A 144179-nucleotide genomic window follows, 5' to 3' on the forward strand; every position below is an offset into this window, starting at 1 on the left:
AGGATCATGCTAAAGCTTCAACTGTGGTTCGTAAAAGAAATATTAAAACTTATACACCTCATGAGCAAATTAAAGTTGAACCTGATATTGATATTGTTAAAGATCTCTTGTCTGATAATATTGATGGGCATGTTATTTATTTCTGTGATGAAACTGCTAGAATTGCTAAACCTTGTGCTAAAGATAAACCTAGACCTGTGGTAGGCATGCCTGTTATTTCTGTTAAAATAGGAGATCATTGTTATCATGGTTTATGTGATATGGGTGCCAGTGCTAGTGCAATAACTATTAGCCTATATAGAGAAATTATGCATGATATTGCACCTGTTGAGTTAGAAGATATTGATGTCACAATTAAACTGGCCAATAGAGATACTATTTCACCAATGGGAATTGTTAGAGATGTTGAAGTCTTGTGTGGGAAAACTAAATATCCTGCTGATTTTCTTGTTCTTGGTTCCCCACAAGATAGCTTTTGTCCCATTATATTTGGTAGACCCTTCTTAAACACTGTTAATGCTACCATAGATTGCAAAAGGGATGTTGTTACTATCGGTTTAGATGATATGACTCATGAATTTAATTTCTCCAAATTTAGTAGACAACACCGTGAAGAAGAATTACCTAGTAAGGATGAAATTATTGGTCTTGCTTCTATTGCCGTACCTCCTAGTGATCCTTTAGAACAATATTTGCTAGACCATGAAAATGACATGTTTATGAATGAAAGAAGGGAAATAGATGAAGTATTCTTTAAATAGGAACCTATTCTGAAACACAATTTGCCTGTTGAAATCCTAGGGGATCCTCCTCCACCCAAGGGTGATCCCGTGTTTGAGCTTAAACAGTTACCTGATACTCTTAAATATGCTTATCTTGATGAGAAAAAGATATATCTTGTTATTATTAGTGCTAACCTTTCAGAGCATGAGGAGGAGAGATTATTGAAAACTCTAAGGAAGCACCATGCTGCTATTGGGTATACTCTTGATGATCTTAAAGGCATTAGTCCCACTCTATGTCAACATAAAATTAATTTGGAAGAAGATGCTAAACCAGTTCGTGATCATCAACGATGGCTGAATCCTAAAATGAAAGAAGTGGTAAGAAAGGAAATACTAAAGCTCCTTGAGGCAGGTATAATTTATCCCGTTGCTGATAGTCAGTGGGTAAGTCCTGTACATTGTGTCCCTAAGAAGGGAGGTATTACTGTCGTTCCTAATGATAAAGATGAATTGATTTCTCAAAGAATTATTACAGGTTATAGGATGGTAATTGATTTCCGCAAATTAAATAAGGCAACTAGAAAGGATCATTACCCCTTACCTTTTATCGATCAAATGCTAGAAAGACTATCCAAACATACACATTTTTGCTTTCTAGATGGTTATTCTGATTTCTCTCAAATACCTGTGTCAGCCAAAGATCAATCAAAGACTACTTTTACTTGCCCTTTTGGTACTTTTGCTTATAGACGTATGCCTTTTGGTCTATGTAATGCACCTGCTACCTTTCAAAGATGCATGACGGCTATATTCTCCGACTTTTGTGAAAAGATTTGTGAGGTTTTCATGGACGATTTCTCCGTCTATGGATCTTCTTTTGATGATTGCTTGAGAAACCTAGATCGAGTTTTGCAGAGATGTGAAGAAACTAATCTTGTCTTGAATTGGGAAAAGTGCCACTTTATGGTTAATGAAGGTATTGTCTTGGGGCACAAAGTTTCTGAAAGGGGTATTGAGGTTGATAAAGCCAAAGTTGATGTTATTGAGAAGATGCCATGTCCCAAGGACATCAAAGGTATAAGAAGTTTCCTTGGCCATGCCGGATTTTATAGGAGGTTCATTAAGGACTTCTCAAAAATTTCTCGGCCTCTGACTAATTTATTACAAAAAGATATACCATTTGTTTTTGATGATGATTGTGTAGAAGCATTTGAAATACTTAAGAAAGCATTGATCTCTGCACCTATCATTCAGCCACCTGATTGGAATTTACCCTTTGAAATTATGTGTGATGCTAGTGATTATGCTGTAGGTGCTGTTCTAGGGCAAAGAGTTGATAAGAAATTTAATGTTATTCAATATCCTAGTAAAACCCTAGACAATGCTCAAAGAAATTATGCTACCACTGAAAAAGAATTTTTAGCAGATGTATTTGCTTGTGATAAGTTCAGACCTTATATTGTTGATTCTAAAGTAACTATTCACACTGATCATGCTACTATTAAATATCTTATGGAAAAGAAAGATGCTAAACCTAGACTTATTAGATGGGTTCTCTTGCTACAAGAATTTGACTTACATATTATTGATAGAAAGGGAGCTGAGAACCCATTGCAGACAACTTGTCTAGGTTAGAAAATGTGCTTGATGACCCACTTCCTATTGATGATAGCTTTCCTAATGAGCAATTAAATGTCATAAATGCTTCTAATACTGCTCCATGGTATGCTGATTATGCTAATTACATTGTTGCTAAGTTTATACCATCTAGTTTCACATACCAGCAAAAGAAAAAGTTCTTCTATGATTTGAGGCATTACTTTTGGGATGACCCACATCTTTAAAAAGAAGGAGTAGATGGTGTTATTAGACATTGTGTACTTGAGCATGAACAGGAACAGATCCTACGCAAGTGTCACTCCGAAGCTTATGGAGGACACCATGCTGGAGATAGAACTGCACATAAGGTATTGCAATCTAGTTTTTATTGGCCTACTCTCTTCAAGGATGCCCGTAAGTTTGTCTTATATTGTGATGAATGTCAAAGAATTGGTAATATTAGTAGACATCAAGAAATGCCTATGAATTATTCACTTGTTATTGAACCATTTGATGTTTGGGGCTTTGACTATATGGGACCTTTTACTTCGTCTAATGGATATACTGTTGGGGAACGTTGCAGAAAACAAAAAAATTTCCTCCGGTTTCACCAAGATCCATCTATGAGTTCATCTAGCAACGAGTGATCGGATTGCATCTACATACCTTTGTAGATCACGCGCGAAAGCGTTCAAAGAACGGTGATGAGGAAGTCGTACTCGACGTGATCCAAATCATCGGAGATCCTAGCGCCGAACCGACGGCACCTCCGTGTTCAACACACGTATGGTCAGTGTGACGTCTCCTCCTTCTTGATCCAGCAAGGGGGGAGGAGAGGTTGATGAAGATCCAGCAGCACGACGGCGTGGTGGTGGATGCAGGGCGTCACCGCAGCAGGGCTTCGCCGTTAGACTGGGAGAGGGAGAGGTGTAGCAGGGGAGAGGGAGGCGCCAAGACACAAGGGTGCCACTGCCCCTCCCTCCCCCCATTTATATAGGCCCCCTAGGGGGGTGCCAGCCCTAGGAGATGGGAACTCCTAGGGGGGCGGCGACCAAGGGGTGGAGTGCCCCCCAAGCCAGGTGGGGCGCCCCCACCCTAGGGTTCCCAACCCTAGGCGCATGGGGTGGGCCTAGGGGGGCGCACCAGCCTACTATGGGCTGGTTCCCCTCCCCACTTTGGCCCATGGGGCCCTCCGGGATGGGTGGCCCCACCCGGTGGACCCCCGGGATCCTTCCGGTGGTCCCGGTACAATACCGGTGACCCCGAAACTCTCCCGATGGCCGAAACTGCACTTCCTATATATAATTCTTCACCTCCGGACCATTCTGGAACTCCTCGTGACGTCCAGGATCTCATCCGGGAGTCCGAACAACTTTCGGGTTACTGCATATTCATATCTCTACAACCCTAGCGTCACCGAACCTTAAGTGTGTAGACCCTACGGGTTCGGGAGACATGTAGACATGACCGAGACGGCTCTCCGGTCAATAACCAACAGCGAGATCTGGATACCCATGTTGGCTCCCACATGCTCCTCGATGATCTCATCGGATGAACCATGATGTCGAGGATTCAAGCAACCCCGTATACAATTCCCTTTGTCAATCGGTATGTTACTTGCCCGAGATTCGATCGTCGGTATCTCAATACCTCATTCAATCTCGTTACCGGCAAGTCACTTTACTCGTACCGTAATGCATGATCCCGTGACCAGACACTTGGTCACTTTGAGGTCATTATGATGATGCATTACCGAGTGGGCCCAGAGATACCTCTCCGTCATACGGAGTGACAAATCCCAGTCTTGATCCGTGTCAACCCAACAGACACTTTCGGAGATACCCGTAGTACACCTTTATAGTCACCCAGTTACGTTGTGACGTTTGGTATACCCAGAGCACTCCTACGGTATCCGGGAGTTACACGATCTCATGGTCTAAGGAAAAGATACTTGACATTGGAAAAACTCTAGCAAACGAACTATACGATCTTGTGCTAAGTTTAGGATTGGGTCTTGTCCATCACATCATTCTCCTAACGATGTGATCCCATTATCAATGACATCCCCATGTCCATAGCCAGGAAACCATGACTATCTGTTGATCAACGAGCTAGTCAACTAGAGGCTCACTAGGGACACATTGTGGTCTATGTATTCACACATGTATTATGATTTCCGGATAATACAATTAAAGCATGAATAATAGACAATTATCATGAACAAGGAAATATAATAATCATTTTATTATTGCCTCTAGGGCATATTTCCAACAGTCTCCCACTTGCACTAGAGTCAATCATCTAGTTACATTGTGATGAATCGAACACCCATGGAATTCTGGTGTTGATCATGTTTTGCTCTAGGGAGAGGTTTAGTCAACGGATCTGCTACATTCAGGTCCGTATGTACTTTACAAATCTCTATGTCTCCATTTTGAACACTTTCCACGAATGGAGTTGAAGCGACGCTTGATATGCCTGGTCTTCCTGTGAAACCTGGGCTCCTTGGCAAGGGCAATAGCTCCAGTGTTGTCACAGAAGAGAGTCATCGGGCCCGACGCATTGGGTATGACTCCTAGGTCGGTAATGAACTCCTTCACCCAGACTGCTTCGTGTGCTGCCTCCGAGGCTGCCATGTACTCCGCTTCACATGTAGATCCCGCCACAACGCTTTGCTTGCAACTGCACCAGCTTACTGCCCCACCATTCAAAATATACACGTATCCGGTTTGTGACTTAGAGTCATCCAGATCTGTGTCGAAGCTAGCGTCGACGTAACCCTTTACGACGAGCTCTTCGTCACCTCCATAAACGAGAAACATTTCCTTAGTCCTTTTCAGGTACTTCAGGATATTCTTGACCGCTGTCCAGTGTTCCATGCCGGGATTACTTTGGTACCTACCTACCAAACTTACGGCAAGGTTTACATCAGGTCTGGTACACAGCATGGCATACATAATAGAACCTATGGCTGAGGCATAGGGGATGACACTCATCTCTTCTATATCTTCTGCCGTGGTCGGACATTGAGCTGAGCTCAATTTCACACCTTGCAACACAGGCAAGAACCCCTTCTTAGACTGATCCATATTGAACTTCTTCAATATCTTATCAAGGTATGTGCTTTGTGAAAGACCTATGAGGCGTCTTGATCTATCTCTATAGATCTTGATGCCTAATATATAAGCAGCTTCTCCAAGGTCCTTCATTGAAAAACTCTTATTCAAGTAGGCCTTAATGCTGTCCAAAAGCTCTATATCATTTCCCATCAAAAGTATGTCATCTACATATAATATGAGAAATGCTACAGAGCTCCCACTCACTTTCTTGTAAACGCAGGCTTCTCCATAAGTCTGCATAAACCCAAACGCTTTGATCATCTCATCAAAGCGAATGTTCCAACTCCGAGATGCTTGCACCAGCCCATAAATCGAGCGTTGGAGCTTGCACACCTTGTCAGCATTCTTAGGATCGACAAAACCTTCCGGCTGCATCATATACAGTTCTTCCTTAAGATGACCGTTAAGGAATGCCGTTTTGACGTCCATTTGCCATATCTCATAATCATAGTATGCGGCAATAGCTAACATGATTCGGACGGACTTCAACTTTGCTACGGGAGAGAATGTCTCATCGTAGTCAACCCCTTGAACTTGTCGATAACCCTTAGCGACAAGCCTAGCTTTATAGATGGTCACATTACCATCCGTGTCTGTCTTCTTCTTAAAGATCCATTTATTTTCTATGGCTCGCCGATCATCGGGCAAGTCAGTCAAAGTCCATACTTGTTTTCATACATGGATCCTATCTCGGATTTCATGGCTTCCAGCCATTTGTCGGAATCCGGGCCCGCCATCGCTTCTTCATAGTTCGAAGGTTCACCGTTGTCTAACAACATGATTTCCAAGATAGGGTTGCCGTACCACTCTGGTGCGGAACGTGTCCTTGTGGACCTTCGAAGTTCAGTAGGAGCTTGATCAGAAGTATCTTGATCATCATCATTAACTTCCTCTCTAATTGGTGCAGGCACCACAGGAACATTTTCCTAAGTTGCGCCACTTTCTGGTTCAAGAGGTAATACTTCATCAAGTTCTACTTTCCTCCCACTTACTTCTTTCGAGAGAAACTCCTTCTCTAGAAAGGATCCATTCTTGGCAACAAAGATCTTGCCTTCGGATCTGAGGTAGAAGGTATACCCAATAGTTTCTTTAGGGTATCCTATGAAGACGCATTTTTCCGACTTGGGTTCGAGCTTTTCAGGTTGAAGTTTCTTGACATAAGCATCGCATCCCCAAAATTTTAGAAACGACAGCTTAGGCTTCTTCCCAAACCATAATTCAAACGATGTCGTCTCAACGGATTTCGACGGAGCCCTATTTAAAGTGAATGCGGCAGTCTCTAAAGCATAGCCCCAAAATGACAGCGGTAAATCGGTAAGAGACATCATAGATCGTACCATATCCAATAGAGTGCGATTACGACGTTCGGACACACCATTACGCTGAGGTGTTCCAGGCGGCGTGAGTTGTGAAACTGTTCCACATTTTCTTAAGTGTGTACCAAATTCGTGACTCAAGTATTCTCCTCCACGATCTGATCGCAAAAACTTGATTTTTCTGTCACGTTGATTCTCAACCTCACTCTGAAATTCCTTGAACTTTTCAAAGGTTTCAGACTTGTGTTTCATTAAGTAGATATACCCATATCTACTCAAGTCATCAGTGAGGGTGAGAACATAACGATAGCCACCACGAGCCTCAACACTCATTGGACCGCACACATCAGTATGTATGATTTCCAATAGGTTGGTTGCTCGCTCCATTGTTCCTGAGAACGGAGTCTTGGTCATCTTACCCATGAGGCATGGTTCGCACGTGTCAAATGATTCGTAATCAAGAGACTCTAAAAGTCCATCTGCATGGAGCTTCTTCATGCGTTTGACACCTATGTGACCAAGGCGGCAGTGCCACAAGTATGTGGGACTATCATTATCAACCTTACATCTTTTGGTATTCACACTATGAATATGTGTAGCATTACGCTCGAGATTCATTAAGAATAAACCATTCACCATAGGAGCATGACCATAAAACATATCTCTCATATAAATAGAACAACCATTATTCTCGGATTTAAATGAGTAGCCATCTCGAATTAAACGAGATCCTGATACAATGTTCATGCTCAAAGCTGGTACTAAATAACAATTATTGAGGTTTAAAACTAATCCCGTGGTAAATGTAGAGGTAGCGTGCCGACGGCGATCACATCGACCTTGGAACCATTCCCGACGCGCATCGTCACCTCGTCCTTCGCCAGTCTCCGTTTATTCCGCAGCTCCTGCTTTGAGTTACAAATGTGAGCAACTGCACCGGTATCAAATACCCAGGAGCTACTACGAGTACTGGTAAGGTACACATCAATTACATGTATATCACATATACCTTTCGTTTTGCCGGCCTTCTTGTCCGCTAAGTATTTGGGGCAGTTCCGCTTCCAGTGACCACTTCCCTTGCAATAAAAACACTCAGTCTCGGGCTTGGGTCCATTCTTTGGCTTCTTCCCGGCAGCTTGCTTACCGGGCGCGGCAACTCCCTTGCCGTCCTTCTTGAAGTTCTTCTTACCCTTGCCTTTCTTGAACTTAGTGGTTTTATTCACCATCAACACTTGATGGTCCTTTTTGACTTCTACCTCTGCTGATTTCAGCATTGCAAATACTTCAGGAATGGTCTTTTCCATCCCCTGCATATTGAAGTTCATCACAAAGCTCTTGTAGCTTGGTGGAAGCGACTGGAGGATTCTGTCAATGACCGCGTCATCCGGGAGATTAACTCCCAGCTGAGTCAAGCGGTTATGTAACCCAGACATAGTGAGTATGTGCTCACTGACAGAACTATTTTCCTCCATCTTACAGCTGAAGAACTTGTCGGAGACTTCATATCTCTCGACCCGGGCATGAGCTTGGAAAACCATTTTCAGCTCTTCGAACATCTCATATGCTCCGTGTCGCTCAAAACGCTTTTGGAGCCCCGGTTCTAAGCTGTAAAGCATGCCGCACTGAACGAGGGAGTAATCATCAGCACGTGTCTGCCAAGCGTTCATAACGTCTTGGTTCTGTGGGACGGGTGCGTCACCTAGCGGTGCTAGTAGGACATAATCTTTCTTGGCAGCTATGAGGATGATCCTCAGGTTCCGGACCCAGTCCGTATAGTTGCTGCCATCGTCTTTCAGCTTGGTTTTCTCTAGGAACGCGTTGAAGTTGAGGACAACGTTGGCCATTTGATCTACAAGACATATTGTAAAGATTTTAGACTAAGTTCATGATAATTAAGTTCATCTAATCAAATTATATAATGAACTCCCACTTAGATAGACATCCCTCCAGTCATCTAAGTATAACATGATCCGAGTTAACTAGGCCGTGTCCGATCATCACGTGAGATGGACTAGTCAACATCGGTGAACATCTTCATGTTGATCGTATCTTCTATACGACTCATGCTCGACCTTTCGGTCTTCTGTGTTCCGAGGCCATGTCTGTACATGCTAGGCTCGTCAAGTCAACCTAAGTGTTTGCATGTGTAAATCTGTCTTACACCCGTTGTATGTGAACGTTGGAATCTATCACACCCGATCATCACGTGGTGCTTCGAAACAACGAACTGTCGCAACGGTGCACAGTTAGGGGGAACACTTTCTTGAAATTATTATGAGGGATCATCTTATTTACTACCGCCGTTCTAAGTAAACAAGATGCAAAAACATGATAAACATCACATGCAAACAAATAATAATAGTGACATGATATGGCCAATATCACATAGCTCCTTTGATCTCCATCTTGGGGCTCCATGATCATCTTGTCACCGGCATGACACCATGATTCCATCATCATGATCTCCATCATCGTGTCTCCATGAAGTTGCTCGCCAACTATTACTTCTACTACTATGGCTAACGCGTTTAGCAATAAAGTAAAGTAATTTACATGGCGTTTCTCAATGACACGCAGGTCATACAAAAAATAAAGACAACTCCTATGGCTCCTGCCGGTTGTCATACTCATCGACATGCAAGTCGTGATTCCTATTACAAGAACATGATCTCATACATCACATATATATCATTCATCATTCATCACAACTTTGGCCATATCACGTCACAAATCACTTGCTGCAAAAACAAGTTAGACGTCCTCTAATTGTTGTTGCAAGCTTTACGTGGCTGCAAAAGGGTTCTAGCAAGAACGTTTTCTTACCTACGTAATAGCCACAACGTGATTTGTCAACTTCTATTTACCCTTCATAAGGACCCTTTTCATCGAATCCGCTCCAACTAAAGTGGGAGAGACAGACACCCGCTAGCCACCTTATGCAACTAGTGCATGTCAGTCGGTGGAACCAGTCTCACGTAAGCGTACGTGTAAGGTCGGTCCGGGCGGCTTCATCCCACAATACCGCTGAAGCAAGATAAGACTAGTAGCGGCAAGAAAGTTGACAACATCTACGCCCACAACAAGTTTTGTTCTACTCGTGCAAGGAGAACTACGCATAGACCTAGCTCATGATGCCACTGTTGGGGAACGTTGCAGAAAACAAAAAAATTTCCTACGGTTTCACCAAGATCCATCTATGAGTTCATCTAGCAAGGAGTGATTGGATTGCATCTACATACCTTTGTAGATCACGCGCGGAAGCGTTCAAAGAACGGTGATGAGGAAGTCGTACTCGACGTGATCCAAATCACCGGAGATCCTAGCGCCGAACGAACGGCACCTCCATGTTCAACACACGTACGTTCAGCATGACGTCTCCTCCTTCTTCATCCAGCAAGGGGGGGGGGAGAGGTTGATGAAGATCCAGCAGCACGACAGCGTGGTGGTGGATGCAGGGCGTCACCGTAGCAGGGCTTCGCCGTTAGACTGCGAGAGGGAGAGGTGTAGCAAGGGAGAGGGAGGCGCCAAGACACAAGGGTGCCACTGCCCCTCCCTCCCCCCTTTATATAGGCCCCCTAGGGGGCGCCGGCCCTAGGAGATGGGAACTCCTAGGGGGGCGGCGGCCAAGGGGTGGAGTGCCCCCCAAGCCAGGTGGGGTGCCCCCCACCCTAGGGTTCCCAACCCTAGGCGCATGGGGTGGGCCTAGGGGGGCGCACCAGCCCACTATGGGCTGGTTCCCCTCCCCACTTTGGCCCATGGGGCCCTCCAGGATGGGTGGCCCCACCTGGTGGACCCCCGGTACCATTCCGGTGGTCCCGGTACAATACCGGTGACCCCGAAACTCTCCCGATGGCCGAAACTGCACTTCCTATATATAATTCTTCACCTCTGGACCATTCCGGAACTCCTCGTGACATCTAGGATCTCATTCGGGACTCCAACAACTTTCGGGTGACTGCATATTCATATCTCTACAACCCTAGCGTCACCGAACCTTAAGTGTGTAGACCCTACGGGTTCGGGAGACATGTAGACATAACCGAGATGGCTCTCCGGTCAATAACCAACAACGGGATCTGGATACCCATGTTGGCTCCCACATGCTCCTCGATGATCTCATCGGATGAACCACGATGTCGAGGATTCAAGCAACCCCGCATACAATTCCCTTTGTCAATGGGTACGTTACTTGCCCGAGATTCGATCGTCGGTATCCCAATACCTCGTTCAATCTCGTTACCGGCAAGTCACTTTACTCGTACCGTAATGCATGATCCCGTGACCAGACACTTGGTCACTTTGTGCTCATTATGATGATGCATTACCGAGTGGGCCCAGAGATACCTCTCCGTCATACGAAGTGACAAATCCCAGTCTTGATCCGTGTCAACCCAACAGACACTTTCGGAGATACCCGTAGTACACCTTTATAGTCACCCAGTTATGTTGTGACGTTTGGTATACCCAGAGCACTCCTACGGTATCTAGGAGTTACACGATCTCATGGTCTAAGGAAAAGATACTTGACATTGGAAAAACTCTAGCAAACGAACTATACGATCTTGTGCTAAGTTTAGGATTGGGTCTTGTCCATCACATCATTCTCCTAATGATGTGATCCCGTTATCAATGACATCCCCATGTCCATAGCCAGGAAACCATGACTATCCGTTGATCAACGAGCTAGTCAACTAGAGGCTCACTAGGGACACATTGTGGTCTATGTATTCACACATGTATTATGATTTCCGAATAATACAATTAAAGCATGAATAATAGACAATTATCATGAACAAGGAAATATAATAATCATTTTATTATTGCCTCTAGGGCATATTTCCAACATATACACATATTTTAGTTGCTGTTGATTACGTTACTAAGTGGGTAGAAGCTATTCCAACTAGTAGTGCTGACCATAACACTTCTATTAGAATGCTTAAAGAAGTTATTTTTCCAAGATTTGGAGTCCCTAGATATTTAATGACGGATGGTGGTTCACATTTTATTCATGGTGCTTTCCGTAAAATGCTTGCTAAATATGATGTTTGATCATAGAATTGCATCTCCTTATCACCCATAGTCTAGTGGTCAAGTAGAATTGAGTAATAGAGAGCTCGAATTAATTTTGCAAAAGACTGTTAATAGATCTAGAAAGAATTGGTCCAAGAAACTTGATGATGCATTATGGGCCTATAGAACTGCATATAAAAATCCTATGGGTATGTCTCCGTATAAAATGGTTTATGGAAAAGCATGTCACTTACCTCTCGAACTAGAACACAAGGCATATTGGGCTATTAAAGAACTCAATTATGATTTTAAACTTGCCGGTGAGAAGAGGTTATTTGATATTAGCTCACTCGATGAATGGAGAACCCAGGCCTACGAAAATGCCAAGTTGTTTAAAGAAAAGTTAAAAGATGGCATGATAAAAGGATACAAAAGCGTGAGTTTAATGTAAGCGACTATGTATTGCTATACAACTCTCGTTTAAGATTTTTTGCAGGAAAACTTCTCTCTAAATGGGAAGGTCCTTACGTTATTGAGGAGGTCTATCGTTCCGGTGCCATAAAAATCAACAACTTCGAAGGCACAAATCCGAAGGTGGTGAACGGTCAAAGAATCAAACATTATATCTCAGGTAATCCCATAAATGTTGAAACCAATGTTATTGAAACCGTAACCCCGGAGGAATACATAAGGGACACTTTCCGGAACGTTCCAGACTCCGAAAAGGAATAGGTATGTGGTATGGTAAGTAAACCGACTCCAAAATAGTTTTTAAGGCAATATTTCTCTGTTTTGGAATATTTAGAAAAATAGAAAAATAAGAAGCAGTCCGGGAAGGACACGAGGGCTCCACGAGGGTGGAGGGCGCGCCCCCTACCTCGTGGGCACCTCGTGCGCTCTCCGGACTCCATTTTCTTACACGACACGTATTTTGGTCGGTAAAAATTCATTATATAATCTCCTGGAGGTTTTGACATCACGTATCACACAAATATCTCTTGTCTTTGTTTTGAGCTGTCCTGCTGCAGACAGAGCAACATGTCGTCCCAGGATTCGGAAGGAGAAAGCTATGTGGCTGATTACCTTGCATATCCTAAGGTCTATGGGGATGTGGAGCATTGTTGTTGGACTACGGAAGAAGAAGAGGACCATGAACCCAAGGGAAAGGAGGAGACGAGCTCAGATGAAGATGAAGTTCCCCTACCTCAACCTGGGGACATGCATGTGGAGTTCAAAAAGTCAAGTCTCCCGGATAGAGTAAAGAAACCTAAGATCGAGTTTATCCCTTTTCGCCTCTTGCAGGAAAACAAGCAGGAACTATGCAAAAAGATACTGAGCCTAGAACAGGAGATTGAGGACCTAAGGGACCAAAATTTTGTCCTCGAACACAAATTAAGGAAGAAGCCTACGCCATCAACAAAACCATCACCTTCTCCACCAACAAAGAAGAATTGAGTATCTAGTATGGGAACTCCCCTTGGCAACTGCCAAGCTTGGGGGAGTGCCCCGGTATCGTATCCCCATCACTTTTATCTTTACCGTTTTTCTTAGTTCAATCATTTTGGTAATATCTTGATCTAGTAGAATAAAAGTTCTTAGTATGATCTAGTTGTGAGTTTTGCTTTATAATTCTTCTATGTAATCGAGTCCATGAGCTATATAATAAAGATTAGTGTTGAGTCAAGGGCTTGATTATTTTACCGTGATCCTAAGGGAACAAAAGAAAAGAGAAAGAAATAAAAAGAAACAAAGAGATCATGTGAGTCTTATGGAGAGTAATGAGCTCACATAGAAAAAAAGTATGATGAATAAAAGTTGTTGAGCGTTGACAAACATAGTTTTGGCCATCGTTGCAATTAATAGGAAGTAATAAAGAAAGAGAGATCTTCACATATAGATATACTATCTTGGACATCTTTTATGATTGTGAGCGCTCATTAAAATATGCCATGCTAAAGAGTTGATGTTGGACAAGGAAGACAACGTAATGGGCTATGTTTTCTTACATCTGATAAATTATATTGTCATGGATCATCCAACCTGGTTGAACTTGCCTTTCCCTCTCATGCTAGCCAAATTCATCGCACTAAGTAGAGATACTACTTGTGCTTCCAAATACCCTTAAACTAGTTTTGCCATGAGAGTCCACCATACCTACCTATGGATTGAGTAAGATCCTCCAAGTAAGTTGTCATCGGTGCAAACCAATAAAAATTGCTCTCTAAATATGTATGACTTATTAGTGTGGGAGAAAATAAACTTTATACGATCGTGTGATATGGAAGAAATAAAAGCGACAGACTGCATAATAAAGGTCCATATCACAAGTGGCAATATAAAGTGACGTTCTTTCGCACTAAGATTTTGTGCATCAAACCATAAAAGCGCATGACAACCTCTGCTTCCCTCTGCGAAGGGCCTATCTTTTACTTTTATCTCCTACATTGCATAAGAGTCATGGTGATCTTAACCCTTCCTTTTTACATTTTATCCTTTGGCAAGCACAGTATGTTGGAAAGATCCTGGTATATATGGCTAATTGGATGTGAGTTTTCATGAACTATTATTGTTGACATTACCCTTGAGGTAAAACGTTGGGAGGCAAAACTGTAAGCCCCTATCTTTCTCTGTGTCCGATTAAAATTCCATACCCATAAGTATTGCGTGAGTATCAGCAATTGTGAAAGACTATATGATAGTTGAGTATGTGGACTTTCTGAAAAGCTCTTATACATTGACTCTTTCCTATGTTATGATAAATTGCAATTGCTCCAGTGACTGAGATTATAGTTTGTTAGTTTTCAATAAAGTTTACAATTCATACTTGAAATTGTGATTGAATTATTACTCTAGCATAAGAAATCATATGACAAGAATTATGTAAGTTATTGTTCTCTAAGAATGATCATGATGCCCTCATGTCTGTATTTTATTTTTTTGTCGACACCTCTATCTCTAAACATGTGGACATATTTTTCGATTTTTCGGCTTTTCGCTTGAGGACAAGCAAGGTCTAAGCTTGGGGGAGTTGATATGTCCATTTTGCATCATTCTTTTATATTGATATTTATTGCATTATGGGCTGTTATTACACATTATGTCACAATACTTATGCCTATTTTCTCTTATTTTACAAGGTTTACATGAAGAGGGAGAATGCCGACAGCTGGGATTCTCGGCTAGAAAAGGAGCAAATATTAGAGACCTATTCTACACAGCTCCAAAAGTCCTAAAACTTCACGGAAGACGTTTTCAGAATATATAAAAAATACTCAGCGGAAGAGATTCACCAGGGGGCCACACCCTGCCCCTGGTGTCCCTCTGGTGGCCATCTTCTGCTATATGAAGTCTTTCAATGGAAAAAAATAATAAGCCATCTTCTCGGACAAAACTTCACAGCCACGAGGCGGAACCTTGGCGGAACCAATCTAGGGCTTCGACAGAGCTGTTCTGCCGGGGAAACTTCCCTCCCGGAGGGGGAAATCATCGCCATCGTCATCACCAACGGTCCTCTCATCGGGAGAGGGCAATCTCCATCAACATCTTCATCAACACCATCTCCTCTCAAAACCCTAGTTCATCTCTTGTATCCAATTCTTGTCTCCAAGTCCGGGATTGGTGCTAGTAGATTGCTAGTAGTGTTAATTACTCCTTGTAGTTGATGCTAGTTGGTTCATTTGGTGGAAGATCGTATGTTCAGATCCTATATGCATATTAATACCCCTCTAATTATGAACATGTTTATGCTTTGTGAGTAGTTATATTTGTTCCCGAGGACATGGGAGAAGTCTTGCTATTAGTAGTCATGTGAATTTGGTACTCGTTCGATATTTTGATGAGATGTATGTTGTCTCTCCTCTAGTGGTGTCATGTGAACGTTGACTACATGACACTTCACCATTATTTGGGCCTAGAGGAAGGCATTGGGAAGTAATAAGTAGATGATGGGTTGCTAGAGTGACAGAAGCTTAAACCCTAGTTTATACGTTGCTTCGTAAGAGGCTGATTTGGATCTATATGTTTCATGCTATGGTTAGGTTTACCTTAATACTTTTGTTGTAGTTGCGGATGCTTGCAATAGAGGTTAATCATAAGTGAGATGCTTGTCCAAGTAAGGACAATACCCAAGCACCGGTCCACACACATACCAAATTATCAAAGTACCGAACATGAATCTTATGAGCGTGATGAAAACTAGCTTGATGATATTCCCATGTGTCCTCGGGAGCGCTTTTCTCTATATAAGAGTTTGTCCAGGCTTGCCCTTTGCTACAAAAAGGATCGGGCCACCTTGCTGCACCTTATTTACTTTTGTTACTTGTTGCTCGTTACAAATTATCCTATCACAAAACTATCTGTTACCACTTGTTTCAGTACTTGCAGAGAATACCTTGCTGGAAACCGCTTATCCTTTCCTTCTACTCCTCGTTGGGTTCGACACTCTTACTTATCGAAAGGACTATGATAGATCCCCTATACTTGTGGGTCATCACGCGGCGACGGTGGCGGGCATGCTCGGGCAGTGGGGAGAAGGAAGCGAGCGAGCGAGAGGAGAGGGGAGAGGTGGAGAGGACGAGGGGGGAAGTCGAGAGACAGGAGAGGAGGGGAGCGAGGCGTCGTGGCCTTATCCCCTCGCCTGTGTCGTGGAGTACGGCGCGGCGCGCCCGGTCCGGCGGGGACGAGCGGGACGCGCCCGGTCGGACGAACAAGGGGGAGGGGGAACAGAAACTAGGGAGAGGTAGGTGGGCCGGCCTGGGTGAGGGGGAGTTGGGCCAGCCCAGGTGGGCTTGGCCCCAGGGGGCAGGGGCACTTCTCTCTCTCTCCTCTGCTTTTCCTTTTTCTTTTTCTTTTGTTTTTAAGCTTTTTCTGTTTTAGCTATTTTAGGTCACTTAGGCATTTTGCTAAAATGTTGGTCCACCACCAAGATTACCAGGAGAATATTTTACACATGATGAACGTTTTAGTTTTCATGTTTGAGCATTTTTGAAATTCACACAATTTGAAATTGAATTCAACTGGGATTTGAAATGGAATATTGATCAAAGTGACCATATAACAAAATGATTAACTTAACCCCAGGGGTTATTGTAGCATCATTACACCGGGGTGTTACAGAAGGCAAGCTTGGCAATTCGGATATGTAGATCTCCTCCCTTGTAACCGACTCTGTGTAACCCTAGACCCCTTCAGTGTCTATATAAACCGGAGGGTTTAGTCCGTAGGACAAGAACAATCATAATCATAGGCTAGCTTCTAGGGTTTAGCCTCTACGATCTCGTGGTAGATCAACTCTTGTAATACTCATATCATCAAAATCAATCAAGCAGGAAGTAGGGTATTACCTCCATCGAGAGGGCCCGAACCTGGGTAAACATTGTGTCCCCCGCCTCCTGTTACCATCAGCCTTAGACGCACAGTTCGGGACCCCCTACCCGAGATCCGCCGGTTTTGATACCAACAGGGGTGGTGCTAGGTTTGGATCCCGGAGTCTCCCGCGGGAGAGACTCGGGGAGCCCTCCACCTCTATAGACCCAAACCTAGAAAGCACAAAAATAGGCCTCGTGGCATATGATGATGTGGTCCGTTCCTTTGCACACCGAGTTGTCTCCTATAGGAGCTGAAATGCATTGACAAAATTCTATGCGGATCTTCCCACCCCGGAAATGAAGATCCAACTGCAAAAGTAGGCCCATGAAGCTCAATGAAGAATGCTGATTGGAAAGAGCAGGTAGTTAACCATAGTGATGGATAGCTCCCGCGCCCCGAAGGGTGACTCACCGCCCGCGCCCCCGGTGCCCCTATCGCCGGCCTCGCAGCCGCCGGAGCTCCTTCCCGCTGCTGGCTCCTCGGATGCGCCCCCGCCGCCTCCTCCTCGCCCTCCCCATCCCCCCGCAGTGACCCTGGTGTCGGTGTCAAAACCGGCGGATCTCGGGTAGGGGGTCCCGAACTGTGCGTCAAGGCCGGATGGTAACAGGAGACAAGGGACACGATGTTTTTACCCAGGTTCGATCCCTCTTGATGGAGGTAATACCCTACTCCTGCTTGATTAATATTGATGATATGGTAGTACAAGAGTAGATCTACCACGAGATCAAGGAGGCTAAACCCTAGAAGCTAGCCTATGGTATGATAGTTGTATATGGAGTTGATGTCTTATGGACTACAACCCTCCGGTTTATATAGACACCGGATAGGGTTAGGGTTACACAGAGTCGGTTACAATGGTAGGAGATCTTGAATATCCGCATCGCCAAGCTTGCCTTCCATGCCAAGGAAAGTCCCATCCGGACGCGGGACGAAGTCTTCAATCTTATATCTTCATAGTCCTGGAGTCCGGCTGAAGGTATAGTTCGGCTACCCGAACACCCCCTAATCCAGGACTCCCTCAGTAGCCCTTGAACCAGGCTTCAATGACGATGAGTCCGGCACGCAGATTGTATTCGGCATTGCAAGGCGGGTTCCTCCTCCAAGTTCTTCATAGAAGATTGTAAACACCAAGAGTAGTGTCTGGCTCTGCAAAATAAGTTTCCACATATTGCCATAGAGAGAATAATATTAACACAAATCAAATCTGCTGACGTATTCCGCAGTGCGCCATCGCACTATGGCCAAGTCCTTTACTCGAATCATTTTTACATTTCCACCTCAGCACGTTTTGCGAGGCGGTTTCCTTGGCACGTCTTGTCAAAGCAGAGATCGTGTACCCCTTTTACGGGATTCTCATCAATACGGACGTGGGTAACCCAACCGTGCCATTTATCACGGTGCTTGGGAGGCAAGCGAGTTTTACTAGGCTGGTGGGGACGCACAACCGCATCCGCCCATATAAGGGGATAAGGATCCACCTTTTTACCTACGCCTTCTTCCTCCTTTGCCTATCCATCTCCTGCGCGCTCGAGCTCCAGCGCCCAAGCCCGCACTTCCCACCTCAACCTTCTCCAGCAATGTCCGGAGCGGGAGGCAAGTGGATGGTCTCCTCCGCTATGGAGGGCCAAGTCAAGAAGCTAAGGAAGGCCGGATACCTGTCTAAGGACATCGCGCACCGGCTTCCTGAAAAGGGGCAGCTTCTCCCCACCCCGAGGCCCCATGAGAGGGTAGTATTTCTTCCCCACTTCCTCCGCGGACTGGGTTTTCCACTTCACCCATTTGTCCGGGGGCTCATGTTCTACTACGGCCTGGATTTCCACGATCTGGCCCCGAACTTCATCCTCAACATCTCGGCGTTTATCGTCGTGTGTGAGGCTTTCCTCCGCGTCCGCCCTCATTTCGGCCTCTGGCTCAAGACCTTCAACGTCAAGCCCAAGGTGGTGCGCGGAAGCCAGGCGGAGTGCGGAGGCGCCATGGCGGGCAAGATGGCCAACGTCCTATGGTTCGAGGGCTCTTTTGTGGAGACCCTAAAGGGGTGGCAATCCGGGTGGTTTTACATTACCGAGCCACGCGATCCGAACTGGATCGCAGCCCCCGAGTACCGATCCGGACCCCCCACGCGGCTTATGTCCTGGAAAGAGATGGGCCTGTCGTGGGGTGACGAAAAAGAGGTGACCGGATTGCAAACATGCAGCCAGTCCCTGGTGAACAAGCCAATCCGGCTTGTTAATGTAATCCAGGTTATGCTCGTCCGCCGGATCCTCCCGTGCCAACAACAGGATTTTAATCTGTGGGAGTTTGACCCGGCGCAGCACCAAACCCTTAGCAGGCTCTTCGACACGATGTACGAAGATGCCTGGAAGGTGCTATTCAAGGGCGCCGAGGCTCCCGCATCCGCTTCTGAGGACCGCGGATACAGCTCGCAGCGTCACGCTAGCGAGGTAAGCTATCTTCACCTTTTACAGGATGTTAAGCTTTTTTCATAGTTTGACTCTATGCGGGATCTAAACTCCCTTACCTTTAACAGGCTTGGCAGGCGATGTCCGGACCGATTAACTATCCGACTCCGCTGCCCGAAGACCCAGCCCCAGCTCTACTAGTGAAGCTGCTGGTTCCGGCGCCTTATGTGGTGCCGGAGAAGAAGGCCAAGAAGAAGAAGACCACAGGGACTCGAAAGAGTGCCCGTAACGTGGTGGTGTCGGACTCGTCATCCGATGAGTCCGAGACGCCCTCTTCCCGTGAAAACGAGGAGGAGGAAGAAGAAAACTCTCCCCCCCAGCGGAGGGAGGAGAGAAGAGGAAGGCCTCCCCAACATGGGAGGCCGAGGGGTCTAGGAAAAGGAAGACCCCTCCGCCGGACTACTCCCCCGACGCCGAAGAGGGCGAAGAGGAGTGGCCAAACAGGGCCAAGCGTCTGACGAAATCGTAAGTTCGGATATCAGAGTAACTCATGATGTTCCTTTGTTGCACAGCTTTCCCTAATGTCGAACGTAATTATGCAGCCCGCCCCGGGCCGAATTCAACGAATCGTCGTGCGGCTCCCTGGACTCATCGGACGTGAACTCAGTTCCGCCTGCTGTCTCCCCCCGTACTGCAGACGACGCTGAAGTGGCGTCGCGACAAGCTCCGGAGCAGGAGGAGGTGGTCCCGGAGGAGCCGCAAGGCAACCTCCCGGACTCCAGGAGTGAAGGGGATAAGCCCCCCCAGGGCTCCAAGTCCGGCTTTGTGCCGGACACCGCGCCGGAATCTTCCACAGTTCCGGACCGCGGTAGGCGAACTCCTTCCAAGAGGAGCAAGCCTTCTGAGCCGGCGGCCTCCGTCCAACCGGAGGTGCCGGACAATCTGCTGGAGGTGCTTGACGGCGCCTCCATCGACGAGGGGCACCGTACTATTATGAGTACGGTGATCCAGAAGGTTCAATCCGCCAAGAGCGGACTGACTGAAGCTTGCGCTAGCCTTCTAACAGGCTTCGAGGTAAGTAAAAATATGTAACAATATTACCGCATAGACAGTAGCCCCTGATGCTCTGTTTGGCATTCGGAAAGAAAAGCCGAATAGAGGATCTATTAAATATCGCAGGAGTCTAACAAAAAAGAGTCAATATGCGCATGCAGGCTTCGCTGCTATCCACCGCCGCACTGACTGCGGAGGTGGGTGTCCTGAAGCAGGACCTCGAGCAGACTGAGCAAGAGCTCGGCCTTGCCAAGTGGCGGCTTGAGGAGAAAGAAGGTAAGAAATACCTTATAGAAAAGGTGCCTATAAAAAGGCGTGATTGCAAAAAAAACAGGATTGTACTACTTATTGTAGGGGCCACGACTGAGGTGGCGACCCTTAAGCAGGCGCTGTCTGGGGCCGAAAAGAAAACGGCCGCGGAGCGCACCGAGCGAGACAGACTTGGGGCTCAGGTCGGTGAGGTGCAGCAAGAGCTTCAGGATCTCATGAAAAAACATGAGAGTTTGGAGCTTGAGTCAAAGGCGCAAGCATCCGAGCTCGCGACGGCCCTTGAGACTGCCAAGTCTGCCAAGGCCGAAGCCCAAAAGGCCCTCCAAGAGTTGGAGGAGATGAGGAAGATAGCAGCGGGTAAGGCATTCTTTATGCAAAGCAGAAATATAAAAGTAAACTACTTGTTACTTACCCGAATCCAGAGCTCTCCAGGGGCATTCGCAGATCTTCCCCGCAGCGTATCCGACACAACCACATTCTACCGAGCTGAAGAGGGCAGCTCGACGGAGAAGGTGTTCTGGTCTCAGTATTCTGAGGCCGGACACCCTGTGCCTTTGAGCGACCAGCTGAAATAGCTGGTCGAGCTCCACAAGGCGGCCGAACAGGCCATGAAGGGCTTCATAGTTCGGCTATGGCCCGGAGAGGCCCTGCCTGGGAGCTATCTCGGGCTGGTGCGGCGGCTGGCGGAGGCCTGTCCGAGGCTCGAGGTCATCAAGCTCTCCGTCTGCATCGAAGGTGCCCGTCGGGCCCTTGCCCGTGCAAAGGTGCACTGGGGTAAGCTGGACGGTGAGAAGCTTGTGAAGGATGGGCCGCCGCCGGGGAAGGAGCATCGCAAGCCCGAGAACTACTACAAGGATGTTCTTGCAGGTGCCCGCCTTGTGGCGGATGAATGTACCAAGGATGTGATTTTTGAATGAACTCGCTCGTGTTTATCCTGTGCGCTGAAAACTTGTTCATATGCGCTAAGCAATGCTTATTGAATTTAAAATATTACTTTCTGTGCGGCCGTTTATCAAAAAATTGAGAGATGGCCAGTCGTCGGCTTCTGCCCCCATGCCACTAGTGCTGGGGTGTTCGGGATAAACCTGAGCGCTCTTTTTCCCATAGTTGGGTCCTTCGAGGGAGGCGCTCAGCACAACGAACCAGGCAATCGGACTATAATGCTTGAACACTCTCACTTAGCCATAGAACTCTATAATTTTAAATTTCGGCGAAGCCCCTAGTTCGGAAGACCGAGTTCGGGGCGCTATCCACGCCTTGGCCGGACAAAGCCAGCTCCTCGCTCGAAGCGGCATAAGTCTTTAGGGACTCGAAAAACCTCTCGAACAGCGACCGGTCTCTCGCCTCATCATGACAGTCAGTTTTAGCTTTCTCCACTGAGGTGCTTAACCCAGCTGAACCGGGGCACAATCGCAGTGGTTCTCCTAGTGCTACCTTAGCCGATATAGCGGAACGTAAGGCACCAAAACATAGGAGCCGGGCAAACCCAACTATTGACCCAAATCATGATTCGGAGCCGATGCATATAGTGCTATAAGTTCGGGGTGCCGCACTTGTGAAAGTGTACGGACTTCTCACACCATAATGAGGGGTACTGAAGCCCCTGGCGTGTTTGCCGTACCATGGTGTACGGGTGCAATCATGTCATTTAATAAACATATATGTGAAAAGAGGATAATGCAAAAAATAGACAAAAAGCTATGCATTGTTTATAGAGAGGCTATTTATCAAAGCCGAACGATACAAATAGTGCGATAAGCAAAAGATATTGGACTATTTAACATGTCCTGACCAGGGGCAGGCCGCGGAATTGTATTCAAAACAGGTATACTGCTCGTAACAGAGACCACCTGGGAGTTCCATAATGCGGCATGGCTTGTCTGCCTCCCTGGATCTTGCATCGTTTGTGCGGCAGTCGAATTGCCGAACAGGTCGTCCGAAGTATGGAGTCCTGAAAGTAAGAAAAAAATTAAAAAAAGAATCCGGCAGCCCCTAGTACGTTTTAAGCCGTATTTTGGGCGTGCCGTTATTGTGCCCCTTCCCCTGTGCCCATGGTATTTCAAGGGCGTAGTTATGTACGCGAGGCACTGGTCTCGCTATGTCGTGAGAGCTGGGGTTGGGGCCGCATTCCTACGCTTGCTCAGAGTGTGCCAGGCGGTCCTGCTGTGGGTTACTCCGGGCGCGCTTGGCAATGTCTGGCTTTTTAACGGCCGGACTGGAGAATTGCCTAAGAAGGCTACTTTGTACTTCCGCTGCGAGAGCCGCCGTGTGCTCCTCCGTACGGAGGGAGCGTTCGGTGTTTCCGTTGACCGTGATTACTCCTCGAGGGCCTGGCATCTTGAGCTTGAGATATGCGTAGTGCGGCACCGCATTGAACTTTGCGAATGCGGTTCGTCCGAGCAGGGCGTGATAGCCACTGCGAAACGGGACTATATCGAAGATTAACTCTTCGCTTCGGAAATTGTCCGGGGATCCGAAGACCACGTCAAGTGTTACTGAGCCTGTACAGTTGGCTTCTACACCTGGTATAACGCCTTTAAAGGTCGTTTTTGTGGGCTTAATCCTTGAGGGATCTATGCCCATTTTCCGCACTGTATCCTGATAAAGCAGGTTCAGGCTACTGCCACCGTCCATGAGGACTCTTGTGAGATGAAATCCGTCGATGATTGGGTCGAGAACCAATGCGGCGAAGCCGCCATGACGGATGCTAGTGGGATGGTCCCTTCGATCAAAAGTGATCGGGCAGGAGGACCATGGGTTGAACTTTGGGGCGACTGGCTCCATCGCGTATACGTCCCGTAGCGCACGCTTCCGCTCCCTCTTGGGAATGTGGGTTGCGTATATCATGTTCACCGTCCGCACTTGTGGGGGAAAGCCCTTCTGTCCATTGTTGTTCGGCGGCTTGGGCTCCTCCTCGTCGTCGCTGTGCAGCCCCTTGTCTTTGTTTTCGGCTCTTAACTTGCCTGCCTGCTTGAACACCCAACAATCCCTGTTAGTGTGATTGGCTGGCCTTTCGGGGGTGCCATGTATCTGGCACAAGCGATCGAGTATTCGGTCCAAACTGGACGGGCCCTGAGTATTCTTTTTGATGGCTTTTTCCGCTGACCGGATTTATAGCCTTTGAATCCGGCATTGACTGCCGTGTCTTCATTGCTGTCGCTGCTAACGCGGCGTTTTTGCTTATTCCGACGTGTCCTGCCACTTTTGTCCTTGGTATCCGAATTACCAGGGTTCTTTGATAAGTTGTTACTGCGAGCTAGCCAGCTGTCTTCTCCCGCGCAAAAGCGGGTCATGAGTGTCGTGAGGGCTGCCATAGATTTCGGCTTTTCCTGTCCCAGGTGCCGGGCAAGCCACTCGTCGCGGATGTTATGCTTGAAGGCTGCTAGGGCCTCTGCGTCCGGACAGTCGACTATCTGGTTTTTCTTTGTTAGGAACCGTGTCCAGAATTGTCTGGCCGATTCCTCTGGCTGCTGAATTATGTGGCTTAAGTCGTCGGCATCCGGTGGTCGCACGTAAGTGCCCTGGAAGTTGTCGAGGAATGCGGCTTCCAGGTCCTCCCAAGAACCGATTGAGTCTGCTGGCAAGCTGTTAAGCCAATGCCGGGCCGGTCCTTTAAGTTTGAGCGGGAGGTATTTGATGGCGTGTAGATCATCGCCGCGTGCCATGTGGATGTGAAGGAGATAATCCTCGATCCATACCGCCGGATCTGTTGTGCCATCGTATGATTCGATGTTTACGGGTTTGAAACCCTCTGGGATTTTATGATCCATTACTTCATTCGTGAAGCATAGCGGGTGTGCGGCGCCTCTGTACTGGGCTATATCACGACGCAGCTCGGAAGAGCTATGTCTGTTGTGTTCGGCCCGGCCGGATTTGTTGTATCCGGAGTGAAGATCATCGTCACGTGCCGTAGGGCGCCTGCGCGATCCGTAGATCGATCTTGTTTGTCTTGCCTTATCCTCCAGTACGTCTCGCAGGTCTGGCGCATTTTCCCGTGCCTTAGTTGAGCGGCGTCGGGGCATGGCTTGGGTGGAGGGCCGAGAGGCCTCTCTGTCGCGGCCGCGAGGTGGCCGGTCTGCCATGTCATGCGCTAGTGATGTAGGTGCTTCCTCCTCTGATCGGGGTAGCAGCCTGCACTTTGGGTAACTCTTGGAGGGGCATTCGAGTTCATACTCTTCGGTCGCAAGGACTTCAGTCCATCTGTCAGCTAGCAAATTTTGGTCAGCTCTAAGCTGTTGCTGCTTTTTCTTGAGGCTGCTTGCCGTGGCTAAAAGCCTGCGTTTGAAACGCTCTTGTTTGGCGGGGTCTGATGGTATGACAAATTCGTCGTCATCGAGGCTTGCCTCGTCTTCGGAGGGAGGCATATAGTTATCATCCTCGACCTCTCGGTCTGCCGCTCTCTCATGAGGGCTGGCTTCTCCATCTTCCTGTGCCGAATCTTGCTGGGGTGGGTGTTCTTCGGCGCTATCCGGGGTAGTATTATCTCCCGTGCCGGAATCACCGTTTTTGCTTTGGCAGGATTTAGAGCGGCGCCGCTGACGCCGGCGCTTTGGCTGTTTCTTGGAGGTGTCATCCCCCGCTGTTCCATCGCCATCTCCATCTTTTGGAGTATCCACCATATATATGTCATATGACGAGGTGGCCTTCCAGCGCCCTACAGGTGCTGGTTCCTGTTCGTCTCCTACATCGTCGTCCATACCGTCGATGTCTTCGGAGCCGAAGTCAAGCATGTCGGTTAAATCGTCGACAGTGGCTACAAAGTGGGTGGTGGGTGGGCTTTGAATTTCTTCATCGTCCGTATCCCATCCTCGCTGACCGTAGTCCGGCCAGGGCTCTCCTGATAAAGAGAGAGACTTGAGAGAATTCAGGATGTCGCCAAAAGGCGAGTGCTGAAAGATGTCCGCGGCGGTGAACTCCATTATCGGCGCCCAATCGGATTCGATTGGCAGGGGCGCGGGGGGTTCGGAGTCCGGGGAGGAGTCCGGATCCTTGGAGTCACGGGTCATGCAGAGTGCGGGGCTAGCGTTCGGCTCGATCGCCTTTGAGGATCGCAGCCCCCGAGGTGACGTCCAACCGCTCATCCTCGATTGGCGCAATAGGCTCTGAGTTAGGGGTCGGAACCGATGCGTGTGCGGCATCCAGGACACTGTCCGGAGGCAGAGCTAGATCATGCCCCTCGAGATAGTGCGGCGCGCTTGGCCGTGGCTCGAACCCGTCAAAGATCAAGTCTCCGCGGATGTCAGCCGTGTAGTTTAAGCTTCCAAACCTGACTTGATGGCCAGGGGCGTAGCTTTCGATCTGCTCCAGGTGGCCAAGCGAATTGGCCCGCAGAGCGAAGCCGCCGAAGACGAAGATCTGTCCGGGGAGAAAAGTCTCACCCTGGACCTCATCGTTGTTGATGATCAAGGGAGCCATCGGGCCTAAAGGCGATGACACAGAGGAACTCTCAATGAAAGCACCAATGTCAGTGTCAAAACCGGCGGATCTCGGGTAGGGGGTCCCGAACTGTGCGTCTAGGCCGGATGGTAACAGGAGGCAGGGACACGATGTTTTACCCAGGTTCGGGCCCTCTCGATGGAGGTAAACCCTACTCCTGCTTGATTAATATTGATGATATGGGTAGTACAAGAGTAGATCTACCACGAGATCAAGGAGGCTAAACCCTAGAAGCTAGCCTATGGTATGATTGTTGTATATGGAGTTGATGTCCTACGGACTACAACCCTCCGGTTTATAGACACCGGATAGGGTTAGGGTTACACAGAGTCGGTTACAATGGTAGGAGATCTTGAGTATCCGCATCGCCAAGCTTGCCTTCCACGCCAAGGAAAGTCCCATCCGGACGCGGGACGAAGTCTTCAATCTTATATCTTCATAGTCCTGGAGTCCGACCGAAGGTATAGTCCGGCTACCCGAACACCCCCTAATCCAGGACTCCCTCACCCGACGCTGAGCTGGGCCAACGTTGCGGAGGCTGCCGGCGAGGCCGCCGACCGGCCAATCGTGTGCTGGGAGCCCCTAGCCCGTCTGGCTGTGACTAGCGCGGAGAGCGAGCTGCCCCTCAGTGTGGTAGCTCGGTCACTCTCTCACAATCATGTCGGCGTGCTGCGGCGCCCCCCCCCCCCCCCCCGCTGACGCCTGGCAAAAGTGGGAGACTAAAGGAAATATGCCCTAGAGGCAATAATAAAGTTGTTATTTGTATTTCCTTATATAATGATAAATGTTTATTATTCATGCTCGAATTGTATTAACCGGAAACTTAGTTAATGTGTGAATACATAGACAAACAAAGTGACCCTAGTATGCCTCTACTAGACTAGCTCATTAATCAAAGATGGTTAAGTTTCCTAACCATAAACATGTGTTGTCATTTGATGAACGGGATCACATCATTAGAGAATGATGTGATGGGCAAGACCCATCCGTTAGCTTAGCATAATGATCGTTTAGTTTTATTGCTATTGCTTTCTTCATGACTTATACATGTTCCTCTGACTATGAGATTATGCACTCCCGAATACCGGAGGAACACCTTGTGTGCTATCAAACATCACAACAAAGCTGGGTGATTATAAAGATGCTTTATAGGTATCTCCGATGGTGTTTGTTGAGTTGGCATAGATCGAGATTAGGATTTCTCACTCCGTGTATCGGAGAGGTATCTCTGGGCCCTCTCGGTAATACACATCACTATGAGCCTTGCAAGCAATGTGACTAATGAGTTAGTCACGGGATGATGTATTACGAAACGAGTAAAGAGACCTGCCGGTAATGAGATTGAGCTAGGTATGATGATACCGATGATCAAATCTCGGGCAAGTAACATACCGATGACAAAGGGAACAACGTATGTTCTTATGCAGTCTGACCGATTAAAGATCTTCGAAGAATATTTAGGAGCCAATATGAGCATCTAGGTTCCGCTATTGGTTATTGACTGGAGATGTGTCTCGGTCATGTCTACATAGTTCTCGAACCTGTAGGGTCCGCACGCTTAACGTTCGATGACGATTTGTATTATGAGTTATGTGATTTGATGACCGAAGATTGTTCGGAGTCCCGAATGTGATCATGGACATGATGAGGAGTCTCGAAATGGTTGAGAGGTAAAGATTCATACATTGTAAGGTTACATTCATACACCGGAATGGTTCGGGTTGATTCAGATGAGTTTCGGAGTACCGGAGGTTACCGGACCCCCCGGGAGGTTAATGGGGCACCGTGGGCCTTAGTGGAGAATAGAGAGGGCCGGCCAGGAGGTGGCGCATGCCTCCCTTGCCAATCCGAATTGGACAAGGGGTGGGGGCGGTGCCCCCCTCCATCCTTCTCTCTTCCTCCTTCCCGCCTCCTAGTTGGAATAGAAAAGGGGGAGGGGGCGAATCCTATTTGGACCGGGAGTCCAAGTAGGACTCCCGCCTATGGCGTGCCACCCCTTGGGCCGGCCTCCTCTTCCCCCATCCTTTATATACGTGGGAGGGGGGGGGCGCCCCAAAGGCACACCAAGTCTTCTCTTAGCCATGTGCGGTGCCCCCTCCACAGTTACACACCTCGGTCATATCATCATAGTGCTTAGGCGAAGCCCTGCACCGGTAACTTCATCATCACCGTCGCCACGCCATCGTGCTGACGGAGCTCTCCCTCATCCTCAACTGGATCAAGAGCTCGAGGGACGTCATCCTGTTGAACGTGTGCTGAACATGGAGGTGCCGTACGTTCTGTACTTTGATCGGTTGGATCGCGAAGACGGACTACATCAACCGTGTTACTAAACGCTTCCGCTTTCGGTCTATGAGGGTAAGTGGACACACTCTCCCCTCTCGTTGCTATGCATCTCCTAGATAGATCTTGCATGATCGTAATGGTGTGTACGAACATCGTAACCGCACTTTGTTAGATATGGTGTGATCTATGATGTCTCTTACTGATTTACCACTATCGTTTTGGGGTTATGCTTTAGAGACGGTTGCATTCACGTTAAATAGGGCACCATCTAAATCCGTTGGGACGACACCATATGAATTGTGGTTTGGCAAGAAACCTATGCTGTCATTTCTTAAAGTTTGGGGCTGCGATGCTTATGTGAAAAAGCTTCAACCTCATAAGCTCGAACCCAAATAAGAGAAATGTGTCTTCATAGGATACCCAAAAGAAACTGTTGGTACACCTTTTATCACAAATCTGAAGGCAAGATATTCATTGCTAAGAATGGATCCTTTCTAGAGAAGGAGTTTCTCTTGAAAGAAGTGAGTGGGAGGAAAGTAGAACTTGATGAGGTAATTGTACCTTCTCCCTTATTGGTAAGTAGTTCATCACAGAAATCAGTTCCAGTGATTCCTACACCAATTAGTGAGGAAGCTAATGATGATGACCATGGAACTTATGATCAAGTTAATAGCGAGTATGATCCACACCAGAGTGGTACGGAAATCCTGTTCTGGAAGTCATGTTACTTGACCATGACGAACCTACAAACTATGAGGAAGCGATGATCAGCCCAGATTCCGCAAAATGGCTTGAGGCCATGAAATCTGAGATGGGATCCATGTATGAGAACAAAGTGTGGACTTTGGTTGACTTGCCCAATGATTGGCAAGCCATAGAGAATAAATGAATCTTCAAGAAGAAGACTGACGCTGACGGTAATGTTATTGTCTATAAAGCTCAACTTGTTGAGAAAGGTTTTCGACAAGTTCAAGGAGTTGACTACGATGAGACCTTCTCGCCCGTAGCGATGCTTAAGTCTGTCCGAATCATGTTAGCAATTGCCGCATTTTATGATTATGAAATTTGGCAAATGGATGTCAAAATTGCATTCTTTAATGGATATCTTAAAGAAGAGTTGTATATGATGCAACTAGAAGGTTTTGTCGATCCTAAAGGTGCTAACAAAGTGTGCAAGCTCCAGCGATCCATTTATGGACTGGTGCAAGCCTCTCGGAGTTGGAATATATGTTTTGATAGTGTGATCAAAGCATATGGTTTTATATAGACTTTTGGAGAAGCCCGTATTTACAAGAAAGTGAGTGAGAGCTCTGTAGCATTTCTAATATTATATGTGGATGACATATCGTTGATTGGAAATAATACAGAATTTCTGGATAGCATAAAAGGATACTTGAATAAGAATTTTTCAATGAAAGACCTCGTGAAGCTGCTTATATATTGGGCATCAAGATCTATAGAGATAGATCAAGAAACTTAATTGGACTTTCACAAAGCACATACCTTGATAAAGTTTTGAAAAAGTTCAAGATAGATCAGTCAAAGAAAGGGTTCTTGCATGTGTTACAAGGTGTGAAGTTGAGTCAGACTCATTGCCCGACCACTGCAAAAGGTAGAGAGAAAATGAAAGCCATTCCCTATGCCTCAGCCATAGGTTCTATGATGTATGCAATGCTGTGTACTAGACCTGATGTGTGCCTTGCTATAAGTTTAGCAGGGAGGTACCAAAGTAATCCAGGAGTGGATCACTGGACAGCAGTCAAGAACATCCTGAAATACCTGAAAAGGACTAAGGATATGTTTCTCGTTTATGGAGGTGACAAAGAGCTCGTCGTAAATGGTTACGTCGATGCAAGCTTTGACACTGATCCGGATGACTCTAAGTCACAAACCAGATACATATTTATATTGAATGGCGGAGCTGTCAGTTGGTGCAGTTCCAAGCAAAGTGCCGTGGTGGGATCTACGTGTGAAGCGGAGTACATAGCTGCTTCGAAAGCAGCAAATGAAGGATTCTGGATGAAGGAGTTCATATCCGATCTAGGTGTAATACCTAGTGCATCGGGTCTAATGAAAATCTTTTGTGACAATACTGGTGCAATTGCCTTGGCAAAGGAATCCAGATTTCACAAGAGATCCAAGCACATCAAGAGACGCTTCAATTCCATCCTCGATCAAGTCAAGGAGGGAGACATAGAGATTTGCAAGATACATACAGATCTGAATGTTGCAGACCCGTTGACTAAGCCACTCTCACGAGCAAAACATGATCAACACCAAGACTCCATGGGTGTTAGAATCATTACTATGTAATCTAGATACTCTAGTGCAAGTGGGAGACTGAAGGAAATATGCCCTAGAGGCAATAATAAAGGTGTTAGTTATATTTCCTTATATCATGATAAATGTTTATTATTCATGCTAGAATTGTATTAACCGGAAACTTAGTACATGTGTGAATACATAGACAAACAGATTATCCCTAGTATGCCTCTACTAGACTAGCTCGTTAATCAAAGATGGTTAAGTTTCCTAACCATAGACATGTGTTGTCATTTAATGAACGGGATCACATCATTAGAGAATGATGTGATGGACAAGACCCATCCGTTAGCTTAGCATAATGATTGTTTAGTTTTATTGCTATTGCTTCCTTCATGACTTATACATGTTCCTCTTACTATGAGATTATGCAACTCCCGAATACCGGAGGAACACCTTGTGTGCTATCAAACATCACAATGTAACTGGGTGATTATAAATATGCTCTACAGGTTTCTTCGATGGTGTTTGTTGAGTTGGTATAGATCGAGATTAGGATTTGTCACTCCATGTATCAGAGAGGTATCTCTGGGCCCTCTCGATAATACACATCACTATGAGCCTTGCAAGCAATGTGACTAATGAGTTAGTCACCGGATGATGTATTACAGAACGAGTAAAGAGACTTGCCGGTAACGAGATTGAGCTAGGTATGATGATACCGGCGATCGAACTCGGGCAAGTAACATACCGATGACAAAGGGAACAACGTATGTTGTTATGCGATTTGACCGATAAAATATCCTCGAAGAATATGCATGAGACAATATGAGCATCTAGATTCCACTATTGGTTATTGACCGGAGATGTGTCTCGATCATGTCTACATAGTTCTGAAACCCGTAGGGTCCCCACGCTTAACGTTCGATGATGATTTGTATTATGAGTTCTGTGATTTGATGACCGAATATTGTTCGGAATCCCGGATGAGATCACGGACATGATGAAGAGTCTCGAAATGGTCGACAGGTAAAGATTCATATGTTGGAAGGTTACATTCGGACACCGGAATGGTTCGGGTTGATTCGGATGAGTTTCGGAGTACCGGAGGTTACCGGACCCCCCAGGAGATTAATGGGCCACCATGGGCCTTAGTGAAGAGAGAGAGGACCGGCCAGGAGGTGGCGCGGCCCCCCTTGCCAATCCTAATTGGACAAGGGGTGGGGGCGGCGCCCCCTCCTTCCTTCTCTCCTCTTCCTCCTTCCCTCCTCCTAGTTGGAATAGGAAAGAGGGGGGGGGGGCGAATCCTACTTGGACCGGGAGTCCAAGTAGGACCCCCTATGGCTTGGACCGCAAAGACGTTTGACTACATCAACCACATTACTAAACGCTTCCGCTTTCGGTCTACGAGGGTACGTGGACACACTCTCCCCTCTCGTTGCTATGCATCTCCTAGATAGATCTTGTGTGATCGTAGGAATTTTTTTGAAATACTGCGTTCCCCAACACCACCTTGGTCTCCCGGACCGCTCGCCGCCGCCGCGCTCCAGCGTGGGGTGTCGCTGGGCGATCTGACTAAGCTCTTGCCCATATTTCATGGCGCCCCCTCCGTCCCTGCGTCCATCGCCTACACCGCCGGTGCTCCGCTTCGCCGCCCTGCCACCGTCACGTCTAGCTCGCTGGTCCTCCTGCGCCGATCCCCTTTCAGGCCGTTCATCACCGCCTTTGGCTTGTCTGACCTTCGACTCTCGCCTCACCTTTCTCCACGTCGCGCATGGCACGGTCCCTCCTGCTCTCAGGCACCAACGCCGGCCGCGGCGGCGGTGGCGGCGGAAGGGGAAACTGCTACCTCTTGAGCATTGCGTTGGTTTTCCCTTGAAGAGGAAAGGGTGATGCAGTAAAGTAGCGTAAGTATCTCCCTTAGTTTTTGAGAACTAAGGTATCAATCCAGTAGGAGATCGCGCTCAAGTCCCACACACCTACACAAACAAATAAGAACCTCGCAACCAACACGATAAAGGGGTTGTCAATCCCTTCATAGTCACTTATGAGAGTGAGATCTGGTAGATATGATAAGATAATATTTTTGGTATTTTTATGATAAAGAGAAATAAAGATGCAAAGTAAAATAAACGGCAAATAGAAATAACTATGTGTTGAAAGATCAATATGATGGAAGATAGACCCAGGGGCCATAGGTTTCACTAGTGGCTTCTCTCAAGAGCATAAGTATTATGCTGGGTAAACGAATTACTGTCGAGCAATTGATAGAATTGAGCATAGTTATGAGAATATCTAGGTATGATCATGTATATAGGCATCACGTCCGTGACAAGTAGACCGACTCCTGCCTGCATCTACTACTATTACTCCACACATCGACCGCTATCCAGCATGCATCTAGAGTATTAAGTTCATAAGAACAGAGTAATGCTTTAAGCAAGATGACATGATGTAGAGGGATAAACTCATGCAATATGATATAAACCCCATCTTTTTATCCTCGATGGCAACAATACAATACATGTCATTTCCCCTACTATCACTGAGATCGAGCACCGCAAGATTGAACCCAAAGCTAAGCACTTCTCCCATTGCAAGAAAGATCAATCTAGTAGGCCAAACCAAACTGATAATTCGAAGAGACATGCAAAGATAAACCAATCATACATAAAAGAATTCAGAGAAGAATCAAATATTGTTCATAGATAATCTGGATCATAAACCCACAATTCATCGGATCTCGACAAACACACCTCAAAAGAAGATTACATCGAATAGATCTCCAAGAGAATCAAGGAGAACTTTGTGTTGAGAACCAAAGAGAGAGAAGAAGCCATCTAGCTAATAACTATGGACCTGTAGGTCTGAAGTAAACTAATCACACATCACCGGAGAGGCCATGGAGTTGATGTAGAGGCCCTTCGTGATCAATGCCCCCTCCGGCGGAGCTCCGGAAAAGGCCCCAAGATGGGAGCTCTCAGGTACAGAAGGTTGCGGCGATGGAATTAGGTTTTCATGGTGCACCTGGATGTTTGCATGGTACATGGACTTATATAGGAGGAAGAAGTAGGTCGGTGGAGCAACGAGGGTCCCACGAGGGTGGAGGGCACGCCCAGGGGGGTAGGCGCGCCCCCTGCCTCGTGGCCTCCTCGATTGTTTCTTGACTCCCACTCCAAGTCTCATGGATCACGTTTGTTGATAAAATCACGTTCCTGAAGGTTTCATTCCATTTGGACTCCGTTTGATATTCCTTTTTGACGAAACTCTAAAATAGGCAAAAAAACATCAATTTGGGCTGGGCCTCCGGTTAGTAGGTTAGTCCCAAAAATGATATATAAGTGTAAAATAAAGCCCATTAACATCCAAAATAGATAATATAATAGCATGGAGCAATAAAAAATTATAGATACGTTGGAGACGTATCAAGTATCCCCAAGCTTAATTCCTGCTCGTCCTCGAGTAGGTAAATGATAAAAAAGAAATTTTGATGTGGAATGCTTTCTGACATATTTCTCAATGTAATTATCTTATTTGTGGCATGAATATTCATATCCGGAAGATTCAAGATAAAAGTTTAATATTGAGATAAAAATGATAATACTTCAAGTATACTAACTAAGCAATCATGTCTTCTCAAAATAACATGGGCAAAGAAAGTTATCCTTAAAAAATCATATAGTCTGGCTATGCTCTATCTTCACCACACAAAATATTGAAATCATGCACAACCCCGATGACAAGCCAAGCAATTGTTTCATACTTTTGATGTTCTCAAACTTTTTCAATCTTCACGCAATACATGAGCATGAGCCATGGATATAGCACTATGGTGGAATAGAGTGGTGGTTGTGGAGAAGACAAAAAGGAGAAGATAGTCTCACATCAACTAGGCGTATCAACTGGCTATGGAGATGCCCATCAATAGATATCAATGTGAGTGAGTAGGGATTGCCATGCAACAGATGCATTAGAGCTATAAGTATATGAAAGCTCAACAAAAGAAACTAAGTGGGTGTACATCCAACTCGCTTGCTCATGAAGACCTAGGGCATTTTGAGGAAGCCCATCATTGGAATATACAAGCCAAGTTCTATAATGAAAAATTCCCACTAGTATATGAACGTGATATCATAGGAGACTCTCTATCATGAAGATCATGGTGCTACTTTCAAGCTCAAGTGTGTAAAAGGATAGTAGCATTGTCCCTTCTCTCTTTTTCTCTCATTTTTTATTTGGGCCTTTTCTCTTTTTTATGGCCTCTTTTTTTTTGTCCGGAGTCTCATCCCGACTTGTGGGGGAATCATAGTATCCATCATCCTTTCCTCACTTGGGACAATGTCTAATAATGATGATCATCACACTTTTATTTACTTACAACTCAAGAATTACAACTCGATACTTAGAACAAAATATGACTCTATGTGAATGCCTCCGGCGGTGTACCGGGATGTGCAATGATTCATGGTGACATGTATGAAAGAATTATGAATGGTGACTTTGCCACAAATACGATGTCAACTACATGATCATGCAAGCAATATGAAAATGATGAAGAGTGTCATAACAAATGGAACGATGGAAAGTTGCATGGCAATATATCTCAGAATGGCTATGGAAATGACATAATAGGTAGGTATGGTGGCTGTTTTGAGGAAGGTATATGGTGGGTGTATGATACCGGTGAAAGGTGCGCGGTATTAGAGAGGCTAGCAATGGTGGTGAGAGTGCGTATAATCCATGGACTCAACATTAGTCATAAAGAACTCACATACTTATTGCAAAAATCTATTAGTTATCAAAGCAAAGTACTACGCACATGCTCCTAGTGGGATAGATTGGTAGGAAAAGACCATCACTCGTCCCCGACCGCCACTCATAAGGAAGGCAATCAATAAATAAATCATGCTTTGACTTCATCACATAATGGTTCACCATACGTGCATGCTACGGGAATTAGAAGCTTCAACACAAGTATTTCTCAAATTCACAACTACTCAACTATCATGACTCTAATATCACCATCTTCATATCTCAAAACAATTATCAAGTATCAAACTTCTCATAGTATTCAATGCACTTATATGATAATTTTTATTATTCCTAAAAGCAATTGCCATGTTGTTCTAAAGAACTCTCAAAATAATATAAGTGAAGAATGAGAGAACAATAGTTTCTATAAAACGAATCCACCACCGTGCTCTAAAAGATATAAGTGAAGCACTAGAGCAAACACTATATAGCTCAAAAGATATAAGTGAAACACATAGAGTATTCTAATAATTTCCGAATCATGTGTGTCTCTCTCAAAAGGTGTGTACAACAAGGATTATTGTGGTAAACTAAAAAGCAAAGACTAAAATCATACAAGACGCTCCAAGCAAAACACATATCATGTGGTGAATAAAAATATAGCTCCAACCTCCAAGTAAAGTTACCGATAGACGAAGACGAAAGAGGGGATGCCTTCTGGGGCATCCCCAAGCTTAGGCTTTTTGGTGTCCTTGAATTTTACCTTGGGGTTCCATGGGCATCCCCAAGCTTAGGCTCTTGCCACTCCTTGTTCCATAATCCATCAAATATTTACCCAAAACTTGAAAACTTCACAACACAAAACTCAAAATAGAAAATCTCGTGAGCTCCGTTAGCAGAAGAAAACAAAACACCACTTCAAGGTAATGTAATGAACTCATTCTTGATTTATATTGGTGTTAAACCTACTGTATTCCAACTTCTCTATGGTTTATAAACTCTTTTACTAGCCATAGATTCATTAAAATAAGCAAACAACACACGAAAAACAGAATCTGTCAAAAACAGAACATTCTGTAGTAATCTGTAGCTAACGCAAACTTCTGGAACCCCAAAAATTCTAAAATAAATTTATGGACGTTAGTAATTTATCTATTAATCATCTGCAAAAAGAATTAACTAAATAGCACTCTCCAAATAAAAATGGCAGCAATTCTCGTGAGCGCTAAAGTTTCTATTTTTTACAGCAAGATTAAAAAGACTTTCCCCAAGTCTTCCCAACGGTTCTACTTGGCACAAACACTAACTAAACACAAAAATCACAACCAAAACAGAGGATAGATAAATTATTTATTACTAAACAGGAGAAAAAGCAAGGAATAAAAAAATTAGGGTTGCCTCCCAACAAGCGCTACCGTTTAACGCCCCTTGCTAGGCATAAAAGCAAGGATAGATCTGGGTATTGCCATAATAATAGGATAGATCACGAAAACTCATTTCACATTCTCTACGTTCAGCAGCAAGTTTTCTTTGAGGCAAGCAAAAATAAAGCCCATTAACATCCAAAATAGATAATATAATAGCATGGAGCTTTCAAAAAGTATAGATAAGTTGGAGACGTATCATAAACCCTTGCTACCGCCCCCTCGCCCTGCTGGCTGGGTCACGCCCAGTTGGGTCGGTCGTTGCCTGGGCTGGCCCATCCCGCTGGTAGCTCCTTGTGGGTCGGCCCATTTGATGGGTCGCTCCATTTGGCCTCCATCCGGGTTCCCTCGGTCCCTAACTCCGGATCGGGCACCCGAGTCAGCGAGTGAGACCCTAGTCTGCGCTTCTGCCACCCTCCCTGCCGCCACGCCGCCCCATCCCCTCCCTTCGCCACCTCCTCCTGATCCCATGGCGCACGAGTAGGACGATGAGTGCCCCCACCCCAAGCGTCGCGTTGATGATCGTCGGGACGCCGCACGCCCTTCCCCTGACGCTGTGCGTCGCGAAGACGACCTTCGCCGGCAGCTGTCGACTTAGGATGGCCGCCGCTCCCCGCAGCACGTCGACCACTGTTCCCCTCTGCGCTCCGACCATCGCTCCCGCAGCGCCGCTCCCCAGCCCGGTCTGACCACTGGGGCCGCTCCCGGTCCCGCTCCCCTGCTCCTTGATTGCTCTCTGACTATAGCGCCAAAAATGCTCATGTTTGCTAGGACTACGTCGATATTTCCCCAAAGAGGAAGGGATGATGCAGCACAACGACGGTAGGTATTTCCCTCAATGAAGAAACCAAGGTTATCGAACCAGTAGGAGAACCAAGCAACACAACGTAAACAACACCTGCACACAAATAACTACACCTCGCAACCCGACGTGTAAAAGGGGTTGTCAATCCCTTTTGGGCAATGATGCCAGAAAATTGTAGTAGATTGAAATAATAGATCGCAAATAAAATTAAGTGCAACAAATTATTTTTGTATTTTTGGTTTAATAGACCTGAATAAAAATGCAAAGGAAAAGTAGATCGCAAGCAAATATATGAGGAAGAAGACCCGAGGGCCGTAGGTTTCACTAGTGGCTTCTCTCGAGAAAGATAGCAAATGGTGGGTAAAATTATTGTTGGGCAATTGATAGAACCTTAAATAATTATGACGATATCCAGGCAATGATCATTACATAGGCATCACGTCCAAGATTAGTAGACTGACTCCTGCCTGCATCTACTACTATTACTCCACACATCGACCGCTATCCAGCATGCATCTAGTGTATTAAGTTCATGGAAAAACGAAGTAATGCAATAAGAACGATGAAATGATGTAGACAAGATCCGTTTATCTATTGCGTAGATGTAGATCCCATCTTTATATCCTTAGTAGGAATGATACATACGTGTTGGTTCCCTTTCTGTCACTAGGATCAAGCACCGTAAGATCGAACCCACTACTGGGCACCTCTTCCCATTGCAAGATAAATAGATCAAGTTGGCCAAACAAAAACCAAATATCGGAGAAGAAATACGAGGATATAAGAGATCAAAGAAACTCAAATAACTTTCATGGATATAAAAAGATATGACTATTCATAAACTCAAAGTTCATTAGATCCCAACAAACACACCGCAAAAAGAGTTACATCATATGGATCTCCATGAGACCATTGTATTGAGAATCAAGAGAGAGAGATGAAGCCATCTACCTACTAACTATGGACCAGAAGGTCTACAAAGAACTACTCACGCATCATCGGAGAGGCACCAATGGAGGTGGTGAACCCCATCCGAGATGGTGTCTAGATTGGATCTGGTGGTTCTGGACTCTGCGGCGGCTGGATGAATATTTCGTCGACTCCCCTAGGGTTTTGGGAATATTTGGGTATTTATAGAGCAAAGAGGCGGTCCGGGGGCACCCTAGGTGGGCACAACCCACCAGGGTGCGCCTGGGCCTCCTGGCGCGCCCTGGTGGGTTGTCCCCTTCTCGGGAGTCCCCCGAGGTGCTACCAAGGCCCAACATGTTCCTTATGGTCCATAAAAAATCTCCGTAAAGTTTCGTGGCATTTGGAGTCCGTCTGATATTGATTTTCTGCGATGTAAAAAACACGGAAAAAAACAGGAACTGCCACTTGGCACTATGTCAGTAGGTTAGTACCAAAAAATTGATATAAAATGATTATAAAACATCCAAGATTGACAATATAATAGCATGGAACAATCAAAAATTATAGATACGTTGGAGACGTGCATCCCCAAGCTTAACTCCTACTCGTCCTCGAGTAGGTAAGTGATAAAAACAGAAATTTTGATGTGGAGTGTTGTTTAACATGTCATATCATATTCTTTTCTTTATAGCATGGACAATTGGACTTTTTATGTGATTCAAAGCAATAGTCTAGTTTTGACATGATGATTTAGATACTCAAGCATATCAACAAGCAACCATGTCTTTCAATATATCAATGCTAAAATAAGTTATCCCTACAAAATCATATAGTCTTGTCATGCTCTGTCTTCTTAACACAAAGTATTTATCATGCACAACCCCGATGACAAGCCGAGCAATTGGTTCATACTTTTTAATGCGCTTCAACTTTTTCAACTCTTACGCAATACATGAGCGCAAGCAATGGATAGAGCACTACGTGTGGAATAGAGTATGATGATAGGGGTAAATATAGAGGAGATAAAAAAAGTAAGAAGGTCTCACATCAATGCGGCTAACCAACGGGCTATGGAGATGCCCATCAATCTATATCAACGTGAGGAGTAGGGATTGCCATGCAACGAATGCACTAAGAGCTATAAGTGTATGAAAGCTCAATATGAAAACTAAGTGGGTGTGCATCTAATCCTATAATGAAAATCTCCATATGAAAAACATGGTGCTACTTTGAAGCACAAGTGTGATAAAGGATACTAGCAATGCCCCTTCTCTCTTTGTTTATTATTTTTTTCTTTTTTTCTTTTTTATTATTTCCTTTCTCTTTCTTTCTTTTTTTCTTTCTTTCTATTTTTTATTTTTTCTTTTTCCCTTTTTTTCTTCTCTCATTGTCCGGAGTCTCATCCCGACTTGTGGGGGAATCATAGTCTCCATCACCCTTTCCTCACTAGGGCACTGCTCTAAAAATGAATAATGATGATCATCACACTTCTATTTACTTATAACTCAAAAGAAATAAAAATTACAACTCAATACCTATGACAAAATATGACTCTATATAAATGCCTCTGGCATGTACCAGGATGTGCAATGATCTAGCGTAACATGTATGAAAAATGATGAACTGTGGCTGAGCCACAAACACTATGTCAGCTATATGATCATGCAAAGCAATATGACAATGAATGCTAAAGTCATCAAACGGAAGCGGTGGAAGTTGCATGGCAATATATCTCGGAATGGCCATGGAAAAGCCATAATAGGTAGGTATGGTGGCTGTTTTCAGGAAGATATAATGAGGCTTATGTGTGATAGAGCGTATCATATCACGGGGTTTGGATGCACCTGCGCAGTTTGCACCACGTCTCAATGTGAGAAAGGGCAATGCATGGTACCATAGAGGCTAGCAAATTGCGAAAAGGTAAGAGTGCGTATAATCCATGGACTCACATTAGTCATAAAGAACTCATATACTTATTGCAAAAGTTTATTAGCCCTCGAAGCAAAGTAGGACTATGCATGCCCCTAGGGGGATAGATTGGTAGGAAAAGACCATCGCTTGTCCCCGACCGCCACTCACAAGGAAGACAATCAAAAATAAATCATGCTCCAACATCATAGCATAATGAGAGACTATACGTGCATCCTTCGGCAATCACAAACCTTAACACCAATATTCCTACTAGACCATAATTACTCATTGCTACCTCTTGAGCACTGCGTTGGTTTTCCCTTGAAGAGGAAAGGATGATGCAGCAATGTAGCGTAAGTATTTCCCTCAGTTTTTGAGAACCAAGGTATCAATCCAGTAGGAGACTACGCGCAAGTCCCTCATACCTACACAAACAAATAAGAACCTCGCAACCAACACAATAAAGGGATTGTCAATCCCTTCACGGTCACTTACGAGAGTGAGATCTGATAGAGATAATAATAGTAAGATAAATATTTTTGGTATTTTTATGATGTAGATTGAAAGTAATGATTGCAAAATAAAATAGATTGGAAACCTATATGATAAAATATAGACCCCGGGGCCATAGGTTTCACTAGTGGCTTCTCTCAAGATAGCATAAGTATTACGGTGGGTGAACAAATTACTATCAAGCAATTGATAGAAAAGTGAATAATTATGAGAATATCTAGGCATGATCATGTATATAGGCATCACGTCCGCGACAAGTAGATCGAAATGATTCTGCATCTACTACTATTACTCCACACATCGACCGCAATCCAGCATGCATCTAGAGTATTAAGTTCATAAGAATAGAGTAATGCATTAGGCAAGATGACATGATGTAGAGGGATAAACTCAAACAATATGATATAAACCCCATCTTTTTATCCTCAATGGCAACAATACAATACACAAGATTGAATCCAAAACTAAGCACCGGGAAAGGACACCGCAAGATTGAACCCAAAGCTAAGCACTTCTCCCATTGCAAGAAAGATCAATCTAGTAGGCCAAACCAAACTGATAATTCGAAGAGACTTGCAAATATAACCAATCATACATAAAAGATTTCAAAGAAGAATCAAATATTGTTCATAGATAAACTTCATCATAAACCCACAATTCATTGGATCTCGAAAAACACATCGCAAAAAGAGTTGCATCAAATAGATCTCCAAGAAGGTCGAGGAGAACATTGTATTGAGATCCAAAGGGAGAGAAGAAGCCATCTAGCTAATAACTATGGACCCGAAGGTCTGAGGTAAACTACTCACACACCATCGGAGAGGCTATGGTGTTGATGTTGGGGAACGTTGCAGAAAATTAAAAGTTTTCCTACGGTTTCACCAAGATCCATCTATGAGTTCATCTAAGCAACGAGTCAAGGGAGAGAGTTTCCATCTACATACCACTTTTAGATCGCGTGCGGAAGCTTGCAAGGTGATGATGTAGTCGTACTCGACGTGATTCGAATCACCGATGACCAAGTGCTGAACGGACAGCACCTCCGCGTTCAACACACGTACGGGACGGGAGACGTCTCCTCCTTCTTGATCCAGCAAGGGGAAAGGAGAGGTTGAGGAAGACAGCTCCACCGGCAGCACGATGGCGTGGTGATGGTGGAGAGGCAGTACTCTGACAGGGCTTCGCCAAGCGCACAACGGAGGAGGAGAGGTGTTGGGGAGGGGAGGGCTGCACCTTGGAGGGTGGTACGGCTGCCCTCCCCTCACCCCTCTATTTATAGGGGGAAGGGAGAAGGGGGCCGGCCCCCTAGAACCCATCTAGGGGGGGTGCGGCGGCCTAGGGGGGAGGGGAGAGGGTGGCTTGCCCCCCAAGTCAAGGGGGGCGCCCCCTCTAGGGTTCCCCCTCAACCCTAGGCGCATGGGCCCAAGGGAGGGGGTGCGGCCAGCCCACCAGGGGCTGGCTCCCTGCCCCACGCAGCCCATGTGGCCCCCCGGGAGGGGTGGCCCCTCCCGGTGGACCCCCGGAACCCTTCCGGTGGCCCCGGTACAATACCGGTATGACCCCGAAACTTCCCGGTGTCCGTTTGACAACTTCCCATATATAAATCTTTACCTCCGGACCATTCCGGATCTCCTCGTGACGTCCAGGATCCCATCCGGGACTTCGAACAACATTCGGTAGTCACATACTAGTCTTCCTAATAACCCTAGCGTCATCGAACCTTAAGTGTGTAGACCCTACGGGTTCGGGAGACATGCAGACATGATCGAGACGCTCTCAGTCAATAACCAACAGCGGGATCTGGATACCCATGATGGCTCCCACATGCTCCTCGATGTTGTCATCGGATGAACCACTATGTCGAGGATTCGATCAAACCCTGTATGCAATTCCCTTTGTCAATCGGTACGTTACTTGCCCGAGACTCGATCGTCGGTATCCCAATACCTTGTTCAGTCTCGTTACCGGCAAGTCACTTTACTCGTACCGTAATGCATGATCCCGTGTCCAACACCTTGGTCACATTGAGCTCATTATGATGATGCATTACCGAGTGGGCCCAGAGATACCTCTCCGTCATACGGAGTGACAAATCCCAGTCTCGATCCGTGTCAACCCAACAGCTACTTTCGGAGATACCTGTAATGCACCTTTATAGTCACCCAGTTACGTTGTGACGTTTGATACACCCAAGGCACTCTTACGGTATCCGGGAGTTACACGATCTCATGGTCGAAGGAAGAGATACTTGACACTGGCAAAGCTCTAGCAAAACGAACTACACGATCTTTTATGCAATGCTTAGGATTGGGTCTTGTCCATCACATCATTCTCCTAATGATGTGATCCCGTTATCAACGACATCCAATGTCCATAGTCAGGAAACCATGACTATCTGTTGATCACAACGAGCTGGTCAACTAGAGGCTCACCAGGGACATATTGTGGTCTAAGTATTCACACGTGTATTACGATTTCCGGATAATACAGTTATAGCATGAATAAAAGACATTTATCATGAACATTGAAATATAATAATACTTTTATTATTGCCTCTAGGGCATATTTCCAACAGTCTCCCACTTGCACTAGAGTCACCAATCTAGTTACATTGTGATGAATCGAACACCCATAGAGTTCTGGTGTTGATCATGTTTTGCACGCGAGAGAGGTTTAGTCAGCGGATCTGCGACATTCAGATCCGTGTGCACTTTGCAAATCTCTATGTCTCCATCTTGAACATTTTCACGGATGGAGTTGAAACGACGCTTGATGTGCCTGGTCTTCTTGTGAAACCTGGGCTCCTTGGCGAGGGCAATAGCTCCAGTGTTGTCACAGAAGAGTTTGATCGGCCCCGACGCATTGGGTATGACTCCTAGGTCGGTGATGAACTCCTTCACCCAAATCGCTTCATGCGCTGCCTCCGAGGCTGCCATGTACTCCGCTTCACACGTAGATCCCGCCACGACGCTCTGCTTGCAGCTGCACCAGCTTACTGCTCCACCATTCAACATATACACGTATCCGGTTTGTGACTTAGAGTCATCCAGATCTGAGTCGAAGCTAGCGTCGACATAACCCTTTACGACGAGCTCTTCGTCTCCTCCATAAACGAGAAACATGTCCTTCGTCCTTTTCAGGTACTTCAGGATATTCTTGACCGCTGTCCAGTGTTCCTTGCCGGGATTACTCTGGTATCTTGCTACCAAACTTACGGCAAGGTTTACATCGGGTCTGGTACACAGCATGGCATACATAATAGATCCTATGGCTGAAGCATAGGGGATGACACTCATCTCTTCTTTATCTTTTGCCGTGGTCGATGACTGAGCCGAGCTCAATCTCACACCTTGTAACATAGGCAAGAACCCCTTCTTGGACTGATCCATTTTGAACCTCTTCAAAATCTTATCAAGGTATGTGCTTTGTGAAAGACCTATGAGGCGTCTCGATCTATCTCTATAGATCTTGATGCCTAATATATAAGCAGCTTCTCCAAGGTCCTTCATTGAAAAACACTTATTCAAGTAGGCCTTAATGCTGTCCAGAAATTCTATATTATTTCCCATCAAGAGTATGTCATCTACATATAATATGAGAAATGCTACAGAGCTCCCACATACTTTCTTGTAAACGCAGGCTTCTCCATAAGTCTGCATAAACCCAAACGCTTTGATCATCTCATCAAAGCGAATGTTCCAACTCCGAGATGCTTGCACCAGTCCATAAATGGATCGCTGGAGCTTGCATACTTTGTTAGCGTTCCGAGGATCGACAAAACCTTCCGGTTGCATCATATACAGTTCTTCCTTAAGATGCCCGTTAAGGAATGCCGTTTTGACGTCCATTTGCCATATCTCATAATCATAGTATGCGGCAATTGCTAACATGATTCGGACGGACTTCAGCTTCGCTACGGGAGAGAAAGTCTCGTCGTAGTCAATCCGTTGAACTTGTCGATAACCCTTAGCGACAAGTCGAGCCTTATAGATGGTAACATTACCATCCGCGTCCGTCTTCTTCTTAAAGATCCATTTGTTTTCTATCGCTCGCCGATCATCGGGCAAGTCTGTCAAAGTCCATACTTTGTTTTCATACATGGATTCTATCTCGGATTTCATGGCTTCAAGCCATTTGTTGGAATCCGGGCCCGCCATCGCTTCTTCATAGTTCGAAGGTTCATTGTTGTCTAACAACATGATTTCCAGGACAGGGTTGCCGTACCACTCTGGTGCGGAACGTGTCCTAGTGGACCTACGAAGTTCAGCAGTAACTTGATCCGAAGTACCTTGATCATCATCATTGTTTTCCTCTTCAGTTGGTGTGGGCATCACAAGAACGGTTTCCTGTGCTGCGCCACTTTCCTGCTCAAGAGGTAGTACTTCATCGAGTTCTACTTTCCTCCCACTTACTTCTTTCGAGCGAAACTCTTTTTCCAGAAAGCATCCGTTCTTGGCAACAAAGATCTTGCCTTCGGATCTTAAGTAGAAGGTATACCCGACAGTTTCCTTAGGGTATCCTATGAATACGCATTTTTCCGACTTGGGTTCGAGCTTTTCAGGTTGAAGTTTCTTGACATAAGCATCGCATCCCCAAACTTTTAGAAACGACAGCTTAGGTTTCTTTCCAAACCATAATTCATACGGTGTCGTCTCAACGGATTTAGACGGTGCCCTATTTAAAGTGAATGTAGCTGTCTCTAGAGCGTATCCCCAAAATGATAGCGGTAAATCGGTAAGAGACATCATAGACCGCACCATATCCAATAGAGTGCGATTACGACGTTCGGACACACCGTTTCGCTGAGGTGTTCCAGGCGGCGTGAGCTGTGAAACGATTCCACATTTCCTTAAGTGTGTACCAAATTCGTGACTTAAGTATTCTCCTCCACGATCTGATCGTAAGAATTTTATCTTTCGGTCACGTTGATTCTCTACCTCATTCTGAAATTCCTTGAACTTTTCAAAGTTCTCAGACTTGTGTTTCATTAAGCAGACATACCCATATCTACTCAAGTCATCTGTGAGAGTGAGAACATAACGATATCCTCCGCGAGCCTCAACGCTCATTGGACCGCACACATCGGTATGTATGATTTCCAACAAGTTGGTTGCTCGCTCCATTGTTCCGGAGAACGGAGTCTTGGTCATTTTGCCCAAGAGGCATGGTTCGCATGTGTCAAACGATTCATAATCAAGAGACTCTAAAAGTCCATCGGCATGGAGCTTCTTCATGCGCTTGACACCAATGTGACCAAGGCAGCAGTGCCACAAGTATGTGGGACTATCGTTATCAACTTTAAATCTTTTGGCATCTACACTATGAACATGTGTAATATTACGCTCGAGATTCATTAAGAATAAACCATTGACCATCGGAGCATGACCATAAAACATATCTCTCATATAAATCGAACAACCATTATTCTCAGACTTAAATGAGTAGCCATCTCGTATTAAACGAGATCCAGATACAATGTTCATGCTCAAACTTGGCACTAAATAACAATTATTAAGGTTCAAAACTAATCCCGTAGGTAAATGTAGAGGCAGCGTGCCGACAGCGATCACATCGACTCTGGAACCATTCCCGACGCGCATCGTCACCTCGTCCTTTGCCAGTCTCTGTTTATTCCGCAGCTCCTGCTGTGAGTTACAAATATGAGCAACGACACCGGTATCAAATACCCAGGAGTTACTACGAGTACTGGTAAGGTACACATCAATCACATGTATATCAAATATACCTTTGGTGTTGCCGGCCTTCTTATCCGCTAAGTATTTGGGGCAGTTCCGCTTCCAGTGACCCTTCCCCTTGCAATAAAAGCACTCAGTCTCAGGCTTGGGTCCATTCTTTGACTTCTTCCCGGTAACTAGCTTACCAGGCGCGGCAACATCTTTGCCGTCCTTCTTGAAGTTCTTCTTGTTGGAAATATGCCCTAGAGGCAATAATAAAAGTATTATTATATTTCATTGTTCATGTTAATTGTCTTTTATTCATGCTATAACTGTATTATTCGGAAATCGTAATACACGTGTGAATACTTAGACCACACAATGTCCCTGGTAAGCCTCTAGTTGACCAGCTCGTTGTGATCAACAGATAGTCATGGTTTCCTGACTATGGACATTGGATGTCGTTGATAACGGGATCACATCATTAGGAGAATGATGTGATGGACAAGACCCAATCCTAAGCATAGCATAAAAGATCGTGTAGTTCGTTTTGCTAGAGCTTTGCAAGTGTCAAGTATCTCTTCCTTCGACCATGAGATCGTGTAACTCCCGGATACCGTAAGAGTGCCTTGGGTGTACCAAACGTCACAACGTAACTGGGTGACTATAAAGGTGCATTACAGGTATCTCCGAAAGTAGCTGTTGGGTTGACACGGATCGAGACTGGGATTTGTCACTCCGTATGACGGAGAGGTATCTCTGGGCCCACTCGGTAATGCATCATCATATTGAGCTCAATGTGACCAAGGTGTTGGACACGGGATCATGCATTACGGTACGAGTAAAGTGACTTGCCGGTAACGAGACTGAACAAGGTATTGGGATACCGACGATCGAGTCTCGGGCAAGTAACGTACCGATTGACAAAGGGAATTGCATACAGGGTTTGATCGAATCCTCGACATAGTGGTTCATCCGATGACAACATCGAGGAGCATGTGGGAGCCATCATGGGTATCCAGATCCCGCTGATGGTTATTGACTGAGAGAGTCTCGGTCATGTCTGCATGTCTCCCGAACCCGTAGGGTCTACACACTTAAGGTTCAGTTACGCTAGGGTTATAGGGATATGTATATGCAGTAACCCGAATGTTGTTCGGAGTCCCGGATGAGATCCCGGACGTCACGAGGAGTTCCGGAATGGTCCGGAGGTAAAGATTTATATATGGGAAGTCCTGTTTCGGGCATCGGGACAAGTTTCGGGGTTATCGGTATTGTACCGGGACCACCGGAAGGGTCCCGGGGGTCCACCGGGTGGGTCCACCTGTCCCGGGGGGCCACATGGGCTGTAGGGGGGTGCGCCTTGGCCTAATGGGCCAAGGGCACCAGCCCCACATAGGCCCATGCGCCTAGGGTTTAAGGGGGCAAGAGTCCTAGGAGGGTAAGGCACCTCCTAGGTGCCTTGGGGGGAGGGAAAACCCCCCTTGGCCGCCGCACCCCCTAGGAGATTGGATCTCCTAGGGCCGGCCACCCCCCCTTGGCACCCCTATATATAGTGGGGGAGAGGAGGGACTTCATACCTGAACGCCCTGGCCTTTGGTTGCCTCCTTCTCCCTCCCCAACACCTCCTCCACCTCCATAGTGCTTAGCGAAGCTCTGCCGGAGTACTGCAGCTCCATCAACACCACGCCGTCGTGCTGCTGCTGGTGCCATCTCCCTCAACCTCTCCTCCCTTCCTTGCTGGATCAAGAAGGAGGAGACGTGGCTGTTCCGTACGTGTGTTGAACGCGGAGGTGCCGTCCGTTTGGCGCTGGTCATCGGTGATTTGGATCACGTCGAGTACGACTACATCATCACCTTGCAAGCTTCCGCACGCGATCTACAAGTGGTATGTAGATGCAAACTCTCTCCCTAGACTCGTTGCTTAGATGAACTCATAGATGGATCTTGGTGAAACCGTAGGAAAAATTTTAATTTTCTGCAACGTTCCCCAACAGTGGCATCATGAGCTAGGTCTATGCGTAGTTCTCTTTGCACGAGTAGAACACAACTTTGTTGTGGGCGTGGATTTTGTCATCTTACTTGCCTCTACTAGTCTTTTCTTGCTCAACGGTATTGTGGGATGAAGCGGCCCGGACCAACCTTACACGTACTCTTACGTGAGACCGGTTCCACCGACTGACATGCACAAGTTGCATAAGGTGGCTGGCGGGTGTCTGTCTCTCCCACCTTAGTTGGAGCGGAATCGATGAACAGGGCCCTTATGAAGGGTAAATAGAAGTTGACAAAATCACGTTGTGGTGATTCGTAGGTAAGAAAACGTTCTTGCTAGAACCCAATTGCAGCCACGTAAAAGATGCAACAACAATTAGAGGACGTCTAACTTGTTTTTGCAGCGATTGATCATGTGATGTGATATGGCCAGAAGTTGTGATGAATGATGAATTGTGATGTATGAGATCATGTTCTTTGTAATAGGATTCACGACTTGCATGTCGATGAGTATGACAACCGGCAGGAGCCATAGGAGTTGTCATTATTTTTTGTATGACCTGCGTGTCATTGAATAACGCCATGTAAACTACTTTACTTTATTGCTAAACGTTAGTCATAGAAGTAGAAGTAGTCGTTGGCGTGACAACTTCATGAAGACACGATGATGGAGATCATGATGATGGAGATCATGGTGTCAAGCCGGTGACAAGATGATCATGGAGCCCCGAAGATGAAGATCAATGGAGCTATATGATATTGGCCATATCATGTCACAACTATATAATTGCATGTGATGTTTATTATGTATTATGCATCTTGTTTACTTAGGACGACGGTAGTAAATAAGATGATCCCTTATAAAATTTCAAGAAGTGTTCTCCCCTAACTGTGCACCGTTGCTACAGTTCGTCGTTTCTAAGCACCACGTGATGATCGGGTGTGATGGATTCTTACGTTCACATACAACGGGTGTAAGACAGTTTTACACAGCGAAAACACTTAGGGTTAACTTGACGAGCCTAGCATGTGCAGACATGGCCTCGGAACACGGAGACCGAAAGGTCGAACACGAGTCGTATGGAAGATACGATCAACATGAAAATGTTCACCGACGATGACTAGTCCGTCTCACGTGATGATCGGACACGGGCTAGTCGACTCGGATCGTGTAACACTTAGATGACTAAAGGGATGTCTAATCTAAGTGGGAGTTCATAATTTGATTAGAACTTTATTATCATGAACTTAGTCTAAAACCTTTGCAAATATGTCTTGTAGATCAATGGCCAACGCTAATGTCAACATGAACTTCAACGCGTTCCTAGAGAAAACCAAGCTGAAAGATGATGGCAGCAACTATACGGACTGGGTCCGGAACCTGAGGATCATCCTCATAGCTGCCAGGAAACAATATGTCCTAGAAGGACCGCTAGGTGACGCTCCCGTCCCAGAGAACCAAGACATTATGAATGCTTGGCAGTCTCGCGCTGATGATTACTCCCTCGTTCAGTGCGGCATGCTTTACAGCTTAGAACCGGGGCTCCAAAAGCGTTTTGAGCATCACGGAGCATATGAGATGTTCGAAGAGCTGAAACTAGTTTTTCAAGCTCATGCCCGGGTCGAGAGATATGATGTCTCCGACAAGTTCTACAGTTGTAAGATGGAGGAGAACAGTTCTGTCAGTGAGCACATCCTGAAGATGTCTGGGTTGCACAACCGTATGACCCAGCTGAACATTAACCTCCCAGATGAGGCGGTCATTGACAGAATCCTCCAGTCGCTCCCACCAAGCTACAAGAGCTTTGTGATGAACTACAACATGCAGGGAATGGAAAAGACCATTCCTGAAGTGTTCTCGATGCTGAAGTCAGCAGAGGCTGAAATCAAGAAAGAACATCAAGTGTTGATGGTCAATAAGACCACTAAGTTCAAGAAGGGCAAGGGTAAGAAGAACTTCAAGAAGGACGGCAAAGATGTTGCCGCGCCTGGTAAGCCAGTTACCGGGAAGAAGTCAAAGAATGGACCCAAGCCTGAGACTGAGTGCTTTTATTGCAAGGGGAAGGGTCACTGGAAGCGGAACTGCCCCAAATACTTAGCGGATAAGAAGGCCGGCAACACCAAAGGTATATTTGATATACATGTGATTGATGTGTACCTTACCAGTACTCGTAGTAACTCCTGGGTATTTGATACCGGTGCCGTTGCTCATATTTGTAACTCACAGCAGGAGCTGCGGAATAAACGGAGACTGGCGAAGGACGAGGTGACGATGCGCGTCGGGAATGGTTCCAGAGTCGATGTGATCGCCGTCGGCACGCTGCCTCTACATTTACCTACGGGATTAGTTTTGAACCTTAATAATTGTTATTTAGTGCCAAGTTTGAGCATGAACATTGTATCTGGATCTCGTTTAATACGAGATGGCTACTCATTTAAGTCTGAGAATAATGGTTGTTCGATTTATATGAGAGATATGTTTTATGGTCATGCTCCGATGGTCAATGGTTTATTCTTAATGAATCTCGAGCGTAATATTACACATGTTCATAGTGTAGATGCCAAAAGATTTAAAGTTGATAACGATAGTCCCACATACTTGTGGCACTGCCGCCTTGGTCACATTGGTGTCAAGCGCATGAAGAAGCTCCATGCCGATGGACTTTTAGAGTCTCTTGATTATGAATCGTTTGACACGTGCGAACCATGCCTCTTAGGTAAAATGACCAAGACTCCGTTCTCCGGAACAATGGAGCGAGCAACCAACTTGTTGGAAATCATACATACCGATGTGTGCGGTCCAATGAGCGTTGAGGCTCGCGGAGGATATCGTTATGTTCTCACTCTCACAGATGACTTGAGTAGATATGGGTATGTCTACTTAATGAAACACAAGTCTGAGACCTTTGAAAAGTTCAAGGAATTTCAGAATGAGGTGGAGAATCAACGTGACCGAAAGATAAAATTCTTACGATCAGATCGTGGAGGAGAATACTTAAGTCACGAATTTGGTACACACTTAAAGAAATGTGGAATCGTTTCACAGCTCACGCCGCCTGGAACACCTCAGCGAAACGGTGTGTCCGAACGTCGTAATCGCACTCTATTGGATATGGTGCGGTCTATGATGTCTCTTACCGATTTACCGCTATCATTTTGGGGATACGCTCTAGAGACAGCTACATTCACTTTAAATAGGGCACCGTCTAAATCCGTTGAGACGACACCGTATGAATTATGGTTTGGAAAGAAACCTAAGCTGTCGTTTCTAAAAGTTTGGGGATGCGAAGCTTATGTCAAGAAACTTCAACCTGAAAAGCTCGAACCCAAGTCGGAAAAATGCGTATTCATAGGATACCCTAAGGAAACTATAGGGTATACCTTCTACTTAAGATCCGAAGGCAAGATCTTTGTTGCCAAGAACGGATGCTTTCTGGAAAAAGAGTTTCTCTCGAAAGAAGTAAGTGGGAGGAAAGTAGAACTCGATGAAGTACTACCTCTTGAGCGGGATAGTGACGCAGCACAGGAAACCGTTCCTGTGATGCCCACACCAACTGAAGAGGAAAACCATGATAATGATCAAGGTACTTCGGATCAAGTTACTGCTGAACTTCGTAGGTCCACAAGGACACGTTCCGCACCAGAGTGGTACGGCAACCCTGTCCTGGAAATCATGTTGTTAGACAACAATGAACCTTCGAACTATGAAGAAGCAATGGCGGGCCCGGATTCCAACAAATGGCTTGAAGCCATGAAATCCGAGATAGAATCCATGTATGAAAACAAAGTATGGACTTTGACAGACTTGCCCGATGATCGGCGAGCGATAGAAAACAAATGGATCTTTAAGAAGAAGACGGACGCGGATGGTAATGTTACCATCTATAAAGCTCGACTTGTCGCTAAGGGTTATCGACAGGTTCAAGGGATTGACTACGACGAGACATTCTCTCCCGTAGCGAAGCTAAAGTCCGTCCGAATCATGTTAGCAATTGCCGCATACTATGATTATGAGATATGGCAGATGGACGTCAAAACAGCATTCCTTAACGGGCATCTTAAGGAAGAACTGTATATGATGCAGCCGGAAGGTTTTGTCGATCCTCGGAACGCTAACAAAGTATGCAAGCTCCAGCGATCCATTTATGGACTGGTGCAAGCATCTCGGAGTTGGAACATTCGCTTTGATGAGATGATCAAAGCGTTTGGGTTTATGCAGACTTATGGAGAAGCCTGCGTTTACAAGAAAGTGAGTGGGAGCTCTGTAGCATTTCTCATATTATATGTAGATGACATACTCCTGATGGGAAATAATATAGAATTTCTGGACAGCATTAAGGCCTACTTGAATAAGTGTTTTTCAATGAAGGACCTTGGAGAAGCTGCTTATATATTAGGCATCAAGATCTATAGAGATAGATCGAGACGCCTCATAGGTCTTTCACAAAGCACATACCTTGATAAGATTTTGAAGAGATTCAGAATGGATCAGTCCAAGAAGGGGTTCTTGCCTATGTTACAAGGTATGAGACTGAGCTCAGCTCAGTCACCGACCACGGCAAAAGATAAAGAAGAGATGAGTGTCATCCCCTATGCTTCAGCCATAGGATCTATTATGTATGCCATGCTGTGTACCAGACCCGATGTAAACCTTGCCGTAAGTTTGGTAGCAAGATACCAAAGTAATCCCGGCAAGGAACACTGGACAGCGGTCAAGAATATCCTGAAGTACCTGAAAAGGACAAAGGACATGTTTCTCGTTTATGGAGGAGACGAAGAGCTCGTCGTAAAGGGTTACGTCGACGCTAGCTTCGACTCAGATCTGGATGACTCTAAGTCACAAACCGGATACGTGTATATGTTGAATGGTGGAGCAGTAAGCTGGTGCAGCTGCAAGCAGAGCGTCGTGGCGGGATCTACGTGTGAAGCGGAGTACATGGCAGCCTCGGAGGCAGCACATGAAGCGATTTGGGTGAAGGAGTTCATCACCGACCTAGGAGTCATACCCAATGCGTCGGGGCCGATCAAACTCTTCTGTGACAACACTGGAGCTATTGCCCTCGCAAAGGAGCCCAGGTTTCACAAGAAGACCAGGCACATCAAGCGTCGTTTCAACTCCATCCGTGAAAATGTTCAAGATGGAGACATAGAGATTTGCAAAGTGCACACGGATCTGAATGTCGCAGATCCGCTGACTAAACCTCTCTCGCGTGCAAAACATGATCAACACCAGAACTCTATGGGTGTTCGATTCATCACAATGTAACTAGATTAGTGACTCTAGTGCAAGTGGGAGACTGTTGGAAATATGCCCTAGAGGCAATAATAAAAGTATTATTATATTTCATTGTTCATGATAATTGTCTTTTATTCATGCTATAACTGTATTATCCGGAAATCGTAATACACGTGTGAATACTTAGACCACACAATGTCCCTGGTAAGCCTCTAGTTGACCAGCTCGTTGTGATCAACAGATAGTCATGGTTTCCTGACTATGGACATTGGATGTCGTTGATAACGGGATCACATCATTAGGAGAATGATGTGATGGACAAGACCCAATCCTAAGCATAGCATAAAAGATCGTGTAGTTCGTTTTGCTAGAGCTTTGCAAGTGTCAAGTATCTCTTCCTTCGACCATGAGATCGTGTAACTCCCGGATACCGTAAGAGTGCCTTGGGTGTACCAAACGTCACAACGTAACTGGGTGACTATAAAGGTGCATTACAGGTATCTCCGAAAGTAGCTGTTGGGTTGACACGGATCGAGACTGGGATTTGTCACTCCGTATGACGGAGAGGTATCTCTGGGCCCACTCGGTAATGCATCATCATATTGAGCTCAATGTGACCAAGGTGTTGGACACGGGATCATGCATTACGGTACGAGTAAAGTGACTTGCCGGTAACGAGACTGAACAAGGTATTGGGATACCGACGATCGAGTCTCGGGCAAGTAACGTACCGATTGACAAAGGGAATTGCATACAGGGTTTGATCGAATCCTCGACATAGTGGTTCATCCGATGACAACATCGAGGAGCATGTGGGAGCCATCATGGGTATCCAGATCCCGCTGATGGTTATTGACTGAGAGAGTCTCGGTCATGTCTGCATGTCTCCCGAACCCGTAGGGTCTACACACTTAAGGTTCAGTTACGCTAGGGTTATAGGGATATGTATATGCAGTAACCCGAATGTTGTTCGGAGTCCCGGATGAGATCCCGGACGTCACGAGGAGTTCCGGAATGGTCCGGAGGTAAAGATTTATATATGGGAAGTCCTGTTTCGGGCATCGGGACAAGTTTCGGGGTTATCGGTATTGTACCGGGACCACCGGAAGGGTCCCGGGGGTCCACCGGGTGGGTCCACCTGTCCCGGGGGGCCACATGGGCTGTAGGGGGGTGCGCCTTGGCCTAATGGGCCAAGGGCACCAGCCCCACATAGGCCCATGCGCCTAGGGTTTAAGGGGGCAAGAGTCCTAGGAGGGTAAGGCACCTCCTAGGTGCCTTGGGGGGAGGGAAAACCCCCCTTGGCCGCCGCACCCCCTAGGAGATTGGATCTCCTAGGGCCGGCCACCCCCCCTTGGCACCCCTATATATAGTGGGGGAGAGGAGGGACTTCATACCTGAACGCCCTGGCCTTTGGTTGCCTCCTTCTCCCTCCCCAACACCTCCTCCACCTCCATAGTGCTTAGCGAAGCTCTGCCGGAGTACTGCAGCTCCATCAACACCACGCCGTCGTGCTGCTGCTGGTGCCATCTCCCTCAACCTCTCCTCCCTTCCTTGCTGGATCAAGAAGGAGGAGACGTGGCTATTCCGTACGTGTGTTGAACGCGGAGGTGCCGTCCGTTTGGCGCTGGTCATCGGTGATTTGGATCACGTCGAGTACGACTACATCATCACCTTGCAAGCTTCCGCACGCGATCTACAAGTGGTATGTAGATGCAAACTCTCTCCCTAGACTCGTTGCTTAGATGAACTCATAGATGGATCTTGGTGAAACCGTAGGAAAAATTTTAATTTTTTGCAATGTTCCCCAACACTTCTTACCCTTGCCCTTCTTGAACTTAGTGGTCTTATTGACCATCAACACTTGATGTTCTTTCTTGATTTCAGCCTCTGCTGACTTCAGCATCGAGAACACTTCAGGAATGGTCTTTTCCATCCCCTGCATGTTGTAGTTCATCACAAAGCTCTTGTAGCTTGGTGGGAGCGACTGGAGGATTCTGTCAATGACCGCCTCATCTGGGAGGTTAATGTTCAGCTGGGTCATGCGGTTGTGCAACCCAGACATCTTCAGGATGTGCTCACTGACAAAACTATTTTCCTCCATCTTACAACTGTAGAACTTGTCGGAGACATCATATCTCTCGACCCGGGCATGAGCTTGAAAAACTAGTTTCAGCTCTTCGAACATCTCATATGCTCCGTGGTGCTCAAAACGCTTTTGGAGCCCCGGTTCTAAGCTGTAAAGCATGCCGCACTGAACGAGGGAGTAATCATCAGCACGAGACTGCCAAGCATTCATAATGTCTTGGTTCTCTGGGACGGGAGCGTCACCTAGCGGTCCTTCTAGGACATATTGTTTCCTGGCAGCTATGAGGATGATCCTCAGGTTCCGGACCCAGTCCGTATAGTTGCTGCCATCATCTTTCAGCTTGGTTTTCTCTAGGAACGCGTTGAAGTTCATGTTGACATTAGTGTTGGCCATTGATCTACAAGACATATTTGCAAAGGTTTTTAGACTAAGTTCATGATAATAAAGTTCTAATCAAATTATGAACTCCCACTTAGATTAGACATCCCTCTAGTCATCTAAGTGTTACACGATCCGAGTCGACTAGGCCGTGTCCGATCATCACGTGAGACGGACTAGTCATCGTCGGTGAACATTCTCATGTTGATCGTATCTTCCATACGACTCGTGTTCGACCTTTCGGTCTCCGTGTTCCGAGGCCATGTCTGCACATGCTAGGCTCGTCAAGTTAACCCTAAGTGTTTTCGCTGTGTAAAACTGTCTTACACCCGTTGTATGTGAACGTAAGAATCCATCACACCCGATCATCACGTGGTGCTTAGAAGCGACGAACTGTAGCAACGGTGCACAGTTAGGGGAGAACACTTCTTGAAATTTTATAAGGGATCATCTTATTTACTACCGTCGTCCTAAGTAAACAAGATGCATAATACATAATAAACATCACATGCAATTATATAGTTGTGACATGATATGGCCAATATCATATAGCTCCATTGATCTTCATCTTCGGGGCTCCATGATCATCTTGTCACCGGCTTGACACCATGATCTCCATCATCATGATCTCCATCATCGTGTCTTCATGAAGTTGTCACGCCAACGACTACTTCTACTTCTATGACTAACGTTTAGCAATAAAGTAAAGTAGTTTACATGGCGTTATTCAATGACACGCAGGTCATACAAAAAATAATGACAACTCCTATGGCTCCTGCCGGTTGTCATACTCATCGACATGCAAGTCGTGAATCCTATTACAAAGAACATGATCTCATACATCACAATTCATCATTCATCACAACTTCTGGCCATATCACATCACATGATCAATCGCTGCAAAAACAAGTTAGACGTCCTCTAATTGTTGTTGCATCTTTTACGTGGCTGCAATTGGGTTCTAGCAAGAACGTTTTCTTACCTACGAATTACCACAACGTGATTTTGTCAACTTCTATTTACCCTTCATAAGGGCCCTGTTCATCGATTCCGCTCCAACTAAGGTGGGAGAGACAGACACCCGCCAGCCACCTTATGCAACTAGTGCATGTTAGTCGGTGGAACCGGTCTCACGTAAGCGTACGTGTAAGGTTGGTCCAGGCCGCTTCATCCCACAATACCGTTGAGCAAGAAAAGACTAGTAGAGGCAAGTAAGATGACAAAATCCACGCCCACAACAAAATTGTGTTCTACTCGTGCAAAGAGAACTACGCATAGACCTAGCTCATGATGCCACTGTTGGGGAACGTTGCAGAAAATTAAAAATTTTCCTACGGTTTCACCAAGATCCATCTATGAGTTCGTCAAAGCAACGAGTCAAGGGAGAGAGTTTGCATCTACATACCACTTGTAGATCGCGTGCGGAAGCTTGCAAGGTGATGATGTAGTCGTACTCGACGTGATTCGAATCACCGATGACCAAGTGCTGAACGGACAGCACCTCCGCGTTCAACACACGTACGGGACGGGAGACGTCTCCTCCTTCTTGATCCAGCAAGGGGAAGTAGAGGTTGAGGAAGACAGCTCCACCGGCAGCACGACGGCGTCGTGATGGTGGAGAGGCAGTACTCCGACAGGGCTTCGCCAAGCGCACAACGGAGGAGGAGAGGTGTTGGGGAGGGGAGGGCTGCGCCTTGGAGGGTGGTACGGCTGCCCTCCCCTCACCCCTCTATTTATAGGGGGAAGGGAGAAGGGGGCCGGCCCCCTAGAACCCATCTAGGGGGGGGGGTGCGGCGGCCTAGGGGGGAGGGGAGAGGGTGGCTTGCCCCCCAAGTCAAGGGGGGCGCCCCCTCTAGGGTTCCCCCTCAACCCTAGGCGCATGGGCCCAAGGGAGGGGGGTGCGGCCAGCCCACCAAGGGCTCGCTCCCTGCCCCACGCAGCCCATGTGGCCCCCCGGGAGGGGTGGCCCCTCCCGGTGGACCCCCGGAACCCTTCCGGTGGCCCCGGTACAATACCGGTATGACCCCGAAACTTCCCGGTGTCCGTTTGACAACTTCCCATATATAAATCTTTACCTCCGGACCATTCCGGATCTCCTCGTGACGTCCAGGATCCCATCCGGGACTCCGAACAACATTCGGTAGTCACATACTAGTCTTCCTAATAACCCTAGCGTCACCGAACCTTAAGTGTGTAGACCCTACGGGTTCGGGAGACATGCAGACATGACCGAGACGCTCTCAGTCAATAACCAACAGCGGGATCTGGATACCCATGATGGCTCCCACATGCTCCTCGATGTTGTCATCGGATGAACCACTATGTCAAGGATTCGATCAAACCCTGTATGCAATTCCCTTTGTCAATCGGTACGTTACTTGCCCGAGACTCGATCGTCGGTATCCCAATACCTTGTTCAGTCTCGTTACCGGCAAGTCACTTTACTCGTACCGTAATGCATGATCCCGTGTCCAACACCTTGGTCACATTGAGCTCATTATGATGATGCATTACCGAGTGGGCCCAGAGATACCTCTCCGTCATACGGAGTGACAAATCCCAGTCTCGATCCGTGTCAACCCAACAGCTACTTTCGGAGATACCTGTAATGCACCTTTATAGTCACCCAGTTACGTTGTGACGTTTGATACACCCAAGGCACTCTTACGGTATCCGGGAGTTACACGATCTCATGGTCGAAGGAAGAGATACTTGACACTGGCAAAGCTCTAGCAAAATGAACTACACGATCTTTTATGCTATGCTTAAGAATGGGTCTTGTCCATCACATCATTCTCCTAATGATGTGATCCCGTTATCAACGACATCCAATGTCCATAGTCAGGAAACAATGACTATCTGTTGATCACAACGAGCTAGTCAACTAGAGGCTCACCAGTGACATATTGTGGTCTAAGTATTCACACGTGTATTACGATTTCCGGATAATACAGTTATAGCATGAATAAAAGACATTTATCATGAACATTGAAATATAATAATACTTTTATTATTGCCTCTAGGGCATATTTCCAACAGTTGATGTAGAAGCCCTCCGTGATCGATGCCCCCTCCGGCGGAGCTCTGGAAAAGGCCCCAAGATGGTATCTCTTGGGTACAGAAGGTTGCGGCGGTGGAAATAGTGTTTCGTGGTGCTCCTGGATGTTTTTGGGGTATGTGGACATATGTAGGAGGAAGAAGTAGGTCGGTGGAGCCACGAGGGGCCCATGAGGGTGGAGGGGGTGCCCCCTGCCTCGTGGCCTCCTCGTTGGTTGCTTGACGTCCACTCCAAGTCCCCTGGATCACGTTTGTTCCAAAAATAACTCTCCCGATGGTTTTATTCTGTTTGGATTCCGTTTGATATTCCTTTTCCGCGAAACACTGAAATAGGCAGAAAAACAGCAATTTGCACTGGGCCTTGGGTTAATAGGTTAGTCCAAAAATAATATAAAAGTGTATAAATAAGCCCATTAACATCCAAAACAGATAATATAATAGCATGGAACAATCAAAAATTATAGATACGTTGGAGACGTATCACTCATCAACATAACTCACATATCACATCATCATATCTCAGAACTATTACTAAGAATCAAGTTTATTTTGTCCAATGATCTTCATGACATTTTTCTTTTCTTTATCCTTCTTGTATATCTATCACTTTGGGACTAATTTTCATGTGTCGCTTTTCATAAGCTAAAACAAATATAAGTGAAGATCACGAACATAATATTTCTTTCTCTCAAAATAATTTAAGTGAAGCAAGAGAGAATTTCTTCAAAATTTTACTAACTCTCAAATAAATCCAAGTGAAGCAAGATGAAGTTTCTTCAAAAATACTAAGAACACCATGCTCAACAAGATATAAGTGAAGCACTAGAGCAAGTCCTAGCTCATAAAAGATTTAAGTGAAGCATAGAGAGCAATTCTAACAAGTCATGAGATAATTTTGGCTCTCTCGAATATGTGTGTCCAGCAAGGATTGATGACTTAAAACACAAAATAAAACAAGCAAAGACACATATCATACAAAATGCTCCAAGCAGAACACATATCATGTGACGAATAAAAATATAGTCTCGAGTAAAATACCAATAGTTGTTGGAAGAAAGCGGGGATGCCACTCGGGGGCATCCCCAAGCTTAGTTGGTTTCTCATTTTTGGATAATAGCTTGGGATGACGGGGCATCCCCAAGCTTAGGCTCTTCCATCGTTCCTTCATCCATCGTAAGATAACCCAAAACTTGAAAACTTCAATCACACAAAACTCAACAAAATCTTCGTGAGATCCGTTAGTATAAGAATAATAAACCACTACTCTAAGTGTTGTATCAAACCAATTCATATTTTGTTTTTGTATTATATCTACTGTATTCCAACTTTTCTATGGCAAAAACTCATCAAAGAAAACCATAGAGCCATCAAAATAAGCACACAACACAAAGAAAACAGAATCTATCAAAACAGGACAATCTATAGCAATCTGACTATTTTGAATACTTCTGTAGCTCCAAAAATTCTGAAAAGGACGACCTGAGAAATTTATATATTGATCTACTTCAAGTGGAATGGGTATTTTATCGCTCTCTGGTAAAAATGAAAATTAATTTCATGAGCGTAAAAGTTTCTATTTTTTTTTGGCAAGATCAAACAACTATCACCCAAGAAGATCCTAAAGGCTTTACTTGGCAAAAACACTAATTAAAACACAAAAAACACAATCATAACAGTAGCATAATTTTGATAACACAGAAGAACATAAAGCAAAAAGCAAAAATAAATTTTGTTCATTGGATTGCCTCGCAACAAGCGCTATAGTTTTATGCCCTTAGCTAGGCATAAAGTAAGGATCAAAGTTTTGTCATCTTTGGTTCGAGATCCATAAGATGACCTCATGATTGATTCATAAGGTGGCTTAATCATAGTTCTAGGAAAGTGTTCTATACTCTTGCTCAAAGGAAATTAGAACTTAATATTGCCTTCTTTCATATCAATCACGACATCGATAGTGCGTAAAAACGGTGTACCAAGAATAATTGGACAAGACAGATTGCAATAAATATCAAGAACAATAAAATCTATGGGCACATAATTCCTATTTGCAAGAATAAGAACATCATTAATTCTTCCCATAGGCTTTTTAATAGTACAATCTGCCAAGTGCAAATTTAAAGAGCATGATTCAAGATTGGTAAGACCAAGCACATCACATAAAGATTTCGGAATTGTAGAAATACTAGCACCCAAGTCACACAAAGAAAAACACTCATAATTTTTAATCTTGACTTTGATAGTAGGTTCCCATTCATCATGCAATTTTCTAGGAATTGAAACTTCTAATTCCAATTTTTCTTCAAGAGCTTTCATCATAGGATCGACAATATGTTTAGTAAAAGCTTTATTTTGTTCATAAGCATGGGGTGAATTTATCATGGATTGCAACAAAGAAATACAATCAATCAAAGAGCAACTATCATAATTAAAGTCTCTGTAATCCAAAAGAGTGTGCACATCACTAGCTAAAGTTTTGACCTCTTCAAACCCACTTTCATCAATTTTTTCAACAAGATTTTCACCCTCCGAACTATTGGGACGCCTTCTACCTAAAGTTGACTCTTCTCCAGTCCCTTTTTCATAAAATATTAACTTTACTAAATAAGGAATCAATAGAAGAAACACCAATAATTTTAAGATCTTCATCACTTTTGTGAAAGAAATCACTAGTAAACGCTTTTTCTAAGAATTCTCTTTTAGCTCTAAGCATAGCGGCTCTTTTCTTACTTTCATCAACAGAAACATAAAGAGCTTTAATTGATTCATAAACCTTAGGCACAAAAAATTTTATCTTGAGATTTTCCACATCATGAGCAATTCTATCAACATTTCTAGACAAATCATCAATCTTACTCAACTTTTTTTCTATCGAAGTGTTGAAAACTTTTTACATGTTGATAAATTCTTTAATATTATTCTCAAGATCAAAGGTGTTCCTATTATTATTATAATATTGATTTCCATAGGAATTACCGTAATTATTAGAGGAATTACTAGGAAAAGGCTTAGGATTAAAATTACCTCTATAAGCATTGTTGTTGAAATTATTTCGAGAGATAAAATTCACATCTATGGCATCAATATTTTGCTCAATCAAAGTATACAAAGGCATATCATTAAGATCAATTGGAGAAATTCTACTAGCAACAAATTTCACAAGAGCATCAACTTTTTCACTCAAAGAAGAAATTTCTTCAACCGAATTAACTTTTTTACTAGTAGGAGCCCTTTCGGTATGCCATTGTGAATAATTTGCCATGATATTGTCAAGAAATTTGGTGGCTTCACCCAAATTAATTTCCATAAAAGTACCACCCGCGGTGGAATCTAAAAGATTACGAGAAACGAAATTCAACCCCGCATAAAAGTTTTGTATGATCATCCAAAGATTTAACCCATGAGTTGGGCAATTCCTTAGCATCATTTTCATCCTTTCCCAAGATTGTGCAACATGCTCATGTTCAAGTTGCTTGAAATTAATGATCTGGGTTCTAAGGGAAATAATTTTTGTGGGAGGAAAATACTTAGTGATAAAAGCATCTTTGCACTTATTCCAAGAATCGATACTATTGCGAGGCAAAGAAGAGAACCAAATTTTTGCAGAATCACGCAAAGAAAACAGAAATAATTTCATCTTGACCACATCATTGTCCACATCTTTCTTATTTTGCATATCACATAATTCCACGAAGGTATTAATATGGCACGCGACATCCTCATTAGGAGTACCGGAAAATTGGTCTTTCATAACAAGATTCAGCAAAGCAGTATTAATATCACAAGTCTTCGCACTAGTGGCGGGAGGAGCAAGCGGAGTGCCGATAAAATCATTGTTGTTGGTATTTGAGAAATCACATAACTTGGTGTTCTCTTGAGTCATGATGACCACACAACAAGATTGCACTCAAAAACAGATCCGGCAAGAAAATGGCGAACGAGAAAGAGAGGCGAATAAAACCGCAAATTTTTGTGAAGTGGGGAAGAGGAAAACGAGAGCCAAATGGCAAATAATGTAAATTGCGAGGAGATGAGATTTGTTATTAGGAACCTGGTTATGAAGAAGATCCTCCCCGGCAACGGCGCCAGAAATTCCTTTTGATTGCTCTCTGAATATAGCGCCAGAAAAGCTCCTGTCTGCTAGGACTACGTCGGTATTTCCCCAAAGAGGAAGGGATGATGCAACACAGCGACGGTAGGTATTTCCCTCAGTGAAGAAACCAAGGTTATCGAACCAGTAGGAGAACCAAGCAACGCAACGTAAACAACACCTGCACACAAATAACAAGACCTCACAACCCGACGTGTAAAAGGGGTTGTCAATCCCTTTCGGGTAACGATGCCAGAAAATTGTAGTAGATTGAAATAATAGATCGCAAATAAAATGAAGTGCAACAAACTTTTTTTGTATTTTTGGTTTAATAGACCTTAATAAAAATGCAGAGGAAAAGTAGATCGCAAGCAAATATATGAGGAAGAAGACCCGGGGGCCGTAGGTTTCACTAGTGGCTTCTCTCGAGAAAGATAGCAAACGGTGGATAAACAAATTACTATTGGGCAATTGATAGAACCTCAAATAATTATGATGATATCCAGGCAATGATCATTACACAGGCATCAGGTCCAAGATTAGTATACCGACTCCTGCCTGCATCTACTACTATTACACCACACATCGACCGCTATCCAGCATGCATCTAGTGTATTAAGTTCATGGAAAACGGAGTAATGCAATAAGAACAATGACATGATGTAGACAAGATTCCTTTATCTATTGCGTAGATATAGATCCCATCTTTTTATCCTTAGTAGCAATGATACATACGTGTCGGTTCCCTTTCTGTTACTGGGATCAAGCACCGTAAGATCGAACCCACTACCGGGCATCTCATCCCATTGCAAGATAAATAGATCAAGTTGGCCAAACAAAACCCAAATATCGGAGAAGAAATACGAGGATATAAGAGATCATGCATATAAGATATCAAAGAAACTCAAATAACTTTCATGGATATAAAATGATATGACTGATCATAAACTCAAAGTTCATCAGATCCCAACAAACACACCGCAAAAAGAGTTACATCATATGGATCTCCATGACACCATTGTATTGAGAATCAAGAGAGAGAGAGAGATGAAGCCATCTAGCTACTAACTAGGGACCCGAAGGTCTACAAGGAACTACTCACGCATCATCGGAGAGGCACCAATGGAGGTGGTGACCCCATCTGAGATGGTGTCTAGATTGGATCTGGTGGTTCTGGACTCTGTGGCGGCTGGATGAATATTTTGTCAACTCCCCTAGGGTTTTGGGAATATTTGGATATTTATAGAGCAAAGAGGCGGTCTGGGGGGCACCCGAGGTGGGCACAACCCACCAGGGCGTGCCTGGGCCTCCTGGCGTGCCTTGGTGGGTTGTCCCCTTCTCGGGAGTCCCCCCAGGTGCTACCAGGGCCCAACATGTTCCTTATGGTCCATAAAAATCTCCGTAAAGTTTCATGGCATTTGGAGTCCGTCTGATATTGATTTTCTGCGATGTAAAAAACACGGAAAAAACAGGAACTGCCACTTGGCACTATGTCAGTAGGTTAGTACCAAAAATTGATATAAATGATTATAAAACATCCAAGATTGATAATATAATAGCATGGAACAATAAAAAATTATAAATACGTTGGAGATGTATCACTCCTGCGGCTGACTGGCGGAGCCAGCGCCGTCGATCCCCCTCGCGGCGCCGCCCGGACGGCGGCCGTTCCCCAGCCCGCAGGGGCCGATCTCGCTTGCCTCCTTGTCCTCAACAACAACAACTAGCTCATGCCACCCCCACCCGCCGGTACCAGCCCCCCCGAGGTGAACCCAATTTCCCTCCCAACTCCAATGGGGCTGGCCAAGGAAGGCAGGGAGCCAAGAAGAAGAAGAAGAAGCGGGGCCTGGGGCACAACAATGGCGTGGCGCCAGCCTCGGGTATGGCTCGCGACCTGCCGGCCGCCGCCCTCGGTTCGGTTCAAGCTGGGAACCACCCCACCGACCTCCAAAAATGCTTCGACTGAGGACTTGCCAGCCACTCTCAGATCGCATGTACCTGCCCATAGTGCTGCTACCTCTGCTCGGATCCGGGACATCCCGCATTCCTATGCCCGGACCGCCCTGTGTCGGAGGAGTAGATGATGTACGGGCATGGGATCGAGGGCCTCGGCTACTTCCTAACTTTGCTGGCCCATATAGCAATGGAAGTTCTAACTAACTGATTCTTGAAAAGAAAATATTAACTTCCCCGATCGGTTCTAAAATCCTGTGATTGTTCCTTGAGCTTCTCTCCTATTCACGTTCTGGTGTACACGCAACACACCGAGTGTTCAGGCCGTACGCCACCAATAATCAACACCGTGAGCATGCCAACCTTTGATGTTGGGCAATATTGCATCTCTGGCAACCGGTGAGCGCACCAGGCGTTCCGTTTTTATTCCGCTTTTACTTGTATGATTATATTATATGGTATTCTTTATCTTCCAATTTTCTTCTCTTATGAAATTCAGATCTTGTTTCTGTGAGAAAATCTTGTTTTGTGTGAGGTTTTAAGTTCAGTAATGGTAAAATGGATAGTATGCTATTTTTTGTTCCTGCTTAATTTATCTACAACTTTTTTCATTTGTAAAGCTTGACATCACTAGGTTTTGATCCTGTGCGCCGCGACAAGATGGAGGGAAAAACAAAAGAACTTAATGTTTATTTGCTAATTAATATCATTGCATGCAATAAACTTACCAATGCATGCTATGCTAGGTAGTTTCAAGTCATTAAAAAGATACACGCCACACATCTCTTATTGGTTTATTCCCTTATTCATGTCAAGAAACAAGAAACTAGATGGGAGTTAATGCACTATGCCCAAGCGTTTTGAGATTATTTGATTTTTTATAATGTGTCTATTGCACCGGTATAGAGGGAGTACAATCTGTTTATCAGTTTGAAATGATAATATAATGCTCTTTGGCCTGCCCCCTCTTTATTACTATGGTACTCCCTCGGTTTTCTAAAAGAAGGCATATAACTTTTGTCTCAAAGTGAAATAGTGAAAAGCTTGATCAAATTTGTATAAAAAAGTATCAACAACGACAATAAGGCAAGGTCATATACATTAAACTATTATATGGTGTATAAGTTTTGAAAATTTCAATCCTAGGCCTGGGATGTGATATTAGCCGTTGATTTATATTGATCCAATGGTTTAGGTGGTTGGGATTCACATGTACGATAACCTAATTGTTTGCAACTGTGTCTACATTCTTCTCGAACCAGTAACACGTCAGTGTGATCAATTCACACGACAAGCTCGGAACAACACCTCCTGATAAGCCACATGGACTCGTGGGTATTCCCCACATCATATTAATCATAATATATTGACTAAAAAAGAGATATCACCTGAAACAATATCTTGCCCATATTTTGTTTCTACGAAGTAGTGCCATGCTATTAGAATTTCAACTTATGTACTTTGCACGTTCCAGAGTACTAATATATTAATTTGTCCAAACCTTACAAGACCGTCCTTGAAAAAATAGAAAATACCACATATGTCCTTGGGTATATCAAGGCCAACTTCTTCTGCACTTGCCGTCGGAATGCTATGAGTAAAGCGATGTCACCCATGGATCTCGTGAACACCCTCAGAACCAGGGTAAAGTTGACACATCGACCGAAAAGTGGCTAGTTGGAGCCAAAAGATGCTGGCGACAACAAACCGAGGATCAGATTGTCATCCCAGAAAAGAAAACAACAAGGAGGGTAGAACCAGGGAGGCCTAACCTCACTGGCTTCCTCATGGAACCGAAATTAATCGTGTTGCGTCGAACCAGAAGACCAAAACACGAATTGTCGCCGTCTTTCCAGGTCGGGCAGTGATAGCAGATCGGCATGGATCAGTGCTTCGGACGTCGCGGTTAATGGTACTGCGGTGGAGCAGCCTAGGAGGCCGGTGTCTCCCATCGTTTCTGACTTAGTCGGGCATTTGGCAGGTGGCCACAACTCGGACGGAGTCGCTCTGGAGGACGTCATCGCTTTTGGAGGTATTCCGGACCCTATGTCCGGTTACAGACGGTTCAGTCACCGGATCCAGGGTCAGCCGAACGCGGATGACATACAGATGGGGCGAGCCATGAGGGCCACCAAGCTTCGAGACATCGAAGTTCATACAGGTATGTCAGTTAATACAAGTTGTTCAATTCTGTACTTTTCTGAGCATGATATTATTGATTAGGCCAACAACTTAGGGATCTCTCTTGGTAGTAATGACAAAGAAACCGCAAAATCAATTAATGATCTACTAGACTTAGAGTCGAATAGAGTTGTGGATTTAATACGACATGTAGCAGCGGTAAAACCCATGAATGAAGCATATATCAATGATCTTGGAGTAACTATGCTTCAGAGTCTCTGTGAGGATTTTGTCCCCATGGAGGGCTTAGAGGCAGAGGAGGAGGATATGGTTCCAGAGGGGTATGTGGCCCCTTTGCAGCCAGAGGCCACTCCTGACACCGGTGCTCCACATGTTGAGGAGATGAAGGATAAACCAAAAAAACTAGAAGAGGAAGGTTTATCCTACATCGGCGGTACGTCGGAGTGCGAGAGTTAAACAAAAGAAAAAAATTCCATGATGAAATATGAAAGGGATATTCTGGAATAGCAGAGGTCTAGCAGACTTGGCTAAAAGGAGATTCCTTATTGATACATCAGTAGAACAAAAATTAGATTTTATGGCTTTATTGGAGACGGGTAGAGATAATTTCACCTCCTAGTTTCTCAACACCATTTCAGGAGGGGTTGATTTTGACTGGCACTGTTTACCTCCAAGGGGGAGATCCGGAGGGATACTACTTGGGGTGAAGTGCGAAACTTTAGAGGTGCTGAATGTGGTCCATGGTGATTTTGCTGTCAAATTTCGTGTAAGGTCAAAATTTGATGGCTTCCGATGGGCATTGGTGGCCGTATACGGTGCGGCACAACCAGAGCTTAAACCGGAATTCCTCGCAGATCTGGTGAGAATTTGTGGTGATGAAAGGTTGCCCATTCTGGTGGGGGGGAGAGATTTCAATATCATTAGAAGACAAGAGGAAAAAAATAATGACAACTTTGATGGAAGATGGTCATTCATGTTTAATATGATAATTGAAAGTCTCGATTTGAGGGAGATTGACCTCACTGGTAGGCAATTCACGTGGGCCAATTCTTTGCCAATTCCTACTTACGAGAAATTGGATAGGGTTCTCACTAGTGTTGAGTGGGAACAAAAATTTCTGTTGGTTACGGTTCAGGCCCTACAGAGGGCCATCTCTCATCATACCCCACTTCTGGATGATTCTGGGGAAGCGGCCCACGTGGGAAATAAAAATACTTTCTCTTTCGAACTAGGATGGTTTGAGAGGGAGGGCTTCATGGAACTCATTGCGGTCGAATGGGCCAGAGACATGGGTGGGTCTTCTAGTGTGGAGAGATGGCAAAACAAAATTAGACATCTGCGCCAGTTTTTGAGAGGCTAGGCCAAACACCAAAGTGGTATCTATAAAGTGGAAAAGGAAAGATTGACATGAATTATTAATGAACTTGATGTGAAAGCGGAATCCATACTTCTTAATACTTTTGACAGAGATATTAAGAATGAGGCTGAGAAGAAGTTGCAAGCCCTTATGAGAGAGGAGGAGATGAAATGGGCGCTTAGAGCAAAGGTTTCTAAGATTGTCCAAGGGGATGATAATACACAATTCTTCCACATGATTGCTAATGGGAAACATAAAAAGGAAAAGATAATACAACTAGAAGAAGATGAGGGTACAATTGTAGTACACGAGAACCTAAAACTATACTTTTCTGAATATTATAAGAAACTTTTTGGAGCACCCGAAGAAAGTTTTATTTCTCTTGATGAGAATGTGATCGGGGACATACTACAACTCAATTTAGAAGAGAATGAGGTGTTGTCTTCCCCTTTAACTAAGAAAGAGGTGTTCGATGCTATAACGCAAATGAAGCATAATAAAGGGCCCGGGCCAGGTGGGTTCCTAGCAAAATTTTATCAAAAATGTTGGCATGTCATAAAGAGTGATCTTATGCCTATGTTCCATGATTTGTTCGAAGGCCACTTAAATTTGTTTCACCTCAATTTTGGAACAATAAAGTTGTTGCCAAAGAAGGTGGAAGCTGTTCGCATTGAGCAGTTTAGACCGATATGTCTTCTCAATGTAAGCTTTAAGATCTTTACAAAGGTTGGCACGAATAGGTTGACACAGATAGCACATTCGGTCTTGCAACCCACTCAAACTGTGTTCATGCCAGGACGACAAATCCTAGAAGGAGTGGTAGTCCTACATGAAACATTGCACGAAATCCATTCGAAGAAACTAGATTGGGTTGTCTTCAAAGTGGATTTTGAAAAAGCGTATGATAAGGTCAAATGGCCTTTCCTTCAGCAAGCCTTATGTATGAAGGGGTTCAAACAAGCCTGGAGATATCAGGTGGATTCATTCATACAGAAAGGCAGTGTTGGGATAAAGGTTGATGATGATACAGGTCATTATTTCCAGACACGTAAGGGGTTACGACAGGGAGACTCCATGTCTCCTGTGCTGTTCAACATTGTAGTGGATATGCTGGCAGTACTTATTAGTTGGGCTAAAGAGAGTGGAAAAGTAGGAGGTCTCGTTCCCCATCTCGTAGAGGGGGGCGTCTCCGTCCTACAATACGCGGATGATACTGTTATTTTCATGGAACATGATCTTGCAAAAGCTAGGAATATGAAGCTTATTTTATGCCTTTTTGAGCAACTGTCTGGGCTCAAAATCAACTTCAATAAAAGCGAACCGTTCTGCTTTGGAAGAGCTAAAGAAGAACAAGACAATTACAGAAACTTGTTCGGTTGTCAAATGGGATCCTTACCTTTTAGTTATCTCGGGATCCCAATCCATCATAGACGGTTAACAAATGAAGAATGGAAATGTATAAAAGATAGATTCGACAAAAGATTAAGCTGCTGGAAGGGCAAGCTAATGTCATACGGAGGACGGTTGGTGTTGATTAACTCGGTTTTGACGAGTTTACCGATGTTCCTCCTATATTTCTTTGAAGTACCGGTAGGGGTACGGAAAAGATTAGACTTTTACAGATCCCGATTCTTCTGGCAAAGCGATGAGGCCAAGAAGAAATATAGACTGGCTAGATGGGATATCATGTGTAGACCAAACGACCAGGGTGGGTTAGGGATCGAGAATTTAGAGGTAAAGAATAGATGTTTGCTTAGCAAATGGCTATACAAACTATCTACGGAGACCGAAGGCGCGTGGGTACAAATATTGCGGAATAAATACCTACATACTAAGACTTTGGCCCGGGTGAATGCAAGGCCAACGAACTCACCGTTTTGGAAAGGGTTAATGAAGACAAAAATAACTTTCTTCCAGTGGGTGAAGTTCCTAATTGGTAGTGGTACCTCTACTAGATTCTGGGAGGACACATGGCTAGGGGAGACACCTCTGTCTTTACAATACCCTTCCCTATATACTATTGTGCAATGTAAGGAGGATTATGTCACCACAGTATTAAACTCAGTACGACTTAACATCCAATTTAGGAGATCTCTTTTAGGGGAACATTGGAATGCTTGGTTACACCTGGTCCGTAGGATGATGGATGTTCAACTTTCAGACCAGGCAGATAAAATTAGTTGGAAGTTAACCACAAATGGATTATTCTCTATGAAATCCATGTACCTGGACTTAATTGACTCCGGGCCATTGTCGAGTTCTTTGCACATATGGAATATTAAAGTTCCACTCAGCATCAAGATCTTTATGTGGTTCGTCCATGAAGGAGTCATCTTGACCAAAGATAATTTGATGAAAAGGAATTGGGTTGGTAACCCCAGGTGCTGTTTTTGTGATCAAAACGAAACGATTAAACACCTCTTTCTCGAGTGTCCACTTGCAAAATTGTTATGGCGATCTATTCATATAGCTTTTAACATCCAACCTCCAATGAGCATAAACACGTTATTTGAGACGTGGCTTAATGGAGTAGACATACACATCGCTAAACATTTTCGGATAGGGATATGTGCTTTATTATGGGCTATATGGAACACTAGAAATGATATGATTTTTAATGGTACAACATTCACCAATTTTTTATAGGTTATCTACAGAGCTACTGCCTGGATCCGTATGTGGTCGTTACTCACTCATGCGGACTACAGGGGGCCTATGGTTATTGGGTGCAACCGTTGGAAGACGGTAGCACGGGCTATCTTCAGCCAATTTGGATGGCGAGTTAATAATAGGCTAGGTGTGTAGACATCATAGCATATTCTTTATCGCCAGATGTGGTGCTTTATTGCCGGTTGTGGCGCTTTACATATTTATTTTCTTCCCTTTTCTCGGATTTTGAGCTTCCTTGAATGTTAAGACTCTGTTACGATTTCTAATAACATGGCTGTATGCATCGACTGATGTAGAGCCCGGAGGTATTCCTCCTTTTCAAAAAAAAGTAGCACCGTCAGCGAGTAGATCATGCCTAATTTTTGTTTAGGTGGTCTTCAAATCAGCATCATCAGAACGAGGAGTACTTATTCCATCGTTTGTAATAGGCCCGACTGATCTAATCTACTCTCTCAGATCAGATCTAGGAAGGCAAGGGAAGGAGTTGGTGGGGGTTCGAGAGAGAGGGGATAGAGATAACCAGGAGAAGATCAACTTCTGTGTCCTGTGGTTCAGCAATAACATTTGATGAAAATGAGCTGGCAACTTGGGTGTTAAATAAACGCTCTAGTGATGGAGTCGCGCTCTGGCGATGGCGATGGCGACTCGCACGCCCCCCTCCCGCGGCGTGCGTCGCGCCCGCCGCTCTCTCTAGCCTCTGTGCCGCGCCGGAGTCCATGGCCCTCCCCCGCCGCCTGCGCCGCCCGCTTCAGCCTCGTCCGCGCTCCCTTCGCCCGCCCCTACTGCTGCGGCTCGTGTTCGGTGGGCCGACCTTGCCGAGGATGATTCGCCGCCTTCCCCCGCCGTGCACCCCTCCCCTCCTCCCTCCGCTCCTAGTCGCACTGTGCTGCCCGGCAGGGCCAGTGGCTCAGCCCCCCGTGTGCGGGGTTCTGCCGCCGGCTCGCGGCTGCCGCGGTCGACGCCGCCGCCTTTGAGCTCCGCTCAGGCCGCGGGGATGCAAGGTTCGGCCTTGCGCAGTGGTGGTTCTCGCCGGTCGGCCGCTCCGACCTAGGCCGTGCCCATGCGTCGTGGCACCGCTCGATGGCTGGCCAACACCCTGCAACGGCTCCGACCTCGCCGATGGCTCGCCATGGCCCCATCTCCTCGATCCCGATTGCGCGGTCATCTCCCTTTCGCCCGTTCATCACTGCTTTCAGATCCTCCTCCCTCCGTTTTCATGCTTCCCATCCCCTTCGGCGACCCTGGCTCGCCATCTCCAGCGGCGACGGCGAATCGTGCCCGTCGTGGGGAAACCCTATGGGTTTCGATCCCGCACTGCCCCCTAGGTCGCGCTACGCTGGAGCATGGCATCCTGAGCTGAGGCCCGGCCCAACAGCCGCTAGCGCTGGCTAGGCCCATTTCACCTAGGCTGGACCGGCCTGCAGTAGCGGGGCCGCTCCCGTGCCCTAGGCCCACCGCGCCGGTGGCCTCGATTTGGCCCCAACACGGCCTCCCGTGCGCCCCGTCTCCCCTCCCCACAGCCACTCTTGCACCGTCCCGCCCCTCCCTTGCTCTCCAGCCGGCTCGTCGCTCCCCTCTCCCGCCCTGCCAGTCGATGCTACCGCCCCTCCCCTTCCTCCCTCGCTGCGGCCGGCCATGCCCCACGAATGGGAAGATGGCGAGGCTCCGCACAAGCGACGCGCCGAGGACCACCGCGACCTCCCCTGCCCGTCTCCCAACGCGCTCCGTCGCGAGCTCCGCGATGGCCGCCGTGACGACCGGCGCTCCTCGGACTGCCATGAGCGCAGGGGTCAGTCCCGCTCCGCCCGCCCGACGGTGTCTGGGGACTGGCGCCCCCGACGCCGCTCGCCATCCCCTGCTCCTCGCTGCAACTGAAGCCCTTCCCCGACCCACCCAGCATGCCCCCCGTCTCCCCGCACCCAAGCCCAGCCGGCTGCACCATTGTCCCGAAAGTATGTCCCACCCCACGCCGCTGGGCCTTCGGCTCCGGCCTCTGATGCCAGCCCGGGTGGCGGCCCGTCCCGCAGACGCTAAGGCCCCGCCAAGAAGAAGAAGTGTCGCGGCCAGGGCCGGGGCAACCAGGCCACGCTTCCCCCTCCAGCCCTGGGTGCCTCCACCGCCCCGGGCCCCGTCTCCAACCTTCCCCGCCCCCGTGCTTCAATTACGGGGTGGTGGGACACTCGCAAGTCAAATGCGTCAACCCCTAGTGCTGCTACATCTGCAAGGATCCTGGACACCCCGCCCTTCTGTGTTCGGATAGACCGGTGACTTCGGAGCTCATGATATACGACCACAACATCGAGGGTCTGGGCTTCTTCCACCTCGAGGTCCCCGACATCCCTCCCCACCCCCTCATTATAGGCGATTGTCACTGTGGTCGACGAGGTGGCCTCTCCGGAGATGATTGAGGCCGAGCTCAACCACCTCTACCGCCGTCAGTGGGACTGAGTGGTCACTCCTACCGCTGGGCACATCTTCATTGTAGTCTTCCCCGACGCTATCAGCCACGGGTACGCCACCCATAGTGGCCAGATCACCCTCGCCCTCAAACAGCTCGTCGTCAACATCACCGAGCCGATCCTCGACGTGAAGGCGGTGGCCATCCTAGACACCACCTGGATCCTCATGGCCGGTCTTCCCGACATCGCCCGATCGGAGCCCGTCATCTGCCAGATGTCCCGGATCCTGGGCAAGGTGGTGGTGGTTGACAAGCTCTCCCTCCACAAAGAGGAGGAGGTCCGGGTCAAGGTCAAGTGTGTAACGCCCTCGATGCGGCTATATCTCCTACGTGTCGAAGCACGACTTAGAGGCATAACCGCATTGAAAGCAATGTCGCAAGTAAGGTAATGTTCACAACAACCCATGTAAATAGATAATAAGGGGAAAGGTACATAGTTGGCTTACACTCGCCACGTCACACAAAGTACATAAATAGCATTACATCAACCAATCACTCATGGTCCGACTACGGTACCAAAATAAAAGATCAACCCCAACATGCGACATGGTCCCGATCGCCCCAACTAGGCACCACTACTGATCATCAGGGAAAGACACATAGTAACGCCGTGAGTCTTCGTCGAACTCCCACTTGAGCTCAAGCGCATCATCTGGAACGGAGTCATCGGGCCCTGCATCTGGTTTGGAAGTAATCTGTGAGCCACGGGGACTCAGCAATCTCGCACCCTCGTGATCAAGACTATTTAAGCTTATAAGTAAGGCAAGGTAATATGTGGAGCTGCAGCAAGCGACTAGCATATGTGGTGGCTAAACTGTTCGCAAAAGAGAGCGAGAAGAGAAGGCAAAGCACGAACGAAGAACTAGAGAATAACCTACGGCAAACATTACTCCAACACCGTGTTCACTTCCCGGACTCCGCCGAGAAGAGACCATCACGGTTACACACGCAGTTGATTCATTTTAATTAAGTTAAGGTTCAAGTTATCTACAACCGGACATTAACAAATTCCCATCTGCCCATAACCGCGGGCACGGTTTCAAAAGTTCAAATCCCTATAGGGGAGTCCCAACTTAGACCATCACAAGCTCTCACGGTCAATGAAGGATAAACCTTCTCCCGAGACATTCCGACCAGACTCGGTATCCCGGTTCTACAAGATAACTTCGACAAAGACAAAACAAGTCCAGCAACACCGCCCGAATGTGCCGACAAATCCCGATAGGAGATGAACATATCTCGTTCTCAGGGAACACTTAGATGAGACTAGCTACGAGTAAAACCAAACCTCAAGTTGCCCCGAGGTGGCCCCGCAGGCAGCTCAGTCGGACCAACACTCAAAGGAGCACTGGCCCAGGGGGGTTTAAATAAGATGACCCTTGGGCTCCGGAAACCCAAGGGAAAAAGAGGCTAGGTGGCAAATGGTAAAACCAAGGTTGGGCATTGCTGGAGGAGTTTTATTCAAGGCGAAATGTCAAGGGGTTCCCATTATCACCCAATCGCGTAAGGAACGCAAAATCCAGGAACATAACACCGATATGACAGAAACTAGGGCGACAAGAGTGGAACAAAACACTGGGCAAAAGGCCGAGCCTTCCACCCTTTACCAAGTATATAGATGCATTAAGATAACAAGATAATATAATGATATCCCAACAATAAACAATGTTCCAACAAGGAACGATCTCCAATCTTCACCTGCAACTAGCAACGCTATAAGAGGAGCTGAGCAAAGCAGTAACATAGCCAATCAACGGTTTGCTAGGAAATGGTGGGTTAGAGGTTTGACATGGCAATTTGGGAGGCATGAAAAGCAAGTGGTAGGCATCGTAGCGTAGGCATAGCAAACGAGCGAGCATCTAGCAAGCAAAGATAGAAGTGATTTCGAGGGTATGATTATCTTGCCTGCAAAGTTGTCAGAGTTGACTGAATCCTCGAAAGAAAACTCAACGGGCTCCTCATTAGCGAACTCGTCTCCCGGCTCTACCCAAACAAGACAAACAAGCAAAAGGAACTGAAAGTGCAACTATCCCTAGGTGGTTTTGGTAATTCATAACAACATATAGCTCATTGAGCTAATGCTATTCCAAGATGATTATTTCAGGAAAGCTCAATGATTGGCATGGCATGGATGTGAAAGTGGAACCCTCAAAATGCTAAGGACAAAGGATTGGCTCAAGCTCAAAAGCTCAAGACTCTTCATTTTATATTTTAGTGATCCAAGATCACATTGAGTCTTTAGGAAAAGCCAATACTATCAAGGAGGGATGAGGTGTTGCTTAATGAGCCTCTTGCTTCATGTGCTTAGTGATATGCTCCAAAACCCTCAACTACTTTCCCATATCCACATATGACCTAAACCCTAAGCCAAACTCGGTCCTACCGATTCTTCCTATCCGGCGCCACCGAGTTTCACTTGTCATTAGCCACTGCCAAACCCTAGCAATTCGGTTCTACCGATAAGGATCTCGGTCTCACCGAGATGGGGTTGCAAACTCTCTGTTTCCCTTTCGTAACTTTTCGGTCTCACCGAAAGAGCGAATCGGTCCCACCGAGATTGCAATGTAAACTCAGTGTTTCCCCTTTGTAACTTTTCGGTCTCACCGAGTTCCACTCGGTCTCACCGAAAGAGCAAATCGGTTCCACCGAGTTTGCCTGACCAACTCTCTAGTTAGCTAATTACCAAATTCGGTCTCACCGTGTTTGTGTAATCGGTCTCACCGAGATTACATTATGCCCAAACCCTAACCATATCGGTCCTACCGAGTTGCATGTGAGTCCCATCAAAAATCTCTAACGGTCACTAGGTTTACATTTTCGGTCCGACCGAGTTTATTGATTCGGTCCCACCGAGATTGGAAAACTGTGTAACGGTTGGATTTTGTGTGGAGGCTATATATACCCCTCGACCTCCTCCTTATTCGATGAGAGAGCCATCAGAACACACACACCATTCCAACTCATATGTTCTGAGAGAGAACCACCTACTCATGTGTTGAGACCAAGATATTCCATTCCTACCATATGAATCTTGATCTCTAGCCTTCCCAAGTTGCTTTCCACTCAAATCTTCTTTCCACCAAATCCAAATCCTATGAGAGAGAGTTGAGTGTTGGGGAGACTATCATTTGAAGCACAAGAGCAAGGAGTTCATTACCTACACACCATTTGTTAGTTCTTGGAGAGTGGTGTCTCCTAGATTGGCTAGGTGTCACTTGGGAGCCTTCGACAAGATTGTGGAGTTGAACCAAGGAGTTTGTAAGGGCAAGGAGATCGCCTACTTCGTGAAGATCTACCGCTAGTGAGGCAAGTCCTGTGTGGGCGATGGCCATGGTGGGATAGACAAGGTTGCTTCTTCGTGGACCCTTTGTGGGTGGTTGCTTCTTCGTGGACCCTTCGTGGGTGAAGCCCTGTGTGGACTCGCGCAACCGTTACCCTTGGGTGGAGCCCTGTGTGGAATCGCGCAACCGTTACCCTTCGTGGGTTGAAGTCTCCATCAACGTGGATGTAGGATAGCACCACCTATCCGAACCACGGGAAAAACATCCGTGTCTCCAATTGCGTTTGAATTCTCCAAACCCTTCCCTTTATATTCTTGCAAGTTGCATGCTTTACTTTCCGTTGCCAATATACTCTTTGCATGCTTGCTTGAATTATGTGATGATTGCTTGACTTGTCCTAAATTAGCTAAAATCTGCCAAGAACTAAAATTGGGAAAAGGTTAAGTTTTTATTTGGTCAAGTAGTCTAATCACCCCCCTCTAGACATACTTTCGATCCTACAAGTGGTATCAGAGCTTTGGTCTCCATTTGCTTGATCTCCATAGCTTTTGGTGGTCATAGCCTTGGTTTCACAACCTAGGAGAGTATGGCGTCTAGCGAGGGAAATTATCACCGTAGAGGTCCTTACTTTGATGGTACTAATTTTGCTAGTTGGAAGCATAAAATGAAAATGCATATTCTTGGACATAACCCCGCCGTTTGGGCTATTGTGTGTGTTGGTTTGCAAGGTGACTTCTTTGATGGGAGAGAACCAAACCGTGAAGCTACCGCGGATGAGTTGAAGATGTTGCAATACAATGCTCAAGCTTGTGATATTCTCTTCAACGGATTGTGCCCTGAAGAATTCAACAAAATCAGCCGTCTTGAGAATGCAAAGGAAATTTGGGACACTTTGATTGATATGCACGAAGGTACCGACTCCGTCAAGGAATCCAAGTTGGATGTGCTTCAAAGCCAACTTGACAAGTTCAAGATGAAGGATGGTGAAGGTGTCGCTGAAATGTACTCTAGGCTTGCTCTCATCACAAATGAGATTGCCGGCTTAGGAAGTGAAGAGATGACCGATAGATTCATCATCAAGAAGATCCTAAGAGCCTTGGATGGAAAATATGATACCGTGTGCACATTGATCCAAATGATGCCCAATTACAAAGATCTCAAGCCAACGGAGGTGATTGGAAGAATTGTTGCTCATGAGATGTCACTTAAGGATAAAGAGGAACTTCACAACAAATCAAGTGGTGCCTATAAAGCCTCATGTGAAGCCCCTACATCATCAAGTGAGAAACAAGACTTCAATGAAGAATTGAGCTTAATGGTGAAGAACTTCAACAAGTTCTACAAGAGTAGAAGCAAAGATAGAAGCTTCAAGTCAAGGTCCTACAATGACAAAAGATCTTCTAGTCGAGAGCGAAACTGCTACAATTGTGGAAGACCCGGACACTATTCCAATGAGTGTACGGCTCCCTACAAGAGAAGAGAAGATTCTCCAAGAAGAAGAAGCAAAGAATCACCACCAAGAGAGAGAAGGAGTAGAGATGATCGTTATGAACGAAGATACTCACGGAGAAGCAAGGATTCGGAAAGGAAGGAAAAATCATCAAGGAGCTACACAAGAAGAAGACATCAAGCTCATGTTGGTGAATGGGTATCCGGCTCCGACTCCGACAGCCACTCCGAGAGAAGTTATCACTCCGACTCCGAAGATACTCAAGATGAAGGTGTTGCCGGTCTAGCACTTGTGTCAACCAACTCCTACGACATATTTGACTCACCAAATGAAGGAATTGGAAGATGCTTCATGGCCAAAGGTCCTAAGGTAACACACCCCGAGTATGTTGATTTCAATAGTGATGAAGATGACTTGTTAGGTGATGATTTTCTTGTTGACAACTCTAGTGATGAATACTATGATGAAAGACCAATTAATCATGCTAATCAAGATAAAACGAATGACAATGATAAGGAGAAGATTGAGGCTCTAACTAAAGAACTAAAAACTCTTAAGTTAGCTCATGACACTATCTTCGAAGATCATCGAGAACTTTTAAGAGCTCATGAGAAATTATGTGTTGAAAAGCTCAATCTTGAGCAAGAGCATGAGTTCTTAAAGGCAATCAATGATGATCTCCGCAAGAAAAGTTCTTCTTACATTGCCAAGCGTTTACTCTTATCTACTTACATGCCTCAAGTCAAGTCTAGTAACAAGAAAGATTCTTCCTCTAGTAGTAACAATGATCATGCTAAATCCAATATTGTTGCTTCTAGTAGTTCTCTTGATTCCACTAATGATTCTCTTAGCCAAGTTACACTTGAGCAAGAAAATAGCTCATTGAAGGGAATTATAGAGAAAGGAGTGTACAAAAGCCTTGCCGGGAGTAAGCAATTCGAGGAAATTGTGCGCAAGCAAGGAATGCATCGAAAGAATCAAGGTGTTGGTTTTGAACGAAAGTTCAATGCCAATGGAGTTGAGTGGGAAGAAGATCAATACCCCAAGACAAAGTTTGTCCCTCAACAAGAGAAGTATGATGCTTCTTTCAAGGGGACACAAGCTCAAGATGATCTTCCACCACAAGACTACAAGCAAAAAAGGCAAGGACAAGCTTCAAGAGGAAATTGATGCATTTGAAGAAGCTCCTAAGACCTTAGTCAAGTGGATTCCCAAGACTACTTCAAGTTCCACTTCATCAAGTACGACTACAACTCCAAGGATTCCCATCAAGATGATGTGGATCCAAAAGAAGAAGAACTAGAGAGTTCTTGAGGGTGACTCCGCCAACATACTTCACTCTTATCATTTTGGCAAGAACAAGTGCAATCAACTTCCACATCTTGCACTAGTTCAAGGAGTCACAAACCCTCTTGTTGGTAAGACAAGGGACAAGGTAACCTAAAAGTTTTCATGGACATCATCTTTTGTGTGCATCACTCTATGTCTATGGATATCCTTGTTTGTTCCTTGTGGGACTAACCCATGTAGGTATTGAAAGTGCAATTCACTCAAATGGATAGCTCCAAGTGATCTACATCAACATTGAGCATCCACATCTTCAACATCTACATGAAGTCATCATCGACAAAACCCAAGGTTAGTTCATCCCTCTTAGGGGGGATATCACATCTAGGGGGAGCTTTACTCTAAGACTTGAGCTAAAGCAACTCTAAAGATGTGAACACAACAATGCTTTATGTAAAAGTGGTAACCCCACTTGAGCTTAAACGATGAGTATGACCTATGATCAACCATTCTCACTTGACTCCTAAGTCAATATACTCATATATAGTCATCGCAAATTGCTTGATAGATGCTAGAATTGGTTGTGCATGCCTTGTCACATATTTCATTTGCCATCTTATTGTGTGAGCATGCTGGTTGCATATTTTACTCATTCGAGGACATCCACTTGTTGTTTTGATTGTTCGGCTTTATTTCTTCTTGCCAAGTGGATGGACAAGAATGCCTAAGTACCTCCTCTAGCTATCTATGCTTTTCTCGTCTCAAACTCTATTCATGCTGCATCACAAAATTTGATCAAGTCAGATTCGAACCACTCTGTGTGAGGAGCGCTCAGAGTCCCCGATTCGTCATAGACTTAAACTTCCAAAACCTCTTTATGATTCTCGGTCTGACCGATACTCCACTTTCGGTCCTACCGAGATCATTAAGTTGATCTAGGTTTTCGATCTCGGTGCAACCGATTTGAACATTTCGGTCACACCGAGTTTAAGTAACTGCACGCAGTTATGAATCTCGGTGCCACCGAGTTGTTCCACTCGGTCACACCGACAGGGTCGGGCTATATATATAGTCACGGGCAAAATTTTGGAAATTTCTCCGAACCCCTTCGCCTGCGCAATAGCCTGCTCTGCCAACGTGGTCTCCGGATCGTCTTCTCGCCGCCAGCCGCCTCCAGTAGCTGGTCTCCGTCGCCGTCAACGGGAATTCTGCCCCGCCGTTGCCGCCGTAGCAAGTCCCCGCCGAACTAGGGTATGGACTTGATCTTTGTGCTATTCTCCAATCTGATTCCTAGCACATTGTGTTCTTCATGATTCTTGCCACGATTGAAACACTCCTATCCAGTCAAAACGCTCATAGATTAGGTTTGATTCGAAAATTCTAGGTTTAGGTTTCCGCCGAAACCATCTCGGACCCACCGAGTTGAAAAACTCGGTCCCACCGATTTGGCTTATGCCATTGCACAAGTGAGACTCGGTCTGACCGAGAATTACTTATCGGTGTGACCGATTTTGGAACTCTGTGAAACCCTAGCATTCTCGATGCCACCGAACTGTGACTCGGTCCTACCGAGTTCACTAGTTTAGGTTCCAAAACTGCTTCGGTATCACCGAGTTTGAAAATCGGTAGATCCGAGATGATTTCAGTGGGAAACTAAAACTAAGTTTTTGGATCATTCTTTTGCAAAAATCTCTGCATTTTGTGATGCTCATCCTTTCTACCTCATCTATAATCTATTCACAGGTTCAGCAGTCAGAGCTTGCAGTATGTCAGACCAGAGTGATAGCCAGAACATGTCAGAGCAGCAGGTGCACATGAGTGAGGGCACTAGTCCCTCTAGCTCTTATGATGAAGGCAGCAGGAGCACTCCTAGCAACTTGCCAAAAGCTGCCACGAGACAGAGAAAGAAGAGGACTTCAGATTCCGAAGATGAAGACTATGTGGCAGAGGAAGAGGCCACTTCCAAGAGAGTTGAGCCAGCTCAAGGCACTAAGCCAGGCCTGAAAATCAAAAGGCCAGCAGGCAGGCAGCCAATGTCAAAGGCCAGAATGTCAACTGAGAAGCCCATAGAGCCGGTTGCAGCTGAGAGCAAGAAAAGAAAGGAAAGGGTGAAGAAGATTGTGGCTAGAGTGCTTGGCAAAGCTTCCATCATGGAAGAGGAAGAAGAAGAAGAAGAAGTAGCTGCACCAGCACCCAAGGCACCCAAGCTAATGGGAGATGCCATAAAATCAGGGGGAGCTGCTTCCAAGGCCAAGCCAGCTCCAAAGCCAAAGCCAAAGAGGAACACAAGAAGCATTCCTGCAGCTGAGAAGAACAAGGCCCCAGTGCTTGAGACTGTTGCTGAAAAAGAGGAAGAGAATGTCCTAAGGAAGCTAAAGCCCAAGATCCCAGACCACAACGATGCTCATCCCGTGGCTGAGGACATGAAGCTCAGGAGAGATTCAGGGCTAAGGAAGTGGAGAGAAGCAGACCCATATGCTTCAAGGAGAAGGACAGCAGTTGACTACAGGTTTCACACCAAGGAGCAGCAGGATTTTTATGAGACAATGATGCTAGATAAGAAGCCCATTGTCTGTGATATGCGATGGGTTGATTGGACATACATCAAGGACAATGAGGAGCACTATCCTGAAGTGCAAGACAGCTTCATAGCTTGTGGAGTAGCTGACTTTGTTGGGCAGAAGCTCACAAAGTGGAACGAGGAACTCATCATGCAGTTCTACTCCACAGCTCACTTTTATCCAGATGGGAGGATCACATGGATGTCTGAGGGTACAAGGTACCAATCCACTGTTGAGGAATGGGCAAAGTTGATTAATGCCCCAGAGGAGCATGATGATGACATGGACATATATGCCAAGAAGAAGATGGACCACAACTCAATGTCAAATATGTACAAGGAGATCCCAAATGAAGCACTTGATACCTTCAAGTTTGGCTCAGTACATTACCTTCTGTCAGGGCTCCCGACTATCAATTGGATCTTGAGGCACACCTTATTGCCCAAGTCAGGTGATCACAAGATGATCAGAGGCCATGCTATCAACTTGCTACATGTGTTTGATGTGCCTCAGAAGTTCAAGGTGATGAGCCTCATAGTGGAAACTATCAAAAGGACTGCAGCAGATCAGAAGAGGAGTTGCGGATATGCCCCTCAGATTCAGGAGCTCATCAACTCCAAGATGGGCACGGGCATATATTTATTGGACAAGGAACATCTGCCCATCCGTCCAGATTTTGAGAACAATGAAGTTGTGATGACTGAGAATGAGCCATCGTCTGCACAAGCTTATGCAAAGAAGGAGAAGGCGAGGAAGGAGAAAGCTGCCAAGATGCCAACTCAAGAGGAGGCATCTGAGTATTTCTTGAAGACTAAACAAGAGCAGCTTGGTTACTTGATTGCATCCACACTGAGGATTGAGCAAAGTCTGGCCACCCTCACTCAGAATCAGCAGAGCCTAGATAGAATCATGGAACAGAAGTTCTATGACTTGGATGTCAAAGTAACGGAAGTTCAGTCTGCAGTGGAGCAGCTCCAGGAGGACATGCAGGAGAGGAGAGGCAGGACTACTACTCATGCCTTTGCCAGAGTGCCAAGAGGTCCGAGGTCGTCTGTCGTGCCAGTTGCTGACACAAGAGCCACCACCTCAGCACCAGCCACAGCCTCAGTTCCACCAGCTCCAGCATCTACTTCAGCTCCAACTCCAGCGTCTACTTCAGCATCTACCGAAGCCTTCGTCCTTGGAGTGATCCGGACTCCACCACCACCTGAAGATCAAGCCTGAGCGTCGATCTAGTGCTATGCATTTTCTAGGAACTTTTTGGTAACTTGTTGCCAAAGGGGGAGAAGATGTATAGATCATAGGCTTCGAGAGAGAGAGTGTTGCTTTTCTCTCTTGCTTTATTTGGTGGTTTTTCGAACTTGTTTGCTTTTGAGTGCTTGAGATACTACGTCATTTGTGAGACATTGATGATCATGTGTTTGATCATAAGCTACACTTAATGCTTGCTTAATGCTATTATCTTATCTATCTTATGTGATCATTCACTATTCTTGGTGATGAGTGCATGTATTTCATTCTTATCATTTTAAGCGCTCCACCAAGATGTATGTGACATGGAAGAGTAACCCATGACTCTAACTCCTTGTGCATTTGCAGTCCAAAGCAAATTTTAAATATGCACAAATTTAGGGGGAGCTCTTACTTATCACATACTTCTCAAAGCGACGATATATTTCATGCTTATTATCATTTGTCGAAGCTTTGATCTATATGTTGTCATCAATTACCAAAAAGGGGGAGATTGAAAGTGCAACTATCCCTAGGTGGTTTTGGTAATTCATAACAACATATAGCTCATTGAGCTAATGCTATTCCAAGATGATTATTTCAGGAAAGCTCAATGATTGGCATGGCATGGATGTGAAAGTGGAACCCTCAAAATGCTAAGGACAAAGGATTGGCTCAAGCTCAAAAGCTCAAGACTCTTCATTTTATATTTTAGTGATCCAAGATCACATTGAGTCTTTAGGAAAAGCCAATACTATCAAGGAGGGATGAGGTGTTGCTTAATGAGCCTCTTGCTTCATGTGCTTAGTGATATGCTCCAAAACCCTCAACTACTTTCCCATATCCACATATGACCTAAACCCTAAGCCAAACTCGGTCCTACCGATTCTTCCTATCCGGCGCCACCGAGTTTCACTTGTCATTAGCCACTGCCAAACCCTAGCAATTCGGTTCTACCGATAAGGATCTCGGTCTCACCGAGATGGGGTTGCAAACTCTCTGTTTCCCTTTCGTAACTTTTCGGTCTCACCGAAAGAGCGAATCGGTCCCACCGAGATTGCAATGTAAACTCAGTGTTTCCCCTTTGTAACTTTTCGGTCTCACCGAGTTCCACTCGGTCTCACCGAAAGAGCAAATCGGTCCCACCGAGTTTGCCTGACCAACTCTCTGGTTAGCTAATTACCAAATTCGGTCTCACCGAGTTTGTGTAATCGGTCTCACCGAGATTACGTTATGCCCAAACCCTAACCATATCGGTCCTACCGAGTTGCATGTCAGTCCCATCGAAAATCTCTAACGGTCACTAGGTTTACATTTTCGGTCCGACCGAGTTTGATGATTCGGTCCCACCGAGATTGGAAAACTGTGTAACGGTTGGATTTTGTGTGGAGGCTATATATACCCCTCCACCTCCTCCTCATTCGATGAGAGAGCCATCAGAACACACACACCATTCCAACTCATATGTTCTGAGAGAGAACCACCTACTCATGTGTTGAGACCAAGATATTCCATTCCTACCATATGAATCTTGATCTCTAGCCTTCCCAAGTTGCTTTCCACTCAAATCTTCTTTCCACCAAATCCAAATCCTATGAGAGAGAGTTGAGTGTTGGGGAGACTATCATTTGAAGCACAAGAGCAAGGAGTTCATTACCTACACACCATTTGTTACTTCTTGGAGAGTGGTGTCTCCTAGATTGGCTAGGTGTCACTTGGGAGCTTCCGACAAGATTGTGGAGTTGAACCAAGGAGTTTGTAAGGGCAAGGAGATCGCCTACTTCGTGAAGATCTACCGCTAGTGAGGCAAGTCCTGTGTGGGCGATGGCCATGGTGGGATAGACAAGGTTGCTTCTTCGTGGACCCTTTGTGGGTGGTTGCTTCTTCGTGGACCCTTCGTGGGTGGAGCCCTGTGTGGACTCGCGCAACCGTTACCCTTGGGTGGAGCCCTGTGTGGACTCGGGCAACCGTTACCCTTCGTGGGTTGAAGTCTCCATCAACGTGGATGTAGGATAGCACCACCTATCCGAACCACGGGAAAAACATCCGTGTCTCCAATTGCGTTTGAATTCTCCAAACCCTTCCCTTTACATTCTTGCAAGTTGCATGCTTTACTTTCCGCTGCCAATATACTCTTTGCATGCTTGCTTGAATTATGTGATGATTGCTTGACTTGTCCTAAATTAGCTAAAATCTGCCAAGAACTAAAATTGGGAAAAGTTTAAGTTTTTATTTGGTCAAGTAGTCTAATCACCCCCCTCTAGACATACTTTCGATCCTACAGGAACAAAATCAACCACGTGCAAAGCTCAAACAACATGATGCAAACATGGTATGCTATGCGGGATGCGATATGTGATGCATATGCAAGATTTGACAAGGAATGAATGAACCTGGCCTCTACTTAGAAATCCAAGAGTGGCACTGGAAAGGTGATGTGATTTCGGTTGAAATCGATATAAAGAACACCGGAATCGGATGCACGGTTTGGAAATGGCAAGCAAAACAAATATGGCACCGGTCTGCGATAAACAGCAAGTAGCCATATAAACGCATCAAGTTAAATATGATACAACACTCAAACATGACAACAAAATACATGGAAGGGATCCACTCGTAATGATTGACAAAAGATGAACACTGAGCTACGGCCAATTCATCCATTAACAGGTTCAAACAAGCATGGCAAAAGTGCAATTGATAAACAGGTTTCAGACTGTGAAATTAACACTAGTCTGGAATTTCAGATCAGGTAGCACACTTTGGAGCATTAAAACTATATTCTACAGAAACTTAACATGGCAAAGCAAGGCATGACATGGAGCTACTCAAAGAGCTTAACAAAAGTCCCTTAGTGACCTTGAGCCAAAACGGATCAGAAAATACAATTGCAAGCATGTGAACATGGCAAAAACATGATCAGATCTCAGACTTAGAGAAAAACTGGAGCATGCAAATCTATTAACGAGTAGGCATGTTTATGAGCTCGATGCACTCACTACAGAGCAAGGCATGAAAATCGAAGAATACACCCGTCAAGAATGCACATTATATAAGGTAGACATGGCAAGAACAACAACGTAACATGCACGGATCAACAACAACATCCTCGGTAAAATCGCTAACAAGTAGACAATCTGCCAGGAATAACGAAATAGCAAAAGTAGAGCTCGATTGACTCAAGCTAGGGTGCTCCATAATTGCAAACAAAGGCATGTATGGATAGAGCACCACAATATTAACAAATCATCCTTACTGATCATCCTCAAAAGAGGCACGGATCACTAGGAAACAACATGAAATTATGGCATATTGATAAAAACAGACCAAGGACTTAGTGAAATCCTAAGTCCCTGAAATCAGCATTAACGAATGCACCACTTTGAAAGCTTGTGCTAGTCACCACACATATCACAAAAATACATGGATAGCACCTCTGTAAAGATGAAAAAGCATATAACAAAACTCATGTAGAGCTCAGGAGCATATCATGCACGCATTAATCATGGCAAAAATGACAAATAGCTAATTGGTACAGCAGATCTGACAATTAATTCAAATAGCTCTCTTCCAACAGCATTTCGGGCATCAAGATGAGCTCAAATGAAAATGATGCAATGAGCTGAAATGATGTGCTCTCTGAGATGAACATTTTGATATGCTACACGCCCAAAACGGAGCTACGGATGCGGAGATATAGCATGATGAAAAATGCAAATTATCTAGGGTTTCGGGAGAAAGTCAATCGAGAGAAAATATCCCAGATCTAGATCCAGATCGGCGCGGAAGTCGAGGTTGGCCGGAAACACTGTTGCTCGCCAGGGTTCGTTGGGGAAGAGGTGGAGGTCGCCGGCGAGGTGAGGGCGAGGCGCGCTGGGGTGCGGTGGTGGTGGCCGGAGTTGGTGCCGCGGCGGGGCGGCGGAGGTCGCCGGGGCCAGCTGGGCGGCGAGCTCGCCGGCGTGGAGGAAAGGCGGCGGCCGCGGGCGCGCTCAGGCGGCGCCTGCTGCCAGGCGGCGGGGCACGGGCGATGGGCCTCGGGGGCCCGACCTGGGCCTCCCGGGCCGGCGGCGGCGACGAAGTGGGCGCGAGGCGCGGGCCAATGGGGGCGTGCCTCGTGGCGGCAGGGGTGGAACCGGACACGTCCGGCGCCGGTGGACGTTGTTCGGCGTGCGGAGGAAGGCGGAGGCTTAGGGTTTCGGGGGGAGAGATCCAAAATTTCGGGGAGAGACCTATATATAGGCACAGGGGGAGCTAGGAGAGGCCAAATGAGGTGCGGTTTTCGGCCACGCGATCGTGATCGAACGCTCTAGATGATGGAGAGGGTTTTGGTGGGTTTTGGGCCAAATTGGAGGGGTGTTGGGCTGCAACACACACGAGGCCTTCTCGGTCCCTCGGTTAACCGTTGGAGTATCAAACGAAGTCCAAATGGTACGAAACTTGACAGGCGGTCTACCGGTAGTAAACCAAGGCCGCTTGGCAAGTCTCAGTCCAATCCGGAAATGTTTAACCCCCACACACGACAAGAAGGTAGAAAGGACCACCGGAGGAGATAGGATCTCCGGAATGCAAAATGGACAACGGGGAAAATGCTTGGATTCATGAGACGAACACGCATGCAAATGCAATGCACATGATAACATGATATGAGATGCATGACAACGACAACAACACACGGAGACAAAAATCCGAACCCGAGAAATAAAATAACTTAGCGCTGGAAACGGCAAGAGTTGGGATACATATTAGGTAAATTACATCTAGGGTGTTACAACACTCCACCACTACGAAAGGATCTCGTCCCAAGATCTAGGACTGGAAGAATGCCGGGTACTCAGAACGGAGGTGATCCTCGCATTCCCAGGTGGCTTCACGGTCGGAATGGTGTGACCACTTGACTTTGAGGAATTTGATTGACTTATTGCGAGTCTTGCGTTCAGTCTCTTCAAGAATAGCCACGGGGTGCTCACGATAAGAGAGATCTTCTTGGAGATCAATGTCTTTGAAGTTGACGGTGCGGTCAGGAGTATTGAAGCACTTGCGGAGCTGAGAGACATGGAACACGTCGTGCACATTTGTGAAGTTTGAAGGAAGCTCGAGTTGATAGGCGAGATCGCCTTTCTTACTAACGATCTTGAAAGGACCCACGTATCTAGGGGCAAGCTTCCCTTTGATACCAAAGCGACGAGTACCTTTCATTGGAGAGACGCGGAGGTAAACATGATCTCCGATCTCGAAAGCCAAATCACGGTGCTTACTATCATAGTAGCTCTTCTGGCACAATTGCGCTGCTTTGAGGTTATCACGAATGACTTTGCACATCTCCTCCGCCTCTGTGATCAAGTCATTTCCAAGAAGTTGACGTTCACCGGTTTCTGACCAGTTAAGAGGAGTACGGCACTTCCTGCCATACAGAATTTTGAATGGGGCCTTGCTCGAACTTGCTTGAAAACTGTTGTTGTAGCGGCATATGGAAGACAATCTTCCCACTTCATGCCGAAGGAGATCACACAAGCCCTGAGCATATCTTCAATAATCTGATTGACACGCTCGACTTGACCGCTAGTTTGAGGATGGAAAGCTATGCTGAAGCGGATGTTGGTGCCCATGGCCTTCTGAAAAGAATCCCAAAACTTGGAGGTAAAAATGCTGCCACGGTCTGAAGAGATCACCTGTGGAATGCCGTGTAGAGAGACAATTCGAGAGGTATAAAGCTCCACCAATTGAGCTGCAGTGATAGACTCTTTGATAGGCAGAAAGTGAGCCACTTTAGTGAGTTTGTCGATGACAACGAATATAGCATCATTGCCACGCTTGGACTTTGGAAACCCAGTCACGAAGTCCATCTCAATGTGGTCAAACTTCCATTTTGGAATGGAAAGAGGTTGGAGGAGACCAGCTAGCCTTTGGTGTTCTGCCTTCACATTTCTGCAGACATCACACTCATTCACGAACTGAGCAATCTCGCGCTTCATTCAAGTCCACCAATAAGCCTGCTTGAGGTCCTGATACATCTTCGTACTCCCAGGGTGGATGGAGAGGAGTGAAATGTGAGCCTCATTCATGATAACCTCACGAAGATCACCTTTGGGCACAACAATACGATCCTCGAAGAAGAGAGTATCCTTGTCATCAAGGCGGTAGCACTTGTACTTGGGTTGACTCTTGGCAATCCCAATATTCACCTTCTTCACCATAGCATCAAGAAGTTGGGCCTCACGAATCTGGTCTTCCAAGGTAGGAGAGACTTGAAGGTTGGCGAGGAAACCTTGAGGAACAACTTGCAGATTGAGTTTGCGGAACGCTTCACAAAGCTCGGGTTGATAAGGCTTGATAATCAGACTGTTGCAGTAAACCTTCCTGCTCAATGCTTCAGCAATCACATTGGCCTTGCTTGGAGTATACTCGATACTCAGATTATACTCTTGAATCATTTCGACCCAACGAGTCTGCCTGAGGTTGAGATTAGGCTGAGTGAAGATGTACTTGAGACTCTTGTGGTCAGTGAAGATGTCCACTTCTCTTCCCAATAAGAGATGTCTCCAAGTCAAAAGAGCATGCACAACTGCCGCCAACTCGAGGTCATGAGTGGGGTAGTTCTTCTCATTGGGCTTCAACTGGCCAGAGGTATAAGACACAACTTTCTTCTCTTGCATCAACACTGCACCAAGACCTTGAAGAGAGGCATCGCAGAAGACCTCGAACGGTTTGGATTCATCAGGAGGAGTCAGAACTGGAGCAGTGACCAATTTCTCTTTCAAAGTGTTGAAAGCGATGTCACATTCCGGAGACCAAACATACTTGACGTGCTTCTGGAGAAGGTTTGAAAGAGTCTTCGCGATCTTTGAAAAGTTCTCAACGAACCTCCGACAGTAGCTTGCGAGACCAAGGAAGCTGCGGAGTTGCTTCATGTTCCGAGGTGGTTCCCAATTCACAATTGCAGAGACCTTCTCAGGATTCACCGCAATGCCCTTGGCAGAGATGATATGCCCAAGATAAAGAACCTCATCGAGCCAAAACTCGCACTTTGAGAACTTGGCGTAGAACTGATGTTCCCCGAGCTTATCGAGCACCAAACGCAAGTGCTTGGCAAGATCTTCCTTGTTCTTCAAAAAGACCAGAATGTCGTCGAGGTAGACCAAAACGAAGTCATTTGTGTAGGCGTTGAAGATGAAGTTCATCATGCGAGAGAAAGTCGGAGGAGCGTTGACGAGGCCAAAAGACATGACAGTGTATTCATATGAACCATAGCTTGTTCTGAAAGCCGTCTTGGGAATATCTTGCTCACAGATTTGAATCTGGTGATAACCCATACGGAGATCAAGCTTGGAGAATACTTGGGCACCTTTGAGTTGTTCGAACAGCTCGTTGATGTTGGGAAGTGGGTATTTGTTCTTGATAGTCTTCTTGTTCAATGGACGGTAGTCAACACAAAGTCGGTCCGTTCCATCCTTCTTCTTCACAAAAAGAACTCCACAACCCCATGGAGAACTAGGTCGGATCAGACCCATTCGCTCTTGAATATCGAGTTGCTTCTTCAGCTCCTTCAACTCTTCAGGTCCGAGCTTGTAAGGATGTTTGCACACCGATTCCGTGCCAGGCTCAAGATCGATGACGAATTCAACTGGCCGGTGCGGAGGCATTCCTGGAAGCTCTTCTGGAAAGATGTCTTGATATTCGCAAATGACTGGAATTTGAGAGATAGCATCCAGTTCACCCTTCTCGTTGAGAGAAAACAGACGGATTGTATTATCCCGAGCGGCAAAGACAATTACATCCTCAGACGAATGAGTCAATTGAATCTGTCTGGCTGCACAATCAAGCTGAGCCTTGTGCTTAGAAAGCCAATCCATTCCAAGAATAAGATCAATATCCGAGTTACCAAGAACCATGGGAGAAGCCAGAAACTTGAAATCACCCATCATGATAGAAATATCTGGAACCATCATACTAGAACTCAGACGCTTAGCCGGCGAGACGACTTGCAAAGCTCTAGGTAATGCCTTAGTACTAAAATTGTTCTCCCATGCAAATGGGAATGACATGAAGGAATGCGATGCACCAGAGGCAAAAAGTACTTTAGCTGGAATATTGTTAACAGGAAGGTTACCCATGATGACATCTGAAGAGTCCTCTGCCTGAGCTGCATTCACCATGTTGACCTTGGCATACTTGGGGTTATGCTTGACCATAGTTGTACTTGCCGATCTCACAAGAGGAGGAGGAGGGAGGCGCCTCTGATTGAAGCATTTGTTGGCATAGTGACCCTTCTATTGGCACTTGTTGCACATGACCTCTGAAAGCGGACGGTGATACGGAGCACTCGATCTTGAAGCTTGAGACGAAGTCTTGTTCTGAAAGCCAGGGTTGGGTGGGTGGGAAGATCCACTGCCACCTTTGCTCTTCTGTTGATACGGCTGACGGAACGGAGGAGGAGGAAGCCAATACTTCTGCTGCTTAGCCACTTGAGTTGAGGAAGAAGGAGTAGCATCTCTGACTCGCTTCTTGGAAGCATCACACTTCAGTTGAGCAGCCTCTTGCTTCAATGCCATGTTGTAGAACTCATCGTACCTCTTGGGCTCAAAGAGAACAAGAGCTAGCTGGATTTCTTCTCTGAGACCACCCCTGAACTGGTATATCATGCTCTTCTCGTCAGGGAAGTCCTTCTTAGCAAAGCGGGTGAGCTTCTGAAACAACTTGTTGTAATCATAGACAGACATAGAGCCTTGCTTCAGGTTGCGGAATTCCTCACGCTTGCTTTCAACCATGCTCTGAGGAATATGATGAGCTTTGGAGTCTTGACGGAATTCATCCCAGGTAATCACACGGCCTCCTCTGGAATCCTTGTACTGCTGGAACCATTCTGCAGCTTGGTCTTTGAGTTGGAAGGAAGCGAACTTGACAAAGTCCTCAGGCCTGACGTTACTGCACTCGAAATGCTTGCACAAGTCCATGAGCCAATCGTCAGCATCAGTTGCCTCAACACAATTGCTGAAGGTCTTTGGCTGGTTAGCAAGGAACTGGTTGAGTGTAGCAAAGTGATTCTGATTGTTGCCTTGGTTGCCTTGGTTCGCTTGGTTGCGCTCTTGAAGAATTTGCATGATCAACTGCGTGTTTGCATTGGTAGCAGCCATCACAGCTTGCCATGCCTCCGGAGGAGGAGGTGGTGGTGGCGGATCAGGATTCGGAGTCGTGCGTGTTGGAGGAGCCATCCTGAAGAGGTTGACATCCATTAGCACATTGACAGATAAAAATTGAAGCTGAATCCAACGGGTTGAAATTGCAACATATAGTCTTCACATCCAAACAAAATGAACGAATGCATTCCAATTGAAATGTTCACATATCCATAAATTGAGAAGCCACTTAGAATTTAGGTAGAGGAATAAAATCAACAAGGTACGGAGCAAGAACGAATACTCGGTAAAGATCACCCAATCTCAACCAAATATCCGTGGAAGAAGAACTAGAGCTACAAGAATTCCCACCTATGAAACTCCTGAACCTTTCCGGTTATGCAATCAGGTGTTGGGGATATAGGGGAAGCATAATATCTCACCAAAATCTAGCAAATCCTACATCCAGCTGTATCCATCCTTCAACACATAACCGAGAAAAACTTCGGAAATCGTCTACCTCAACCTTCGAAAAGCATCTGTTATACAAGTTATGGCAATACTCCCGAACTCCCGCCCCAGTACTGGGTGGCGTCGAGGTTATCTCACCAACAACTGCATAAAAGAGATTTTCGATGTCGGCAAACTAAACTCAGGTATTCTAGAACTGCAACGATAAAATTGTGACGACAACACCTAGGAGCTCAACTCCCCGGGACACTGCCACAACCCCTAAATGACAGGAGGCACCAAGAACAATGTTCTCGTCACAAAACCATCGGAACGATTCCAAGATACCCGCGTGATCCTAATTTTTTTTTAGTGAAATTTGAGAAGAGAAGAGTGAAAGCTCTACGTCAGGATGCCTTACCAGAGTGATGAAGGGACTGGGGAGTAAAAATAATTCCTAAACTCTCCAATATATAATTCCTAAATGACTCAAAACATTTTTCTAGACTCAACAACGGCAGCTAATTCGATCAAGCAGTGGGGCTCCTAAGGTCAGGGAAGGCTCTGATACCAACTTGTAACGCCCTCGATGCGGCTATATCTCCTACGTGTCGAAGCACGACTTAGAGGCATAACCGCATTGAAAGCAATGTCGCAAGTAAGGTAATGTTCACAACAACCCATGTAGATAGATAATAAGGGGAAATGTACATAGTTGGCTTACACTCTCCACGTCACACAAAGTACATAAATAGCATTACATCAACCAATCACTCATGGTCCGACTACGGTACCAAAATAAAAGATCAACCCCAACATGCGACATGGTCCCGATCGCCCCAACTGGGCACCACTACTGATCATCAGGGAAAGACACATAGTAACGCCGTGAGTCTTCGTCGAACTCCCACTTGAGCTCAAGCGCATCATCTGGAACGGAGTCATCAGGCCCTGCATCTGGTTTGGAAGTAATCTGTGAGCCACGGGGACTCAGCAATCTCGCACCCTCGCGATCAAGACTATTTAAGCTTATAGGTAAGGCAAGGTAATATATGGAGCTGCAGCAAGCGACTAGCATATGTGGTGGCTAAACTGTTCGCAAAAGAGAGCGAGAAGAGAAGGCAAAGCACGAATGAAGAACTAGATAACAACCTACGGCAAACATTACTCCAACACCGTGTTCACTTCCCGGACTCCGCCGAGAAGAGACCATCACGGTTACACACACAGTTGATTCATTTTAATTAAGTTAAGGTTCAAGTTATCTACAATCGGACATTAACAAATTCCCATCTGCCCATAACTGTGGGCACGGCTTTCGAAAGTTCAAATCCCTGCAGGGGAGTCCCAACTTAGCCCATCACAAGCTCTCACGGTCAACGAAGGATAAACCTTCTCCCGAGACATTCCGATCAGACTCGGTATCCCGGTTCTACAAGACAACTTCGACAAAGAGAAAACAAGTCCAGCAACACCGCCCAAATGTGCCGACAAATCCTGATAGGAGCTGCACATATCTCGTTCTCAGGGCACACTCAGATGAGACTAGCTACGAGTAAAACCAAACCTCAAGTTGCCCCGAGGTGGCCCCGCAGGCAGCTCAGTCGGACCAACACTCAGAGGAGCACTGGCCCAGGAGGGTTTAAATAAGATGACCCTTGGGCTCCAGAAACCCAAGGGAAAAAGAGGCTAGGTGGCAAATGGTAAAACCAAGGTTGGGCATTGCTGGAGGAGTTTTATTCAAGGCGAAATGTCAAGGGGTTCCCATTATCACCCAACCGCGTAAGGAACGCAAAATCCGGGAACATAACACTGATATGACGGAAACTAGGGCGGCAAGAGTGGAACAAAACACTAGGAAAAAGGCCGAGCCTTCCACCCTTTACCAAGTATATAGATGCATTAAGATAACAAGATAATATAATGATATCCCAACAATAAACAATGTTCCAACAAGGAACGATCTCCAATCTTCACCTGCAACTAGCAACGCTATAAGAGGGGCTGAGCAAAGCAGTAACATAGCCAATCAACGGTTTGCTAGGAAATGGTGGGTTAGAGGTTTGACATGGCAATTTGGGAGGCATGAAAAGCAAGTGGTAGGCATCGTAGCATAGGCATAGCAAAAGAGCGAGCATCTAGCAAGCAAAGATAGAAGTGATTTCGAGGGTATGATCAACTTGCCTGCAAAGTTGTCAGAGTTGACTGAATCCTCGAAAGCAAACTCAACGGGCTCCTCGTTAGCGAACTCGTCTCCCAGCTCTACCCAAATAAGACAAACAAGAAAAAGGAACACAATCAACCACGTGCAAAGCTCAAACAACATGATGCAAACATGGTATGCTATGCGGGATGCGATATGTGATGCATATGCAAGATTTGACAAGGAATGAATGAACCTGACCTCAACTTGGAAATCCAAGAGTGCCATTGGAAAGTTGAGGTGATTTCGGTTGAAATCGATATAAAGAACACCGGAATCGGATGCACGGTTTGGAAATGGCAAGCAAAACAAATATGGCACCGGTCTGCGATAAACAGCAAGTAGCCATCTAAATGCATCAAATTAAATATGCTACAACACTCAAACATGACAACAAAATACATGGAAGGGATCCACTCATAATGATTGACAAAAGATGAACACTGAGCTACGGCCAATTCATCCATTAACAGGTTCAAACAAGCATGGCAAAAGTGCAATTGATAAACAGGTTTCAGACTTAGTGAAATTAACACTAGTCTGGAATTTCAGATCAGGTAGCACACTTTGGAGCATGAAAACTATATGCTACAGGAACTTAACATGGCAAAGCAAGGCATTACATGGAGCTACTCAAAGATCTTAACAAAAGTCCCTTAGTGACCTTGAGCCAAAAGGGATCAGAAAATACAATTGCAAGCATGTGAACATGGCAAAAACATAATCAGATCTCAGACTTGGAGAAAAACTGGAGCATGCAAATCTATTAACGAGTAGGCATGTTTACGAGCTCGATGCACCCACTACAGAGCAAGGCATGACAATCTAAGCATACACCCATCAATAATACACATTATATAAGCTAGACATGGCAAGAACAACAACGTAGCATGCACGGATCAACAACAACATCCTCAGCAAAATCGCTAACAAGTAGACAATCTGCCAGGAATAACGAAATAGCAAAAGTAGAGCTCGATTGACTGAAGTTAGGGTGCTCCATAATTGCAAACAAAGGCATGTATGGATAGAGCACCACAATATCAACAAATCATCCTTACTGATCATCCTCAAAAGAGGGCACGGATCACTAGGAAACAACATGAACATATGACATATTGATAAAAACAGATCAAGGACTTAGTGAAATCCTAAGTCCCTGAAATCAGCATTAACGAATGCACCACTTTGCAAGCTTTTGCTAGTCACCACACATATCACAAAAATATATGGATAGCACCTCTGTAAAGATGGCAAAGCATATAACAAAACTCATGTAGAGCTCAGGAGCATATCATGCACACATTAATCATGGCAAAAATGACAAATAGCTAATTGGTGCAGCAGATCTGACAATTAACTCAAATTGCTCTCTTCCAACAGCATTTCGGGCATCAAGATGAGCTCAAATGAAAATGATGCAATGAGATGAAATGATGTGCTCTCTGAGACGAACATTTTGATATGCTACATGCCCAAAACGGAGCTACGGATGCGCAGATATAGCATGATGAAAAATGCAAATTATCTAGGGTTTTGGGAGAAAGTCAACCGAGAGAAAATATCCCAGATCTAGATCCGGATCGGCGCGGAAGTCGAGGTTGGCCGGAAACACTGTTGCTCACCGGGGTTCATCGGGGAAGAGGTGGAGGTCGCCGGAGAGGTGGCCGGGTTGCCGGATCCGGGGCCGGCGAGGTGAGGGCGAGGCGCGCCGGGGTGCCGTGGTGGTGGCCGGAGTTGGTGCCGCGGTGGGGCGGCGGAGGTCGCCGGGGCCAGCCGGGCGGCAAGGTCGCCGGCGTGGAGGAGAGGCGGCGGCCGCGGGCGCGCTCGGGCGGCGCCTGCTGCCAGGCGGCGGGGCACGGGCGATGGGCCTCGGGGGCCCGACCTGGGCCTCTCGGGCCGGCGGCGGCGACGAAGTGGGCGCGAGGCGTGGGCCAATGGGGGCATGCCACGTGGCGGCGGGGGTGGAACTGGACACATCCGGCGCTGGCGGACGTTGTCCGACGCGCGGAGGAAGGCGGAGGCTAGGGTTTCGGGGGGAGAGATCCGAAATTTCTGGGAGAGACCTATATATAGGCATAGGGGGAGCTAGGAGAGTCCAAATGAGGTGCGGTTTTCGGACACGCGATTGTGATCGAACGCTCTAGATGATGCAGAGGGTTTTGGTGAGTTTTGGGCCAAATTGGAGGGGTGTTGGGCTGCAACACACACGAGGCCTTCTCGGTCCCTCGGTTAACCGTTGGAGTATCAAACGAAGTCCAAATGGTATGAAACTTGACAGGCGGTCTATCGGTAGTAAACGAAGGCCGCTTGGCAAGTCTCGGTCCAATTCGGAAATGTTTAACCCCCACACACGACAAGAAGGTAGAAAGGACCACCAGAGGAGATAGGAGCGCCGGAATGCAAAACGGACAATGGGGAAAATGCTTGGATGCATGAGACAAAAACGTATGCAAATGCAATGCACATGATGACATGATATGAGATGCATGACAACGACAACAACACACGGAGAAAAAAACCCGACCCCGAGAAATAAAATAACTTAGCGCTGGAAACGGCAAGAGTTGGGATACATATTAGGTAAATTACATCCGGGGTGTTACAAAGTGCTTAGACTCCTCCAAGCTTTGCGTCACCGTTCGAGTGTTCTTCAACAATTAGGGCTTTGACCTCCGGATTTCCCCTGAGCCCCCCAACCACGTCGGCCGCCCCCGCTTCTCCGACGACGCCCCCCCGGTGACAACCCGGGGACCGACATGGACTACCACGGATGCCACCACCCCCGCTCCTGCCGATCGAAGGAGGAGGGGGGATTGGATGACTCGCCCTCCCGCTCCCCGTCTCCCTCACCTACGCCTCCTGCCACTGGGGGCCATGGATGCCAGGCCACGCTTGGCCTCCTTCCCTCCCCAATGCCCCCCTGGGTGCTTCGACTGACCTGGTGGCCGAGACCTTGGAGGCTAGCGACACCTCTAGCGTCGCCCCCTGCTCGGCCCTGCTGGGTCCCGCCGTGGGCATGACCCCCCAGCCTCCTCCACTGGCGCCGCGCTTGAGGCTGCTTCGGCCACCCCTCCGTGCACGCCTCCGCATGTAGCTCTCCCGTGGGCGTCCCACCGCCTCCGGCAGCGGCCCCTCCGTCTTTCCCGCTGCTGCTGGTGGACACGACGCCCCTCTTCTCCGACCCTGCTCTGCCGTCTATGCTACCGACTCCTTTTCTCCTCGGTTGCACTAGGCCAGCCAAGCTTCAAAATATCGGATATCGGGTTCGTATCAGTTTGGCTTCGACATCGGATGTTAGATATCGGGTGATATATCAGACGATATGTAGATATATCGGAGAAACCAAATCTAGTTTTTTTATTATTCTTTTTCAAACCATTTACTTTTTGTAAAAGAAAATGTATGATCTCAATGCTTGAACATACACTTTTTTAACACGAACTGACAGTAGGCCTTGCCTACTGACTTTGTATTAATCGCCAAGACGTATACATGGTTTTTACATGGTGGTTTACAGGCTAGTGTCTCTAGTCCCTAGGCCAGCCCAGGAGGTTGGCAAGAGATATCAAGACACAGGGGAGGGGGCAAGCTAAGTTCTAGGTTACAGAGTCGGAGAGGCTCTCCACAAACTAGACTAGAGAGGATTTAACCCTGTGAGCTAGTAAATCCTTCTTGAATCTCTCTCTCCATGCTTCATGGGTGGGGGTATCCTTTTGAATATTTCCCTGTTACGCTCTTTCCAGATGCTCCATGCCGAAGTTATAAATATTTCCATTAACATTGGGCCAGTCCACCCCCTTTTTCCATGTGAATAGATTCTAGTTTATTGACTTATTGATAAAGAAACTATTAAGGAAGGATTCACAAAATCCTTACTCTATGATTCAAAACAATACGATATATGCATTCGTACAGAACATTGTGCATGACTTCATAATATATAATGAAGTTGTAAATGCATAAAGGTATTTCACTGCTTTCTAATAAAGAATTGTTGTCATGTACATATCGTTCTATATTGGTGGACATATCGGGCTAGATATTGGCCATATGGGTCGATATATCGGTCCATACCGGATGATATGTTGGAAAGTGATATTTACCAAATGATATGTTATGCATATATTGGTAGAGCCCCAAAAGTGATATATCTCCCTATATATCGGTCATATCAGCCTAGATTTTAAAGCTTGGGGCCAGCTCTCCAGTTCACTCCCGTGGCGGACCCCGGCACGGATGGGGAGACCCGGGTGACCACCCCCGTGGCCGCCCAGCCCCCCCTCAGTGGTCTGCAGCCTACTCCCACCGCGGCCGGTCTGCCTCCTCGCTGGTCACGGCCTCCCGCCGGAGCCCTTGGCTCGATGCTGCGCGTCCCGATGGCAGTCCGGCTCTACCCATCCCTGAGCTGGCGGAGCTCCATGCTGTGGACTGAAACCTGGAGCCAGGTACCCCTGCAGTTCCCCCCTCTGCTACTACATGTTCGTTTTCAGCTCTCGAGTCGGTCCCGCTTGGTCACCTTGCGAAGGTTGCGACGGACTCCGCGATCATCTTCATGGGGAAGGCTGCTTCCCCTTAGTCTAGATAGAGGCCATCAGGGGAAGCCCGCGCGGCTCTCCTCACTCCCCCGTCCCTTTGTCCTTCGCGGAGGACGCCACCCTGGCGCAACTTGGGAGCACCGGTGGCCTTCTTCCATTGGTTGCGGCCGAGCTCCGTGGCCGCACGTGCTCTCAGACCGCCGCTCTCCGCGCCCAAAGCGCATCTCGCGTCCTGGGGTCAAGCAGCCCCAATGGCTCCTTAATGCATGCCCTCTTCTGGATATTCGCGGCTTCGGCCATGATGGCCGTCACCGCCAACTCACTGAGTACATGCAAGATGAACACATTGACATTGTCGCCATCCAAGAAACCATGCGCATGGAATTCTCTTTCCTAGAGCTTGATCGGCTGACCTCCCACCTCTTTGCTTGGCATTGGCTCCCTTCTAGTAGGAGCACTGGCCATTTAGGTGGCATCCTGTTAGGTGTGAAGGATGCCACCTTCGAGGTGGGTAGTATGGACCGGGCTAGTTCTTTGTTAGCATGGAACTCTACAAACGGGCTCTTAACTTCAAGTGGGAGGTCATCATCGTCTACGGCCCGACAGACCATAGTAGGTCTGCCTCCTTCCTCGAGGAGCTCCACCGGAAGGTTTTGGCTGCCTCTCTTCCGGTGGTGGTTGGGGGTGATTTTAACCTCCTCCGATTCGTGGAAGACAAGAGCAATACGAATGTCAACTTTGCACGGATGCAAATGTTTAATGACTGCATTGCTGACCTTGGTCTCCACGAAATAGATAAGATTGGTGCCAGGTTTACCTGGACGAACCGTCAGGTGTCCCTGACCCAGTCCTTCCTGGACCGGGTCCTAGTCTCCCCGGAATGGGACCTCCGCTACTTCCTAGCCTCCCTCCGGGCCATCACCTGGACTGGCACCGACCATGTTCCCCTCCTCCTATCCTCCGTCGACGAGCAAGCTCCGACCCCCCCCCCCCCCGATTTTGGTTTGAGACACTCTGGCTGTCCCAAACTGGTTTCGTGGTGGCGATCAGTGCTCGCTAGGTGGAGGCTCGTACCCACCCCCATCCCTGTTCCCCCTCGGCCATTGACTCATGGCAATTCTGTGCCAATGTAGCGACCAGACCTCAAACAGTCTGATCTCTGTGCTCCGGTGTCATCCCTGGATCAGTAATGCTGACACCACACAGTACTCGGAGGATTTATAGTAGAGTAGCAATCACACACTTATTACATCGAGTGTCTCAAAAGAGAACTTAATACAATAAATATGGCTTAAGGCCATCTAATAACGATAACAGCGGAAGGCTTGGAAGATAAGTGAGTCCATCAACTCCAACGACATCACTAAGTATAGAACCACGACCTAAAACTCCTTAATCATCGTCTGAAAAGTCTGCAACATTAATGTTGCAGTTCGAAACGGGTCAGCATATGGAATATGCTGGCAATGTAACACATAGAGAGTAATGGAATGAAACAGCTATACTATATGCATATTTGGCTGGTGGAAAGCTCTATGGTTACAGTTTTGCGTAAAGCCAATTTTTCCCTACTTCAAAGGAATAAAATTTATTTAACTATCATGGTAGTTGTAAAACATTGAGAATGGTTGACAGCATTCTCAATCCCAATTAAGCATCATCGTTAAAAAAACCCAACAAAATTAATTTAGAGTAACATGTTGAGATTCACATGATAATCCAAGTACTAGATACTCAAGATGTCCATAACCGGGGACACGGCTACTCATGATTAGTTTATTACACTCTGCAGAGGTTTGCGCACTTTTCCCCACAAGACTCGATCGCCTCCGTTGGGTTTCTCGCATTACAGGGTGTTTGAGAAGACGGATGATCGAGACAAAGTCTTTCAGAAGCGCTAGCACCTTACGATTGGATAGACCGTACCACCTACATCCCCTACATCTGCTAGTCTACCATTGTAAGAGTTCTCACAACTTAGTCAACTATGCTAGAGCCCATAATAGCTTGTGGCTGCACATGGAAGTTTCTAGTATGAATAGTCTCATGATCCCTTTGAGCCTGGGTGGCGGTCCAAAAGAAAACAGGCAAGTCCTGGAATACCCAGGTGCCTCAATCCACCCAGATGTGTGTTTAAGTTGCCACCTTAGATAAACCATTAATTAACAAAACTCACATCTGTCATGGATATCACTCACCCAATCCACGTCTACTAGCATAGCATGGCATAATAAGCAAACGTAGAAGTAACTCCCAAAGGTTTGATAATAAATAGGTAATAGGTACTACCTCATCTACTTCCCATCCCACAATTTAGTTAGATCCTAACCATGCAATGTGTGAGGATTGATCTAATGCAATAAAACTGGGTAGTAGAAAAGGTATGATCAAAGTGTTACTTGCCTTGCTGATGATCCGGGAAACCTAGCGATTCGAAGTAACAAGCGGCGCACTCCGGGGATTCTATCACAGACAAACAAACAAGCATACAATAAGTACTCATCTAATGCACAGGTAAAACTCAAATAAGAGATCTAACCAGAAGGTTCAACTTAAGAACTCCGATTTGCAAAAGAATCAAATCAAACGAAGCAACGAAAGTCAAACGGCGAAAGAAAACAACTTCGTCCTACTAATCTGGATCTAGGGCAAATTTTACAGTAGCAAAATCTTGTTTAAGTTGGTTAAACGGATAGAGGTTTTTGAGACGAAACTCTAGGCGCTTGAATCGCCTGATTCCGATAAACGAGCGAAAAGTTATACCAAAACGAAAATCGGATCAGGAATCGCGATCAGAAAAATCGCAGAGTTAATCCGAGAAAAGAAAAAAAATAACGAACGCTCGCTAAAATAAATAAACCGGAAAACAGATCTATTAAAAAACCGAATCTAAAAAAAACCGACGGAAAAACCGAACGGTTTTTTGAAAAAAAATAAAAAAACGGCGCGGATTTCGAGGCGGCGGCGGACCTCGGCGAGCGTGCGATGGCGGCGGCGTCCGGCGGCGGCGGGAGCGGCGCGGGGCGGCTAGGGTTTCGGGCTGGGCGCTGGCTCTCCCAGCTGGGCCTCTTCCCCGGCTTTTAAAGCCTGCCCCGGGCCGGTGTCCAGGTCGGACACGGCCCGTAGGTCGGTGCGCGTTTTTTTATTTACGTGCAGAAGAAAAATAAAATACTAAACAGACTCCAAAAATTCCAAAATAAATTTTCACGGGCTTCTAAAATCAAGCCGCACAAGGTGAATATTTATTTGGGACCTAAAGGCAATTTTGAAAAACGCACATTTTTCCTAAATTCAAATAAAACACCAAAAAACTCCGAAATAAATCTTATTTGATATTATTATTAAATCCTCAACATTTCTTTATTTTGGGAAAGTCATTTTATTCCCTTTCTCATATTTTTGTAATATAAATAATTGATGATAAAATAAATAAAATCAAATGATCCTACTCTCAAAATTTGAGAAAACTCAAATATGAAAATAACGAAATCCCCAACTCTCTCCGTGGGTCATTGAGTTGCGTAGAATTTCTAGGATCAACCAAAATGCAAAATAAAATATTGTATGCAATGATGATCTAATGTATAACATTCCAAATTGAAAATTTGGGATGTTACAGCCAAGCGTGTCCAACAGTTCATGAAAGGATGGGGCGCCAACCTAGGGCGTGACCTCCGCGAGCGCAAGAAGGCCTTGTTGACCGCCATACAGGCCCTGGAGCTGCACGCCGATGCGACCGGCATGTCTCCTGAGGAGTGGCTTTCCCGATACGACTTGGAAGACCAACACTCCATCATTTACACCGACAAGGAGGCCTATTGGCGTCTGCGTGGTGCCCAGAAATGGGTTTTGAAGGGCGATGCGAACACGACCTACTTCCAGGCCATTGCGAATGGCCGCCATAGACGCAACAGCATCCCCCTCCTCTAGGATGGTGCGACCCTCCTGCAGTCCCCCTGTGACATTCGGGCCCATGTTGACGGGTTCTACAGGTCCCTATTCTCCGCCGCTCCTAGGAGCGGCTTATCTCTGGCACGTGACTATTGGACCGGCCACCAGCTTGTCTTCAATGCGGAGAATGAAGGAAATATGCCCTAGAGGCAATAATAAAGTTGTTATTTATATTTCCTTACATCATGATAAATGTTTATTATTGATGCTAGAATTGTATTAACCAGAAATTTAGTACATGTGTGAATACATAGACAAACAGAGTGTCACTAGTATGCCTCTACTTGACTAGCTCGAAGATGGTTAAGTTTCCTAGCCATGGACAAGAGTTGTCATTTGATGAATGGGATCACATCATTAGAGAATGATGTGATTGAGATGACCCATCCATTAGCTTAACACTATGATTGTTTAGTTTATTTCTATTGCTTTCTTCATGACTTATACATGTTCCTATGACTATGAGATTATGCAACTCCCGAGTACCGGAGGAACACTTAGTGTGCTATCAAATGTCACAACGTAACTGGGTGATTATAAAGATGCTCTACAGGTGTCTCCGATGGTGTTTCTTGAGTTGGCATAGATCGAGATTAGGATTTGTCACTCCGATCGTCGAAGAGGTATCTTCGGGCCCTCTCAGTATTGCACATCACTTTAAGCCTTGCAAGCAATGTGACTAAAGAGTTAGTTGCTGGATGATGCATTACGGAACGAGTAAAGAGACTTGTCGGTTGCTACCTCTTGAGCATGCGTTGGTTTTCCCTTGAAGAGGAAAGGGTGATGCAGCAAAGTAGCGTAAGTATTTCCCTAACTTTTTGAGAACCAAGGTATCAGTCCAGTAGGAGACTACACGCAAGTCACCTAGTACCTGCACAAACAAACAAGAACCTCGCAACCAACGCGATAAAGGGGTTGTCAATCCCTTCACGTTCACTTTCAAAAGTGAGATCTGATAGAGATAATAAGATAAATATTTTTGTTATTTTTGTTGTATAGATTGAAAAGTAAAGATTGCAAAATAAACGACGACATAAATAGCTAGTTGATGGGAAAATAATATGATGTAAATTAGAACCGGGGCCATAGGTTTCACTAGTGGCTTCTCTCAAGATAGCATATATTGCGGTGGGTGAACAAATTACTACCGAGCAATTGATATAAAAGCGCATAGTTACAAGAATATCTAGGCATGATCATGAACATAGGCATCACGTCCGTGTCAAGTAGACCGTAACGATTCTACATCTACTACTATTACTCCACACATCGACCGCTATCCAGCATGCATCTAGAGTATTAAGTTCATAAGAACAGAGTAACACATTAGGCAAGATAACATGATGTAGAGGGATAAACTCAAGCAATATGATATAAACCCCATCTTTTTATTCTCGATGACAACAATAAAATACGTGCCTTGCTGCCCCTGCTATCACTTGGAAAGGACACCGCAAGTTTTAACCCAAAGCTAAGCACTTCTCCCATTACAAGAAAGATCAATCTAGTAGGCCAAAACAAACTAATAATTCGAAGAGACTTGCAAAGATATCAAATCATGCATATAGGAATTCAGAGAAGAATCAAATATTGTTCATAGATAATCTTAATCATAAACCACAATTCATCAGATCTCGGCAAACACACCGCAAAAAGAATTACATCGAATAGATCTCCAAGAACATCGAGGAGAACTTTGTATTGAGATCCAAAGAGAGAGAAGAATCCATCTAGCTCATAACTATGGACCCCGAAGGTCTGAGGTAAACTACTCACACATCATCAAAGAGGCTATGGTGTTGATGTAGAAGCCCTCCGTGATTGAATCCCCCTCCGGCAGATCATCGGAAAAGGTCCCCAGATGGGATCTCATGGATATAGAAGGTTGCGGCAGTGGAAAAGTGGTTTCGTGGCTCCCGTGGATGTTTTTAGGGTATAAGAGGATATATAGGCGAAAGAAGTAGGTCAGTGGAGCCATGAGGGGCCCACGAGGATGGGGGGCGTGCCTGCCCCCTGAGCGTGCCGCCCTACCTCGTGGCCGCCTCGTTGCTTCCTTGACCTCCACTCCAAGTCTCCTGTATTGCGTTTGTTCCAAAAAAGATCCTCGCGAAGGTTTCCTTCCGTTTGGATTCCGTTTGATATTCCTTTTCTGCGAAACACTGAAATAGGCAAAAAACAACAATTTGCACTGGGCCTTCGGTTAATAGGTTAGTACCCCCAAAAATATAAAAGTGCATAATAAAGCCCATTAAACATCCAAAACAGATAATATAATAGCATGGAACAATCAAAAATTTATAGATACGTTGGAGACGTATCACCGGTAACGAGATTGAACTAGGTATTGAGATACCAACGATAGAATCGCGGGCAAGTAACATACCGATGACAAAGGGAACAATGTATGTTGTCAAGCGGTTTGACCGATAAAGATCTTCGTAGAATATGTGGGAACCAATATGACCATCCAGGTTCTGCTATTGGTTATTGACCGAAGATGAGTCTCGGTCATGTCTACATAGTTCTCAAACCCGTAGGGTCCGCACGCTTAACGTTCGATGACGATCAGTATTATGAGTCTATGTGTTTTGATGTACCGAAGCTTGTTAGGACTCCCAGATGAGATCATGGACATGACGAGGAGTCTTGAAATGGTCGAGACATAAAGATTGATATATTAAAAGGTTATATCACTACAAAAAAATACACTTTCGTGATGATACGTGTTTGTCACAGTAGGTCGCGTTTTTTGTCATGCATGTACATCCATGAAAAATTTATGACAGAATCAAGATAGTCATACCTGTGTTGTCGTAGAAGTGTTCAATGACATTACCACAATTATCACCACGGAAGTGTCCACTTCCATGACGATAAATCACGCGTCATAGAAGTGCTTTCGTCAAGGGTGACCGACATGTGGCATCCACCGTAACGGAACGCCGTTAAGCTATCGGGTCGGGTTTTGGATCCGATAACCCGTTAACAACCCTGACCAATGGGGATTTTCCACGTGTAAAATCATCATTGGATAGAGGAAACACGTGTCGGCTCATCGTTGGGACATATGTCATCCACTCACTGGACAGAAGGCGCCTATGATACGTCAACACATGGCACGGCCCAACAGTGGCCCATTCCTGTGACGAGGCCGGCCCGTTTGACTTGGTCAAAAGCTGGCAGGCCGGCCCATGGAAAGCCTGTTAACGGCATGTTCGCATATAGACCATTTACAGCCCGCTAACCCAAGGCCTGTTACGCCCTATCCGAATTAGGCCCAGTAGCATCATCTGGGCCATCCGATATGATTCCAGTCCGTTTTCACTTCTGGCCCATGTATAGCCCATGACGTCTTTCGGCCCACTGGCAGACCTCCCCAGTGGGCAGGGTATGGTGCCTGCCATACCTTGATTTTGAGCAACAAAAAAATTTATAACTAGTATGCATCAACCACTAGTGCGTCGTCGCTGCTAGTACGTGATGGGCCAACGGCCCGATGCAGCGAGCGGCAAGATGGGCCAACACCCAGCCAGGTTCGAGCGTCCACGTGAGGCAGCCAGCAGGTTCGAGCGAGCAGAGACGCAACGACCACTCTGTTCTCTCCCCATGACTCCAACCCTAATCCCTAAGCTAGCGGCGGCGGCAGCGGCTGGCCAGGTCTCTCCATGAGTGGGCGGGGCAGGCAACAGCGACAGACGGCGGGGCAGCCAGCGGCAGGGCAGGCAACGGCGGCGCAGTCGGGGGGCTAGAGGGCGGCGGCACCGCGGCAGCAAGCGGCGTCTCCAGCCGGGGTCTAGGCCAAGCGCCTAGCAGCAGCAACAGCAGTCCGGCCGTCCGGCCGTCCGGCCGGTGCAGTCACGACCAGATTGCCCGAAGATGGAAAGGAAGAGGAAGGCAGCATGAAATCCAAAGGAAAGGGGAGGAGGTGATTTCTTAATTTTCCTGAAATTTTGTCGCAAATTTTAACAGTAGCTTGAAGCCTCAAATTAAGGAAGATTTTCAGAAGGAGGGTAGGGTACTGCCATAACCTGGGTGTTCTAGACGCCATTAAATGCTTCATTATCGGTATGTAGCTTGTTTTCCTATTGAAACATGTCTACAATTTCATTGTATTTGGTTATTCGTTTGTATTGTACAATTTCATTCCTTTGATTCGCATAAAGAAAAATCTTAGTGAGACTTCGCCCCACCTTAAATTTTTTTCATGGTCCGCCTCTGTTTCGGCCCATATGAGGCCCTTTGTAACTCTTGGCCCATTAGCGCCCGTGCTGAAACTGGCCCGTAATGAACAGTGTATTACTTTACACCCATTAACGGCCCGTGGTGAAACTGGCCCGTAATGAACAGTGTATCACTTTATACCCATTAATGGCCCGTTATTCCGTTGGGCCGTTTCCAGCCCAAGTTAACTTTCGGCCTTCTCAGGGCACATTTATTCTTGGGCTCATTTGCAGCATTCGGTTACTTACAGCCCGTTACTATCATTTTCTGCTTGTGGGCCAAATTTAGCCCGTCGTTACAGTCGGCCCGTTTGTGGACCGTTAGTCTGTTGGGCCATTTTCCTAGCATCACCAAATACGGCCTATTAACGGCCCATTATGGTCAGCCCATAAAACGTACGATTTCCATTAAAGGCCCGTCTACAGCCCATTAAAGGCCCATACAAGACCCATAAATGAGTCGGCGGCCGATGGATCCTACGAGACGTAGAAGGACCATGGATCCTACGAGACGTAGAAGGCCCATGGATCCGACGGCCCGTGAAGGGCCATGGTCAGGCGAGTTGGCCCCCGTTTGAACGATATAGCATATTCAAAGAATTATCCTACTCAATACTATCACCTCTAAAAAGCATACACTATACAACAAAGAGATCAAGGCATATAAAGGTAGAATAATCCTACACTATACAATAAAGAAATTAGAGCAGATTATACCCACTGGGCATTATGGTTCGGCACAGGTGATAATAAAGCATACACAAACAGCAAATTACATACACTGGGCAAATACAGCTCATACATCATGGACGCGCATCAACTTAACTCCATTTGAACTATAATCTCTTCAGAAAATAGGATTGGCTGGATTCAGATAGCACAAATTTCAGTCTGCAAAATCTCCAATTCCTTCATGGTTACCTCAGTGTCTTGTTTCATTTTTTTGACTCCTGCATCTAATACCTGCATGTCCAGTCTCAACTTGTTGATTAGACGTTGACAATCATGTACATGTTGTCTTGCCACCTCTAGTTGATGCTCGAGAACATCAGCACATTCCAATTCCAATCCATAATCATTCGGTAACAGCCATGCCGCACTGCTCACAGATCTTTGTGTTGATGTCACTTCATCCTGAAATGTTTCTGTAAGTACACATGACTAGGGCAAAAATATAGTTACAATAGTGAAGCGAACAAGACACTATTTTGTACTACATGGCAAAACAAGGCTAGCAATAGTGTTACACGTCACTTTAAAAAAATGTTACATGTCATGAAGCATAAGCACGTGATATTTTAAAAATTATAAAAAAGATAGCCTGCGCATCCTGCATATAGAAATCCCTCTTAGCTCACCAGAGGAGCATGATGTTGGGGCCCAATCGAAAACACAGACAAGTTACAAATTTAGACAGTACATTGTGTATAAGTAAGCAAGCAGTTGGCCATTCTGTGCCTCAATTAAAGTCTTAGGGAGCATAATTAACAGCAGAGGGTTTCATACAAACATACTATAGCAGGCAAAACTATGCAACCATTAGCGTAGTATAAACTAGATTGTGAGCTTCATGCAATAATAGTTGGTTAATAGACTTCAAAGCTTCAGGCACACTTCGGCAGAGTAATTAAATGGTAAGGCCTTTAATTATGTCAACTAATAGTGATACAAGTACCGAACATCAGGCATGATTATTTGGGCATCTCATTAACTAAGGACAAATAAAGCAATTGAAAAGAGAAAATTAACTATGCCTGAAACAAACAAGGAATTGAACTGTTGAGTTGCATACAGTGACTTACCTTAGCAGGTTGAAGAGGCTCAGCGCAGCTCCTACTTCTCTTGCAAGGCTCCTTCCTAACATCTTATACTTGGAAATCCTCAATCTTATCTTCATTGCACCCCCTCTGCAAGGTGACACAAAACTAGTTACTCATCTCCTTGGAAGATAAATATGCATACTTTCCAGTCTGTGAACACAAAAGAATGAGATTATAACAAAACAGCACCACATAATGAAACATGCCGCATCTCTTGCACTTGCACACAATGAAATGAGCATTTACTATGTCTGCACTATGTAAAAACTAGGCATACCTTCGAACTGGATCTCCAGGTACTCTTGGAGAGCCTTACCATAGTGTACAGCCAAACCTTTATGTCACCTATGAGTTAGACAAGGCCCCACTACAGCAGCCCTTAGTGTTTAAATCATTGACAAGCTCTGTTAGAGTGTTAGGTCAAGAACAGCAAGTAATCAAAGCAAACAGTCCTAGTATGGCTGGCTGATGCAAACAAGCAATTGAATAGATGTGTGAGCAAATCTTACATGTCAAGAAAAGAAGCGAAGAAGGAGGTTTAAAGACCATCACTTGACTGACCAGATTTAAGGGGCATTTAAACATCATGTGCAACGTATGAACTAACATAAACATTGCATATTCTAGATTCTACAATGGAATGCACATGTATTAGGTTATGCCATGTATGATGATGCCTAAATGTATAGATAGCAGGCAGGAATGATTCATCATTGCACGCACAATTGAATTGCAGGTTAAGGGCTAGTTCGATTCGGCCTTTTTAGGGCATATTGTCAAAATAAGCCATAAAAGATGTAAAGAAGTCATTTTTGAGTTATGGGCTTGGGCTTAACTAATTTCGCTTTGGAGGGGGGTGTTTCAGGTAGAACCTCACTAAAAATTGAAGGGGAGGGGAATAGTGAAATGACTCTGTTGTCTGCCTATATTACACTCAAAATGCAACTGCTGACGCCTGTGTCACACCTGACCCTCAAGTAAAAACAAACACGCAAGCATTCATTGCCCTGCCCGCTTGCATCTCCTCTCCCCTTTCCCTCTACCTCGATCCCCTGCCTGCAACACTAGGGTTCCTCCAGCAAGCCGTCGCCACTGGTCCCATCTGGCCTGGTCCTCGATGATGCAATGTCCAGCTAGGCTACATGGCCAGCGGGTAGGGGCAAATCTCCCTAGCTGCTCCTCCCTCTAGCGCCACCCCTCATTCTCATGGTCTCTAGCAGCTGCTCCACTGTGGTTCGTCCAACGCACTACTCCGGCGGGTGCTGCACAACTATGGCTGATGCCACACTGCGGCAGAAGGCACCTTATTCCCCCTCCCCTACTCCCAGGCCATGGCCTTGAGGTGCTGTTGAAGGATGAGCTCATCCAACAAGGTGAGGATCTCCTCTGATTTTTTGCCAAATTTTCATTCTGATCCACTATACGATGAATTGCTATGAGCTGCTTCTACTGCTGCTATATGATGCATTGCTATGAGCTGCTCCTGCTGCTGCTATATGATGAATTGCTATGAGTTGCTGCTGTATGATGAGTTGCTATGAGCTACTGCTGCTATATGATGAATTGCTATGAACTGCTGCTACTGCTATATGATGAGTTGCTACAAGCTGCTCCTGCTGCTGCTATATGATGAATTGCTATGAGCTGCTCCTATTGCTGCTATATGATGAATTGCTATGAGCTGCTCCTGCTGCTATATGATGAATTGCTATGAGCTGCTACTGGTATATGATGAATTGCAGACTGCTGCTGCTATATGATGCTTTCAGGTGGTGCTGCTATACGATAATAACCAGCCACTTGGACCATCGAATTTCAATAAATAATTGTTCTTCATTTAAATGGGGGTCATGCGTTCTTCGTTTAAATTAGGCAATGGTATCTCTATGGAAAACATTGACCAAAGTAGATTTTGCCAAGTAGATGGTATCTTTGTATTTGCATTTTGAGCAAATAGTGATGGCCTATTTTCCTATCATATTAATTACTGCACTAGGTTCAATTTGTGATGTTTGCAAGTCAAATTAATTTCCATATGGGCAGCAAAATGAAAATAATATAATGCAATCTAGACTTCCCACTGATCATACCAAAGATAAGCTGAAAACGCAATGAAAAGAACTGGTTGGCTTATTACATGGAGCTTATATTCACAGGTGCTTATTTTCTTAGGATAACTCGTAATAATTGTCCCTAAGAAACTTGGCTAATAGAACTGGCATACAAATAACATGTCATGATGATTGCAATGGAGGAGTGAGTACCATAGCACACTGTATAGGCTCACCGCTGCCTCTCCTTTTTTGCGATGTTCCATGAAATTGCCACATACATCTTGTACTTTTTCATTGTGTAACCCTATCTGCAAGTTGACACGGCTAATTTCAAACATCTCTACATGATACAACATTGCATAGCCCTTGCGCATATTTAAACCACCAATTAACGATTGTGTGCATACCATGAACTAGCCATGACTCTATATGCTGGACTAGTCGGCACTCTAAGGGAGCCTAATGTAGTGCACTGGAATTCCTACATGCCACCTACGATTTTGTGTAATGTACTGCCCCTGTTCCTAAATATATGTCTTTGTAGAGATTCCAGTATGGACCACATACATATGTGTATAGATGCATTTTCGAGTGTAGATTCACTCATTTTGCTCCATATGTAGCCTATAGTGGAATCTTTAGAAAGACTTATATTTAGGAACGGAGGTATGAGGTAGTATCATGTATGACATCTACATATCTAATTTAGCAGCAAGTAGTAGAAATCATTGTCTGCACATAGGGATTACTGGTCAAAAATCCTAGCAAAGCATGCTGGCAGGCACAGAACAATACAAGAGAGAGAGACGCGCTTACAAGATCATAGCAATGCCTCAGTCCAGGATCTTGGTTGGCCAAGCTGTTAGATCCAAAAGAAACATCGTCCTTGTAGTTTTTGCCAGCTGCATAACAGGTAACAATGACCGGTTAGTATATTTCAAGTACATCGGGCAGGTGATGCTGGATGGGTTTAAAGGTGACAAGTACCTAGGCCGTGGCGGGTGCTTGGCATCTCTCCAGACGGTGGGAATCAGGTTAGAAACATCGAGGGTGATGACACAGTGCTGGCTGTCGGGGTCCGGTAAGGAGACCTAGAACCATCGAGTAGGGTGTTTGTGGAGTGGCTCCGGTAGGGTGGACTACGGTGTGGGCGAAGCGGATCTGTGGTCGTGGATGAGGGCGTAGGTGAAGCTGCTCCAGTGGTTGGGTTAAGGATGGTGTCGACGATGCGGATCTGCGACCGTGGACGGGGCGTCAGAAGCTGCTCTGGTGGTTGGGTTAAGGATGGTGTCGACGATGCGGATCTACGGGCGTGGACGGGGCGTCAGAAGCTGCTCGGGTGGTTGGGTTAAGGGTGGTGTCGACGATGTGGATCTGCGGCCGTGGACGGGGCGTTAGAAGCTGCTCTCGTAGGTTGGATGAGGGTGCGAGGAAGCGGATCTGAGGCCGTGGACTTGTGAGTTGGCAAAGCGGCCCCGGTAGGGTTGAGAATGGTATAGGCGAAGCTATTCCGGTAGGGTTGACGATGGTGTCGGCGAAGCAGCTCCGGTAGGGTTGAGGAAGGTGTCGGTGAAGCGGCTCCGGTAGGGTTGAGGAAGGTGTCTGCAAAGAGGATCAGAGGCCGTCGACGAGGGCGTCGGTGGGGCGGCTTCGGGGGGTGTGGACGAAGCGTCTCTGGTGGGGAGCACAAATGAGCCGCTGTAGATGCATGTCGGTTGACGAGAGTACCGGCGAAGCAGATCCGGCGCCGTGGACAAGGCCGACACTGAATGGGCTGTGGTATAGTGGTGGATGAGCAGTCTACTTGTTTCTAGGGAGGTGGGAGGGGTAGGTTCGGCCGGAGAAGCAGATCCAGCGAGGTGGACGCCGCTGGCAGTGAATGGGCTATGGTACGCCGGTGGATGAGCAGTCTAGGGTTTCAAGAGGGGAGGGGAGAAAGGGCGATGAAGTACGGACGACGTGATGTAAGATGCTCTGGTGCTGTGTAGTTAGTCGTTTTTGCGGGAGGGGGAGAGGAAATGGGGGTGCCGTGTAGTGGGGGAACCGGAAGTTACCAAAGCAGCCCCGACCTATCATGTAGATGAGGGCGGTATTGTAACTGTTGGTCTCCGTGCACCAAGGACAAAAGGGGGATTTCACATGCTAAAGACTAAGGTGGCATAAATTTTAGAAGGAGGCGGGAGATTTTGCCGCCCGCAGGATCGTTCGTATCCAGTTTCAACTAATTTTGGACTGCGCTAGCGGGAAGGTCATGCTAGACTGTGTACACGGGGCATGCGTCAGTAGTTAATAACTGGTGTGAAGTCCACCCCAGAAAAAAGACAATAACTCGGGATGATGCGCCGATAACTTGGACGTTCACATGGGCGCGGCCAATCGTATGGGTGTAGTGGCGCGTTCACAAAAAAGGGATCAAACGCTCAGCCTATGTATTTCTCGTGTAAATAGATAATTTAGTGTCATTGGTTATTTACTTTAAACATAATGCATTGACGTGTTAGTGTAGAGGCGCACAAAAAGAAATGGATATTGTAGTCAGCTACTTAAAAGTGTTACCTCATATGATTACATAGCCTCCATTTCATAAATTGCGTACCCGTTGAATTCATATATGAATATTACATATATTACTTCAAAATAGAAACTTAAATCATCCAAGACTAATGAATTTGAATGCAAGAGTAACAATGGTGCATGTACATGATAGCTACATTGGTTGTTTGAAGAAACATCACTGTAACTTTGGCATGCACAACTGAAAAGGTTTATTTAAATAGAAAAAAATGTGATATGTGAGTGTCCAATCTTTATAGCATTGAATCGATATTGTACCTTTGGCCACGATACGAAGTAGATATTGACTTATGTTCAAGCGATGCACGTCCACGATCGCTAGATAGTGATACGTGAATGAATTGTGCAATCTCTCTCACACGCATACATATCTCATTTCCCTGTGGGCATCGGAATCACACACGCGCACTTCGTGTATTTCTCTCCCTCCGTCAGGGTTAAATTCGTCTTTCTACCCCATCCTACAAGTCTCTCACACAGAAACACACACGCTCTCTATGTCTAACACGCCCACCCCTTTAATTCCGCCCACCCACAGCCACTAATGTCTCAAAGTATAATAATGTCTCTCACACATATGCTATCTACCTATCCCTTAATATAGCTAGATATGTGTCACACAAACTCCTTCTCCCTACTAGCAAGATGCCCATGCGTTGCACGGAACATCAAGATGCATTTGTATGAGAAGTTTATCTTGTGGGAGAAAAGGATGAACGAGGGAATGCCTTATTTGCAAATGCGGAGAGGGGTGTGGGTATCTTTTTGCAAAATTGCCATAGTTTCCTTCCTGTCCGTCGGATATAAATTGGATGGCCTATATTGCAGGATGGCAGGAACACCATCATCACCAACTCTGTTTTTTATAAGAGTAGAGATATGTGAGTGTCACTGCCCCCCCCCCCACACACCCACACTTCCCAACACCGAAGGAGTAGGGTGACACCTCGATCTTGATACTAATCTATCGACTGGCTTCTCTCTCAAACATACACACACACACTACCCGGCACCGAAGGAGTAGGGTGGCACATCGATCTTGATAATAATCTATCTACTCCTCTTTCAAACACACACACACACACACTCGCTAGTTGTGCCTCTGTGCCTACCGCGCACACTCTCGATACGTCTTTCTCTCCCTCCCCCCCAACAATGACAGCAGAAGGGTGACAACTCGATCTGATCATAATCTGTCAATTGGTTTCTCTCTCAAACATTGTGTCTCGGTGCCTCGCTCGGTAGCCCCCTCGATATGTAGACTTCTCGCGCGCGCACAGCTGTAGTGACGATGACGCTGAACCCAGTGTGCCTTGTTTTTACCGGCCTCATGTGATAGTTTTCACCCTGTTTTCTGTTAATTAACAAGGCAACCTTTTCTTTGTTACTACTAGTGAATCTGAAATCATTCGGGGCAGACATAAAATATATCACTTCAACCCAATTATCGCAGCAACTATTTTAAAAGAAATTAGCTAGCTGCCCGTGCGTTGCACGGAACATCAAGATGCATTTGTATGAGTAGTTTATCTTGTGAGAGAAAAGGTTGAACGAGGGAAGGCCTTATTTGCGAACGTGGAGAGACGTGTGGGTATATTTTTGCAAAATTGCCATAGTTTCTTTCCTATCCGTTAGATATAAATCCGACGGCCTATATTGCAGGATGGCACGCACACCATCATCACCAACTCTGTTTTCTACTCCCTCCGTCCGAAAATACTTGTCATCAAAATGGATAAAAAGAGATGTATCTAAAACTAAAATACGTCTAGATACATTTCCTTTTATCCATTTTGATGACAAGTATTTCCGGACGGAGGGAGTATTTGTCTTTTTAGAGATTTCAACAAGTGACTATGACCGGACCTTACCAACATACTCAAAAAAGTAGTCCATAATTTTGATGTTACCCTCTTTTCTTGGCGGTGCAGTGCCATCTGGATACCTCATAAATAAATAAAGTACTACATGATACTAATATATGATACATGGCGCAGGAGTACTAAGTATTATTAATACAGTTTTGCTAGAACTCATCTAGATGAGATATAATTTGGTCTCATTCATCTTTTATAGCCATTGGATGTGATGCTATATAAGATGCGTGTGTGCTGACGTGGGTTGTATTTGTTCTTGTGCAACGAACTGACCACTGCATGTCATGTTTGATAGTCTCAAGTCATTAAAAGCATACAAGCCCCACATCTCTTCTTGGTTGATTCCTCTATTTATGTCAAAAAATAAGAAACAACGTGAGAGTTAATGCACCACGCCTATGTGTTTACTATTTGGTTTTCGTAAGATGACTTAATACTCACCTAGACGGAGGGAGTATTCGATTTGACAGCGGGCGGCGCAGTTCCCGATACGGCTTTAATGCAGACGAGGGAGGGAGTAGCGGTTCCCGATATGTTGAACGGCCAATGCATCCTCCTTCAATTAATGCATGAGGGAAGTAATGGGAGGAGGTCCGGGAAAAGAGGCTGCACGATGTGAATGCAACGCAGTTTGCCCTCATTGCCCTCATATAAAGGTGCACCTCCATTCCAATGCATCTACCACATTGTACGCACCTAAGCATTTGCCTAAGCACCTACACTAAGCGCAAAAGAGCTCACTCCAGACCCATGGCGGTGATGCTCGTGAGCGGCCAGCGGCTGTGCCAGATGGTCCACGACGCCAGCCTGTGGCATGGTGCCGAGGATCGTCTCTAGACGGTGTTGGAGACGGGCTGGTGGATGGCCGCCTTCGACGCCAACTACGACTCTCAGTTGGACCAGATGATCGTCGCCACAAGCAACAAGTTCACCGTCCTCAAGAAGCTCGCGGACGACATCGCCGTACTCCTCCAGCCCGCGTGCCCGGGCTCCTCATTGCCTGCAGCCCTAATCGGCCTCCATGGCCGGAACCTCTTTCAAGCACTGGTGGCCCTGCAACTGCCTGCCGACGCCACGAAGAATGTCCAACTGGAGGTCGCGCTCGCCGCGAGGCGCCTCGCCATGCAAGAATTCATCGATATACACATCCACATGTACGAGGAAATTGTGTACATAGGTATCTACAAGGCCAGTGAGGACACTACAACGTTGGCCTTCCTCAACCAGCTGGAAGCCTTGGATGCCTTTGCTGAGAAGCAACTAGACCTCGCCACAAAAGCCACCGCTCCTTAGCCGCCGGCCGGTGGCCCGGCGCACTAAGTTGAGGAGGAGGAGGTCGTACGTTCATGGATCCATCTTTCTTCTTGCCTTCTGTAACCACCACTGCGATCGCATCATCGTGGCCTTAATTCTTATTGTGCTGTTGCATTCTCGTTCCAGTCAATACCGACAGGTGCGATCCCTTTGCTTAATTATATGCATCACTGTAACTAGTACTCCATCCGTCAATTTATAAGTTGTGCTTACATTTTCCATCAACTTCGTGCAACGCGCGGGCATCTTGCTAGAAACACTAGAATATGTCTATATAATCCGTATGTGATAGTCCATTTGAAATCTCAAAAAAGACAAATATTTAGGTACGGAGGGAGTAATATATTAGGAGTATATCAAAACAATAGTGATTTCTTTCAAGTTTGTGAACAAATACTACTATTCTACTACTTTGGATCCGTCGCAACGCACGGGCACATTGCTGGTAAAAGGAAAAGGCCTGCCGCGTTTGCGTTGCACCCCCACACACCCGGGAATCAGGAGTACAACATGGCCCGTCCGACATGACACATAGCTTAGGGAAGGCGTGTTGCCTAGCATTTTCACTTTCATGTGGGATCGCCGTTGAGCAAACCGACACCCCGCCCGCCGCCGGGTTGGAAAACAGAAACGAGGGGAAGATCTAGCTGTAGCACGGAAGCCAAGAAATTTGGTGTCAGACGGGGCTCATTGATAGAGTAGGAGCATTCCGTACTAGTACTACTCCTACTAGTACCAAGTTTGTACTCCTAATACTATATTACTAGTACTACCACTATACAACTAGTAGGTACGTGCACGGCACAACATTGTAGGAACAAAAAACGGGAAGATCTTGTTTTGGGTGATTTATCTTTTTTTCAATCAACGTAGTATGAATAATATGATGTGGGGGGCACCCATGAAGCTTATGTGGCTTGGTTGCATGGCTACGGAAGGTTAGAGAAAAATAAATAGATAATGTGTTTAGAGTGCACTCCACTAAATAGATATATACCCCCTATATATACTTTGGATCCATTGCAACGGACCGGCACATCTATATCTATACCCCCTATATAGTGTGTGGAAAACTTTGAAAGTTGGTCGTTGGATGAAGCCAATCTGACGGTACAAAGATGGCAAATCCGAGCACTACTGGCCGTTGGATATCATCCACCAGATTCTGCCACATGTATAATCTAGAAGACTCCATGGTTGAACTTAATTCATGACTAACTTTGCCACAACTAAGCTTAGGCAAAGTTATTAGTTCTTCAAAACGAGAGAAACAAGTTGGCAAGCCTAAGGGAATCTTGCCACATTTTTTGTGTGTATGTCATGTGGGGCCTTAGTGTGGCTTGCCTAAGGTGTGGCTTGAACCAAACACTCACCTAAGTTAATCAAACTTGCCTAACCTTACATTCCACCAGATTTTGCCACATGTTAGAATCCAGAAAGCTCACATGTAGAAGCATAATGCACAAACCACCAGAATCTCATGCGTGCAATGCACGTGTACCTTACTAGTACTAGTTGGTAGTAGTAAGAAAAAAATTCCAGTTTTGGCATGAGCTCGTACTGCGGGAGCACCACAAGGCCTGCCGCAGGAGTTACATTTCCCTCTCGAGGCCCACGGGACCGAACTTCAGTGGCTTAGTGCCTGGCCTATGAGTCAATGACATGCGGACCTTAAATGCGGCTGGCCCACATGGCATTCTCATGGTGGTGGCGTGGTTCGTGACTCACTCATTCGAGATGAACCGGCCGGTGGTGGCGTGGCCGTGGTGAGGGTGCCACAGCTGGGTGTCGGGGCATTACGAGGCGTAGATGGCCACACCGGCGGGTACTACCTATAGTACTCCCTCCGGTCCTTCTTACTCTGCATATTACGTTTGTCCGAAGTCAATCTCATCCAACTTTGACCAAGTTTATATAAAAAATTATAGACATTCACATAACAACACCAATATCATTAGATTCATCTTGGAATATATTTGCATATTATATTTATTAGATATTATAGATGCTAATAATTTCTAATATAAATTTGGTTAAACTTAGCAAAGTTTGACTTTCGGCAAATCCAATGTGCAGAGTAAAAAGGACCGGAGGGAGTACATAAGTACTCCAACTGAGGATTGATGCCCGGGATGAAATGTGTCATAGCCGCTGGATGAAAATTCGATGGTGCGGGAGTACGGATCGGAGCACAGCAGCGGAGCAGGCAAACCGCGTCCAATCGGGTGTGTCTGTGGTAGAAAGTTGATGGTCGCCGCAGTTCAGCTGGCCCGCATGTCATGCACACAAAGGAAGAGGAGCGGTGGGGCCGAGAGGGATGAGGGGCACGTCGGGGGGATGAGGATCCCCTGACGCGAACAGTCCTACCATTCTGTCACTGACATGTGGGACCCATAAGCGTGGGTCCCACCTGTCAGCAAAGGAAAGGTAGGGTAAGGCAGTGATAGCCACGTCAGAGGATCCATGTCCACGTCGGGGGACGTCATGCCGTGGGTTGGAGCGGTGTCGTGGGAATCGCGTGTGGGTGTGGCAGTGGTGTAAAAAAGAAACGTGATGGTCGCCGTGGTTCAACTTCCATGGACAAGATGTCATGTTTGCTGACACATGTATATCAAAACTAGAGTGTTTATATTTCAAGCACGTGAACAAGTATTATTCTACTACTTTGGATCCATTGCAACGCACGGGCCAGCATATTGGTAGTAGTAGTGTCCATCTCTATCTCTAGAGGCCTTCCCTCGTTCATCATTTTCTCTCACAAGATAAACTACTCATACAAATGCATCTTGATGTTCCATGGAACACACGAGGATGTTTCCTTGGGGGTCTCTCCAGCGCGGCGTGGCCATAGTTGCAAGTTGACGCCCCTTGAGATGCCGATGTTGAGGGGCACTCGGATTTCCTCCAATGAGCAGGTAAGATGAGTTTGATCATGTAGTAAATGCATTCTAAAGACTACTTCCGTGTCCATTTCCTAATTCTCCCCCTGCCCACTGTTTCACAGGTTAGGCTCGGTGCGAGTGGAGATTGGCTTGCATATGTACGGGGTTTGGATGCAAATGAAAACGAAGGGTAGGTGAAGAAGCCGAGGAGAATCGGTTCCCGATGGAGAAGTAAATGGGAGAAGTGGCGTGCAGGCAGTTCATTAGACGGCTAGGTAGAATAAACAAAAAGGCTATGCGGGTAGACTGATGAGTCGTACCTGTTCGTGTACGTGCCCATCCTTCCTGATAGGTGGGACCTATGCAAAATTATAAAAATGTGTCGTAGTTTTTTTTGAGCGCGTGAGTGGGAGACACAACATTCTCTGGTTAAGGAATACTCCCTTCGTTTAGGTGAGTTTAAGTCACCTTATGAAAATCAGGTTTTCCCAAAACCTTTAGGCGTGGAGCACTAACTTCCTGCTCGATCCCCTCCCAGCCTCGTTAGCCAGCGTTCTCTTCCTCTGCTGCCGCATTCTACCTTTCCATTTTTCCTCTCCTCAAGTGTGGAACGATTTGCATGCCGTCCTTGATGCACCAGAACGACCACTGCAAGCATCGCGGCAGGGTGTTGATTGGGCATGCACGAGAATTTGGTTCTGCTCGCAATATGGATGATACCTGAATAATGAAGTGAACATGCATGCTAGCACGAGAGACCTATTTCCGCTATACAATACTGGAGTACTCATGTTCCTACTACTACTACTACTACTACTAGTAGTAGTAGTAGTAGTAGTAGTAGTAGTAGTAGTAGTAGTAGTAGTAGTAGTAGTAGTACAACTGTGGTACACTTGATGGTCAAAATACTATTCATCCGGTCCTCACAGTGAAGTGACAACACCCTGCGCCTGACACTAGTCCAGGCGGCGTGTTCGGGTTACCAAAGTCAGCCTCACCCTGTGCACTGTGCAGTCTATCACCGCCATTGTACAACACATTGGCGCCTTGCCTCGTCTCCCTCTCCGCTCCCATAGCACCACTCCATCTCCATCACCTTCTCCGTCTCCGTCTCCATCTCACTGTGCCCCCGTGTACCGTCGCCTCACTCGCCTCCCCCAGTACCACTATTCCCTCGCTAGCCGCTCCAGCACCGACATCCTTCTCCCCCATAAATCAAGCCCCCTTCCAAACTCCACCATGGCCGAACGCGAACCGCCAGCATCGATATGAGCCGCGATTGGAGCAATCTCCCAGTGACATCCTCGACCTCTGTTGTTCATGTATGGATATGTTGAGCGCCCTACGGCTGGCTGCATGCTCGAGGGACATGCACACGTGCCATTGTGACGCCCCCGATTCAATCGTAAACTAATTATACACGCAAACGTGTACGATCAAGATCAGGGACTCACGGGAAGATATCACAACACAACTCTACAAATAAAATAAGTCATACAAGCATCATATTACAAGTCAGGGGCCTCGAGGGCTCAAATACAAGAGCTCGATCATAGACGATTCAGCAGAAGCAACAATATCTGAGTACAGACATAAGTTAAACAAGTTTGCCTTAAGAAGGCTAGCACAAACTGGGATACAGATCGAAAGAGGCGCAGGGCTCCTGCCTGGGATCTTCCTAAACTACTCCTGGTCGTCGTCAGCGGGCTGCACGTAGTAGTAGGCACCTCCCGAGTAGTAGTAGTCGTCATCGACAGTGGCGTCTGGCTCCTGGGCTCCATCGTCTGGTCGCAACAATCGAGTAAACAAAGGGGGAAAAGGGGGAGCAAAGCAACCGTCAGTACTCATCCAAAGTACTCACAAGCAAGGAGCTACACTACATATGTATGCATTGGTATCAAATGGAATAAGGGTATCATATGTGGACTGAACTGCAGAATGCCGGAATAAGAGAGGTATAGCTAGTCCTATCGAAGACTACGCTTCTGGTAACCTCCATCTTGCAGCAGAAGAAGAGAGTAGATGGTAAGTTCACCAAGTAGCATCGTGTAGCATAAACCTACCCAAATATCCTCTTCTCATTGCCCTGTTAGAGAGTGACCACCGGGTTGTATCTGGAACTTGGAAGGGTGTGTTTTATTAAGTATCCGGTTCTAGTTGTCATAATGTCAAGGTACAACTCCAAGTCGTCCTGTTACCGAAGATCTCGGCTATTCAAATAGATTAACTTCCCTGCAGGGGTGCACCGCATTTCCCAACACGGTCGATCCCCTTTGTCCGGACACACTTATCTGGGTCATGCCCGGCCTCAAAAGATTAACACGTTACAGCCCTACCTAGGCACAACAGAGAGGTCAGCACGCCGGTCTAAATCCTATGGAGTAGGGGTCTGGGCCCATCGCCCATTGCACACCTGCACGTTGCGAGGGCGGACGGTGAGCAGACCTAGCCTCCCTTATACAAAAGCAGGCGTTCCAGTCCAACCCGGCGCGCGCCGCTCAGTCGCTGACGTCACGAATGCTTCAGCTAATACCACGACGTCGAGTGCCCATAACTGTCCCCGCGTAGTTGCTTAGTGCGTATAGGCCAGTGGCCAGACTCAGATCAAATACCAATATCTCATTAAACGTGTTATCTTGAATTAACCGCGAACGCTGACCAGGACCAGGCCCACCTCTCTCCTAGGTGGTCTCAACCTGCCCTGTCGCTCTGCCTCAAAGTAACAGTCGGGGGCCGTCGGGAACTCAGGCCCACCACTACCTGGATGGAGCCACCTGCCCCTTCAGCCCCCACATCAGAATCACTTGCGGGTACTTAACGAGCCGACCCGACTTTAGTCACCACCTGTATAGTATGTATATATGTATGTATTTACCCGTGATCAACACCCGACGTGATCACGGCCCGATAGTATAGCATGGCAGACTGACAAGAATGTAGGGCCACTGATGATAATCTAGCATCCTATACTAAGCATTTAGGATTGCAGGTAAGTTATCAATAACTGTAGCAACAATGACAGGCTATGCATCATGATAGGGTTAACGGAAAGCAGTAACATGCCACACTAATCTAATGCAAGCAGTATAGAGAAGAGTAGGCGATATCTGGTGATCAAGGGGGGGTGCTTGCCTGGTTGCTCTAGCAAGTAGGGGTCGTCAACAACGTAGTTGGTCGGGGCACCAGCAGCGGCATTGGTCTCGTAGTCTATCAAAGAGAAGAGGGGGAAGAAACAATGAATACAATGCAAACAGATGCATAACAATGCATTACATGACAATTAGTGGTGCTAGGTATGCCCTAACGTGGTAGGAGGTGATACCGACGAAGGGGGAAACATCCGGGAAAGTATTCCCGGTGTTTCGCGTTTTCAGACAGATGGACAAGAGGGGAAAAGTTGTGTGTTTGCTATGTGTGGCGGATGAACGGGCTGCATATCCGGATTCGTCTCGTCCTTCTGAGCAACTTTCATGTAGAAAACATTGTCATCTGAGCTACGGTTTATTTTATATTAATTTTTAAAGTTTTAATTGATTTTCTAATCTCTAGATTTAATTTAATTCGAAATTAATTCTGTATTTAAATGCTATGGGTACACAGGAAGTGTACCCAGAGTGTGTCTAAGGGGCTGACGGGTGGGGCCCTGGTCAAATGTCCAGTCAGTGTTTGACTAGACCGTTGACTGGTCAAAAGGGCCCATGGGACCCGCATGACATTGATACATGTTTTACTAAACAACATTTGATTAGCTAATGCGGTTGATTAGGTTATTAAGCAGGTTAATTAAGTTAACTAATTAACTTACTAATTAAATAATTAACAATTATTATTTAATTAATCTCTTTTTTTGGGCGTGGGCCCCATATGTCATAGTCCATTTTATTAATTGGTTTATTTTTAAAGCAAGGTTAGTTTAGCGGGTGGGCCCCCGACGTTAGTGAATGTTTAAGGGGGATTAGTGACTAACGACAACACGTCACCAGATTAGCCTCGGCGACGAGCTACAGAATGGCAGCGGCATAGGAGCTCGCCAGAAATGGCGTACGGGAGCCGTTCGCGGCGCGGATGGGTCCATTCGAACACCTACACGACGGTGCATCGCATGGTGGTGGTGGCACAGCCGAGGGTGGTCAGTGTCGACCGATACAACAACGGCCGACGGCAATAGAAGGCGGGCGAGACGGGAAGCAGCGGGCCAGGGCACGTGCGCACGTGAGCGTGGCCCGGCGTGGCTGAGTGCGTGCGCGCGCACGGTCCAGGGATGGGTGAGCGTGGCTCGGCCGCGGTGATCAGGCGGAGAAAGGGGCGGGTCGAGAGGGTTCCTCACCCACGCAGTAGGGGAACGGCCAGCGTGGCTCGGAGAAGCGGCGCGAGGAAGGGACGAGGACGACGCAGTCCGGCGGGGAGGCGGCGCTAGCGAGGTAGCGGGTGAGCCGGCGAATGGCAGTGAGGGTGATTCGGTGGCGGCGGCATCGCGCGGCGACGGGGTGGGGGCACCGAGCGCTGGGCGCTAGTCGGGAGGAGGTGAGGACGGGGCGGCGTCGGTGTGGCAGTGGTGCGCCAACGTGAGGTGGGATGGTCTGACGACGGTGTCGGGGGCGAGCGGCATGCGCCGCGGCCTTGTCTGGGTCGTGCCCCCGATCTTGATCTAGATCAGGGGGCGGAGGAGGGGCGAGGTGAGTGGGGGTGACATGAGGGGTTAGGGTTACAGGAGTGGGGGTTATGGGGGGAGTGGGAGGCCGGTTGGGCTGGCCAGGCGGCCTGGTGACTTGCTGGGCCGAAGCCCAATGAGGGGGGGGGTTCCTTTTATCTCTTTTTTTTCATTTAGTTTTTCTTAATTTTACCTTTTCTGTTTTATTTTTAGTTTCTCTCTATTTTAGTTTTTTATAATTATGATCTTAGTTCCTAAAATAGTATCACTACTTATTATTCTAATGCCACTATATCTTGGGCACCCAAAAGAATTAGTTTAATATTTTCTACTTTAAAAAAGGCATGTAATTATTGGTTTTGGATGATGTTTTATTTAATTTGGAGTATTTAAAAGTTTCATAACAATGTGTTTTCACCACCATAACCATCCATGATTTATTTGCTACAATTTGGACATTTTAGATTTGGCGGTTGAAAACTTTTATTGTTAGCTTGATTTTGAATTTGAATTTGAATTGGTTTCGAACTAAAGCGAGATTAGCAACAGTAATCGAGGTGTCGTGACATCATTAGCAGAGGATCACTGTAGCTTAATTATCCGGGCGTCACAATTCTCCTCCACTACAAGAAATCACGTCCCGAGATTTAAGAGGTGGAACAAGGGGGAAAGGTCTGATTACGAAATTCTAACGGATCTTCTTGGTGTTGGTTGTGCTCCTCTAAGAGGTCGATCCATTACGTTGATGTCTTCATTTCTCTATTCCAGGTCATCATGATGAAGTCGGCATCCTTTCTTCGGGAACTCCATCGTACTTACGAAAGAATAAAGGGATGGGTATCCCAGGAGAATGGACCTCCACAAAGTTGACTATCTGGTTGATAACATCGGGGAAGGTGGCAGAAAGTAACTCTCGAATTGGAACTTAAGAAAACACCGAGAGCAAGTAAGACGGTGCAATAAGAAGTTTTGAGAGGATAGGCAATCGTTCATTGCCTGAAACAAAACGTGATAGGGTTCATTGCAATGGGAATAAGTCTTGTGTCTGATACCAGAATTGGTGATCTTTTGGAAGGTGGCTCATGGCCTACGTACAAGGCCACGCGCGAGGAATAACCTTAAGAACAGGGGGTGTATAGGAGAGTCAGGTTTCAATCCTGTGGAACTGTGGGTTATGGCCCACCATGTGGGTTAAAAGTAGGAAGGCGGTGATGTCTTGCACGATCATGCAAGTAAGCCATGTCAGAGGGTAGTCTGTCAATTATATGTCAGCAACAACGTCGGTACCAAGAGCGAGGACAAAGAGAACCATATTCCTGCTTGTTGAAACGAGGCGGACTAATAGGCGAAGTTCTCGTCCATCGGTGGTTACCGGAATGTCATCAACAATAGTAACAGGGTCTTACTGACAGAGTTGTACACCGATGTGTTTGAACAAGCAGGGAATTATTACTGCTTATATCATATAGATCATAGAAAGGGTTTAAACAAACCAATGGAAATGGAAAAGTGTCTATCAGATTAAACAGAACAATGGAAAGGAAAATGTGTTTAAACACATATTTCAAGGGTATATCCTTCCCAAGGACAAGCAGAGCATGATATCCATGACATGATACAAAGTAGAAAACCCCTTTTAGGTAAGGGGAGAGGAATTTCATGACATTACCCATACAACGGTGTTTGGATAATTGATCAAGAAAAATTTAGCATTGCGCTTCAAATGTTCTTTTTGATGAACAGAGTACCACAAACATGCTTCAAGATAGCATTGACATGGTCACTGGGTAAAGATCAGACCCTGGATACACAAAGGATTCATCAGGCACAACTTATAGACTAAGTATTACAATTTCCTCATGGAAGAATGGCTAACCTTGCTAAAAAGGAAACTATAACAATAGGTCCTCCGGCCAGGTGTGCTAGGCATGGATCAGCTTATTGTGTTATAGAAAGACCAATGCTATGACTCTTGGAAAATGTTCCAACCATCATATTTGGCTGAGTTTCAGATCTGATTGGTGTCAGGATACCTCAGACTCAGGATGCTCGAGAAGAAAAGGTGCAACACAAATTGACGCAAAGACATTTTAAGATTCTCAGGAAATGAACCATGGAAGCATGTCCCGAAATCAGAGTTCGTCATTAAACCAAGGGGAGAATGAGGAGGTGGCTGATGGACCCAATGATAATTCATCGAGATTACAAAAAAGATGGATTCCACAATTATATGAACAAGGAGATAACATTTGTGAGATCACATGGTATAATGATGTATGCTTGAGGGAAAATACGCAATTAAACATTGGTTGAAAGGTGCACCCGAAATATGGCTTAGGTAGCACGATCAATGTTAGAATGGTGATCCAATAACCAATAGTTAAGAATGAACTGTCAACCATTAACTTCAAAGCAATAGGGTTGCTGGAAGTTTGAATTCACACATCATAGTTAAATGGCTGGTATCCCGGTTAGAAACAACACGGGGACCAAGATATGAACGGAGATGGCGAGAAGTATTACGATATCAAGAATTCTTAAGAGGTGGTGAAATTCTCACAACCTTCTTGTCATGAAAGATGGTAATACTCCAAGATAAAGAAGAACAATGTTGGATAGCAAGGAACTCAAGGTATAACCCAGAACATGAACAAGTTTGTGTTCGAGGGAAGGCAATAAAGTGGCCGATGACAACACAAACCTTCGAGGGCAAGCATGGAATTTCTCATCATGAATTCAATTGATATCTCGGAAGAAGTTAAAATGTTAACGATGATCACGCCACACTTGTCGAGAGGTTTCTTGAAGATGTAATCGATTGGCTCGAGTCAAATGAATGGTGAAGCGAAAGGTTATTGGGACCAATGGTATGACACAAACTCTAAAGCAAGTTTGCTATTCAAGGCGAAATGACATGATGAGGAAGATTGACATAAGCTTAGCTCATCGTCGAAAATTGTGCTCCGGGAAGGACCATGTAGCACAGTTAAAAATTAGCCCAATAATGGTATAACCGATCAGGCTAGGAATGACGGGAAGGATTATTAAACTCATAAGGAACGAAAATTAATTAGGGTTATCGAACCGGAATGAGGAATCGGTTCACATATCGGTGTTCTCGGTTGACGACAACCCAGAACCCAGAAAAATTGAAATCGGTGAGAAATAATAGTTGATGAAGAACCCATAAGAAGTTACGCAGTTCCATGACATTATCAAGATATCCTAGTGTAATACTCAATGGTAGATCAAAGTAAAGGTTGGACAGGTGCAATGATCTGCACAAGACAAGTACTTAACTTGTCCGATAAATGGTATTAATGAGAAAATATGGTCGGAGCCATGATTGCAAAGGACCAAACATAGATACAAGACGAACTTATAACAAGGGTATTAATATCATTTACAAGAAGCTTCGATAATAAGTTTCACATCGGGTCCATGGGCATGAACGCAAAGACTCAAGATCGACTCCCACTTCTTCCATGCATAACCTTTCATTAGACTTCTCGCTTTTGATGAAGCTGTAGTGTAGAAATTTTATTTAGCAAAATACCAGAAGAGTATGACTCGTGAAAACTTTCGAGTTCACACATAATAAGGAAGACATAGATTCAACCCGTCAGGGTATCACAGAAACATATACCACAAGCTTCAATAGTAAATACCACCAGCTCAAAAACAGAGCATGGTTGAGAAAGCAGAGGATACAATTTACCAAAGGCATTATGTATCTAAGGAAAGGATCACAAGGTTATTGAATATGAAGGACACTGTCGGATAAAATCCAACAAAAGATCTGACGGTCCATAACGGAGCTGATGTGAGCACCGGCACAAAATCAGAAGAAGAAATAATGCAAGGAGAACAGATTATAGAAACAACTAACTAACTCAAAGCTCAAATGCAAAGGAATTATGAATTCCAAGACAAAGGGATCAAAAGCAATGATCTGATTAGGGATGGATAATTTGAATCGCCTTAGGGGTACAATCGATGGCAATTTGATTGGTCGAGATCCAGCTCATGTTTAAAATGATGTCTAAGCTGGAAGGATGAATTCTAGGATCTGATTGAGGATTGCGAGCATTCGTAATATATTGAATCAACATACTCAAAATGAAATTGACAAAGGGTGCTAGTAAGATTACGAGATTTATGGCATTAACCATAACGCAAGCAAGCAAGAATTTCACGAGCAATAGGCTGCTCAGGATTTTCGAAAGATCGATTGGTATTTCGAAGACTTTTGTGAAATAGATGAATCATCTGGGGATGAGCGGATGCTCGATGAGTGAGAGAAATTATCCGTAGGGGTATTCAGGTGGCAAGGAACTGCAAGGCAGTAGGCACAAAGTATTCTTGAAACAATAGAGAGAATTTCAGGGTATCTTCTAAAAACAAGATCAACATGGGATGAATGTATGAACGACAAATGTAGGTAGTTATCCATAAGGACACATCGGTGGCACATAATTGTAAAAGCGATGACACACAGTCTCCAGAGAACATCGTAGAGTGTCTTCGGTATCTTCTGGTGAAGCAAGCGATCGTTCGGACCGAGGGTCTCTCCGGGAGAAATTATTTACGAGAACCTAGAGTTAGAGTTAGCAAATCATTCAACCTGAATAGGAGAGAGATTAGAGTCCCAGAGTATAGACGAGGAATAAAAGATCCTAATACCACACAATGGCGACGTGGGCCCGTAAGCCGCACAACCATGTTAGTAAAAGTTTTGCAATGTCTAGACTTGACTTCGGCCAAGGAGTGTGGAAGGGGGATTCCTACAGGTAGTCAGGTAGTCGGCTTTGATGCCAACTTGTGACACCCCCGATTCAATCGTACACTAATCATACACGCAAACGTGTACGATCAAGATGAGGGACTCACGGGAAGCTATCACAACACAACTCTACAAATAAAATAAGTCATAAAAGCATCATATTATAAGCCAGGGGCCTCGAGGGCTCGAATACAAGAGCTCGATCATAGACGAGTCAGCGGAAGCAACAATATCTGAGTACAGACATAAGTTAAACAAGATTGACTTAGGAAGACTAGCACAAACTGGGATACAGATCGAAAGAGGCGCATGCCTCCTGCCTGGGATCCTCCTAAACTACTCCTGGTCGTCGTCAGCGGGCTGCACGTAGTAGTAGGCACCTCCCGAGTAGTAGTAGTCATCATCGACAGTGGCGTGTAGCTCCTGGGCTCCAACGTCTGGTCGCAGCAATCGAGTAAAGGAAGGGGGAAAAGGGGGAGCAAAGCAACCGTGTGTACTTATCCACAGTACTCGCAAGCACGGAGCTACACTACATATGTATGCATTGGTATCAAATGGAATAAGGGTATCATATGTGGACTGAACTGCAGAATGTTGGAATAAGAGGGGGATAGCTAGTCCTATCGAAGACTACGCTTCTGGTAACCTCCATCTTCCAGCAGAAGAAGAGGGTAGATGGTAAGTTCACCAAGTAGCATCGTGTAGCATAAACCTACCCGGCGATCCTCTCCTCATCGCCCTGTTAGAGAGCGACCACCGGGTTGTATCTAGCACTTGGAAGGGTGTGTTTTATTAAGTATCCGGTTCTAGTTGTCATAAGGTCAAGGTACAACTCCAAGTCGCCCTGTTACGGAAGATCACGGCTATTCAAATAGATTAACTTCCCTGCAGGGGTGCACCGCATTTCCCAACACGCTCGATCCCCTTTGTCCGGACACACTTATCTGGGTCATGCCCGGCCTCGAAAGATTAACATGTCGCAACCCTAGCTAGGCACAACAGAGAGGTCAGCACGCCGGTCTAAATCCTATGGCGTAGGGGTCTGGGCCCATCGCCCATTGCACACCTGCATGTTGCGAGGGCGGCTGGTGAGCAGACCTAGCCTCCCTTATAGAAGAGCAGGCGTTCCAGTCCAACCCGGCGCGCGCCGCTCAGTCGCTGACGTCGCGAAGGCTTCGGCTGATACCATGATGTCGAGTGCCCATAAATGTCCCCTTGTAGTTGGTTAGTGCGTATAGGCCAGTGGCCATACTCAGATCAAATACCAAGATCTCGTTAAATGTGTTATCTTGAAGTTACCACGAGCGCCGACCAGGGCCAGGCCCACCTCTCTCCTAGGTGGTCTCAACCTGCCTGTCGCTCCGCCTCAAAGTAACAGTCGGGGTACATCGGGAACTCAGGCCCACCACTACTGGATGTAGCCACCCGCCCCTTCAGCCCGCACATCAGAATCACTAAGCATTTAGGATTGCAGGTAAGTTATCAATAACTATAGCAACAATGACAGGCTATGCATCAGGATAGGATTAACGGAAAGCAGTAACATGCCACACTACTCAAATGCAAGCAGTATAGAGAAGAGTAGGCAATATCTGGTGATCAAGGGGGGGGCTTGCCTAGTTGCTTTGGCAAGTAGGGGTCGCCAACAACGTAGTCGGTCGGGGCACCAGCAGCGGCGTCGGTCTCGTAGTCTACCGGAGAGAAGAGGGGGAAGAAACAATGAATATAATGCAAACAGATGCATAACGATGCATGACATGACAATGAGCGGTGCTAGGTGTGCCCTAACGCGGTAAGAGGTGATACCGACGAAGGGGGGAAACATCCGGGAAAGTATTCCCGGTGTTTCGCGTTTTCGGACAGATGGACCAAAGGGGGAAAGTTGCATGTTTGCTATGCTAGGGATGTGTGGCGGACGAACGATCTGCGTATCCGGATTTGTCTCGTCGTTCTGAGCAACTTTCATGTAGAAAACATTTTCATCTGAGCTATGGTTTATTTTATATTAATTTTTAAAGTTTTAATTGATTTTCTAATCTCTAGATTTCATTTAATTCGAAATTAATTCTGTATTTAAATGCTATGGGTACACAGGAAGTGTACCTAGAGTGTGTCTAAGGGGCTGACGGGTGGGGCCCTGGTCAAATGTCCAGTCAGTGTTTGACTAGACCATTGACTAGTCAAAAGGGCCCATGGGACCCGCATGACATTGATACATGTTTTACTAAACAACATTTGATTAGCTAATCCGGTTGATTAGGTTATTAAGCAGGTTAATTAAGTTAACTAATCTCTTTTTTTGGGCGTGGGCCCCATATGTCATAGTCCAGTTTATTAATTGGTTTGTTTTTAAAGCAGGGTTAGTTTAGCGGGTGGGCCCCCGTCATTAGTGAATGTTTAAGGGGGATTAGTGACTAACGACAACACGTCACCAGATTAGCGTCGGCGATGAGCTACAGAATGGCAGCGGCATAGGAGCTCGCCGGAAACGGCGTACGGGAGCCGTTCGTGGCGCGGATGGGTCCATTCGAACACCTACACGAGGGTGCATCGCATGGTGGTGGTGGCACAGCCGGGGGTGGTCAGTGTCGACCGATACGACGACGGCTAACGGCAATAGAAGGCGGGCGAGACGGGAAGCGGCGGGCCAGGGCACGCACGCGCGCGAGCGTGGCCCGGCTTGGCTGAGTGCGTGCGCGCGCACGGTCCAGGGATGGGTGAGCATGGCTCGGCCAAGGTAATCGAGCGGAGAAAGGGGCGGGTCGAGAGGGTTCCTCACCCATGCAATAGGGGAACAGGCAGCGTGGCTCGAAGAAGCGGCGCGAGGAGGGGACGAGGACGACGCAGTCCGGCGGGGAGGCGGGGTCGGCGAGGTAGCGGGTGAGCCGGCGAATGGCAGTGAGGGTGATCCGGTGGCGGCGGCATCGAGGGGCGACAGGGTGGGGGCGCCGAGCGCTGGGCGCTAGGCGGGAGGAGGTGAGGACGGGGCGGCATCGGTGTGGCGGTGGGGCGCCGGCGTGAGGTGGGACGGTCCGATGACGGTGTCGGGGGCGAGCGGCATGCGCCGCGACCTCATCTGGGTCGTGCCCCCAATCTCGATCTAGATCGGGGGGCGGAGGGGGGGAGCGAGGTGAGTGGGGGCGAAGTGGGGGCGACACGGGGGGGGGGGGGGGGTTAGGGTTATGGGAGTGGGGGTTATGGGGGGAGTGGGAGGCCGGTTGGGTCGTCCAGGCGGCCTGGTGGCTTGCTGGGCCGAAGCCCAATGAGGGGGGGGGGTTTCGTTTTATCTCTTTTTTGGCATTTTGTTTTTCTTAATTTTTCCTTTGCTGTTTTATTTTAGTTTCTCTCTATTTTAGTTTTTTATAATTATGATCTTAGTTCCTAAAATAGTATCACTACTTGTTATTCTAATGCCACTATATCTTGGGCACCCAAAAGAATTAGTTTAATATTTTATACTTTAAATAAAGGCATGTAATTATTGGTTTTGGCAGATGTTCTATTTAATTTGGAGTATTTAAAAATTTCATAACAATGTGGTTTCACCACCATAACCATCCATGATTTATTTGCTACAATTTGAAAATTTTAGATTTGACGGTTGAAAAATTGTATTGTTAGCTTGATTTTGAATTTGAATTTGAATCGGTTTTGAACTAAAGCGAGATTAGCAACAGTAATCGAGGTGTCTTGGCATCATTAGTAGAGGATCACTGTAGCTTAATTATCTGGGCGTCACAGCCATCGTCGAAGCGAGGCCTAAGCTTTTCAAGACACCCTGCTTACTGCTATCTGGTCTTGCGAGATTGACTCACCATGATACGGAGGCGTGCATGATGCCCCTCGACTTCAATCCGATCTCCATTAGCCGAAACTTCTTTGCAGGTATGTAGTGGCTCGCCGTACATCATTTCCCTCGACATCGATCTGATCACCATCGCCCGAAACTTCTTGGCAGGTATGTACTGGGTCGGCATGAACTCCCACTGGATGGCTGCCTTCAGAGAAGACGGTAAAAAGTTGGTGCTCATGAACTTCCAGACCTCCCATGAGATTATACTTCCTCCGTTGGATTATACAGAGTATTACCATCGCGGTCCAAGTCATCTAGATTACTACGTCTGTTGGACGGACCTTGTTTTGTAGAAGATTGTAATCTTCCAAGTGCCCACACGACATGCGAATTACGCAGACTTCAAGCTAATTGCCTTGTTCGACTGCGGACTCGCCTATCTTTACGCCAGTGCCTTCTTTAGCTGGAGACAACTCGGCTCGTAGTGGATCATCATCAAAGCTGATACACACTTCTGTGATGTTATTGAACACAATGGCATCATCTACGCGATCGACAAAGCAGATGGCACCATGTATTGCTGGGACGGCGTGTGAAAGTTGTTTCCGTCTCATGTTAATGATGACACCATGACACTTTTTGAAAATTTTGTGATGATTGGCATATCCCTGTTTGAGCAGAATTTGAGTAGAACTATGACAATATATTAGAGACGCCGTAAATCCGCTATACTTGGAATGAGTTAATTCATGCAATTGTGACCATGTCATTACAGCCAATTTGTACCCTAAATAATCAAACAGTTAGGAATATATGGATATTATCCTTATTTTACAGTAATCTATATACTACTACTAAATATGAGTGTGTATCAATGGCCATGTTAGTTTCCTCATTTTCATGATGTAGAAACATGCACCACACTGTTGGTTTCATCTAACCATACATTAGGGAAGTAAATGTGCATATGGAGAACTCTATATTTGGAAGTAGTGAAATCCTGCAATGCTTACCATGTGTACATACCTATATTCGCCCTTCAGCAATCAATGGCTAGAATAATATCCTCACAAAAATTTTGCCCACAGAACACGAGTATATAACAATGCATGGTCTGTTAGTTACCTTGAAGAATTTGTTTGTGAGGACAGAACATGATTACATAACATGCATGACATGGTAGTTTCCTGTGAAGAATCGATTGCGAGATAACATGAGTATAACCATGCATGGCACTTCTATATTTTCGAACCCAGTATACATTTCCCTGTATTTCCCTCCCAGTTCCAAGAGGGACATATCAATGCTATTTCTTGCATTATCCTACTCATACTCTGAACAATGCTGATCTTACATTAACAATGCCTGTCCTTTTTGATATGATGTAGTTTCCCTACAGTTACTGCCCTTTGTAATCACACCACCTTTGCCAAAAACAGGGAAGCACAACTGGTTCCTCGCTCGATCAGATGATGGAAAAAGACTGATGATCATTCGGACATATGAGCCGGAAAAGTTATATTGCAAAAACCCCACTCTATACAAGCACCGTGTAATACGTGAGTATCCGGACAGTGGTTGTTACGTCTATGAGCAGGATACCAACTTGTTAGGGCCTTTAGGATTTTTTATTTGGAGGTGGGTAAATAGCCTTGGTTCACACTCTCTGTTTCTCCGACTCAATTATCCGATTAACCAGGAGATCACCGTTGGCAAGGACCTTGATGGTAGAGAGGCTCTGTTTGCTATGGAAAACTGTGTCTACACGGCGAGGCCTAGGAGTTCGGGAGCAAACTCCCCTGATTGTCAACGATACAGCCTGCAGCCAAAAGAAGGTGAGAATGACAAAGGCATCCAGATTAACTTTGATCCTTAGATGTCTCAATTACGACAGACAGTGATGTGGTTCAAGCCTTTAGGTTGATTGGTAATTGGGCTGTTGCATCGAAAGGGTGGAGTACTGGTGTCTCCGGATCACTGGTCGCTGATGCGGGGCTGCAAATTATGATGGTGTTGGATCATCTCTTCGAATGACTTTGTTGTCTTTGTTGCTGGTTCTAGATGGGTAGTTCTTTCTTTTGTTATGCATATTCCTTGTCATTTGGTCATCCTCGTCTATGTCACTCTTACTATGTAATAGTTGCTTCTGTTTAGAATGTCATTCTCGTCTGGATCACGAGAGTCTGAGCGCTGCAGATGGGTGCGTTTTGGTGGTGTAGCAAGACTTCTTATGAACTATCATGTCTTGCTGTTTATGTCAGTAGTAGTCACTAGTCAGTGTTTGAATGTTGTATATATCGTTGTTTCGAACTGTTTATTGTCTCGAACTACTGGTGGGCTAAATGAGGGCATCACCATTCTCTAGTGTTTAGAGTATATCTCCTTTTTTCAAGTTATATAATTTGAGCTCAGTGTCTTTTCGATGATGTACACTTGTTTGGGCCACTGAGGTGTCGTTGAATATGGGCCAAGTAGTAACGCAATGCCAAACATGTCAATTATGACTCTCAGGCCGGGCTCTCAAAAGATCCTGAAAAAAGGTTGGGCTCTCCAAAAAAGAAAGAATAAGGACTCTTAGGCCGACATGTGGGCACCACCGGTGTTTTCGTGTGCTTGCACGCCGAGAGCATATTGGCGCGTGCTCGAAATTCATGCTACCTTTTCATCCCCAGTCTCCCGCCCCTCCCCCACCTTTGGAATCTCGATTCCTACTCCAGTTCCCCCAAATCCCCCTCCTATACTCCCTATACTCAAGCGCACTATCATGTCGCCGGTCAACGCGGATCTCCAAGCCGGAGATCCTGAGGTCCGTCCTGCCTTCGGTCGCTACGTGCTGTCGCTCAACCGTGGCATGGCGGCGCTTGATGACCAGTTTGCCGGCAAAGTGCTGATGGTAACCATCAACGGCGACCGGCCTCCCGTCTCGCCGGATGACCTTGTCAAAGCTCTTGGCATTGCGCACGACATCCAAATAAGTGACTTGCTCGTCGAAGTCTGTCCGCCACCGGCTGATTACTTCGTCAGGTTCCAGACAACTTTTGACTGCAGTCGTGTGTTTGAATCTTCCCGGCGTTTGTTCTGCGATGGCGCGCTGGTGAGCTTTGATCGGTGGCACCCAGGATGGGGCTCGGTGCCCTCTGAGAATTAGTTTTTAACAAAGCTTACCTTCCACGACATGCCTCGACGTGCTTGGAACAGCGAGTCCATGAACGAGCTTATCAATGACCTTGAAGGTGAGCTTGTAAGTATGTTTGTTCCTCCAGACAGCTGGGCTCTAACGGTTATGGCATGGATGAAGAAGCCATCCACCATACCGAAGGTGATTGCTGTTGAGATACCGGTGCAGGAACCGGGGTTGTACTATTCGTCGCCACCAAGGCCGCCGCGGACCACGTTAGGGATGTACCTGTATCGAGTGTTCGTGCATGTCGAAGAAGTGGTCAATCCATCAATCGAAGTCCTGCCGCCACCGCTGGTGCTAGGGTCCGTCGACGACGTCCATTATAGGAGTCAACATCAGACTTTCCCCGTGTTGCTCGGAACGATGGATGGCACAGGGCCTACTCCATCGCGCGGCGGAGGCCACTGCTTCTTTGGGAGAAGAGGCAGGGCTGGCTGCCTGGATGTGCTTTAATTTGAGGTAACAGCTGAATCTTGTTAGATAGTAGTTAAATCCTAGCTATGGGTGTGAAGCACTAATATGCCAGTACATTTGATTGTGACCTATTCTAATTTTGTACCTGAACTTTTTTTCGAAAGGGCTGTACGTCAACTTAATGTGCTAGCAAAATTTATTGTGTTGTCTTTCTGTTTTCTTTGCACAACATTCAAGATATTTCCCCGTCATTGATAAAGACGATGAACCGTTATGTACGACTTCGTTGGTTTCAACATAGCCCTTCCGTACCGATCCACTGCTTCCATCCTGATTGTGCCGCATGCGTGAAATTTTTTATGCAAGTTCAGTGTGCTATGATGTTCTATATGATTGTGTCAACTATATAAGTTTTTACTGAGCATCAGCAATGCATATGGCCGAAAGATGTATTTACGAGCATCGACCGATGGGTCTCTCTCTCTATCTCTCTCTCTATCACACACACACACGCACACACGCACAAGTGGGACCCATTGAATTATTTATTTGCTCGTGACAGCTTTTAATTAGGTTCCACTGTAATCTAACTTTTTTCTTAAGTTATTAATTGAGCTCAGTGACTTCAAAAAGTTGTACAGAAGCCTTGTTTGGGCCTTTCCGGCGTCGCTGAATGTGGGCTGAGTAACCATGTTAGGTTGTACTGTACTACACAGGCCTTTTTTTCAACATCAGCAATGCAACTGGGCCAATAGTTGTACACAATATCCGGGTCAACTTGTTATTCTCCGCCCCGCTGGGTTGCAAACTTTCCTAGGAGGTATGCATTAGGCTTAACAAAAAAATGGACCATAAGAAATAATAAACGGGATGTAATTATAATAACTGGACAGTTACTATGCACCAAACACATAATTAGTTTGAAAAACATATTATTTTTGGAATTTGAAAATTTTAATTTCATTACTTGTTGCGCGCGCAATATTTCATTGGATTTTAACGTAATACAACTTTATTTTGAAATTATATTTAACCTGACTAGAAATTTCGGATAAAAATATTTCGGATCCCATCAAAATGTGGGATTTTTTTTGAATTCTGTATTGAGCGGTTGTTTGAAATTATTAATCGTTATCCTAGCTAGAAGTTGGGCTGTACTTTTAACAAACTGTAAATGGGCTGTAGTAAATTCCATTAGAATTAAAAAAATGAGCTGTACATTCTTACAAATCGCAAATGGGCTATATGTTCTCTGCCAAATCCGAGTTGTGGGCCTACTAAGTTGACTCGTACCAAGGGGTTTGTCAACTTAGTCAATATAAATGATTCTAGCTGCAGTGATTGTACGATGTCCATACAACGGCCGTAGTGCTTCTTCAACCTCTGGTCTTCTTGCTCCAGCCGCCCAAAGCAGCGCCGGTCGTGTCGCGTGCTCCTGCCTCCCGTGGCCGGCTGTGATGCCGCGGAGGCCTCACCGGCCTGTACTACTCCCACCGCTGGCCAGGCCATCCCTCTACTCACCCACACCCCCTGTTATTCTGCGGCGACGGCAGCCTCACACCATAGCCGAACCAGTGAACCCTTGTACTCCTCTCCGTGCGGGCTTCCACTGCTGCGTCTTCCCCGGCTCCGCGTCGTCCCCTTCCTAGGCCTTGCCGTCGTCCAGACCACCGCCCTGGTGCTCTCGGCGCGGCGTGGTCAACGTGGTCAACGACTGACTTCCATCGGAAGAGTACTGTACGTGGAGAGGCTGACAGCTAGGTCCAGGTGGCCGCAAGGAAGTGCCTCCTTATTACGCGCAAAATAAGTATTCCTCCACCTGACAGCAGGGACCCACCAGACGGGCCACCTTATTTCGTGAAAAAAATGTTTCCCCCTTGAATGATGGGACCCACCGGAAGGGCCAGCGTATTTCGTGAAAAAAACGTTCCCCCCGTTGTCAGCTCGGACCCACCGGAAGTGCCTCCTTATTACGCACAAAAAAATGAATACTCCCCCTGCTAGCTGGGACCCACCATGGTGGGAGGCTGACTTGTGGGCCTACTAAGTTGACTGGGACGGGGGGCCTTTGTCAACTTTAGTCAATATGAACGATTCTAGCTCCAGTGACCGTAAATGGCCGTAGTGCTTCTTCAACCTCTGGTCTTCTTGCTCCAGCCGCCCAAAGCAGCGCCGGTCGTGCCGCATGCTCCTGCCTCCGTGGCTGGCTGTGCTGCCGTGAAGGCCTCACCGCCCCCTACTACTCCCACCGATGGCCAGGCCCTGCGGCGATGACAACCTCACACCGCAGCCGAACCAGTAAACCCACGTACTCCTCTCTGCGCAGGCTTCCACTATCGCGTCTTCCCCGGCTCCCCGTCATCCCCTTCCTAGGCCTCGCTGTCGTCCACCGCCGTGGTGCTCTCGGTGCGGCGTGGTCAACGTGGTCAAGGAACGACTTCCATCGGACGTGGACTGTACGTGGAGAGGCTGACAGCTGGGTCCACGGCCGCACCAAGGAAGTGCCTCCTTATTACGCGGAAAATAATGATTCCTCCACCTGACAGCTGGGACCCACCGGACGGGCCACTGTATTTCGCAAAAAAAAAAACGTTTGCCCCTGACTGCTGGGACCCACCAGCTACATCTTTGTTGGGGAACGTAGTAATTTCAAAAATTTCCTACGCACACGCAAGATCATGGTGATGCATAGCAACGAGAGGGGAGAGTGTTGTCTACGTACCCACGCAAACCGACTACGGAAGCGTTGACACAACATAGAGGAAGTAGTCATACGTCTGCCCGATCCGACCGATCCAAGCACCGTTACTCCGGCACCTCCGAGTTCTTAGCACACGTACAGCTCGATGACGCTCCCCGGGCTCCGATCCAGCAAAGCTTTGGGGAAGAGTTCCGTCAGCACGACGGCATGGTGACGATGATGATGTTCTATCGACGCAGGGCTTCGCCTAAGCACTACAACGGTATGACCGAGGTGGAATATGGTGGCAGGGGGCACCGCACACGGCTAAGGAACGATCACGAGGATCAACTTGTGTGTTCTAGGGTGCCCCCTGCCCCCGTATATAAAGGAGCAAGGGGGAGGCCGGCCGGCCTATGGGGCGCGCCAAGGGAGGGGGAGTCCTCCTCCTAGTGGGAGTAGGACTCCCCTTTCCTAGTCCAACTAGGAGACTTGGGGGGGAAGGAAAGAGAGGGAGAGGGAGAGGGAAAAGGGGGCCGCGCCCTCCCCTCCTAGTCCAATTCGGACTCCCTTGAGGGGGGGCGCGCCACCTCTTGGGCTGCTGCCCTCTCTCTCCCCTCAGGCCCAGTAAGGCCCATTACTTCCCCGGGGGGTTCCGGTAACCCCTCCAGCACTCCGGTTTTCTCCGAAATCACCCGGAACACTTCCGGTGTCCGAATATAGCCGTCCAATATATCAATCTTTATGTCTCGACCATTTCGAGACTCCTCGTCATGTCCGTGATCACATCCGGGACTTCGAACAACTTCGGTACATCAAAATGCATAAACTCATAATAACTATCATCGTAACGTTAAGCGTGCGGACCCTACGGTTCGAGAACAATGTAGACATGACCGAGACACATCTCCGGTCAATAACCAATAGCGGGACCTGGATGCCCATATTGGCTCCTACATATTCTACGAAGATCTTTATCGGTCAGACCGCATAACAACATACATTGTTCCCTTTGTCATCGGTATGTTACTTGCCCGAGATTCGATCGTCGGTATCCAATACCTAGTTCAATCTCGTTACTGGCAAGTCTCTTTACTCGTTCCGTAATACATCATCTCACAACTAACATATTAGTTGTAATGCTTGCAAGGCTTATGTGATGTGCATTATCGAGAGGGCCCAGAGATACCTCTCCGACAATCGGAGTGACAAATCCTAATCTCGAAATACGCCAACCCAACATCTACCTTTGGAGACACATGTAGTACTCCTTTATAATCACCCAGTTACGTTGTGACGTTTGGTAGCACCCAAAGTGTTCCTCCGGTAAACGGGAGTTGCATAATCTCATAGTCATAGGAACATGTATAAGTTATGAAGAAAGCAATAGCAACATACTAAACGATCGGGTGCTAAGCTAATGGAATGGGTCATGTCAATCAGATCATTCAACTAATGATGTGATCCCATTAATCAAATAACAACTATTTTGTCTGTGGTCAGGAAACATAACCATCTTTGATTAATGAGCTAGTCAAGTAGAGGCATACTTGTGACACTCTGTTTGTCTATGTATTCACACATGCATTATGTTTCCGGTTAATACAATTCTAGCATGAATAATAAACATTTATCATGATATAAGGAAATAAATAATAACTTTATTATTGCCTCTAGGGCATATTTCCTTCAATCTTCGCATGAAAGGAAGTGCGTCCGGGCAAAAAAACGATTCGCCCCCCTGACTGCTGGGACCCACTAGCTACATCTTCGCAAGCAAGGAAGTGCCTGACAGTCGGGACCCACCTGGTTGAAGCGTATGTAGCATTGTCATTCTGGTCACGAACGTGTACGTACATACATACTGGTGGATGTAGAGGCGCGCACGTGTCGTAGTAGAGGTGCGTACATGTCGTAGTAGAGGCGCACACGTAGCATGTACACGTACGTACAGCGGCCAGGGTGCAAGAAAGAAAATACGGCCACGTATGTGTACATACGGGTGGGGTCTCGAACGCCTACTCGCGCATACGTACGGCCAGGGCTCGTGTACATGGCTGGGTCAGAACGGAGAAATAGCGTCGTCGTCGTATTCATGGGGAGGCAACGGAATGCGTCGTGTTCATAGGGAGGCAACGAAATGCGTCGTGTTCATCCAGAGGCAATGGAACGCATGGGAGCCAACCGGCTGGGTCGGAACGGAATGCGTGGTCGTGTTCATCGGGAGGGCTTGGACGGAACAGGCGATGGAAACGAGGCCTGGCGTACCGCACAAGGGAGGAAACGGACCTCCTACGTTTGGAACGGGGTCCTGTTGATCGAGAGGGGTCTGGCGTACCGCAAAACAGAGGAAACGGACCTCCTACAGTCGAAATGGGGGTCCTGTTGATCGGGAGGGGTGTGGTGTACCGCAAAACTGATGAAACGGACTTGTGTGGAGCGCTACGGTCGAAACGGGGGTCCTGTTCATCGGGAGGGGTGTGGCATACCGCAAAACGGGAGTCCACGGGATACTGTTCATCTCCACCGTCGACCTCCTCCAGCCTCCATGGGCTATCGTCGACCTCCTCCAGCCTCCACGGGCTCCTGTTCATCCAGTCTCCACCACGCGCTACTCCACCGGCTACTGTTCAACCACCCCTCCACGGGAACCCCTCCATCATCTACTGTTCATCCAGCCCTCCACACCACGGGGTCCTATTCAACCACCCCTCCACGGGCACCCCTCCACCGTCTACTGTTCATCCAGCCCTCCACCACACCATGGGGTCCTGTTCATCCAGAGGCAACGCCACCGCTCACTGTTCATCCAAGCCCCCCGCAACGCTCACTGAGGGAGTCCTGGATTAGGGGGTGTTCGGGTAGCCGGACTATACCTTCAGCCGGACTCCTGGACTATGAAGATACAAGATTGAAGACTTCGTCCCGTGTCCGGATGGGACTTTCCTTGGCGTGGAAAGCAAGCTTGGTGATGCGGATATTCAAGATCTCCTACCATTGTAACCGACTCTATGTAACCCTAACCCTATCCGGTGTCTATATAAACCGGAGGGTTGTAGTCCGTAGGCAATCAACTCCCTATACAACAATCATACCATAGGCTAGCTTCTAGGGTTTAGCCTCCTTGATCTCGTGGTAGGTCTACTCTTGTACTACCCGTATCATCAATATTAATCAAGCATGACGTAGCGTTTTACCTCCATCAAGAGGGCCCGAACCTGGGTAAAACATCGTGTTCCCTGCCTCCTATTACCATCCGGCCTAGACGCACAGTTCGGGACCCACTACCCGAGATCCGCCGGTTTTGACACCGACATTGGTGCTTTCATTGAGAGTTCCTCTGTGTCGTCGCCTTTAGGCCCGATGGCTCCTTTGATCATCAACAATGATACGGTCCAGGGTGAGACTTTTCTCCCCGGACAGATCTTCGTCTTCGGCGGCTTCGCTCTACGGGCCAATTCGCTCGGCCACCTGGAGCAGATCGAAAGCTACGCCCCTGGCCATCAAGTCAGGTTTGGAAGCTTAAACTACACGGCTGGCATCCGCGGAGACTTGATCTTCGACGGGTTTGAGCCACGGCCAAGCGCGCCGCACTATCTCGAGGGGCATGATCTAGCTCTGC

Source organism: Triticum aestivum, chromosome 5A, assembly GCF_018294505.1.
Source record: "Triticum aestivum cultivar Chinese Spring chromosome 5A, IWGSC CS RefSeq v2.1, whole genome shotgun sequence".
In the NCBI taxonomy this organism is placed as follows: Eukaryota; Viridiplantae; Streptophyta; class Magnoliopsida; order Poales; family Poaceae; genus Triticum; species Triticum aestivum.